At 39.2% G+C, this 144,179-nt stretch overlaps 2 protein-coding genes across 2 annotated transcripts; both read left to right on the top strand.

Annotated features, from left to right (window-relative positions):
* The first annotated feature begins 41,499 nt into the window (after positions 1-41,499).
* Positions 41,500-58,772, top strand: LOC108256210 (uncharacterized). The gene is made up of 7 exons (XM_047150293.2): positions 41,500-41,787; positions 42,482-42,571; positions 45,894-46,075; positions 47,668-47,742; positions 51,248-51,321; positions 52,487-52,604; positions 58,480-58,772. The coding sequence occupies exons 1-7, from the start codon at positions 41,751-41,753 to the stop codon at positions 58,738-58,740; spliced, it is 837 nt and encodes a 278-aa protein (XP_047006249.2). The 5' UTR covers positions 41,500-41,750; the 3' UTR covers positions 58,741-58,772.
* A 3,604-nt stretch (positions 58,773-62,376) lies between these two features.
* Positions 62,377-135,061, top strand: ofcc1 (orofacial cleft 1 candidate 1). The gene is made up of 12 exons (XM_053674691.1): positions 62,377-62,388; positions 63,170-63,433; positions 64,867-64,984; positions 70,146-70,219; positions 71,941-72,044; positions 87,569-87,802; positions 93,921-94,173; positions 98,262-98,425; positions 104,988-105,147; positions 128,199-128,378; positions 133,493-133,628; positions 133,734-135,061. Exons 1-12 carry the CDS (start codon positions 62,377-62,379, stop codon positions 133,805-133,807), a joined length of 1,773 nt encoding a protein of 590 aa, XP_053530666.1. The 3' UTR covers positions 133,808-135,061.
* The last annotated feature ends 9,118 nt before the right edge of the window (positions 135,062-144,179 follow it).

Genomic DNA, 144,179 nt, shown 5'->3' with positions numbered 1-144,179 from the left:
ATTGCACACACATTCACACACTACGCCAATTTGGAAATGCCAGTCAGCCAACAACACATGTCTTTGAACTGGGGAGGAAACTGGAGTGCCTGGAAGAAAGCCCCAGAGCACGGGGGGAACATGCAAACTCTGCCCATGCAGGGTGGAGGTGGGATTCAAACCCCGAACCCCTGTATACATATGTCATCTGACACAATGTAGAACAGGTGTTTAAACTGACCATTCTTGCAAATTTTAGGACTTGGGAGCAGATATTTTGTAACCCCTTCACATCTGATTTTTCTTCCTGTTTGCTACTGTTCTTACACCTAAATGAAAAATATAATGTTTTCCACTGTAGTGGACTTGCAATGGCCTCAATAGGGCTTAATTTTTGTGTTGTTTTGGATTTTTTTTTACAATTTTATTTTGTGTTTCAATTTCCTTGTTAGCATACTCTGAATAAAGTGAATGGACAGTAAAGTTACAAGCTTATTTTTATTTGTGTGAAGAGCAGTCCATTATATTTATATATAACTTCTAGTCAATTTTTCTGGTTAGTCATCAATTTATCGATGGCATGAATATGAATTACATTTGATGCAGAATGTTCTCTTGCTCACTGTAGAATTTTGAGAACTTTTTAAAACCATGTTTCTGCTAGGGACCCTGATTTAGGAGCTTGGTTTTATTAGTTGCTAACCATAATGTGTTACAGAGCTCTTCTGCCTTTTTTTTGTACAACTGGCTTTTGCTGCTTGTCTGCCTTCTTGTGTGAATTTGTGTAATGTTATTTGTATGAGTTTTGTATTGTGTTATTATCTGTGATATACTTATTAATGAAAAGAGCCAATCTCACCCAAAACTCAAAGATTCAGTTTTAAACAGAAATCCAACTCTAATGCTGGCAAAGTTTTGGATATCAAAAAACTAATGATGAATGAATGAATGAATGGATGAATCAATGCTAAATAAATAAATAAATAAATAAATAAATAAATAAATGCAATGGTTAAGGCTTTGCCTACTCTTTGCCTACTCTTTGCCTACTCTGTCATCTCAGCCCCCCTAAAACTACCAACTATCAAACTATCAAAACCTATTATTTTATTTTCAGAAATTAAGAATGAAAATAACACAAAAATGCAAGACATGTCGTGAAGAAGAAGAAAAAGACTAACAATTTGATCTGCTAAGTCATACTTTACAAACTGAAGCATTTGAGTTTTTAGTTGACTGACTGTCATCACTGACACATTTCTTGAATACAAAGTCTATAGTTTTTGCCTTTAGCTTGTTAACAGTAATCCTGACTAGTAGTTAATAATAAATGATGTGATGGCTAACAATTTTATAATGTTATTTACATTTGTGCCATTGTGAAATTTGGCAGCGGAATTCACTTTACCTGAGTTTAACCTACACAAATAACATTTCTCTCTCTCTCTCTCTCTCTCTCTCTCTCTCTATATATATATATATATATATATATATATATATATATATATATATATATATATAAATCCTGATAAGCTACAAAAAAATTCTTTAAAAACTTTTACAAAAACAATACATTTATTATCAGCGTTCCTGCTCTTTTATGATCGCTTACAGGAAAAAGACCTGTCTGTAACACAATGATCTCTCTCTCTCTCTCTCTCTCTCTCACACACACACACACACACACACACACACACACACACACATAAATACAAATAAGACACAACATTCAAAGACATGTTTGCTTTTTTATAGATGGATATACAACTTTTTTTTAAATAAAAAAAGTACAGGGAGTGCAAGGGTGGAGAAACAGCTAGAGAGACTGAAAGGGTCACAGTGACAGGAGCAGAGACTTAAGCCTCTTTTCCACCGAAATTACCCGGAAGAATTAGTCCCAGGAACTTTTTTCAAGGGACGATTTGCTTCCTCCAGATCTTTGTTGTCTGCGTTTTCATAAATTACTGTGAAGTACCGTCTAAAGTTCCGTGAAGATTAGGCAAATTAGTCTGGTGACGTATGACTGCGCGCGACAAGCCCTTGGCAAGGATATGAAGCCTCGAAGTATGCTACAGTCAAACTGATTATTGACACAAAGTAAGCTGATTTTAATGATGTAATGATGTATAAATGATAAAATGTATGCTCAACTCATAAAAACACATACAGTGGGGGAAATATATTTCCAATGAGGCTATTCACATGAAATTTACACCAGCCATCGGTATTAACTCAAGAAATCCTGAAATATAAAGAATTCACAACATTAAAGTACTTAAATAAAGTTATATGTAATAAAGTGGAATGACACAGGAAAAAAGTATTGAACATGCTAAGAAAAAGCAATTCTCCAAGGCAAGGTAAGGCAAAGAATCAGCTGAAACCCATAAGTAATTATACCTCCTATCTGTGCAAATTAATATCAGCTGCGTTAGTAAATTGATGGTCTATAAAAAGGCTTTTCATTACCAAGGTGTCACACAAGAAACATTTCATGATGGGTAAAAGCAAAGAACTCTCCCATGACCTTCAATACCTTATTGTTGCAAAACATATTGAGGGAATTGGATAAAGACGTATTTTAAAACTTCTGAATCTTCCAGTAAGCACCACTGGGGCCATTATCCGCAAGTGGAAGCAACATCACTCCGTCATCAACCGGCCATGCACAGGAGCTCCTCGCAAGATTTCTGATCGAGTCAGAAGAATAGTCAGAAGAGTAGCCCAAGAGCCAAGGACCACTCAAGCTCCAGAAACACTTGGAGACAGCAGGTGCCATCGTCACAGAGAAAACAATAGGCAATGCACTCCACTGCTCAGACTCACCCCGCAAGACTCCATTACTAAAGAAAGTTGAATGTCGAAGCTTGTTTAAAGTTTGCTACAACTCATTTGGACAAGATTATGAAATACTGGGAGAGTGTAATGTGGTCAGACGAGAGCAAAATTGAACTTTTTGGCTGCCATACTACACACCATGTTTGGAGAAGAAATGGCACTGCACTTCACCCTAAAAACACTATACCAACAGTGAAGTTTGGAGGTGGAAGCATCATGGTGTTTTCATCACATGGTACTGGCAGACTTCATATAATTGAAGGAGCGATAAATGGAGCCCTTTACCGGGATATTCTTGAGAAGAATCTGCTACCATCCACCAGGATGATGAAGATGAGATGTGGGTGGACCTTTCAGCATGGTAACGATCCAAAGCATACAGTAAAAGAAACTCTCAATTGATTTCAGAGAAAAAAAAATCAAGGTGTTAGAATGGCCCAGTCAATCACCTGACTTGAATCCAATTGAACAAGATTTAAAGACAATATATTTAGAAGAATGAGTCAAAATCACACCTGAATATTGCGGCCGATTAATTTCTTCATACAGGAAGTGTCTTGTAGCTGTCGTTACAAACAAAGGTTTCTCCACTAAGTATTAAATAAATTTCAGTTAGCATGTTCAATACTTTTTTCCTGTCATTCCACTTTATTACACATAACTTTGATTATGGACTTTAATGTTGTGTATGGACTTTATATTTACAGATTTCTTGAGTTAATGCTGATGTGTGGTGAAAAGTTCATGCGAATAGCCTCATTGGAAACGTTTTTCCTGAAAAAAATGTTGACGCGTTCAATACTTATTTCCCCCACTGTAGCAGGCTCTGATTGGAACACAAACCTTTGAACAGTAACAAAAGAGTTTTCTGTAATCAAACTGGTGGTCTAGTAGTTAGGATTCAGTGTTCTCACTGCTGCGGCCTGGGTTAGATTCCCGTTCATGGAATGATTTTTTTCTTTGGATAAAGATTCGTGTTTTTAAAAATGGACAGTATATTTTCTGAAATCTGATAACACTGCAACAACAACAAGCGTGGAGGAGATTCAAGCTGTGCTGCTGTTGATTGTGATATTGCTTTGCTAAAAAAGGAATTGAGAAAACGCTAGAAAAGAGACGAGCAGTGGTAAAAAAGCAAATTCAGAATGCACTTAATGCTACACCTAAAGTAAGCAAACGGAGTTTCAGCTATTGCTGAGATGACTGAGACAAACGCACGCGCACAAGCTTCTCTCTGCACTGTTTTCCTGTGTGAACAATGCCCAGCTCGCTTAACCGAGTTGATATTTTTAAGTATACTTTTTCATTGCGGGTCACTGTTTCCAGTAACCACTGTATTTCATCCTCGGCATAAATATTTAATAAGGCCTGAACCTTGTCGTCAGTCCATCGGTCATATTTTTTAAGAAACTACATTGTGTTGATTTGATTCACAATAAACAACAGTTACTGGACGCACTGCAACAGACTTTTAAAAATGGTGGTTGGGAAAAAAAAATACTGCGTGTACTCAACCAATCAGCATGTTCAGTGCCTAAATCCCACCACCAAAGTTCCTGGCTTTTGAAAAAGTACCACCTCCCGAGTAGGGACGTTGCGAGAGCTAAATATTTTACCCGGAACTTAATTTAAACCCTAGTCCCTGCAGTGGAAACACACAGAGTACCTCCAAAAGTTCCTAGTTCCTGGAGAAAGTTCCTGTGGTGGAAAAGCGGCATTAGAGCCAGAGCCAGACCCAGGTAAGAAATGTTCAAGAACAGAGTGAACATTTTCTAATTTTCTCACAACTAAGTACACTTTTATTGCTCAGTGCCCACAATTCAGTAGTAGTATTCCAGAAAATATTTTCTTGCTTTCTGTTTCCCGAAACTATTTGATGATCAAATATGGCATTTTCATAGTCATTATAATCCTTTAACAGGATAATTAACCGTAAAATAAAAGTCCTGGCATTATTTACTTAGTTTAATAATATCATCTAAAAAATAATTGTACTACAAAGGGGAATTTGCCCAGATAGAGGGGATATGGTAATTTTCTCATGGGATTGAAAAAAGTTTTGCTATTTGTGTTTTACTTTTATAATTGTTTGCAAGGCAAGGTTGTGTTTTGTGTCTATTTCTCCCACAAAAGCATGCCTTTCAAATAAAAAAATATTTAATTTAGCAAATAACAGTGGTTCTCCTTATTTAAAGGAGACATTTCATTAAAAAGATGCATAAAGACAGTCGTCTGTCAGTCAAACAGTATACATGTAACGATCTGAGCCGTACTGCAGAGTGCAAGACTGGTATCATTACATAATTTATAAAATTTTAGTATCGACTTGGTACCAATGTAAATATCGGTACATTTGACTTACTATATAGTAATATATTGGTCCCAATTTACAAAGAGGCACTAATTAGGCAATTGTCTCTTGCTTAACATCTTCACTGAGGGCTAAGCCCCCTAAGGATGAAACCCTAGAACCACCTCTGTTACATTTGTTCAATTATGGATACCTGCAATCTACAGTAGCTATTTAGCTAGTTACATACTAGTGTAGATAACGTCTAGTCAGATACCGTTAAGAGTTAACTGTGGATGGCCACATTTTTTTTTTTCAGATAGCCTTTATGAATGCCTTTGGTATTGGTGTATAAGGAAACGATACAGCACAAAAATTATTTAAAGGAATACATTCAAATTGCAATTACATGCATAACACCAGCTGTGTTAACACAAGCTCATCAAGAGTGGGAGAGTCGACTCTGTGTGTGTTTACAAAGAAATGGCAATCATATCCAGAATGTTTTGTAAATACAGGGTGTTGAAAAGTCTCATACATAAGGGAAATTAATATTTTGTTGCCAAATGTCTTCCAAAATTTTACATGCTTAGTACATGCTTGTATGCAATGGTGCTTGAAAGTTTGTGAACCTTTTTGAATTTATATATATCCATATCTGCATAAATATGACCTACAACATCATCAGATTTTCACACTAGTGAAAATCTGATGATAAAATTAAACAAAAATTACCCAATTAAACAAATGAGACAAAAATATTATACTTGGTCATTTATTTATTGAGGAAAATGATCCAATATTACATATCTGTGACTGGCAAAAATATGTAAACCTACTGGATTAGCAGTTTAATTTGAAGGTGAAATAAGAGTCAGGTGTTTTCAATCAATGGGATGACAATCAGGTGTTAGTGAGCACCTTTATTTAAAGACCAGGGATCTATCAAAGTCTGATCTTCACAACACGTTTGTAGGGCTGCAACTAACGATTATTTTAATAAATTATTAGTAGGGTGATTATTTTTTCGTTCGAGCGATTAATCGGATGGGGCGGGCCAAAGTTTCAGTACCCTTTTTTTTGTTTATTTAAAATAAAATCCACAAACTGAGTGTTACAAATATAAATTAATGCTAAAACTTTACACAACTGTTTGTCCAAAACAGAAAAGAACCTAAAACACACACACACACACACACACACACACACACACACACTCCAGAATATATATTATTAATTTAGGACAGCAGTTTAATTTGGTGCTTTTTGTGCATCCTTAAAAAATAATGCATAAATACTTATATACAATATAAACTAATATATATATATATATATATATATATATATATATATATATATATATATATATATATATATATATAAATATATATATATATATATATATATATATATATGAATGTATGTATGTCACGATCTCGCGGGCAGATGGCGCTGTGGCCACAACATGCACGAGCAGCTTCAGAGAGTGCACATGCTTGAAACGCGCATGGACCCTAAGACTGTCCAGTGTTGCCAGCTGTCGGTAATTAAGAGAAGGGTGACTGGTTATTTGAACCCCTCGTGTTGCTGCGCACCTCGCACGGTATTAAAGTAAAGTGGAGAAGGACTAACAGAGAAAGGACTAACAGAGAAGAAGACGGAATGAATAATGGTGCCAGGTTGTGATGTTGCCATGCTCTGTCTGTTTTCCTGTTCCTTAGTTTATGCCAAGTCATAGGTAAGAGTGTTCATGCCATGCCATAGTTAGAAGAGTGTTTCTCGCCGTAGTTTGTAGAGGGTTTCCTGCCATAGTTAGAAGAGGGTTTCCTGCCATGCCATAGTAAAGAATGTTCATGCTATGCCTAGTTAAGAGTGTTTATACTATGCCTTGTTAAGAGTGATTGTGTCATTTCATAGTTAAGAGTGCCTATACCTTGTCATAGTTAAGAGTGTTTATGCCTTGCCATAGTTAAGAGGGTTCATGCCTTTGTTTAGTGAGTGCTCATGCCGAAGCTAAAGGAGTGTTCCTGCCTAAGTTAAATGAATGTTTCATACATGAGTTAAGCTACTGGTTCTAGGCATAGGCCTGTCCTAAGTTTTGTGCTTCATGTCTCATCCCGAGTAGAGGGATATGTTTTCCGTTGTAAGTCTCTAGTTTATGTTTAATTAAAGACGTCACTCCTGCGCTTACTTCCTGTCTCGAGTCCTGTTTCATACCAGAATACCGCACCCGTAACATGGAAGTAGCAGGAGGGCACCTGATTGGGAAGCGCTCGGACTACTGGTCGTGGTTCCAGTCCATGCAGTTTCCACAGAGGACGGCCGCCGAACTCCCGCCGGACATGTATGGGTGAGGAGACCACCCGCTGCTGTTCCTGTTCCACAGCCAGGTGTACTTTGCCAGCCTGGCGCCCCCCAAGCCTACCAAGAAACAGTGGCTGGGCTTCCTAGTATCCCGGTTTTAGTTCTCGCAGCCGGGGAAACTATTCAATTCAATTCAATTTTATTTGTATAGCGCTTTTTGCAATAGACATTGTCTCAAAGCAGCTTTACAGAAATATCAACGTGGTATACAGATATTAAAGGTGCGAATTTATCCCAACTGAGCAAGCCACTGAGTGGTGACGGTGGCAAGGAAAAACTCCCTAAGATGTTTTAAGAGGAAGAAACCTTGAGAGGAACCAGACTCAGAAGGGAACCCATCCTCATCTGGGTAACAACAGGTAATGGAAAAAAGTTCATTATTGACTTATATGAATTCTCTATGGCCATAGAAGCAGCCGTAGTCCCAGCAGTCTGGAATTGGAGTAGATTAGAGCTCCATCCAGAGGCAGGACATCCGAAACGGATCAGGCAGGTCCGGAGATCAGAAAGGATCAGGATCTCTAGTATCTCCATAAAATTGTGTGTGGCTCGGCAGAAGGAGAGAGGGAGAGAAAAGATTATTAGGACTGGGAATTAGCATAATAGAGAGACTAGTCAGGGTAGGCGTGAGTAAACAAATTAGTTTTAAGCCTAGACTTAAACACTGAGACTGTGTCTGAGTCCCGAACACTAATTGGAAGACTGTTCCATAACAGTGGGGCTCTATAAGCGAAAGCTCTTCCCCCTGCTGTAGCCTTCACTATTCTAGGTACCGTCAAATAGCCTGCATCTTTTGATCTAAACTAAGCCGCCTGGATGTACTGGAGAGGGGAATCGAGGTGACTGACAAGGAGAACCTGCCATTCCACCCCTATTATGCATGACTGGACCGGATAGAAGCAGCAGCTTTGCTTCAGGTTCCGGTCAACGTGGTGGAGAGAACTTCTCGATGCATGTCTGAGGGCTGTGGGAGGGAGACTCAGCTACAATGCCATACCTGCAAAAAACTGGGTCTCCAGGAAGCATTCTACTGCTCAAAGGAATGCTTCAAGAGCAGCTGGCAGGAGCATAAACAACTACAACGGAGAGCCCATGCGGAGATCCAGCCCAAGGTCAACAGGGCGACCTCGGAGCTCCCCCCGGAGGTCAACCAGGTGATCTCAGAGCCCCAGCCCGAGACTTACGGAGAGGTCTCAGCTCCGGAGCTCCAACCTGAGGTTAACCTGGCGACCTCTGGGCCCCCGTCTGAGGTCAACTTGGCGGCCTCAGAGCTCCAGCCCAAGACCTACGGGGAGGTCTCAGCTCTGGATCTCCAGCCCGAGGTTAACCTGGTGACCTCGGAGCTCCAGCCAGAGACCTGTGGGGAGGTCTCTGCCACTGAGAAAGCTGTCCCGCTGTCCTGTCCTGCCAAGGAAGCTGTCCCGCTGTCCTGTCCTGCCGAGGAAGCTGTCCCGCTGTCCAGCCCCGCAGAGGACGTCTCTCCAAGCTCCATCTCCGCTGAGGATGTCTCTCCAAGCGCCAGCCCTGCCAAGGACATCTCTCCGAGCTCCAGCCCCGCTGAGGATGTCGCCCAGCGTTCCAGTCCCACTGAGGACATCGCCCAGCGTTCCAGTCCTGCTGAGGACGTCGCCCTGAGCTTCAGTCACACTGGGGGTGGTGCTCCGCCTGTTTGCTGCCCGGTGGAGGCTGCCCTGTTTTCCAGTGCATGAAAAGACAGATTACACAGGGGCCCAGGACCCCCGTTGGAGGGGGGTTTTGGTGCTCCGGGAGGAGCGCCCTTGGAGCGGGGTTCTGTCACGATCTTGCCGGCAGATGGCGTTGTGGCCACAACATTCATGAGCGGCTTCAGAGCATGCACGTGCTTGAAACACGCATGGACGCTAAGATGGTCAAGTGTTGCCAGCTGTTGGTAATTAAGAGAAGGGTGACTGGTTATTTAAAGCCCTCGCGTTGCTGCGCACATTGCGCGGTATTAAAATAAAGTGGAGAAAGGACTAACAGAGAAGAAGACAAACAGAGAAGAAGACAAACAGAGAAGAAGACAGAAGGAATAATGGTGCCAGGTTGTGATGTTGCCATGCTCTGTCTGTTTTCCTATTCCTTAGTTTATGCCAAGTCATAGCTAAGAGTGTTCATGCCATGCCATAGTTAGAAGAGGGTTTCCTGCCATAGTTAGAAGAGGGTTTCCTGCCATAGTTAGAAGAGTGTTTCCTGCCATGCCATAGTTAAGATTGTTTATGCCTTGTCATAGTAAAGAGTGCTTATGCCTTGTCATAGTTAGGAGTGTTCATGCTATGCCTTGTTAAGAGTGTTTATGCTATGTCTTGTTAAGAGTGATTGTGCCATTTCATAGGTGGGAATGTTTATGCCTTGCCATAGTTAAGAAGGTTCATTCCTTTGTTCAGTGAGTGCTCATGCCTAAGTTAAAGGAGTGTTCCTGCCTAAGTTAAATTAATGTTTCATACATGAGTTAAGCTACTGGTTCTTGGCATAGGCCTGTCGTAAGTTTTGTGCTTCGTGTCTCATCCCGAGTAGAGGGATAGGTTTTCTGTTGTAAGTCTCTAGTTTATGTTTAAATGAAGACGTCCCTCCTGCGCTTACTTCCTGTCTCGAGTCCTGTTTTATAACTATATATATATATATATATATATATATATATATATATATATATATATATATATATAATTTACGCATTACTTTTTATGGCTGCACAAAAAACACAGAATTAAACTACAGTCCTAAATTTATAATAAAAACTCACTTTCACAGCACCATGTGGTTTCTGTTACTCACTGCCTTTAGACATATTATTTTACAAGTGTTTACTTTTGATCATAGTGTTTTAATTAGATACTACAGATCTTACTCCCACTCTGTATCACCGCGTCTACAACGCGGCCTCGTTACTAACACACCACTTCCGTTATAATAGACGACAGAATTTACACTGCAAGCATGCGAATACAGCATATAATGACAATAATCTTAAACTAAACCTTTTAAGCACCTTGCACCAGTTTCCCCTGCCCCTTGAACACAGTGGAGCATTTTGGATATAAACATAACTTTGTGCTCATGCATCACTGTTTGATCTCCATGGTGTTTAATATAAAATCGCCCCTGCCTTAGAGGACTTTCTTCCACAGTCACATGATGATTTCCGTCTGTTTGTGACTGAGGTCATGTTGGGAATAAAAGGTAATGTTGACATAAACAGTAAACTGAAGAAAGTCATTCTTGGTGACTCTGGGTGTCTGCTAATGCTAGCATGCATCGTTGAGTACGAAGCGGCTTATACTTCCGGTTAGTTAAAAAAAAAAACACTAGTGATATATTTGAGATGATATTACCTTTCTAAAACCCACACACTAGATGGTAGAGTATACAGTGCATAGTGTAAGTGTACAGTACTTCATTTGGGACACAACTTTGATATTTACTCTCCAAAGCGTGTTTTCGGAATAGAAGTAACGTAATGAGTAATTCTCCCCCGTGCCGGGCGCAGACCAACTAATCGATAATGAGAATCGTTGACAATGATTTTCATAATCGATTATTATCAATTTTATCAATTAGTTGTTGCAGCTCTACATGTTTGTGGAAGTGTATCATGGCATGAACAAAGGAGATTTCTGAGGACCTCAGAAAAACAGTTGTTGAAGCTCATGAGGCTGGAAAAGGTTACAAAACCATCAATAAAGATTTTAGACTCCACCAAGCCACAATCAGACAGATGTCAGGATATCTGACCATGAACTGAATCTCAAGAGAGAGTGAGTCATGCAGCAAGACAACGACCCTAAGCACATAAGTCATTCTACCAAAGAATGGTTAAAGAAGTATAGAGATAATGTTTTGGAATGACCAAGTCAAAGTCCTGACCTTAATCCAATAGAAATGTTGTGGAAAGACCGGAAGCAAGCAGTTCATGTGAGGAAATGCACCACCATCCCAGAGTTAAAGCTGTTCTGTACTGAGGAATGATCTAAAATTCCTCCAAGCTGATTTGTAGGACTGATCAACATTTACCAGAAACATTTAGTTGCAGTCATTGCTGCACAAGGTGGTTACACCAGATACTGAAAACAAAGGTTCACATACTTTTGTCACTCACAGATATGTAATATTGGATCATTTCTCTTTGTCTACTTTTAAGACTTGTGTGAAAATCTGATGATGTTTTAGGTCGTATTTATACAGAAATATAGAAATTTCTAAAGGCTTCACAAACTTTCAAGCACCACAGTATATATGTATATACAGGTGTATCTTAAAAATTTGAATATTGTGGAAAAGTTTTTTTTTTTTTTTCCTCTGGGACATTGATTTCCAAATGAAATGCAAAATTTACTTTCATTTTCCCCATGATTGTGGTTGTGTGTACTGAACCAGACTGAGAGATTAAAGGCTCAGGAAACCTTTGCAGGTGTGTTGAGTTAATTAGCTGATTAGAGCTCTTCTCAGGTCGACATTCTGTATTATAAATTCTTTATTGGATTTTTGTTTTCCATGAGCTGTAAGCTGTAACAATCAAGATTAAAACATAAAACGGCTTCAAATTTTTCACTTTATGTGTAATGAATCTAGAATATATGAAAGTTCCACGATATTATAATTGTTCTATATGCACCAGTGTGTGTGTGTGTGTGTATGTATGTGTGTGTGTGTGTGTGTGTGTGTGTGTGTGTGTGTGTGTGTGTGTGTGTGTGTGTGTATATATATATATATATATATATATATATATATATATATATATATATATATATATATATATATATATACAGTGTGTGTGTGTGTGAGAGAGAGAGATCTTGTGTTGAAAAAGACAGGTTCTGCGTTACTGTACCCATCACAGTACTGGGATATGCTTAAAAGGTATTTACTGTAACTATACATTATAGCAATATTGAAAACACCATATACTGTAATAATGCGTCCACTAAGCAGTACTTGTCCTGCATTTTTGGAACTCAGGGCATTCCCAGTATTCTAAATCTTAAATATAATATCCTAAATTTTACTCTGTCCACTGTCGAAAGCGCCTACAATGTCAGTACATACTGAAGAAAGTATGAATAGCCTGTAACCAAGTATCTGAATATTACTGATAATTCCTACATTGCCAGATGAATGCTAGCTTTAACCACTAGCCTATGAATCTTTTCTTAAAAATTTAGTTTTTCTAATGGTTCCAAATACACGTGTAAAATGTTCATGAATGTTATTTGTCCTTCAGAACAGAATGAATTAATCTGATGAAAACTCACTTTCATGTACAACATCCTACTTATAAACTGGCAGTGTCAACTTAGCGTGTAGTAATGACAGGATACCAACTTCCCTTCTAATCCCCTCTTCTACAAAAAAAGTATTCCACATGCATCATGCATGATAATGCATCAAAATAATATTCAAAAACATTTCAATATGTTGAGGATATTCCTAAACTACTTGCAAAAACACACACAAAGATATCTTTCCAGCTATTTATCCATGCAAACATGCTGGCACATATGCATGCATTAATACATGTGAGAGCACACCCCCCCGCCCACACACACACACACACACACACACACACACTGTCAGGTCCCAAGAAACAGCAAGCAGAAATGTAATTATGGTGTCCACACTCATCTCCCAGAACACTGTCTGTCTTGCCTGTGGCTTAACTAGAGTTTTAAGAATGAAGTCAGCTATAGGAAGGAGCTATAAATACAGTGTGGAATAATTCTAAATGTAGGACCAACCTCACTAGGCCTGGCCTAATCTCAATGTACCCAGCCAGTGTGAGCTTCAAAGGGACACCTGCAGCTGCTACAGTTTCAATGTGCTACCAAGCAGAGACTGTATGATTGGTTATATGCATTACTTGTGGAAGAATAACTAGTAAACCCTGCCTTATCATGTCTCAGTGATTGCTCCATTTAATACAACAACGTCGCAGGTTTGTAGTGGAAATAGTCACTCTTCCTTAAATAAACTCCATTGTGGTTTTGCTACCTTTTTAGGTGATATACAGCAGGGTGCAAAAGTCTGAGACCACATTAAAAATCTGTTTGTTTTTCATTTAAAATAAACAGGAAATAAACAGGTTTTAGAATGTTGAAATATTTAAAATAAATAAAGCAAATTCAAGATTCTACACTATTTCACTAAGTCCCTATTTACTGTAAATGTATGTAAATGTATGATACTCACCATGTTAACTGTGTTGCAGGTTTTACAAACTAGTGGCATCCATGCCAGCTCCAGTGCGCTCCAATGAGCAAAAGTGGAAATATCAAATAATTCAGAAATACATTTACAATACAGTAAATATTTTTAACTCAGGTTACTACAGGTAATATAAATTAAATAATCAAATTATTACATTTTCTAGATTAAATTTTTTTTAAAAATGCAAAAAGAAGCATTTTCATTATCGGTCTCAGACAGTTGTATCTCACTGTACTTTGAGTTCAAAGGTTATTCTGGCCTATCAAACGGCGCTATTATGAGAGAAATAATTGAGATCACATGAGAGGTCACAAGATGTGATTTTATATTTTTATATTCTGAATGAATACAAGTTAACAGTTAGTTCTTGTTGCTGTGGGATCTTTAGGGTTATATCTGGAGCGATTCAGCTTTTAAAAATGGGGTAATTTACTGCGCTTAGAGATATTAAAGTATGTCAATACTCCTCTCTCCTCATTATGCACTTCTCCTTCACAGTCAAACATTACACCTGTAATAACTCATAGCTGCACGACAGAGAGCAAATAAGGTGCCTCAGTTTGCAAACTGAAATCCTCTATTGCACAGTTCAAACAGGGGAGCGTCAGGGTGTGAAATCAAATGTTTCATGATTCTGAGACAGAGTTGGGGGGCTGGGGGCTAGTTTTCTGCGTGCGCACACACACACACACACACACACACACACGTGTGCTCTTTGTCACTCTCATATATACACACTCATGCATGTTTCACTGACCTTGGTGCACTACAGGCTGAATCATTAACTCTAAGAGAGTGATGATTAAAAGTTCAAAAGCACAATGCAGTTAATACTGGCTGATGGACAGTGCTACTGGTTAACGCTGTTTACACGCTGTGCCTCCTCCACCTAAGCGTCAGTGTGGTCTGGCTTGCTGTCACGCTTCGCTAATCAAAGCCTCAGTTACATGTGCTGCTTCCCTATCTAATGTGCACACACACACACACACACACACACACACACACACACACACACACACACACACACACACACAAGTGCACTCTTTCTTAGGCACAAGATGTCTCCTTTTTCTTTTTTATAGCCATTCCTTCCTAAACTTTTCTACACATTTATTTTTTTTGAAAAATGTTTGGAAATGTAAAATGTTTTTTCCCCCCACTGGCATCATAATGCACAAGAATAAACATCTAAGACAAATTTTATATTAAAAAAAAAATTACATTGAAGATTGTAAATTTTACCACAGGCTGGTTGGCCAATTCTAAAGTAGTACTCACAAAACCATATACACTTTTACATCAGGCATAAGCAAGTTATCTTACTAAACAAACATTATTTACCAGCAAGTGTATATCACAGTATAATACTATGCTGCCTGTAGCAATGTGTACCACAGTGTTTGGCATATGAGAAAGTCAAAATGAGTCAGTCACTGCAGGAACAAGAAGATCCAATGCATTGCCTATGTTTATTTCACTCTCTCCCACTCTGACACACTTCAGCTTAAGGCACCGGGCCCTACAGGCATTGTGACAACACTAAGGCATCACAAGAGCCAAATCGGAGTAATGCAAAGAATTAATAGCATGTTTTTATATTTTTTATTTCTTCTTGTAGCATGACATCAGCAGAGCAGTGGAGAATGAGATTAACCTGAAATGCTCCCCATTTGCCTTGAATCAAGTTTGAATCAGGACTCTAGGCCCATTTTTGAACATTTCAGTCCCCTGGCCATTCAGCAATCATTCCACTTCAGCTGTGGAGGTCAGCTGTAGCTTCCCAAGTATCTACCTTGTAGATGTGATCTTTTTCTTGTTCTTGGAGTTATTGTAGAGAACAGCAGAAAAGAGTTTCCAATAAGGCGTAACATGACAGTTTCTCTCAGAAATCCTCTGAGAACAATAAACTCCCTTTTAACATGAGCTAACCTGACAGGATTTCTGTCAGATCTTTAAGTTGTATTCATAGCAGTGTCATCTTCACTGTTTACTCCTGCTAACCTGATCTAAGTTGGCAGAATATATGCGAAAACCTCTTTGTGTACAACCACAAAACAAATGCAATGAACATACAAGTTTTTCAAAATCTTTTAAAAAATGTATTAAATGATTATTTTTGTGAGACCCCAGCAGAGAGATACTGCCCTGTGCATAGGGTTTGGACTGTGTGAGCTTTGGCATGGTGTCTCTATAAATGAAAATGGATTTCTTTTGTGAATTTTGGGCCAGTAGAGAGCTATGATTGAAATATGGTTTTATTTTGGAGCTAAATAAGACATAGTTTAGGTCGGGAAACCAGAGCAAAGCACTTACAATAGGCAAAGACGAACAAGCTAACAAAAAAGAATCTGCACCTCCCATTGTAACTTTGTAAAAAAAAGTTTTACGTTGGCAAGCTTTCTTAAAAATACTTTCCCTTCTATTCATATATGTATTTGTATTCATTTACAACAAATTATCTACTTAATCTGAGTAATGCATTAAAATTTTATTACAGCTATAGTCTATAAATATCTTATTGTGTAGCAGAGGACATTCTAATACAATTAGCATTTAGTATTTAGTATACAGCCTTAGTATTTAATATTTTAATAATTTCATTTTAATTACAATAACCACCATATTATATCAAATGTATAAACTGTTAATTGTGTCCTCACAGTCCCCCAGTCCCGTGTACACAACCCGAGAACTGACATTTTTGCAGTTCATAAAAATATGAGGTTTAATATCAGTCAAGTCGTGTGCAACACCATAGCGCTCAAACTTGAATAATCTAGGCATGAATAATAAATTAGCCTTAGCGTTTATGTATTTTTCCCTTCACCAAGAGCTGTGTTATTTATAGCTTCATCTTTCTTACAGGCTTAAATATATGGCAAAATATTTTGACATTTTGATGGCAGAGGGAGCTGGGTGCAGGCCAAATAAACATTTGCTTAATCAATCACCAAAATTTGGCATCAGCTGTTAGCTCTTCTAGGTTTCCTCTGCTTTTTTAGAAGACCAGCAGCAGCTACTGATCTACTGAGGCCTCAATCTCAGTTTCCAGCATAAAACGATGATGTTCATTATCTGTGGATTCATTTCAAGACGATGCTTCAAGGAGGAATGTTCTTTTTAAAGTCAGTTTGTACAGCATGTATATTCTAAGGAACCTTGAATGCATAGATAGACATTATAAAATCAAATAAAAATAATTTTGTTAACAAAATAATAACAAATAAATAAATGAAAATAAATAATTACAAAAATAACTGTGTTATAACAATATTAAAATATATGAAATATCACTGCATATGCTGGATATTTATCTAATAAAAGCACAGTATAATCTGTTAATGTTGGTGTTTCTTCTGACAATTAATATCATGCTGACAATGACATGAGTTTTGACAATGACACCGCTCTAGGCTATGATTTAATTCCCCACTATATCTATAACTCACAAGGCAAGACTAAAGTGTGGTGTTGTAGTTTTGGTATGATGCTGGGCTGCTTAAGGGAACAGTCTTCCTGAGCCCCTCCCTATAGTGATGCTCATGGCAGAATTGACCTTTTAGGAGTGCAATGCTAGCGAGCAGACCAGCTAATATATAGTGCTATTGATTAAATGGAATCACAGCTACAGTAAGCCCATGCTACCTGACTTCTCTTTCTTCCTTCACTTCAAATACACTGGCTGTGTGTGTTGTTCTGAAACCTGGGAGCATGGTGGAAAGACAACATGGCCCAAACAGCACTGGTGCTTTATGCTTCCAGGACTGCGCTAGCATGCTAATAGCAACAAAGCCATAGGATTGTGGCAGCCTCGAAAACTCGCTAATGAGAGAGTTTGCACCCAGACCCCACATGGTTTTGTTTTAATTGTTCAGATGATACACTCATGTGTGCTGCGCTCAAATGAGAAACCCCAACCAAGATGCACAGCCGGGGTTTGGTTTTTCTGTAATTGAGCCACATGTGTTTTGAATGCATTAGCGGTTGGCGCCTGGCTCGGATGCTGCTCCTGCTTGGCTGAGAGTAGCGATTACAGTAGGCATTGTCACGACGAAGGAGAATGTTTAAACACTTCTAAGTGCTGTACCAGCTTGATCCACAGTGCTCAAACACAGAAAGTCAAAACTAAATGCATAGGATTTTTTTGAAGCAGTAGAAATGTCAGATTACCTTATTATGCTGTTGTGGTGCAGAAACAAATGAATAACTTTTGCATAATATATAAAATATGCAGCTAGCTTTTCTATATCCAAATTCACTACTGTTGCAGAAACGTGCTCTGCAATTCAAACATAAACTTGTGACCTTCAATTGTAGCCAATATGGATGTGTTGCTAAGTGCAGTTGTTAAAGCCAGTAACAACCCTTAGTAGCCTGTTAGATCTGTGGACAACAGGGCGAGGGCTGGAGTGAGTAGACTAAGATGAAGAACATAATTAAGGAAACATATGAAAGCTGGTGCTGGCTCTGTGATTATTTAGCCTCCTGTCGATACTCTCATCAATACCTGTTTAACAAATGACACATTGCCCAATGAATGCTATTGACCCACTGGCATTCTGAAACGTTAATGCATTGAACCTGCTTTGCAAAATTGGGAAACCTGGCAAAAGAGAGACAGGGAGAGAGACACGGAAATAAAGCAAGTGAGAGAGCTAATCTCTTGTATCAGCTTAATGAAATTGTAGCAAAAAGTCTGTCTAAATGAACTGTAAGATTTAATTCTTATGAATATGAAGGGACTTACATGACGGAGAACAAATATTTATGGTTAGTTTTCTATCAGGTTAGTAGTTTTTTTTTTTTATTATTATGCTACCTCACAGTTAATAAAGTTGCATGAACATGCACTCTTGTGTATTCAATTCTAACTGTAAATCAAGATGCATTGTTGCAACAGGAACGACATGTCTGCTACACAAACGCTGTTTCTGAAATACAGGCCTCACTCAGCCCTTTAAAAAAAAAAACTCCATAAAACGTCCATTCACAAAACACTTCCCAGGCACTAAATAAACCTTCGCTTCACGCCCGTTTAAATAAACAAGCATGCTTGGCAGCCATTTCCCCCAACCAGCAGTCAGCTGCAGATAGCTGTATAATTTCAGCTTTAACAAATGACTTCAGCGCACAGCCAAAATAGAGCTCGATCTAAATTAATGGTGCCTGAGCAGCCCGACATCAGTAGTGTGGGATTAGACCCTTTACATTAATGATAGTAATGAGCACTTAGATGAGGGATGAACAAGACTGTCCGCTGGTTGGAGCTTTATGCAGGTTAATTAGGTAAGATAACATCATTAACCACTCTCATGCCTACACATGCAATTAATTGGATAAGCTGAAGCCGGAAACACAGATTCAAGTCTATATTTAATCATATCACCAATCAAGGACAGTCGTAGAGGAGAGGGGGAGGACCACAAGGAGATGTCTTATTTAGATTGTCTTTACAACTGGCCTATTAAGTACATAGATCCTAATGGCACACTTTGTGATATGGATAATGAATAGGAATGTAAAATAGCACTGAATCAGAGCCGCCATCTTTGAAAAAGACATCATGGGCCAGTGTGTCCCATGGGCTGCTTATCATCAAATCTAAGTCATTAGTCAAACACAAAGCTGTGATGAAATACAGTCAAATAAAGGCATATCAGTCAAAATGATCATCACTTGATGATTTAGATGATGCAAAAATGCATCAGTTGATGCAAAAATGCATCCTCTAAACATTATGCATGTGTGGTAGAGGAAGAGGTGTAATTATGCATATAATTTTAGACATTCATATATTTACTGTTTGTAAACAATTTCCATAAAACACATGACCATATTTTATAAGTGTCCCCCATGAAAAGTACATGAATGGCCTAGTTGCATGGCAATCAATAACAAAGCAGAGAGATGGGGTGGAGAGAGAGATCTAAAGACAATGTGAATGTGTGTGTGTGTGCGTGCGGTTGTGTATTTAGGCAGACGTTATGTCCTGTGACTGTTTGCAACAAAATGCTTTGTTTTGCCCCTATCCTTCATACCAGCTGTTTGACTCCTTTAGTTGCCTTTGTGTTGAAGTATGTTTGTACTACACACTGTAAATTATGAATGAGGAACCTTTGTAAAATTGTCATGCTGCATAATAAATGTTTACAAACCTACATGATGGGTTACCTTGAATGGCCCTCATTACAGTAATTGATGTTGAGAAGTAACAAAGCCCTCTTTCGCACATAGAGTAGTTCTACTAATGCAGTCAAGAGCCTCTTTTAACGGCTGCCTCAATACCAGGAGATTCATATCAATAATAAAAGAACAATTAGAATAGGTCTAAACTGGGTAGGCCATCTGGTAGACACAGGGCACTGTAATATAAGTAGTAGCTCTGACATGGCATCTAACTGATAAAACAGCTTCCCTTAAATGATAATGTTGATTATAATTGTGTACATATAAAATAATTGAGTCACATGCACTTAAAAGGTTGGCTCCCCAAGTTATTAGTTTCATCAAAAAAGTTTAATCTATATAACTGCTTACAGAAATCTTTAAGCTTTCCAAAGTGTGGTTGGTTCTTATAAGTGTGTAATGTATGAATAAAACATCAGCATAGGAAATACACATTTTTTGGCCAAAAAAATAACTTTTCAAAATTCAGGATTACTGAGCTACAACCTCTTACCAGCACCCCCTGCTGAATAAGGCTAAACATTTTATTTAATTGCTGCAGTATATTCTACCGCAAAAAAAGCAAATAATTAACGGCCATTGACACTGCTGGTAATACACAATACTGCAGACAGAATTGCAGTAGTAAAAAAAAAAGTAAGAAGAGTGGTTTGCTTTAGAGAAATAAAACCAACATAATGACATTTCAAGATAAAGCAGTCCCTTCTATAAGTCCTCTGATAGAAAATTGATACTGCAAGCTACTTATTGGAGAACATTTCGTAACATGGGTTCTGCTGTACATGGGGTGGGCGATATGACAGAAAACATCACATCATGATTCTCGAAGGAATTTCTACAATCCACAATATATATCACAACATACTACATATTATATCACATTACCTGTTTGATAATACGTTACTGTCTACAGAAATAACATTTCTATATTTGAAAAGTAATATTTTTATTTTATTACATAATTAAACAATTCACTACACAATGCAAAAAAGTTTGCATTGTGTTGTGAGGTTTCTAGCTAAAACAACTTCTCAACTTCTTGTAAAACTAACCCCACAACTAGGATAAATTGGCGGACTATTATTCACTATATCAGCTTTCCACTATATCGGCTTCCCATCAAATAAGAGAATACAAATAAATGTCTTATCTGTTCAAAAAGAAAAAAAAAGTGAACCCTCAATGCATTTTCTTCTTATAGTTCATTACATTCTCTCTCTCTCTCTCTCTCTCTCTCTCTCTCTCAGAGTGGTCACTCTTTTCTTTCTCCTGATAGGCGGTAGCTCCTCCCAGTCACTGTGTAGTTCTAACTTTTGTACCTCAGATTGGGGTATGATGACATTTGCTGGATCAGTGCTGGAGTATGACACATGAGCAAAAATATTTCCCAATTCTGACCCAGCACCTCAAAACAGTGCTGATTGAGGAGGTGCAATTACAGGTCTGTCAGGGCTACTGACAGCAGCCCAGGTCAGCTCGTTATATTATACAACATTTTGGTAACTCTTTAGATTAATGTTCTTTATTTCTATTTAATGTATTTGTTATGAAGAACAAACCATGAACTTTAGCAATAATACACCCTAAGTATTAATAGTAGTAATAACACCATAAGTAACATTAAGAAATCAACCAGCACTTGTACTCATTTATTTTGTGAATAATATACCAAATGTAACAAATAACACCTGCATTAACCATTGTTTATGCCATCAATGCTAAGTGTTGGACTGCACAGGCAGGTGAAATGCTCAAAAGTAAAAACGTGATCAAACACACGGTTATAAAAGTGCAGAGTTAACAACTGCAGCCGCCATTGTGTTCAGCACGTAAACAGCCAAACCACAAAGCAGCCTATCTGAAAGTGTAACAGATGCCCAGAGCTCGAATAGCAGAGTACAGGTGAGTGAAGCCTCATGCGCGCATTACGTTTCTCTGCACGTGTGCACGAGAGATGGTTTTCCAGACTCGCGCCCTATCTGTTGTCATAGCTACTCAGTTTGTTTGTCATCTGTAGTACTATGGAAATAAAAAATTTCGGAGGATCCTCACCATCTAGGAATCGCCTGTGGAAATAACGGGCGCGAGACTTACAAACCTGGGGATATTCACTTAGGCAACGAGGTGAACTTATCTCCATTCGGGTGGCTATGAAATTCCATCCTTCAGCTCTGCTGCAGAGGTAACAAAAGATGTCAGCCAAATATTTCAGCTGCCACAATAGCGAGAAGACCTTTTTATGAAGAACAAAAACAGAACGCCCTCTCACCCAGGATTAACAGCTGAGTGAACCTGACTGAATCAGTAGCCCATTTGTAATGAGATGATGTGATGGCTAAAGAAAGTGTGTGTGTGTGTGTGTGTGTGTGTGTGTGCGTGCGTGCGTGCGTGCTAGGTTTTGCCCTTTAGCAACTTTTAACGTATTTTTATTATTTATGCTTTATTATTTATACTACATTTTGGCTTACCTTACCAAATGTCTACATAATAAAAGGAAAGAAATGCAGTTAAGTGCAAAAGTTTTCTGGGTGAAAAAAGAGAAAATATATTTCTATTTAACAATATCTACAATAATAATAAAAAAAATAAAAAAAAGCTGTTGAGAGGAGACTAACTGAATTGAAGACAGTTTTAAAGTCTAAGAGTGGGAATACAAATTTTACAAAACATTATCACATAAATAGAGAAATAGAGATGCAAACCATTGTGTTGTTTTCATTAATATTTTAACGCAAATTGTTGCATGCTATAACAAAGAAACAAAGACCTATGTAGAACCTAAAACCAGTTTCTTGTTGTATAAATGTTTGTCTTCTTATAAATGTTTATATTCTTCATTTTGTCCTAAGGGTATGCTAACATTCACATTTAACTCTATTTTACTGTTCTTAGTTAAAGCTCTTATGCCATCGTATGAAGCATTGGTATTGTGGAATAGAGCCATGCACTGAAGCTTGCTTTCTCTGCAGAAGTTGCAGGCTTGACATTCTGTTGTCTCAGGAATATTTGTGTGCTGTGTGAATGTACAGGGAATAAAAACAGTACAGTGTTTTTATGTACAGTGGACGTAAAACTTTAACCCTTAGTCCAATAAGATGTTGAGGAACAGCTGATATGTAGCACTTTATGAGTGGGGGAAAAATTATTTGTCTTTGATGTCTTTAGCACCAATCCATTTTGGGGAATGAAGTGAAATTCTGAAAAAGGGAATAGCTGTGATGTCTGTGTGACGTGCGCCAGAGTGATATTTGATTACCTCTTTGTTTGTCATTGTGAGGTGGTGGATTATTTTTATTATTGCACAGAATGTAATCAGAAACAACGACCAAAACGTGTTACAACACACACACACACACACACACACACACACACACACACACACACACACACACACACCCATGCATAATGTTGATTCAGTAGCTTAACATGTTTTACAATCACACCCAATGGAGAGCTGTTTAGTGTGAAAAAGTGTAGAGTTTCACCCTAACTTGCATGGTAAAGGATAATCTTTCACATTTAGCCTGGGGTTTGTTTTGCTGTTTCAGCAGGAACTTGAGGAAGCTGTGTGAATTACAATGGAGTAACGAGAGAGAAAAAAAAGACCAAATAGTCTTCTATTTGACAGAAATGAATAGACAGGAAATAATTTGTTACCTTAGATAATAAATGGATGCCTGTTTCATTGTCCCTCATCTAGATATGGTGTCAAGATAATGCTACTATAAACATAGTGAAGAGAAAGAGCTTACTGAACAGTGCCAGTGTGTTGGTGAAATACACCATTATGCATTTTATTACCAGTACCTCACGTCCAGGTCTCCACTATATTGTTGTTTTGGATTTACATTTGTATGCATTCCACATGTGTGCTTGTGGTGTTTTCACCCTTTTTGGTAGATTCTTCATCTTTAACAGTTTGTTATACATTAGAAATAAAATACTGATAGTTTTCTACTTTTTACTCCTTCTGAAATTTTCCGTATTCAGTGTCTAATTATCAGGGATGGAAAAATACATACAGTGGGGAAAATAAGGTTCATGAATAAGGTTATTCACATGAAATTTTCACCAGACATCAGTATTAACAAGAAATCCGCGAAGATAAAGAATTCACAACATTATAACAAGTCCATACATAGTTATCTGTAATAAAGTGACACAGGAAAAAAAAGTATTGAACATGCTAAGAAAAGCAGTTCTCCAAGGCAAGGTAAGGCAAGGAACCAGGTAAGTAATTATACCTCCTATATGTGCAAACTAATATCAGCTGGGTTAGTAAATTGATGGTCTATATCAAGGCTTTTTGTTACCAAGTTGTCACACAAAAAAAATCTCATGATGGGTAAAAGCAAAGAACTCTCCCAAGACCTTTGCAACCTTATTGTTGCAAATCATATTCATGGAATCAGATACAGACATATTTCAAAACTTCTGAATCCTCCAGTAAGTACCATTGGGACCATTATCCGCAAGTGGAAGCAACATCACTCCATCGTCAACCGGCCATGCAAAGGAGCTCCTTGCAAGATTTCTGACCAGGGAGTCAGAAGAATAGTCAGAAGAGTAGCCCAAGATCCAAGGACCACTCAGAAAGATCTCCAGAAACACTTGGAGCCAGCAGGTACCATTGTCACAGAGAAAACAATAGGCAATGCACTCTACTGCTCACGCTCACCCCGCAAGACTCCATTACTAAACAAAAGGTGTGTCAAAGCTCGTTTAAAGTTTGTTACAACTCATTTGGACAAGTCTATGAAATACTGGGAGAGTGCACTCTGGTCAGACGAGAGCAAAATTGAACTTTTTGGCTGTCATACTACACACCATGTTTGGAGAAGAAATGGCACTGCACATCACCCTAAAAACACTATACCTGCAGTGAAGTTTGGAGGTGGAAGGACCATGGTGTGGGATTGTTTTTTATCACAGACTTCATATAATTGAAGGAACGATGGATGGAGCCCTTTACTGGAAGATTCTTGAGAAGAATCTGCTGCCATCCACCAGGATGATGAAGATGAGACGTGGGTGGACCTTTGAGCAGGACAACGATCCAAAGCATACAGCAAAGGAAACTCTCAACTGGTTTCAGAGAAAAAAATCAAGATGTTAGAATGGCCCAGTCAATCACCTGACTTGAATCCAATTGAACAAGATTTAAAGACAATATATTTAGAAGAATGAGTCAAAATCACACCTGAATATTGCGGCCGATTAATTTCTTCATACAGGAAGATTAATTTCTACTATTCTTGAAGGTGTCGTTACAAACAAAGGCTTCTCCACTAAATATTAAATGAATTTCATTTATTGTGTTCAATCATTTTTTTCTGTGTCATTCACATTATTATTACACATAACTTTATTTATGGACTTTAATGTTTTGAATTCTTTATATTTCCGGATTACTTGAGTTAAATCTGATGTCTGGTGAAAATTTCATGTGAATAGCCTCATAGGAAATATATTTACTGAAAAACAAATGTTGACACATTTAATACTTATTTCCCCCATTGTAGGCTGCATAATAAGTTAAATTATGCCTATAGTGTTTAACTTTTAATACAATAATGTGTCCACACATACATACAGTGCCATAGTATTCACCCACTTGAACATTTTATCCATTTTGTAGTGTTACCTAAAACTGGAATGTACTTAACTGAGATTATATTTTATGAGTCTGCACAAAATAGCTAATTATATTGAAATGGTTTACAAATAAAAAACATAAAACTTGTGACTGCATGAGTTTCAGAACTCTGTCCCGGACTTGTTTTTGATAGCTCCTTTGTCTTCATGATGCTGTTTGTTTAGGTATGTTCTTGAACAAACTCTAGGTTCTTCCAGGAACATGTCTATTTATACTGAGATCATGTGAAATTTTAATTGCACACAGTTCGACTCTATTCAACAAATTATTTGACTTCTGATAGCAACTCTCCCAGAAATAATATTTAGGGCTTTCAGAGAGATGGGTTGAATACTTATGCAATCACAGTATTATATATTTTTTTATTTGTAAATAATTTTGGAAACTATATTGACCCCCCCCCCCCCCCCCCCCCATCAAGATTATAGGATATTTTATGTAGCTTATTTTATGTATATATGTAGATTCATGATAAATATTCTCATTTGAAACCTTACACTTATATATAGTAGTGTTATAACACTATGTTTCTACACTAACTGTGAGAAAATTTAAAGGGGTGAATACTTATGCAAGGCTCTGTATACTCAAGTATTTAAAAGTAAAATAACTAAGGACTTTTCCCCCCCAAACATAATTTAGTTTGGGTGAGTCTGTGCCCACTGTATGTATGTATGTATGTGTGTGTATATATTTATATATATTTATATATATATATATATATATATATATATATATATATATATATATATATATATATATATATAAGGTATAATCCTTATAGGTGTGAGTTACACAATGTAAAAAATGTAATATTACAAAAAAAAAAAAAAAAGAACCACCCATTGCGGAATGGAGTTGACATCATTGATGTTTGCAGTGCAAAATTTGGATAAAAAGATAAAATAATGGTTAATTTTCGTTAGTTATTTTATACATGGGTAAATAGACACAGAGATAAAGTAGTGCAATACGATTACATTAGTTGAATTATACTAAATAGTTATTAGAGAAAGAGAGAAAGTGTGTGTGTGAGAGAGAGAGAGAGAGAGAGAGAGAGAAAGAAAGATTGTGCATGTGTGAAGTACATGCGCCTGTGCCATGTCTCTACTAATATTGTGATACTGTGAGTTTAACAGTATGTTACTATGGTTACAGTTTGTTTATTGGTACACATTCATTTAGAATGGTGATTAAATTGACTGGAACTACCTGCGGTATATACGGTTTAAACGCACACCTTCCAACCAATAAAAATCAAGTATTGGGACAGACCATCAAATCAAATCAAATGACACATAAAACTGACATTTTGTAGTAATTTTCACTATTTAAATTAACAAAAAAACAGATAAAAAACATGGAAAAATAGGTACACCTCTATATTTATGACACCCTCAAACAAAAAAAGAAAACCCTCAAACATCTTGCAACTGAAAGAATATTGCATGGAAGACTGGTCAAAAACTCCAGCAAGCCGATATCAGTGACTGGTGGACAATTATGCAAATTATTCATTTGTTTGTGCTATACACAAGACATTTGGGTTGGAGATCAAAAGATGGATAGGAGGCGAACATTTAGGGATTCAGCTTAAATTTTCTGGTAATTAACATATAGATGTGTTAAACAACATAAAACATAGAATCATTAATATCACACCACACAATTTTTAGGTGAGTAAAAGTATATCAACAGATAGGTCTTGAAGTAAATTAAAATAAATAGCACTTAATATTTGGTTGCATATCTCTTGCTTGCAATAACTGCAATCAAGCCTGCGACTCATTGACAACCAAATTGTTGGTTTCTTCTTTTATGATGCTTTTCCAGGTTTTTACGGCAGCCTCTTTCACTTGTTGTTTGTTTCTGAACAATTTATTCCCTTCAGTTTCCTCTTCAGAAGGTGAAATGCATGCTCAATTGGGTTAAGGTTTGGTGATTGACTTGGCCAGTCTAAAACCTTCCACTTTTCTCCCCTGATAAAGTTCTTTGTTGAGTTGCCAGTGTGTCTTGTGTCATTGTCTTGCTGCATGTTAAAGTTCCTCCAGATCAATTTTGATGCATTTTTTTGTAAATTGTCAAGGAAAATCTTCCTATAAACTTCTGAATTCATTCTGCTGCTAGCATCATGAGTTACATCATCAATAAATATTATTGAGACACCATGTTTCACATATGAGCTAGTATGTTTTTGATCATGAGCAGATTCTTTCTTTCTCCATATTTTGGCCTTTCCATTACTGTGGTAGAGGTTAATCTTGGTTCCAGAACTTTTGTGGCTCATCTCTGTATTTCTTTGCTAATTCCAATCTGGCATTCTGATTCTTACTGCTGATGAGTGGTTTGCATCTTGTGTTATGGCCCCTATATTTCTGCTCTCAAAGTCTTCTTCGATCTGTGGATTGTGATACCTTCAGCCCTGCTGAAGTTTGTTGGAGGTTGTTGGTGATGTCACTGACTGTGTTTTGCTCAGTACACAAATGTTTTTTCTTTTTTCTTTTTCAGGACACTCCAAATTGTCCCACTGACTATGTCCAATGTTTTAATGACTGATTGATTTTTCCCTTTTTTCTTAGCTTCAAAATGGCTTGCTATTCTCCCATAGACAGCTCACTGATCTTTATGCTGGCTTATCCTTTTTAACAGGAAATGCACTCTTCACAGGTGAAACTGAAGACTAAAACCAATAGTAGATGTTCAGAGCTATTTATTGTTTAAACAATCAATCTAACAGTGCACACCTGGTTAACAAGAAACACATGTCAGTCACATGTCGCAATATTTTTGTTCGCATACAAAATGTGCTGTGTTCTCTGTACTATAACACATCTAGATATAAATACCAGGAAATATAAGCTGAAATTCTAAACCCACCTACTGTCATTACTCATGCCATGGCAGTCAAATACTGTTCTTGCAGAGCTAAGATCAGTATATGAACTGTGGTGGGAGAGGGATGGAGTTTGCAAGGGTTCTTCTGCTCATCTCTGCCAATTACAGTCTGGCCATTGGCATTCTTAGGAACCCTTAACCTCAGATAACATATGGCCCAATGGTGTGAACCTGAAACAGCTTTAATGCTGTGCGCTTGTGTAAAATAGTGTAGTTGGACTTACAGGGTACAACCTCTGAGGGATTTTGCATTCTTTGATGAATTTGAATTACAGTTCTGATGAATGAGACTCAATAAGAATGAAAATTCAGGCAAAGCACGGTAACATGCTGCATCCATCCTCCACCCACATTCCAGATCAAGCAGGTCAGTGGCTGTGGTGGAGAAGTCTCACAGTCTGAAACAATGTACAGATTTGCTGCTGTAAGTATCCCTTTTCTCTGCTGAGGCCAGACCTCTACCTCATAGTTTTCTATTATGGTGGTGAGCCAGGATCACTACTGACATTTATCGTCCAAAGTGGTGGCCTGTGAGAGGTCAGTGGGGAATGGAATAGAGCAGAAGTACTGGGACGCCCTTCAGTAGATGAACAAAAAGCCTCTTCAATATCCCAACAAATTTCTCATGATCCAGCAAAGTCCCCTGTTTGGATAGATATTTCATGTTTTGGATTTAAGTGCAAAAGAACATAATATTTATGTATTTCATTATACACCAATCCTACTGGCCATACATTTTCTACATGTGATTTTTCTAGAACTCTTTTTGTACAGTTTCACTGACCTTTCTTGTTACCTTGTTTGTGTAGCAAGGCTCATATCAAAGAAGCAGAACTTGCATATGGAGTTTATCATTTATAGTTCAGTAAATATAGTGAAAATTGTTTCATAAAACAAGTGTCTCATTTTGTTGTTGCCACCTTAGTCTGTTGGCAACAAAATGGCACACAGGCATATATAATTGACTAATTCTCTTAAAAGGGCTAGCGTAGATTAATTAAGCCTGAATACTAATTATGTTTCCCTGTCTTTAGCAACTGACACTGCTCTTTTTCAACAAAGAGCTGTTAGCTTCATAGCAATTACTTGGGCTGATTTGAAAAGACACATATCCTAAAAATATATTGAAGAAGCCTGCAATAATTGGTTGCACAAAATGTCACCTCTTTAATCACTGTGTGTTTTTATGAACAACAATAATACACTATTCTATTCTATTCTATTCTACTCTTTGCTAAATTACACTATTAATATAATTTTAGCTAATAACCATGAAATGTTAGAAATGCTTAGAAATTGCATCTAATTAAAACCCTTGTTTATTATTTGTAATTGACAATACTACTTGTATAATAAATTATTATTATTATTAATAATTAAGAATATTATTATTATTATTAATATAATTAATAAATTATTATTATATATTATGTTATTATTTATAATAAATTGTAAGTCCTAAGCAAAGCCTATAACAGCAGGACCACCAATGCCTGAGCCTATTTTGTGTGTGTGTGTGTGTGTGTGTGTGTGTGTGTGTGTGTGTGTGTGTGTGTGTGTGTGTGTGTGTGTGTGTGTGTGCTTGTTATTGAGTAGGAATGTGTGCTCTTTTTGAATACGAGAAAAACAAGCTCACAACATTCATGTTTTAGGTTGAGGTGATTCCATGGAGGACACCCACTATTCTATGCATTAGCAGATCAATTTGAGATAAACAGAGAGAGAAGGAGAGGTTCAAACACGAAGCTTGAACACAAAGTGCAGGGTTTGTTTACTGCAGCTGTGCCGAGGCAAATACTCAGACGTAAATGAAAGTCGACGGTTTCATGAAGCACAGTTGGTTGATGGCATATTCAATGTGACTCGTTTGAACTGGGCGCTGATCCGTACAGTATGCAAAATTCACTGCGGAGCTGGTCTATGCCCACCAGCCCTGTGCCCTGTCTATCTGTACCTATCCCAGCACCACCACCTCTTTGACTACAACCTGAACTGAACAAGCTGCTGTTGTGCCCAATTCCTTTTGACAACAATCACATTCTTTTAAAAACTTCATACATTTCACTTGTCACCACTTAGTTACAGAATGTTTTTCTCCTCCCTCTGTCCTCCCTATTCTAAACTAAACTAGCAGCTTCATGTTTAGGGCTCTTTGGGAAAAGGGCAGGCTTTTCACGTTTAAACCACAAACTGAATGCCTCCGGATGTCATCTTAATCTAGCCAGTTTTTTTTATTTGCCCCATTTTGTTGGAGGCCTGTACCATAGCATTGTGGTTTTGTATTGTAGTGTTAACTTGGCAGAAGACAGAAGAGCAATGCAGAAATTTTAATATATTTATCAGCATTGGAATGGTGTGTCAGGAAGGATATGGGCTGTTATGATATTTAGAATATTGTAACAGTTAAGCAGTGATTCAGAACCCAAGTTTGACAGCGTGCCCAACCACTTGAATACTAATTATTACGGTTTTTGATCATAGTCTATTGTATTTCTTCAGATATCACACAGATGTTTGCTTTGAGATTGAATGATTTCTGTTTTGACATACCAATACCTAAAGGGATAAAAAAAAAAAGACAATGCTTATTTAGGAATTCAAATTAAAAGATTATGTGCAGCTCTTGGAATTTCCCAGCTAGAATGACCAAAATGACATTTTGTTGACTATATTTCAGCCAAAGATTTTTTTTTCTATGCAGTGCAAATCTTTAAAAAGAAACATGTAAATATGAAATGTGATCAATTATGAGCAATACCAAATCTACATTTGCACTGAAAATCATGTGACATGAACCATGACAACAACATTAACAGTAATAATAATAATAATAATAATAATAATAATAATAAGAGGAAGAAGAAGAAGAATAGTTACTGAATTCAATTGATTTTTGCACTGGAATGTGTGTTTGGCATATTATCTCCTGTGTGATGCTCATGTCTGGTGATGATGAAACACTTTGTACAATAATTAAACTTGATATCTGTTATATTTTTCCACCCTCTTCAAAGTGACTGAGTCTCAAGGGCAAAAAAAATACTGATTTGAGAACTAAAGGCTATCCGCCCACATTGAGCTAATTTAAGATTAATTACATCAGTGTAACAAAGACCAGCCCCATCAATGTCTGTGTCTGTCTGTGTGTGCACAAAACAAAAAGTTACCGAAATATAGAGCAAACACACTGCATTTTCAGGACCTGCTAAAAAACTGAATGTTCATGCTCTGATCGAGAGTGCACAGCTATTATTGGGTAAAAATATCAATAAAGGATTGGATATTTAATATATATAGAATTAGGAATATAAGTATAAATTCACTGTTTCTAAAAATAAAAAGATCATAATTTCAAATTACATTTACAACTTCGTATGTTCTTTACATTTTTCTTTACGTTTAAAGTTAATCAGGACATCAGCTCGTAGATTGATTCAGGCTCCTTAGAGAAATTGCTACAGTTCTGTCTCTGCAGCAACAATTATAAATGTGGTCTCAGTATAGGTCATTACATAGTTATACAACAACAACATTTATTATTATTATTATTATTATTATTAGTAGTAGTAGTAGTAGTAGTGGTAGTAGTAGTAATATAAGTAATATTAATAATAACAATAATAATAATAATAAATGTTGTTGTTGTATAATTATGTAATTACCCATACTGAGACCACATTTATAATAAATAAAAATAAAGAAAGAAAGAAAGAAAAGTCTCTTCCCCCCTAAAACATAATTGGCACAATTGAGGTTTTTTTTTTTTTTTTTTTTTTTTGGTCAGCATTGCAGTCTTTCTGTTCGGGAAATTGATTTGAAGACAGTGGTGAGAAGATAAAAAAAAGAAAATGGTTTTTAAATAAGTTACAATTAGATGAGCATTAATCTCAGTGGTGCAAATGAATGTCTGGCTTTAGGGCTTGTTGGATGTAAAAACAGATTCGCTAAACTCTTCTCTCCAGATTGGAATGTGTCCTCTCGCTGCTTTAATTGCACTGTCATCTAGAATGAAAAACATCTTCCTCTTACACAGCCTGATTCTTCATTTTTGAAACCATGTTTTATATTGTGTACATGCAAGCAGTCTGCTCCTGCGCCGACTGTTTTATCACTCTGATCTATGCAGTCGGGTTGCTGTTACACATAAAAGGTTTTAACTACTGCACTGATACCGTACTGGTATTGTATGTTATTTAACAAATTGTTATTTATTTTATTTAATAACTCATGATTCCTATTTTCTCTCCCCTTTTGCACTGTGCATGCATGCGTGTCTGTGTCTGTGGGTCTGTGCGGTGATGGGGTGGAGTGGCTGGGGTGTATGTGTGCTCACTTTTCATGCTATGTGCAATGTGTTTGTGTTGATTTGCTTATTCATATTCACAGAACATATCAGCATTTTCACATAGTAAAAGTGTTTTTTTTAAAGGGAAAATGTTGCTTTTGGTTTGGATGGGGGCTGTGGTTGTAGAAAGACGAAGTATTTTAATGTGACCTTCATTAGACAGTCATGTCAACTTTTCTTATCTATTTATGATTAAATTTTTTTCCACCCCTGTTGTTCAATTAGTGCTTGACCCCTTTAGCAGCGATGTAAATTAAATGTCATTTCGGTGTCGTTCCATATTTAAAATACTGTGTTAGTTGCGGATCATAAATGATGATCTTCATTCTGCAACTAATTTATTCATTTAACAATTTCCCTCCAGAAGTTGGAGCAGAAGGCTCTGAAGCAAGCTAAGCAGAAGAAATCTAAGTCGGCTGAATTTCTGATGGGTGAGCTCCATATGATGAGTTATTGCTCATAATTTGTGTAAGGATTAATTAACTAATTAAAGACAAATGGCTCTGGGCTAAATTTTGCTCTTGCTTGTCAGGGCACAATTTGTAATTATTTTAATCATTTCTTCTTCTTTTTCTCCTTCATCCCCATCTTCATTTTCTTCTTCTTCCCTCCCCCCCTCCCCCCCTCCCTGCATGATTTGGGGTCAATTTTAACCTAATTGTTCTTCAGTTACAGTCTCCAGGCTGCACATGAATGTTTCAGCTGGGAAAGAAGCTTCACTATATTGAATGCACTTTGGGGTAGAAATGCACTGCCTTGACCTCCTCTCTCTCTCTCTTTTTTTTTTTTTTTGCCTCCGCAGCCAAACAGCAGGAGCAGGAGGAAGAGTAGAGTGGGATGAAAAAGGGCATTGTAAATCCTGTGTTCCTGTGTGGAGAAGAGGAGGACGAGCAGAGCTGTAGCAGACAGAGGGATGGGGGGAGAGAAATAGGAGGTGACGGGCAAGATAGCACTCTTGCCGCTCACCAACAGCAAACGAAGCTGGAAGCCCTTGCCAGCACAAGAGGTGAAGCTTCACTCTTCATTACACTCAAACGCAGTGACAGAGACTTGCCCTGCCTCCCATCCTAACCTCCACAGGCCCACATTCCTCAGCTAGCCTGCCTCAACAAGTAGTTCCATCCATTTCTAAAAGCAGATACAAGTAGGGATGTACGTGTCTGTTGTGTGTATGTGTGTGTACACTAGGTGCAACTGAATGTGAATACAACCCCAATTCCAAAAAAGTTGGGACACTGTCTAAAATGTAAATAAAAACAGAATGCAATGATTTGCAAATCTCATAAACCCATATGTCATTCACAATAGAACATAGAAAGCAAATGTTTAAACTGAGAAAATGTACCATTTTAAGGAAAAAATAAGATAATTTTAAATTTGATGGCCACAACACGTCTCAAAAAAAGTTGAGACGGGGCAACAAAAGGCTGGAAAAGTGTTTCTTTTTGCTGGAGGTTAATTGGCAACAGGTAAGTAACATGACTGGCTATAAATATTTTCTGTGTTCTATTGTGAATAACATATGGGTTTATGAGATTTGCAAATAATTTATTTATTTATTTATTTATTTATTTATTTATTTATTTATTTATTTATTTAAACAATTTTTTTTTAAAGAAAGCTTGCCAGCTTTAGGGACTGGGATCCCACTGGACAAAACAAAAGTTTGTACCTTAATGTTGAGCTTTAAAGAAGAAAAAGAAGCTTTAAAGAGGGTTACCAGGTTTCAGCAATATTCCCATCTCAACTATGTTCAGTGACTGCACAAAAAGACTTGTTCACGCATAGAAAAAAGTAGACATTTTTCCTCAGTCTTTTGGAGGGACCAAGTTAACAGTGGTGTCCGTGTCTGATTTTCAGTATATGTATGCCCATTATACAGGGAACCTGACAACCCTGCTCAAAGAACAGTTTAATTAACATGACATTAATGGGAGATGAACTATTTGGTTTTAACCCAACTACTTTACTGACCTCCAAAACAAAACCTCTGTACAGTAGAAATATGTTTTCATATATTGAACCATTGCACCATATAGCTTAAACAGACCATGCGCTGTACACAGAGCTCTCCACAAAAATAATAATTTAATTAATTTAAACAATCTTGCATATATTGTAATATATTTGTAAATTCACTGAGCATATTTTTTTGATTTCCTAAATGATCGTTCTCCAACATTGTTGAAAGAAAATGTTTGACTCAAAGCAGCTTTCCCAGCTTTATAATAAGTTTCTGATCATGTGTCCAGGGAACTTTTCTACTCTGCAGTGTAACAAACCCAAAAACTAAAGCTGATAATATATTACTAGATGACTATTGTTGTCAACTCTAGCCTACTTCTTTTTGTCAACAAAGGGAAAGACATTGTAGTTTTTAAACATACTTAGCTTCCTACTGAGTCACATTACATGATGAAGTTATGTTCTGCAAACTGCTATTTGTTGTTACAGAGCACTAAACAATTACAGATACAGTTAATGTCATTGTGTTACACCACTAGTGTAGACACATTTTGATCACTGGGTGTATGATGCATATCTGTGTGGATAGCTGTGTGTGTGGTAGGAATAGTGAAAGAATTATTGTCTCAGAACTGGGTAGATATATATGTTATCCCTGACGAAGTGTAGAATTTTGCAGATAATTTTTTTAAAAATTTAATTGTTAAAAAGGCAGTGAACATTATTGCTGATTATTGGCAGTGTATTCTCTGTCAAAGCCAGAGATGCACACACTTGTGAGATGGATCTCATTAGGGGTCAAAGTTTTCCCCTTGGGGCAGATTAACCTGATAGTATCTGGACCTCTCAGTGTAGCCTCAACAGGAAACTTGAGAAAACAGGAAAATTGTAGCTGCAAATTTTTCATTGTTGTGTTGAGAAAAATGTATAGTCACAGATGGACTTGGTATGCAAAAAATTACAATACCATAACGATGTGACTCAATACTGTCACACATCGTAGCAGAGATACGAAGCAGAGATAAGGCGGATGCAAGTGCAGGATAACAGTTGTTTATTTAAAGAGACAGGCAGGCAGACAAATCCAAAACATGATCCAAAACGTAATTCATAGGCAAGAGGTCAGGCGATTGGCAAACAGGTATACACGGGGCTAGGCAGGAATCTAGGTCGATAACCAAAACAAGAAACAAACTATGACGAACTGGAAGCGGATATCCAGCGCGAACTGACTATGACTATGACTATGACACGAACTACACTAACGCTAAACATTCACTTCTTATTACTTAGTACTTACGACTTATTAATCTTCCGCCTTGTGTGTTGGGAAGCGCGCGGTATATATGCGGACATGATTACCCTCGGTTACAACTGCTAACAGCTGAGTGTAATCCGGACACACGTGACTTCCCAGCCAATGATGGAACAGGGAGGAGACATGACAAACATAAACAAAACACACGTGTCCCAATGTCACTACGGTCGACAGCGGAAAAGCAGGTGCTCGCGCATTTGTGCTTAAAGCACACTGCTTCAAGGGGGAATCGTGACAGAACCCCCCCCCCCCCCCCCCCCCCCCAAGGGCACTCCTCCCGGAGTGCCATGAGTCATCCCACTTCATTGGCGGCCCCGGCCCCCTGGGCTGAATGTCCCGAGCAGAGACATGAAACTGCATGGTGTTCTTGGCGGCGTAGGGAAGCAGAGCGACGACCTCAGCAGGACAGGGAGGCTGAGCGACGACCTCAGCTGGACAGGGAGGCTGAGCGACGACCTCAGCTGGACAGGGAGGCTGAGCAACGACCTCAGCTGGGCATGAGGGCAGAGCGACGTCCTCGGCGGAGCAGGGAAACAGAGCACTGTACTCAGCGGAGCAGGGAAGCAGGGCGATGCCCTCATCGGAGCATGAAGGCAGAGCGACACCCTCATCGGAGCAGGGAAACAGAGCACTGTACTTGGCGGGGCAGGGAAGCAGGGCGACGTCCTCGTCGGAGCAGGAAGGCAGAGCGACGTCCTCGGCGGAGCAGGAAGGCAGATCGACGTCCTCGGCGGTGCAGGGAAACAGAGCGCTGTACTCGGCAGAGCAGGGAAGCAGGGCGATGTCCTCATCGGCGCCTGAAAGCGGAGCGACGTCCCCAGCTGAACTGGAAGGCAGAGCGAAGTCCCCTGTAAGGCCAGGGAGAGGAGCGTGGGTCTCCTCAAGGCCAGGGAGAGGAGCGTGGGTCTCCTCGAAGCAGAAGAGGGGAATGCTATCTGCCATGGAGCAGGGAGGCTGAGCGACATCCACAGCTGAACAGGGGGGCTGAGCGACGTCCACAGCTGAACAGGCGGGCTGAGCGACGACCTCAGCTGAACAGGCGGGCTGAGCGACGACCTCAGCTGAACAGGCGGGCTGAGCGACGACCTCAGCTGAACAGGCGGGCTGAGCGACGACCTCAGCTGAACAGGCGGGCTGAGCGACGACCTCAGCGGAACAGGCGGGCTGAGCGACGACCTCAGCGGAACAGGCGGGCTGAGCGACGACCTCAGCGGAACAGGCGGGCTGAGCGACGACCTCAGCGGAACAGGTGGGCTGAGCGACGACCTCAGCGGAACAGGTGGGCTGAGCGACGACCTCAGCGGAACAGGAGGGCTGAGGCTCTGAGGTCACTAGGTGAACCTTGGGCGTGAGCAGAACTTGGCTGTGCGTGTCAGCAGACTGTGGCGTGAGCAGAGCTTGGCTGTGTGTGTCAGCAGACTGTGGCGTGAGCAGAGCTTGGCTGTGCGTGTCAGCAGACTGTGGCGTGAGCAGAGCTTGGCTGTGCGTGTCAGCAGACTGGGGCGTGATCAGAGCTTGGCAGTGCGTGTCAGCAGACTGGGGCGTGAGCAGAGCTTGGCAGTGCGTGTCAGCAGACTGGGGCGTGAGCAGAGCTTGGCGGTGCGTGTCATCAGACTGGGGCGTGAGCAGCATTTGGGCATTAGGCTGAGATATTAGCAGAGCTTGGGGAACTGGATCAGCAGGCTTGAACGTGAGCTCAGGGACATGAAGCTTGGCTTGGGCGTCAGAGCCTGGAGGCTTGGTTTGGGCGTCAGAGCCTGGAGGCTAGGCTTGGGCGTCAGAGCCTGGAGGCTAGGCTTGGACCTCAGGGACGTGAGACTTGACTTGGACTTGGATCTCAGGGACTGGAGGCTTGACTTGGATCTCAGGGACTGGAGGCTTGACTTGGATCTCAGGGACTGGAGGCTTGACTTGGACCTCAGGGACTGGAGGCTTGACTTGGACCTGAGGGACTGGAGGCTTGACTTGGACCTCAGGGACTGGAGGCTTGACTTGGACCTCAGGGACTGGAGGCTTGACTTGGACCTCAGGGACTGGAGGCTTGACTTGGACCTCAGGGACTGGAGGCTTGACTTGGATCTCAGGGACTGGAGGCTTGACTTGGACCTCAGGGACTGGAGGCTTGACTTGGACCTCAGGGACTGGAGGCTTGACTTGGACCTCAGGGACTGGAGGCTTGACTTGGACCTCAGGGACTGGAGGCTTGACTTGGATCTCAGGGACTGGAGGCTTGACTTGGATCTCAGGGACTGGAGGCTTGACTTGGATCTCAGGGACTGGAGGCTTGACTTGGATTTCAGAGTTGAGCTCTGCATGAAGTTGCCTGTAGCAGTGGGTAAATGGCAGGGCAGGTTCGCCTTCCAGACTTACCCCCCTGAGAAGTTGTTCTAGCTCCTCCTTCGCCTCCAGACTCCCGAATCGCATCATGAATTCCCCCACAAACTGTTCTACACTGTCCAGGTTCCTACAGTGCTTATCCAGTTTGAGCTGCACCCATTGACGGGCCGGTCCAAAGAACCGGGACCACATGAATCGGAGCCAGTGCTTCTCCTCTGGCTTAGGGGCTGACAGGCTGGAGAAATAGAATTGACAATCTACCAGGAAATACTCTGGGGCACCGAAAAATCCGTCAAATGGATCAGGAAGCTCCATAATTGTCCATTGTGGGAAGTGGACTGAGTCCATAGCAGGGACGGTGGGCGTCGACTTCCGGGTTCTGCGTCTCCTCCGTTCTCCTGCTGCATCCATGTTTCGGCGGAAGATTCTGTCACACATCGTAGCAGAGATACGAAGCGAGATACGGCAGATGCAAGTGCAGGATAACAGTTGTTTATTTAAAGAGACAGGCAGGCAGACAAATCCAAAACGTGATCCAAAACGTAATTCATAAACAGGCAAGAGGTCAGGCGATTGGCAAACAGGTATACACGGGCTAGGCAGGAATCTAGGTCGATAACCAAAACAAGAAACAAACTATGACGATGAACTGGAAGCGGATATCCAGCGCGAACTGACTATGACTATGACTATGACATTCACTTCTTATTACTTACTACTTACGACTTATTAATCTTCCGCGTTGTGTGCTGGGAATTAGCGTAGGGACCTGATTAGCGTGTAAACTGCTATCAGCTGGGAGCAATACAGACCCACGTGAATTCCCAGCCAATGACGGAACAGGGAGGAGACATGACAAACATAAACAAAACACACGTGTCCCAATGTCACTACGGTCAACAGCGGAAAAGCAGGTGCTCGCGCATTCGCGCTTAGAGCACGCTGCTTCAAGGGGGAATCGTGACAAATACTATATTATTATATGATATCCCATAACTAATTAATTGCTGAAATGATCTCCAAAAGACTTTAGTAAGTTTTCACTTCTGAAAAAAGGACTACTATTCTGCATCTAAACACTTATTTATAGAAAAATACTTAGGCATACGGGACCACTTGCAGCAATTTAATCATATGCCAGATAGCTAGATTAGGGGATATACATTTTTACATCAAGCTGATATTTTTCTCTTTATTTCTGGATCTGAAAGCAGAAGTTAAGTTTCTACTTCACTCCTTGTGAAGCATACTAACATGAGCATATCATATTTGAGTAATTAACAGAATTGTCAGGGAGTTAACAGGGAGGTGAGAGTGTAGCACCAAGGCACATTTCAGCCAATCATTCCAAAATTAACATCTTAATTTATCTTATATGATTGTGCTCGCTCTTTAACAAGTAACTTGACTTGCTTCCATCTAGCAAGATAACATTAGCTGTGTAATTAGTAGTGAGGGCAATGATTTTGCTAGTTAAATGACATGAAGAACAGTATTACCTACAGGCAGTCTATGGTGAATGGATTTGTTCATTTGTTTGTTTGTTTGTAGGTTATTGTTGACTTTTGGTTTACTGGGCTTTAGATATTGTTGCTGAGCTAATGCTCCTATCTGCTAGTCTGCTGGAAGAAAAGTACTGTATAATGACAACAACAATTTACAGTAACATAAATTACATTTATGAATCTTTGACATGGATTTCAACATGGTACTTGTCTGTTATTGAGAACATACAGTACATTCAATGACCAAGACATGCACCTAATGGAACTGACAATTTGCTTTGTAAAAATTAGGATGCAATGTTTTAGATGTTTGTAGTACACTGATGCTATACAACTCCTTATTTCTTAACATAGTTATTTATAGCATTTATTAACAGTAAAATGCAGTAGACTTGGTTAAAAGGCTGTCAGTATACACCATATTAGCCATAATAATTGGTATACAGTACTTGCCAGCTACCGACTGACAGGCAGATTATTAACTGAAGTTAAGTGATTTAGTTTCAGCTGCCAGCCATAAATAACAAATAAGCAATACAAGTGATTACCAAATTCAAGCCAAGGTCAAGCCTGCACTTTGTCTTTTTATAGTTTTTTTTTTTTTTGTAGTTTTTTTTTCATAAAATGAATATTCACAAAAAAATATATACACATAGTACACTCTGTTAATAAAAGTTGTCTAATGTTATTATTCTTAATTGTGACTAACATTAATCTAAGTGTACCATTTGAGTAGTTGATGCATGTATAAAGAAAGCAAAGAAAATTGTATTAAAAAGAGGTGGACATTTAAAATCAAATTTACGACTCCGTGACACTTCCTTGAAGTTACCCAGCATTATGCAAACATGTTACACAGAAAGTAACCTCCATCAACTTCAACCAAGGGCAACTTGTTACACCTTTATTTACAATATTTATAGAGATCATTGTGACAGAGTTTGCTTTGAAGTTTTAATCCTTCCTGTCCATTTAAAACATAACAACAGATAGCAACAGATAACTAACCAAACAGTAAATTGTGACTCAATGAAGTTATGACTGAAATGGGTAGGTCTGAATATCACAGTCCAACCACATGAACTCAAGTAGTGGGGCAGGGTGGACCTGGTTAAAAGAATACCCCCTCTAGCTGCTGGATTCCTATAAACACAGTTTTGATGCCCATAGGTCACTGATTGCTAATAAGAAGGCAATGGGACATGGGATTTGCTCTCTCCCTCTTACTTTGCTTACACTTTGCCCACATTCTCTCTTCCCTCTCTCCCTCTCTAGCTCTGGCCATTGACCCTCAGAGGTAGGGTATTGTCTTTGAAATTGTAGCCTCTACGCTCTTACACGTTTCTCATTAGTTCGTTTGAACACAGGTAACATATGGCAGGTTGTGTTTAAGAGATTGCTTGGGCTGACCTTTTCCGAGCATGCTAATTAGGCCCCAGAGCAGCGGTGGGCCCGGGTGGCGTTCACTTCTGGGAAACAGAGGCTAAGAGAAGCCCTATCAGGTTGGCTGGTGTGGGCTTTTAAAAATTAACATCTTTGCTTCGTATGCTTCTAATAATCACTAACCTCAACCAACCTGCCACTTATGAACCCCATACACACACACACACACGCACACACACACACACACACACACACACAGACACACACACACACACACACACACACACACACACACACACACACACACACACACACTCTCTCTATCTATCTCTCTTTTTGTATCTCTCACTCACTCACTTTTGCTCTCTTTTTTCTTTTGATGTCCATCTGTCCTTTTCACAGGAAATGAAGGTGTTCAAAATTACTTTGACCCCTGGGCGACAGCAGAAGGTGACTTGAAGCAGCGCAGGATGTCCAGGGTTGGAGCGGGAGATGAGCTAGAATTAAGTATGCCATTTTTTGCTTGTAATGGGCTGCCTCAATTCATTAAATCAGGGTGAGCAAGTTCACTCTTGGCCAGCCAGTGCACTTGGTGGGATGGTCTATGTAAATACTTTTTAACCAAAGGCCAGTGAGATAGTCCAATGCCGTGGCCGTCATTTCTGAAGGTCACGTATCATTGGTTGTTTCCATTTTCAGTGCCTCACCATTTACTTTAACATACGCTAAATGACAGTGGGGAAGCTCCTCGGTACGGTGATAGATCTCCCCCCATTTGCCTATTAAAGACGTGCTCTTGGGATTGAGGTAATATGCATGTTATAATGAAATCTGCCTATTAACAGAAAAGCCATTCCAACTGTATCTTTTTGGACACCACTTTTCTGTAATATCCTTGAATCCTACCAAACAGAATCACCTTTGACAATCATGTTCCTTAGGTGCGTACTGTAATGTAAAATTCTGCATATATTTCCTCGCCTTTAAAAGCCTTACAGAACGACCTACATGTCTGTTATTATTAGCTTTGAGGTATAATGAATGAATGTAAATTAAGGTCAAGAATTAGTGTCACTTTGTTGGAAAATCATTGCATGGTTTTCATTTTGACTTTGCAGTACAGGTGACATTGATTGATATGTGTGGCATTAAAATTAAATTGTTATTCATTTATTTATGTTTTGCATGTTTTGTGTCACAGAATTCGTGCATGAGGACGAGCGGGGTCTCTATGAGAAAATATCTCAGATGCTGAATGAAGATGAAGCTTCAACTGTTATAGATTTGCCTGGTAAGAAACGTACATTCAAATGGCTGAAATGTACACACAAACACACACAGTTAGGTCTGGTAAAGAAAGAGATACTTGGCTTATACCTCTAAAATTAAACAGAACTTAACTATTTAGTTAATCAGATAGAGCCTTGCTAATGAAGACCAAGACCACACATCACACACAAATTCATCTACATTCCCTTCCAAAACAATTGGAATGGCAGGACCAATTATTTTTTCATTCATTCATTTATTCATTTATTTAAGACATTTGGGTTTGAGAACAAAAGATGAATATGAGAAGAGAGTTTAGAATTTCAGCTTTTATTTACTGTAGATGTGTTAAATGGCATAGAACAGCACATTTTATATCAGACCTCCCAATTTGTAGGCAAGAAAAAATATTGGAATATGTGACTGACAGGTGTTTCTTGTTACCCAGGTATGTCCTGTTACATTGATTGTTTGAACAATAAATAGCTCTGAAAATCTACTCTTGGTTCAGTTTCACCTAAGAAGACTGCATTTGTTATTAAAAAGAAAAAGCCAACATAAAGATCAGAGAGCTGTCCATGGGAGAATAGCAAGCCATTTTAGGCTGAGAAAATCAATCAGAGGCATTACACAAACTCTGGGAATAGCCAATACAACAATTTGGAATGTCTTGAAAAAGAAAGAAAACACTGTTGTGTTTTGAGCAAAAGACACCTTATGGATCAACCAAGGAAAACAACAATAGCTGATGACAGAAACATTGTGAAAGCTGTGAAGAAAAACCCAAAGTCAACAGTCAGTGTCATCAACAACAGCCTCCACAGGGCAGGGCTGAAGGTATCACAATCAATCATTCAAAGAAGACTTCAACAGCAAAAATATGGAGGCCATACCACAAGATACAAACTACTCATGAGCAGTAAGAATCGGAAAACCAGATTGGAATTTGCAAAGAAATGTGAGATGAGCCACAAAAGTTCTGGAACCAAGATTAACCTCGACCAAAGTGATGGAGAAACCAAAGTGTGGAGAAAGAAAGCATCTGCTCATGATCCAAAATATACAAGCTCATCTGTGGATGAGCTTGGTGGAAGTAGTATCATCGCTTGGGCTTGCATGGCTACTTCTGGAACAGGCTTACTAATCTATATTGGTGATATTGGTGATATTGGTGGTTATATATTGGTGATATAACTCGGGATGGTAGCAGCAGAATGAATTCAGAAGTTTACAGGAACATGTTGTCTGCCATATTTACAGAGAAATGCATCCAAATGAAACAGGAAGAACTGTAACATGCAACAAGACAATGATCCAAATCACACTGCCAACTCAACAAAGGACTTTATCATGGGGAAAAAGTGGAAGGTTTTAGACTGGCCAAGTCAATCACCAGAACTTAACCCAAGTGAGCATGTATTTCACCTCCTGAAGAGGAGACTGAAGGGACAAACTCCCCGAAACAAACAACAACTAAAAGCGGCTGCTGTAAAAGCCTGGTGATGTCAATGAGTCGCAGGCTTGATGAAGTTATTTCAAGCAAGGGTTATGCAACCAAATATTAAGTGTTGTTTACTTTAATTTACTTCAAGACTGATCTGTTCCTATACTTTTGCTTGCCTAAAAATTAGGTGGTCTGATACAAAAGGTTGTATGTTTTATGTTGTTTAACACATTTAGATGTAAATACCAGAAAATAAAAAGCTGAAATACAAAACTCTCATCTCATATCCATCTTTTGATCTCAAACCCAAATGACTTTGGTGTATAGCACAAACAAATGAATTGGCATTGCCGTTCCAGTCATTTCAGAGAGGACTGTACATGCACACACATGGTTGGTGAATGAAGGAAGCACTAGTCCATAGCTAATATTTATCCCAGGACAGTTATTTCTCATGTACAGAGAATGTAGCTGTGATTCATTCTTCAGAACAAATGGATTGTGCTTAATGGGCCTTCACAGTTCTTCCTGTAAACATGTCTGAATACCGCCAACGTGCAGTCCGTCACCTAAAGAAACTCCAGTCTAGCAGCACCAAGTGGCTTCTCCCGAGAGGGATTTCTCCAGGATTCTTTTCTCTTAAACACTGCACACTGGACTATGTCTATTTAGCTAATGATGTTTTGCATGTCTTGTTCATTAACACGCTTTGTAGCAGAGTATGATAGTGGGGAAAAATCTGCAATGCTCTTGGGGAGCAAAAGTAACAAAGAGAAAAGCTGGAAATGCACCAGTGGGAGGCAGGATCATAAGAACACACCGAGACGATTGTCTCAGACCTATTGTTAATGCTCCCAAGACTCAATGGCTGGCTGGATAGATGGTACTAGAGGAAAGGAAGCAGTGATCAGCCTCCTCCTCCTCCTTTGGTGGAAGTGTGTTAATCCCAGTATCCTCTTTACTAGTGCTTCATTGTAGGATTTCATGAACATTCTGGGACAATAGCTCAGTGACTAATCTCACAGCTCCAGCAAAAATCCCAAACAATTGAATGCAGTGTTAGCCGGCTAAAGTTACATGCGTGAATTCTAACGGGCCTAAACCCACTGCCGATCCTGCCAAAGGATTACAACAGCTGTGCACCACCTCAACCAAATATGCAAGCGTGGCTTCTTACTAAAACAAAGACAGAAAACAATCTGGCACATTTCCACAGGTGTGGGCATGGAGTCTTAAACCTGTCCCCTTCTTAATGGAACAGGACTATGGGCAGGAACAATGAAGACTGTGGTACAGTAGCAAAGCCTATTGCAGGGCTAAATACGGCATTTGTCCACTTGAGTTTATGATATTTGGTTAAGTGGCTACCTGGATATGTTCAAATATCTCATAAATCATAACTGACTAGTCACACTAGTGACTAACTTATCACTGGTGTATTAATGTGCAAATGTACAGTACAGTATGAAATTTCATATTGAATCTTATTAGGCAAAGAGTATTATTTGATAGCCAGTTTTGGTCAGATTTATATTATAGGCAATTAGAAAAAACACCTTTATTTGTGTAGCAGTATAATGCATAATATTTGATGATAAAAGAATATGCTATTCATTGCTATTTCTATATAATATGGCTAATATTAAATTTAACAGGAAAATGTATTGTGTTTGTCATTGAATACATCTCACTAGCAAAATTTATTACTCACTCTTTCATTTCAATTTTAAAAATATGAACTAAAAACATACATAATAATACAGTTATTTACAGACTCAACTATATGTTTTTTTGTGTGTTTCCTCTTTGGCATACATCAATTTTATGATTGTTTCATTCTCCCACTCTCTCTCTCTCTCTCTCTCTCTCTCTCTCTCTCTCTCTCTCTCTCTCTCTCTAGGCAGTTTTCGGGAAGAAAGACTAGTTGCTATGGCTTCTAGAGTCCCGCAGGCTGGATGGAGAGATCAACTGAGGGAGAAGTTGGAGGAGGAGAGAGAAGAGGTTATCCCCCACTATGTGGGACAACTTAGAGAACATGTGCAGGATGACATGATCCCTGTGGGCAGGGCTTCACTGGAGCAGGTCAAAGTCTTTCTCTCTCTCTCTCTCTCTCTCTCTCTCTCTCTCTCTCTCTCTCTCACACACACACACACACACACACACACACACAGACACACACACATACATACACACAAACACAGACACACAGACAGACACACACACACACACACACACACATAGTGAATACTTACAGAGAATACTTTCAGGTGCTTATATTAGAGGTCTGTGTAACCTTCTTGTGTGTTGGAATCAATGTGTCTTTAGCTCTTTGACTGCAAATCTTTGAGAATAGTGTACTGCTTTGTATAGATATAACTTAAGAGCTATTCTCTGACAGCCATGTTTTATGTCTAGGGCATTTCTAAGAGTTTTTATTTTTTCCTTCTTGTTTTTTTTTTATAATTGCTTCATAATTTTGAATTCTTAAAAAAAAAATTAAAAAAAAATAAATAATAATTAATACATTTTATTCTCCTTTATGTATGGTCTGCCACCAAATAATGTTTGCATGTTCAAAGATTTCACTGTAAAAAAGATAACTTGGTAAAAAAATATTTTGAATATAAAATCAACCAATATTTCTCAATTAAAAACAAAAAACAATTATACATATTTATTTACTATATATATTTACTCATTTAAAGCTTGAAATTGTCTTTTTCTATTGGCAGATAATTTTGCTTATTTCAAGTGTATATTATTAGAACAAAGCAAAATGGTGATAATACAATTTTAAGCTTGAAATTAGTACATATGTCTAGAAATAGGCTCAATTGTCTTATTATTTGTTGTAGCATAATCTAAAATATTATGACATTGTTATATAGCAAATGTAAGACAATTAAATAATATTTCATTAAAGCATAACCATAAATAAAGCATACATAAAGTAAGATATCTTCATTGCTTAGAATTTTTTTTTCACTGTTACTAGCAGAAGGATGTGTGGAAGCTAAACGATTTCTGCAGCCAAAAGATTACTTTACATTAGGTTTTTGCCTATATTCAGTCTTGGCAGCTAAGCAAAGTTCCTTTATCTTTCCTGAGCACAAGTGTGTAGTATATAATATATAGTTAATTGTAGAAATCCTCCTCAATAAAATACAATAAAGATGGTTCTTGACTCATCTTTTGTCTCTGTGATAGTGTTAATGAAGTTTTTACTTGACTAAAATCAACAGTGCCATTCTTGAAGCAGGGCACACATCCAATAATATATATATATATATATATATATATATATATATATATATATATATATATATATATATATATATATATATATATATAACCTTTTATGCATCCTAAATTGCATAGCTAGTTTATAGTTCCTTTTTAGGGATTTTAGAGCACCACTTTCTACCACCACTTTCTACCACTTTCTACCAGTTCAATAAAGGCATGTTGCTGTCACTCAGCCACTATAGTAACATTGAAAAAGGGTGCATATTTAAATGCCATCCCTTGAAATGCATCAGATGAATTCTGCTGCATGTTTTATGTCTGTAGGGCAGCGGTTCACAAAAAATCAGCTGAAGATTATCATTGTGATAGATCCAAATCTTGTATGCTGTGTGGCAGAACCTCAGTGAATACATGCTTTTCTTTGACAGGATGGATGTATGGCAGAGGAGAAGGAGTGGCTGAGAAAACAGAGAGTGATTGCTGTCTTAAGGGGGAATACAAAGGTACTGTTGTGAGTTAAAAAAATGGAGAGACAGTGGTTGTGCTAAATATATATATATATATATATATATATATATATATATATATATATATATATATATATATATACATTCAGCAAAAAAAGAACACCCAAAAAAAGAAGAAGACTGTATTTTAAAGATAATTATGTAAAATCCAAATAAGCTTAACAGACCTTTATTGAAAAGGGTTTAAACAATGTTTTTCATAAACCATGCTTAAACCATTGCACATGCACCTATGGATCAGTCCTTAAGATATAAACAGTTTACAGGCGGTAGGCAATTAAGGTCACAGTTACAATAACTTAGGACACTAAAGAGGTCTTTCTACTGACTCTGAAAAACAGTAGAAGAAAGATGCCTAGGGTGCCTGCTCTCCTGCATGAACATGCCATAGGCCTGCTGCAGGCAGGCATGAGGACTGCAGATGTGGCCAGAGCAAAAAACTGCAAAAATTTCCATAATGTAATATACCTAAGACAGTGCTACAGGGAGACAGGAAGGACATCTGATCGCCCTTGCAGTGGCAAACCACATGTAACCATGTGTCCCCCCAGATGTGATTGAGAACTTTCAAATGCCTTGGTGTAAGAGTGGGGTAACATCTCAGCGAATATCTGGTGCAGTCCATGAAGATGAGATGCACTGTAATGCTTAAAGCAGCTGGTGGCCACACCAGATACTGACTGTTACTTTTGATATTGACCCCCCCTTTATTCAGGGACTCATTATTCCATTTCTATTCATCGAATGTCTTTGAAACTTGTTCAGTTTATGTCTCAGTTGTTAATTCACACCATGTGTATAAAGTGGGGGAAATAAGTATTGAACGCGTCAACATTTATTTCAGTAAATATATTTCCAGTGACGCTATTCACATTAAAATTTCACAGTATTAACTCAAGAAATCAGTATTAACTCAAGAAATCCAAAAATATAAAGAATTCACAACATTAAAGTCCTTAAATAAAGTTATGTGTAATAAAGTGGAATGGCAGAAAACAAGTATTGTACACACTAAGAAAAAGCAGTTCTCCAAGGGAAGGTTAGGCAAGGAACCAGCTGAAATCCATAATTAATTATACCTCATATCTGTGCAAATTAATATCAGCTGTGTTAGTAAATTCATGGTCTCTAAAAAGGCTTTTTGTTACCAAGGTGTCATACAAGAAACATCTCATGATGGGTAAAAGAAAGAGCTCTCCCAAGACCTTCACAACCTTATTGTTGCAAATTATATTGATGGAATCGGATACAGACGTATTTCAAAACTTCTGAATCCTCCAGTAAGCACCACTGGGGCCATTATCCGCAAGTGGGAGCAACATCACTTCGTCATCAACCAGCCATGCACAGAAGCTCCTCACAAGATTTCTGACCAGGAAGTCAGAAAATAGTCAGAAGCGTAGCCCAAGAGCCTAGGACCACTCAGAAAGAGCTCCAGAAAAACTTGGAGCCAGCAGGTGCCATTGTCACAGAGAAAACCATAGGCAATGCACTCCACTGCTCACACTCACCTCGCAAGGCTCCATTACTAAAGAAAAGGCATGACGAAGCTCGTTTAAAGTTTGCTACAACTAAGTTGGACAAGCCTATGAAATAATGGGAGAGACGATCAGACAAAAACAAAATTGAACTTTTTGGCTGTCATACTAACACCGTGTTTGGAGAAGAAATGGCACTGCACTTCACTGTTGGTATAGTATTTTTAGGGTGAAGTTTGGAGGTGGAAGCATCGTGACAACGATCCAAAGCATACAGCACAGTAAACTCTCAATTTGTTTCAGAGAAAAAAATCAAGGTGTTAGAATGGCCCAGTCAATCACCTGACTTGAATCCAATTGAACAAGATTTTAAGACAATATGTTAAGAAGGATGGGCCAAAATCACACCTGAATACTGTGGCCGATTAATTTCTTCATACAGGAAGCATCTTGAATCGGTCATTACAAACAAAGGCATTTCCACTAAATATTAACTAAATTTCAGTTAGCATGTTAATTTTTTTTTCCTGTGTCATTCCACTTTAGTACACATAACTTTATTTATGGACTTTAATGTTGTAAATTCTTTATATTTCCGGATTTCTTGAGTTAATACTGATATCTGGTGAAAATTTCACATTATAAAATTACGCATTCAGTACTTATTTACCCCACTGTATATACACACATATATTTCGGTCCCCTCCAAAAGTATTGGAACAGCAAGGACAATTGTACTGTTTTCTCTATACATTGAACACATTTAGGTTTGAGATTAAAAGATGAATATGAGACAATAGATCAGCATTTCACTTTTCATTTCCTGATATTTACATCTAGATTTGTTAAACAGATTACAGTTTGACACAGATTACAGTTAGGGGAGCAAAAGTATAGGAACAGATAGCCTTAAAATAAATGACATTAAATAACACTTAATATTTGGTTGCATATCCCTTGCTTGCAATAATTGCATCAAGCTGGTGACCCACTGACAGCACCAAACTGTTGCATTTTTCTTTTATTATGCTTTTCCATACTTGTACTGTAGCTTCTTTCAGTTGTTGAATATTTCAGGGGTTTCTCCCTTCAGTCTGCTCTTCAGAAGGTGAAATGCTGCACAGTTGGTTAAGGTTTGGTGATTGACTTGGCCAGATTAAAACCTTCCACTTTTTCCCTCTGATAAAGTCCTTTATTCAGTTGGCAGTGTGTTTTGGATCATTGTCTTGCTGTATGTTAAAGTTCTTCCCGATTAATTTGGATGCATTTCTCTGTAAACTGGCAGACAACATGTTCCTGTTAACATTCATTCTGTTTCTACCATCATGAGTTACATCACCAATAAAGATTATTTCAATCTGGTTTTTCCGATTCTTATTGCTGATGAGTGGTTTTTATCTTGTGATATGGCCATGGTTTCTGCTCTTGAAGTCTTCTTTGAATGGTGGATTGTGATACCTCCAGCCCTGCCCTGTGGAGGTTGTTGTTGATGTCACTGACTGTTGTCAGGTTTTTCTTCACAGCTGTCACAATGTTTCTGTCATCAGCTGTTTGTGTTTTCCTTGGCCGATCCATTCCGTTGTCTTTTTCTCAGTACACCAGTGGTTTATTTATTGTTCAGGACATTCCAAATTATTGTATTGGCTATGCCAAATGTTCGAACATTTTTGATCACTTGAAAAGTTGTGTAACACATTTAGATATGAGGAATATGTAAATATGAGGAAATGAATGCTGAAATTCTGATCTGTCATCTCATATTCATCTTTTGATCTCAAACCCAAATATCTACAATGTACATTATAGCGAAAACAATTGAATTGGTATTGCTATTCCAGTACTTTTGGACTGTATACATACACACTGTATTTCTGATATATACATTTTTTTTCCATTTTTTAAAAAGAGGTTAACATATATTCATTTTTTGTTTTTGTTTTACACATATCCCTTTGTTGCGTGACTGTAAGATTTCTTTGTTTTTAATTACATTGTCCTGAAAGGTATCATATCCCATTAGAGACATGGAACAAGAGGAAGCTGCTCTGCAGGATCGGCTTTATGCAGCTTTCCAGTGGTACGTGCATTTCTTTACATGCAAGTTTTCATCTGCTGTTACAAGAAATAATCATTAATCTATGTACAGAACAACATTTACATTTTGTTGACAGTTTATGTGACGATACGTAATATACTCCATTATATACTTCACAATGCATTGTCTCTTCTGGTGCATTGTGGGTAAGTTGCCAGAGGCTAGAAAAATCTGTTTATGTCACTGGATGCAAAAAGAGCATCAATTTTGTTCTATGCACATCACTCTTTCCCTTTCCCTCTATCCCCCTCACACACTCACACCCTGTGGGCATGAATGTGTGTTTAAAGTTTTTAAGAATTGTTCAGCCCCATCTACACTGACATAATAAAATCAGGGGAATATGTGCTGCGTCGAGTCGGCTAAGCTGTGGGTGCTAGTTAGAAACTGAATTTGGTAGCTAGCTAGAAACTGGCGTTTTGGTCCTTGACCTTATCCAAGCATCCTTGGCCTTGTAAGTTTATCCTCGTGTTATTGGTGGGAAGCGAACAGACAGGAGAGACTCATCATGAATTAGCCCAAAGCTACTTTGCTCAGATTCAACCACAAATTGCCAGATATTCAGCAGAAACGGATGCCAGAAACATTTTTTTTCACATTTTACACAGTTTTGATTTTGCACTATTTTTGTGTTTTGTCCTAAAATCTCTGCATTGTGATCATTATCTAAATACTGTAGTATTGTTAGTGATGAAACACTATGAAACATTTTCAGTAGACAGCGACAAAAGAAAAATACAAACACTTTCCTGTTCTAGTGATGTTTCTAGTGTGTTTGTTCAATTACATGCTTTACGACTTTTTTTTTCCTTTCCGAGAGACAGGCACTGTGGTATTGCTGTTCTGAGGAATTAAGAGGTTAGGTGAGGAGATGGAACAAAGGAGGATTTTATTGCTTTGGCCCCAGTAAGATGGAGAGGCCGAATGGTGGAGAGAAGGAAAAAAGAGGAACAGAAAGAGAGGGAAAAGCGTTAGAAAGTGTTAGGTCTATTGCGGGTTATTAGATTACATTTGGGGCAATGTGAGGGTGGCTGGTAACAGGATTACTGGATGTGTTGTTTTGTCTATAATGTTGAGGTGTGTGTGTATGTGTGCATGTGTGTGTGTGTGTGTATGTGTGTGCGCGCGCGTGTGTGTGTGTGGTCAGTTCAGAGAGACGTTTGCTGAATTCACTGCGTCAGCGTCAGGCTGAAGTCATTGCCAAGTATGGAGAAATCACTGAAATCACTGAACCACTGGGTATCGGATCTGATCTTCCCTGGCAGGTAAACACACACACACACACACATGTGTATATGTATATATATACATATATACATATATGATCCCATGCTTGGATCTCATGGCATCAGACATGCATTAAAAATTACTGTGTGTGTGTGTGTGTGTGTGTGTGTGTGTGTGTGTGTGTGTGTGTGTGTGTGTGTGTGTATGTGTGTGTGTGTTTTATCTATGTATGAGTATGAGCTCTGATATTGTGAATGCTGAGAATAGATTCTTCAGTGGCATCTGTCCTCACTCACTGAAAAGTTACTGAAATGTTAACTGAGATGTTAGCAGTGTTTTTGTTTCCCTATGTGAGGGTGTCTCTTTGTATCTTCTGTTTCTCTCAGTGGTATGAGGTGTGTAAAGTATTGGAAGTGTTTTTTTTTGTTTTTTTTTTTAAAGGTGCAGTATAGCAAATTTCAATTTGATACTTTCATGTTGACAACTATGCAATTAACATTTCTTATTTAGCAAAAGTGCTGGTTATTTACCTGGGGTGTAATTTTTATGAAGCCTGCTTTTTAATACATGTAATAACACAGTGGTGTTCAAATTAGAAATTTACTCTTTCTGTTGGTTTTACTATCCTCAGAGAAAAGTCCACATTTCACAATAAGACAGAATGTTGCAGTCTGCTTGTAATTCATAATTCAAATTTGTGATGATTTTACATATGTGTAGTATGTGAAATTGGGTGATTTATTAATGTTTAATATAATTTGTTTGTTACTGTATTATCATGCTACTGTAGTATTCACATATTCCTCAAGGAAAATAGCAACAGTATAGCTAGAACAGTGATTCTTAAAGTGGGGTCCGGGGACTTTGAGGGATCTGTTAAGCATTTATTAGGGGTCCATGATTTTAAATGTAGTTAAAGTGGAAATCACACCGCCCTTTATCAAGATTATTAAATATATTATTGAATTGTCCTTGTTCTTATGTGACTGGTCATTTGATTTGAATGGGTTTAATCCAAGCATCAAACACAAAAACAAGTCAGCCTGTCACCTTAGATCTAATATCTGAGTGGAAGGTTCCAGGAATAAAAAGCGCTATGGTTCCATTAAATAGCCAGAATATTATTGTACAGATTTCAAAACTGAGTTAACTATTTGGATTATGTTCATATAAGTGTGCTGAGGGGATCAGTGTAATTTATTTTACAGTTAAAATGGTCCCTGATTACCAAGGTTTGAGAACCCCTGAGCTACAGTAGATAAGTGCATTAATACAGACTAACAGAAATGGGTGAATACACCACTAGCCAGAGCGATATCTCCCTGCAGTTCTCACCTGGTTTCCCACTGAAGCTAAGTAGTGTTGAGCCAGTACCTGGGTGGGAGACCCCCTGGTGAAAACTAAGTTTGCTGCTGGAAGTGGTATTAGTGAGGCCAGCAGGGGTGTTCACCCTATGGTCTGTGTGGGGCCTAATGTGACGGGGACACTGGATTATAAAAACAGCACCTTCTTTCAGATGAGACGTTAAACTGAGGTCCTGACTCTCTAGTCATTAATAATCCTGTGATATACCCCGGTGTCCTGGTGAAATTACCCCATTGGCCCTTCTCTATCATGGCCCCCTAATAATCCCCATCTCTGAATTGGCTACATCACTCTCTCCTCTCCACTAATAGCTGGTGTGTGGTGGGTGTTCTGGTGCACTATGGCTGCTGTAGCATAATCCAGGTGGATGCTACACATTGGTGGTTGTTGAGGAGATCCCCCCTCCCCCATACTATGTAAAGCGCTTTGAGTGTCTAGAAAAGTGCTATATAAAATGTAACTGTAACCAGTTCCCTGGAAGATGATGCCTCTCTGTATTCTATTCTGATAATGTCTTTGATGCATAGTGTGCTTGAGCCTTCAGCGAAACGGCAATAAACATTGGCTCAGGTCCCCTCTAGTATGGCCCCTATTTTGGTCCACATGCTATTAGCAGTTCTGTATTGTTCTTGGTTTTGTCCCTATTTCTACATCCCTCTACACTGCTGATTTGTAAAAAAATCTGTCATCACTACAAACTAATTTAATTGACTAATAAAAATTGTTTCTAACAAATTCCTTGGTGGGTGTGTGTACTTTAGCAGGTGGTGGGATTTTGGAATAAATTGTACTTTAGTAATGCATTGCACCACCAAGAAATAGTGAGGAGACATATCGTCAGCCTAATCTCCTTATCCTGGCTGTCCTGGCTAATGATTTGTCCACACCTGGGCCTGTAATAACATATGCCGGTATAGAAATGCAAAATGTTACAGTCAGTTTTATATTTGTCTTAAACACAGTGTGATGAGTGTCAGACAATGGGAAGTGTTTTAAAAAAAATTTCAATGTTTTGCCATAGTATTGTTTTGGTGTCATTCATGGTAGTTGTTTACTAGGTATTAATAATAATGTGTTGCTATCCAAGTGAGTATTTAAATAGAATTAGATGACAGATGGAAAAATGATGGAAAGATCAAAATAAAATTTCAGATCATAAGCAAAACAAATTTTTTTTCCCCCACACCTTCACAGTGAATTTCACAGGCGTGTGTGTGTGTGCGTGTGTGCGTGTGCGCGTGTGTGTGTGCGTGTGTGCGTGTGTGCGTGTGTGTGTGTGTGTGTGTGTTTATAGTTTAAGATGCTGCTGTTCTGTCATGGTGCAAGCTTAGAGTTGTAATGATTTCTGTCTCAGGCAGCTATGGTGAGAGAGAGAGAGAGCGAGAGAGAGAGACAGGGAGAATGAGAGAGAGAGAGAGAGAGAGAGAGAGAGAGAGAGAGAGAGAGAGAGAGAGAGAGAGATCCGGATTTGAGGAAGGCTGTAAATGGTGCGAGATTGTGGTATAATTCCTCACACTGGCATCTCTGCCCCCAAGTCACCATTCCATTATCTCCCAAATTGCTGTGTTTCAGAGAGATAAAGATTTTTTATGGCTTGCTGACTTGAAACAACCAGTGCAGCCTGAAAAGCAATGGCTAACCTGCCATGCATAGTAATTTCATTGGTAAACGACAAAATCTTTGTTTGTATGACATTTCCAAAATTACTGCAGCAGATGAATCTCAAATATAAAATGTCACATTTGGCATGCAAAACTATGAAAATATATTTTTGTGCAAAATTCATGGAGGCATTTAATTTAGAATTTGTTTAATAACTAAGCTCTGCCTGCATCAGTAATCCTGCCTTCGGGTTCCAAAAAGATTGTCATATTTATTCACCCCCTCCCCCCACATATGGAGCCAAAAATTCTAAGGGTACATGTTCATTGTTAATTAAGATTTACTAATTAAAATGAAAATAATTAACAAGAAAGCCTAATCTTAGAATATTAGTTTATACTTAGAGAGAAAAGAAGTTTTTGTGTATGTTTAAAGTGTGTTTTTGTTATCTGTCAGTGTGTATGCCTGAAAAGAGGCTTCACCAAAAGATGGCCTATGTGCCAAGATAGAGTGAAAGCGATGGATGGAGTAAAAAGAAAAGGAGAATGCAGAGGATCCTGATGCTTTGATCTCATCTGGAAGAGCTGTGTTATGGAACTTTAGGAAAACCCTGTCAACTTACAGATTCAACACTGTCTCGCTTCACCATTTAACGCCCGGGAAATCTCCCTTACTTCCCATGTGTATGTATGCGGATGTATATGAAGACCACAATGAAAAAACGATCAGAGTCACGAAACTGTATTTTTGGAGTTGTGCATCCACGGCTGTTGATTGAGCATTGAAAAATGATTTCATAAATGTACTTGGATGATAGAAAGATCAGGGTCACAGAATTTTCCATTTAAAATAAAGCCATGCTATGGAAAAATGATCAGAGTCCATAGCTTACTGTGAGAAAATGATCACAGTCCAGTCACATGACCGAAATCAGCCAATAGGCTTTGAGCTGTGTGAATTTCATTGTTAACTTACTGTCAAATTTCTTCAACATATCTCATTAGTAATTGCTCTCAGCAAACTTCAGTACTAGATCAAACAACATAGATGAGTATCCTCAACAGACTGATAAACCAAAATACAACGACATTCAGTGTATAAAAATTTTTTGTGGACCACTCAGTCAAGCTTTTTTGATGAACTCCCTGTAAATGACAGAATTGTGGATAATATTCAAGTTGAGATTGATGTATAATGTATATTCTGTGAGTTTTCAGTATTTAAGGGATGTTGATGATGCTCAATTGAATAAATTAGTATAAATTCATCACTGTATTACTGTGAATACCCACGAAAGAAAGATCAGAGTCCACGCAAGCATTTTTTTATGCTTCAATTAACACAATGTAAAAAATAATGGCTTATAACTTTTGGTGTCTTCATAAAGACTATGAATTGGTCTAGTGAACACATCAAGATTTTCTCAGTTCTCAACTATTATGACATGAGAAGGTTCTGAACTTTTAAATTCAAATTCTGGAATTCAAGCACAATGTGACTCTGATCGTTTTATCATTGGTGCCTTCATATGTGTGTGTACACATGTCCGTTATTTCCTCTTTTAACACAGCACACAACACAGTTCTTTATCATTAATTCACTTAATTTGTTTATTACTTTTCTTTGCTGAATTGATGCAGACTTTTAAATGTAGAAGATGTATCTCAGATTATACCGTGTAATTATTACAACAAAACTCTCTAAAGTTGTGAGTTGCTGTTCTTGCATAGTGGTTCACACACTGTCATTTTGTCTCTCATCATGAGCTTTAACTCTTATGGAATGTCACATGTAAATCTTTAAAAAGGCAGAACAGAAATGATTCCCAGCATGACTGTTTATGCTTCACCTGTCTTTGTAACAAACATTTGAAATGATAAAAGTCATACATAGTACAGCTATGTTTACAGATTAGTAAGAATGTAAATAAATAAGTGTTACATTACTAATAATTGAGATGACACAATGTATTGGGTATTTACAGATACTGTATATTGTTTGGAAGAGTATTGTTATAAAGGCCTGCGTCAAGGGGACATCCAATGGTTAGTAGGGATGGGAGGGTTAAACTAAAATGACCAATTAACTGTAGATGATGTTTTCATTATTTGGATGTCAGGAATGTTTATAAGAGCACTGCAAACCTGAGATTGTAGCACAGATTATAGCCCAGTCAGCAATTCTCAAACTCCATTGGAATCTTGGATTATTTAATTAATTGTCATTAATTTTGCAGATTTTTATCAGCTACTAAACAAAATAGTCAACGTCTCTTTTCTCTCTAACTGGTATTCAAAGCTCTAAATAATACTCACATGATAAAAATTCCACCAGACTATAAATTATGCTGTGTGTGTGTGTGTGTGTGTGTGTGTGTGTGTGTGTGTGTGTGTGTGTGTGTGTGTGTGTGTGTGTAAGTGTGTGCGCACACATGCAAAAGACAGAAGAAGGGATTCCAAGTCTGATTCTTGTCTGTGTGAAACACCAGTCATTCTCCTGAATCCAGACGAGACGGGTGCTCCAGGTCAGCGCAGTTCTGGCTTTCGGACAGCAATCGCCCACCATTTTGTGTATTTGTGCTTTCCCTCCCACATCTACTCCAGAGAGGCCTACACCCCTCCCTCAAAGACACTTATATTTAACTGCCGCCCACCAAAAGTAATCCCTCACTATCAATGTACCTCTTTTTCCCCTCTGCCTTCCAAATATTGCTTACTGACTGCATCCTCCGAATAGCAGTACTGTGATGTTGCTGGAAGTGAAGTGGATTTATCAGTACTAAATAATCCGGTTGTATTAATCATAGCACTGTATTCTCAAGGGCCATGAGAAAGTGGAGTGTATGTAAGATGAGAAGAAATCAATCTTTCATGTGGTTTCCTGCCGCTACACTAGACTCTTTCTCATTTCTTCCACATCTGTCTTTCTTTTTCTGTGTTTCCGTAGGTGGAGTGGACACGAACCCCACAGCCAATGGAGGTGTGTGTGGTGTGTTTACGGACAGTGAGGGAGAAGCTCAGTAGGGGGCTGTACAGCGTGCGTGTGTCCCTGCACAGTGGGTTGGGTGGCCCTGCGCTGCGCTGGTCCGGCCTGAAGGAGCAGCAGTGGACAGGAGTCACAGAGCCTGTGGAACATCACGGCCAAATCTGCGATATAGAGCTACTCATTAACCAGAACCTCCATGTGGTGAGAAAACACACAGACTAGAGTCAGTAACACACAATAAAAGTAAAAACTAGGGCTGCACCGAATGTTCGGCAACCGAAATTATTCGGCCGAAAATAGCAAAAAAAGCATTTTCGGTGTTCGGCTGAATAAGTGAAAATGCCAAATAAATTTGACCGAACAATGACGTGTTTGATGACGTGAATAGCCTAGCAACCAGACTGAGACGCGCGAATGTCATGACCTCGATGAGGGGGCACGCGTGCACGAGCTTCGTGCTCTTCGGATGTTTACTTTTTTGTTTCTGTTCCGGAGTATTCTGTCACATCGCGAGACGTAAGGGAGTACAGTACAGAAGCAGGTAAAGACGTATTTATTTAAGGGCAGGCAGACAAATCCAAATCCTAATCCAAAAAACATAGTCAAGACAGGCAAAGGGTTGGGCGATCGGCAAACAGGCATAAACAGGGCAAAGCAGGAATCAAAGTCACGGTCACAGAAAACAGGGTCAAAACACAAAACAAGAAACATGAACTAGTACTATGGACTGGGAGCAGAAAAACCAGCTGGGACTAAATTAACTAATCTATAGTTTAAACGAACTAAATCCATCAAGGACCATAATATTAACAATGTATCTAACTATACTATATCTACTATAATACTCCGCGAGGTGTACAGTGACGTAAGCGGTATATATCCCCAATATAATCAGCCGTATAGAAGTGAATAGAACCATTTTTTGCACTCTTGTCAATGCACTTTTTAATGCACTTTTTTTGTTGTAGGCTACAGAGTGTTCCATTCTTTCAGCAGTCAGTTATAGGCCTAACATCGGCTATTCAAGGGGGGCTCAAAGATGACCATATCGAAATGTTTTTATTTTACTCATTTAAAGTTATGTTGTGCCTTGTTGGTAGCCTATGTCTGGTGGAATGAAAAAAAAATGTTCAGTGTTAAATAAATATTTTGAAATTGTAGTTTTTGTAATTGATGTTTTTCTTTGAAAAGCAAGACAAAAGAGTAAAAAGCACATTTTGACTATGTAATTTATGCAATGGTGAAAAAAAATGGCAAAATAAATGGAAAAAACGCAAAAAAATGTGTTCGGTTTCGGCCTTCGGCTTTCGGCCAAGTTTTTCATTATATTTGGTTTCGGCTTCGGCCAAGAATTTTCATTTCGGTGCATCCCTAGTAAAAACAGTTTCAGTTAACATTTATTGTTCATGAACACATTATTTAAAACTGAGATAATTCTGTGTTTAACTGCTTCAAAAATTAAATATATTCTGTTTATACATTCAGTCCATTCATTGGTAACAAATGCTCTTAATAACAGTGTTAATTGTTGTCTAATTGAGTATTAATAAATTTCAGTAAAAACACAAAACTTTTCAGGACATACTATAATTAGAGAAATATTATTTAATCTTGTTTGAACATTATAATTCATCAAAATTAACATTAAGATAATTAAGGGAATTTTAAACAATCTGTTCTCAGTCATCTAACTTTTGGATCCTACTGTTTAATCAAAAAATGTATCAGATGCAGAGGAGGATACTTGGTCAGAGAAACTTGTATCATCTCAGTCAGTTATAATATGTTAAGAAAAATTTGGAGTTGAGATATTACTCCTCTATGACTATTAGCAATGGGCTTTTGTTTTGGGTGGCCTGAACTCTGGCCATTTGATGGCAATCAACTCTCCATATTAAGCCTGCTTGTCTGAACACTTAAAAGTCCATTGATAACCCCACAGCAGCTCTGTGTTATCTTCCAAAGCCTGTTAAATTTTTTCTGGATCGTGAAGCTATATATTTAATGTGTTCATTTCCATGCGTAGAGATGTCTGAAGAAGGGAGTAAGTTCAGGAAGAACTGTAGACAAATTTAGAGAGCAGCAGACAGAAAAAGAGAGAGATGATCTTCCAGGATATAGATGTGATGAAAAGCACAAAACACATTCCGTATGTGAAAATAACAGATGGGGTGACGATAAGGATGGAGAATTCCAGCAGAAGATCTTAAAAACAAAGCAAAGCAAAACAAAACCTAATTCTTCCTTTTGTAGGATTTTCTTCTATACTCTTGTCAGTACTAAATCTTACACCAACCAACATTTGAATATTTTAAGGGCAGAACATTTTATTATGCCTGAGAGAGACCTTATTATACCTTATTATAGACCTTATATCGCCTATTGTAAGACTATTATAAACTCAAATTATTTCAAAATGCAACAAAAGAATAATACTAGAATGATATTTTGTACAATTAAAATGGTCTATCTACACAGGAATGCTAAGACATAGCCTTGGACCAGCCCTGCTGCTCTTACAGCAGCTTTTGATCACGGCTTTACTTCAAGATACAGAAACAAATACATTCCAATCTGTAATAAACAATAAATCCTGATAAGCCACAAAAAAAGTACTTTAAAAACTTTTACAAAAACAATACATTTATGATCAGCTTTCCTGCTCTTTTATGGTCACACAGGAAACACAAAGTCTGCAACACAATGATCTCTCTCTCTCTCTCTCTCTCTCTCTCTCTCTCTCTCTCTCTCTGTTTGGTAAAGCTGATCAGATTTGCCTGTGTTTGGCTGAAATGCCCATGTTGACAGTCCCTTTTTGAGATCTCAGTAGTAGAAGGTATAATTGCCTGCTTCTCTCTCTCTTTTTTATTTTATTAATTTTTTTTTAGCATCCTTTTTAAGGTCTTTACTAAAATTGGTATTCAAAGGTACAGACAAGACTGAGCATGATGAGCAAATATTGGGCATGTTTGTTCTTTGGTTTTACAGGCCTTTGCCATTTCCACAGAATGTCCATGGTGTCCTCAAACTCTCAAATTCCTCAGCCTACAATTCCCGTGATCCTCAGCCCTTCAGATTAACATCGGTCACAAAACCAAACAAAGGACTCATCTGTCCACTACCACCCAAACTATAAATAACCCAGACAAACAGATTGTGACAATTTCAAGCATTTGTTTTCTACCCATTTGCCTCTGTGTTTTGACCTTTCCATGATTATCATTATTCCATTAGCCTTGATTAGTTTATTCCACTTTGCCGATTGCCCGGCCTTTAATATGACCCTTGTTTTGAGTATTGCTGGGCCATTTTTTTTTCATTTGCCTAAATTGCTACCTACACCTGCAGCTGTCTCTCCGCCACCATGGATCCTCACCTTACTGGGGGGAAAAAAAGAAATTTATATTAAAAAAAACAAACAACAAAAAAAAAAAACCGGCAGTTCAGTGTATCAGGTTAGAGCTTAGTTTTTTTTGGCCCTCATCCATCCTTTTACTTCATCCCACTTATTTAAAAACACAGGGATTTTGAATGAAAAGGGATTATTTTTATTGGTTTAAAAGCAGCTCTGTCTAAAGCTGAGGCAAATTTCTTGTTCCACCTTATTCTATTTTTTTTCTCTCCCTTCCTCTCCCTTTCCCTTTATTTTGCTTGATATTTATAGTATATGAAATCTGTTTGTTTCTCAATATGTAAAATGCAGGAGATTATTAAACAAATTCCAGGCTTGAGTCAGATAATCATCATTTCTCAGGTGTGATGGAGATGCAGTGTGGAGAAAGAGCATGATGGATGGGATAAAAACAAGTCTCCTCCATTTCCCATTTCAAATAATAGTAGGGTAAAATATTCCCCGGCATGATTGATCAAGTGCTCAGCTTGTGTCTGTCACTCCATTTTTAAGACTGTGATACAGGTCTGTCTCTCACATTTGCAGTAAATAGGAATCCATGTTTGTTAAGTGTATGAAGCCCAGCATGGCTGTCAACTAATGTGTGTTTTACACAGGGTACAATAAATCATGGTTAAATCCTTTTGAATTTCCTTTTAAACATGTATTCTGGCATGTGTGCATTTACTACACATGGACTGAGAACATTATGATTATGTGGAATAAATTCTTGTGATCTCCAAACATTGGCTTCTCTCCCTAGCACAGAAAACAGGAGAAAATAAAACTGTTCAATTGCGCTAACCTTCTATTTCCAATGCTAAATATGGCCACAATTACATGCAGATATGGTTTGATATGTTGTTATCACATTTTGGAAACAGTTACAGTTAACATTAACATTATTATAATAATCTTTCAGTTCAATTCAGTTTTTTATTTGAACAGTGATTTCTAGTAATTGATAAAAGTTTTTTTTTCATATTGTGCCATCTCAGTTAGTTTCCAAGCCCCTGTCACAATTTGTGGCAGTATTTTGCATTAATAATATCAAGCTGAACAGGTTGGTGCCGTGGACAAAATGTTTTGGGGCAAATATTTCATTTCGTGTCAAAAATTCACTTGAATACTATAAATATTTGTATATGACACAGAATATTTTAATTTAGAATAGCTTAGTTTAAGATTTCTGGGTTGAGGTTTGCTCTGTGTCTCTTGTAACACATGATACAAATTGCTGTTTCTGTCTGTCTGTCTCAGGTCTTGCCTGCATCATGTGACCTCTTGCCCTCCACTGTGCTGATGTTCAGGCTTCTGAGCATGCCCAGTAAGCAATGTGCTGTGAGTGCAGTGATGGCCTGGGGGGTATTCCCTGTCTGTGACTGCTCTCTAACCCTTATCCAAGGTAGATTTCGCACTCCGCTGCTTCGGGGTTGTCCCAACTCAGCTATAGACCAGTTCAGTAAAATAGAGCAGCTGCTCTCTGCTGACCTGGACAACTGGCTCTGCAACCTTTACTTCCAGGTACTAATTCTGAATTGCACTGAACAGAAGCTGAGACCTGGGCAATATATCTGACATAGTCATTATCGGAATAACTAGATACTAGGGTATTATTTTCCACCATATGTGAATATTCTTCTTGCCAGTTAAATCAGACTATTAAATCATTTTAGGATTTATTAACACTCTTTTGTCAACCAAGTTTAATTAGGTTTATATTTTACATTATTTTACATTTACATTATTGAATTAATACATTAATCTAAGTCTAAGATATATGTCTATATGCTTCTTTTACCTAGTCCCTGCTTAGGTGAGTCATATAATGTTCAATGTTCTGAATGGTTTAGCTGCAGCATATCTTGCTGATCTGTCCTAAACCTTCATTATGTGATGGTTAGCAACCACCTTTTTCAATACACGTAAAAGCGTTTAAAAAAATCATGAGTGGGGTTTTACTGGCGTATTTCATGTCCTAGAATAAAGTGTTCACCACTGATTTTATTTCAGGCTTTTAACCAAAATTCCATTCAAAAACCCATTGACTTTGGGATGGAACCAGAAGAGCTAAAATGTTAACTCATTTCTGTGTTTTGGCATATAAAATGACATCATCCCTGCACCGCTCTATGGTGACTGGTTGTAAGTTTAGGAAGCGCATGATTTGATATGCAGCGGGGTTTTCTATGAGTGGAGGACAAACTTTACATGTAAATATCGCAGTCAATCATGTTCATGTAATCGTGGGCAGTCAAAATCGTAATTGCGATCAATATTCGATTAATTGTGCAGCCCTACTTTGAGAGACTCAACTCAAAAGTGATAAATAAATGAAGATTATTATTGTATACATACTGTATGTGTGCATTGAACATTCCATCCACTTCTAATGTAAAATACAGTTGGTATTATTGAATGTCCTTAAAATATTTTATTTTACATCTGTGACAGTTTATAATAGCCAAGTATAACTAGTAAGTGCTTATAGTTTGATGAATGAAGATCATGTGAATTTGAAGGACCCTTAAGAGGAAATAGAAAATTAGATTTAGTTTAGTTTAGTTGTAAACAAAACACACCTTTACTAAAACTATCTGGACATAATTGAGGAAACATAGTGATCTGGTTACACAGCATCTTATTTTAATTATGAAACGGGGCAGTGGCTTCTCTCACAGAAGGCCTGAATCTGCTTATCCTGTAGCTACACACCACTACTAAATTATGGATTAATATCACTAATGCACTACTAAAGGATAATGGAAGTGAAGTTACAGTGACAAATTAACAGTAGAGTAGTGGAACAATAATCTAATAATATTTTAAATAAACAGATAATGTGGTATAGATTATGTTGTACAGTGTAACAATGAACTGTGTGATAGTTCTTTTTCATTCTGTTCCCAGGAGATTTTAGATTTAGAGAGATAAGAGTGTGCAGTGTGTCTCTGTAGGTGAGGAAACTCCAGCAAAGGGATCAAAGGGTTCCAGAGGGCAGTGCTAATGAAGGCACCAATGAAGAGCCTCTTCCTGCTATATGTACCTCTACTTGCTCCTCTACCTCGCTAACAGGTAAAACCCATACCCCCTGCATGGACAAAAGTGTCAGCGAATGCCTACACACACACACACACACACACACACACACACACACACACACACACTGGCAGTGACATGTGCCAGGCTGGATGTGATGTGGTGTCATGCAGAGAAAATAATGATGTTCTTCTATAATGTCTCCTTTATACCTCCTGAGAAAAGGCTACAAAAAGAAAGCCTTAATAAAAGCTTATTCATTCCAATCTGGCACTGATGCCATGTTGATATTTTGAGTGAATGTTGATGCAGGTAGTTTGTGAAACAGCACATAAGTATGAGGCGTTATGTGAAAAGATAAAAGCGCTGCAACATGTTGCACGTGTTCTGAAAAGCCTAAGCTGTACACAGATCTTAAACACACCCACATATAGTACCTTGGAACAGTTGAAGAAAATCAGGAAGTCTGGTTCATATCTCACATTCAAAATCACATTCATATCTCTGTGCTGTGTTAATATTGTTTCCCAGGATTACAGAATCAACTCTTTTGCCCTGTTTAGCAAGAGGTATATTTATTATATAAAGTACTTTGGTTAGAGCATAGTATTGATTGTATCTTAAGATGTTCGGAGTGTTTTTGTGGCTTTAGGTTCTGAAACCAAAAAAAGTGAAAGGTTTTGAACTAGCAATTACATTGACAAGTTGTGCAGATTCAGTCGGTGTCAAAGCTGTGTAAAAAAGATGACAGAGGAAAGATTGGATATGATATAGATTACGATAAAGCAGCAAAAAACAAACAAACAAACAAAAAAAAAACCTGTACAAATGAGCTCACATCATCAAATTATTCAAACAGGCTTGTCTGGTATTGATCTAGCAGGAAGGAAGGTTGCCCAGCTAATAAAAACTTTTTTTTTTACTTGGCACCACTCATCTTTATTTAACAGATTGGAGTATGAAAAAAGTTTCAGGGGTGTTTCGCTTTAAACATCACACAGACTTTTTAATTACAAATGAGTTGTGACAGGTCTGCTGGGTAGCAACCTGTCCCATTTTAAGCGTGATGCCGGCTGACAGCTCAGCGCTGATCTCCAAGTGCTGAAACATGTGGAAGAAATTGGTCTTTTATATTTCACAGCTTGTCACTTCCTCTCCGCCATGAACTTTGACCCCCCACCCTGCTCCTAACACCCCCATGGTGGGGGATAGCGTCGACCCCCCCCCCCCCCCCCCCCACACACACACACACACACACACCATCTTCCCCGCAACATGGCTTTAGTCTTCAGAGATTCATGTTCTGCATTATGCCACACAGGCTAGAGGTAGAAAGAAAGAAAAGTACAGAACAGTGGACAAAGTAGGAAATTGAGAGGAAAAGGGGGTCCAGGTGCTTTAAGAACAAGGAAGGGTGTGCAGGTAAAGTGAACTCTGGGTTCTCTTGAATGCTGGATCAAAGGATGGCTCTCATGGGGCATCAGAGTTGTGCTAAGCTAAATGGAGCTGACATTAGTGGATGATTTGCATATGGATCGGTTCAGGTTGCGTTGCCTTTGGATGGAGATGGAGAAAATCTTATCAAGCCCGGGAGCACAGAGTGAACCAGCAGCCTCAAACTACTCCCCAAAGACAATCCTATTCACTACAGAAGTCCATTAGCTTTTACTCAGGTTTTACTCTGTTTGCACTTTCAGGATTTGTAGTAAGAATATGAATTGATTACCATCAGTAGACGATAAACGTCTGTGATGCTTTAAACCAGTCTTTAACCATGTCAGCTACCATTTTAACTCCACAAAATTTTTCACACATGGGCATGTGAAAAAAACAGAAACTAAAGCAAAGTTCATATTGCTTAATTTAAAACAACAAAACATCCTGATTATAATGCCTGTCTGGAATATATGAACTGGCTACAGGCACTATGGGTTAACTGCCCTCTGACATTAGCAGAATGATTCAGTTATACTGAGTTTGTTTGAAACCTAATGAGTATTAAAATTGTTCTGCCTGCCTTCAGTATTTTTTTTCAGTCTGCATGAAGTGAGCTGGTGAAACCTTTTTTTTATTTATTTATTTTTTTTTTAAATTTCTCTTAAGTAAATTAGGAGAGACTCCTGGGAATTTAAGCAACATGCCAATTTATTTATTTTTTCAAGATTTTTGTTATTTCTGAGGATGAGCTTGCCTGGTCTTAGCATCAGACCCCACTGAGGGACCACCCTTTAGCAGTTAGAAAATAATCATCTCCTTTGGTTAAATCTAAAGCTATTTATGTAAATGAGTATACATATGTATACAAGAACACAGACAGAGAAGGACAAATTAAATGCAAAACCTGCATAGCAAAAATAAAACTAAAAAACACAAAAATATATTTATTTTATTAAAAAAAAAAAGAAAGGAAAAAAGAAGTGACTTGATTCTATGTTAACTTGGTATCTTTGTGATTTAAGGTTATGCTGATTGTAAGCCAACATTTGGAAACAAATCTCAAACAGCTCTGTCTCAGATTGAATTTCAGAATAAGGTGCATAGCTGAAGTTGATATGATATTATATGTAAACAAACTAATGCAAGAATCAAACATTAATGATATTACTAAAATGCTACAATTAATTTAAACTAATCATAGACTTGAACATTTTATGACTATTCCAATAGCACAGGTTACTTATCAGGCTGTAATTTGAATGAAGGCCACTGCTCTCGGGAAATCAGCAATTCCTTGACCTTCGATTTGCTGCAAATCCTGAAACAAGCAAAGGGGCGATTCAGAGCCTTGGCGAGTGATGAGGTCTCGGTCGTCTCTTCTTACCTCTTCCTACTTTCCTACAAGCCTGAGGCCTTGCTCACCAAACACACACACACACACACACACACACACACACACACACACACACACACACACACACACACACACACAGAGAGTAATGGGAAAGCTGTGGATAACAAGGAACCATTGTCGGACCCACGAGACCAAGGGTTGTGACTGCACTGCTCCAAGTTCATGGACGTAACCTATAGCTGTCAGCGCTGTGCTAATTCTTGTGAAACAGCATGTGAGCATCAGGCAGAAGTAAGTGTAATTAAAGGCAAAACTCCAGCATTGGGTGAAGACACTGCTGACAGGGGTTAGTCTCTGGGCAGAGAAAAGAGTTATAGGCCAGGCTTTTGATTCTGTGGACTACAACTAGGATGGACTGATGGACTAAAGCAGGAATTTAAGAAACTGCTAATTATTTTACTACGTACATCTCAATCTCTGGGCCTCTATTTTACACAAGCTTAATGACTTTTCCACTGTGTTGTAGGTATATTTGCTACTTATATTGATGAAAGGCATACACTTATTATTCCACTGCCAGTTGCCATAAGTCAGATGCTAGCTAACATGGGATTATGGGATAAGTCTGCCCACAACATGTGATCATCAGCCATGTAGTGGGTGAAAGCAAAAAACAGGCCCTTTTAAAAATCATATCTTTTGTATAGAACAGTAGCAGTGAGGTACATGCATAAGGTACATGTGTAAAAGTGTTGGTTTCTCTCCATGTCATATGTCCTAGCCATTAGTCAGACTTATAGAATGTAGTTGTAACTGTGTTATCAGAGTTAATTAACATTTTGCAATATACTGGATGTTGTTTTAAAAATGAGTGAACTGGTAGACGCAACTAAATTATTAGGAAACATTTTGCACGTTACTCTTTGCGGTTGCATGGTGAAATATAAGCTTAAAAAAGGTTCTTATTTATTTTTTTTCACAGGCAAAAACACATTGCCTTGGCATATACTGAATTTATTTATGCTTTATTTCTACCTACAACAGTGGAAGATTTTCCACACACACTGGGTGTGGCACCCGTTTGAGTGAGGATAGCTAAAGTATGACAGTGAAATCCTACGAAAGCAAAAATGATTATGAAATCACTATAATACAATAAACAAATCTCCTTGCCTTTAAGATAGGACAGATTTAACACTATTACCTTGTAACTGTAGGCAGCTTGAGTGTTTACCAGCAGTGGTAATTAAAAACTACATCTGGGCTCAAATTCAATCTGATCTGTCAGTTTCCAAAATGGGAAGGAAGATGTGTCTGCTCCCCTGCGAGGCTGAGAATGACTGCTATTAAACCCCCTTTTAGCCTTCAGAACCTTTCCTGATATGTAGCCTATGTTTAAAAGTTATTATTACTGATATATTTAATCCTGCAGCAAGAGAAAAATTACATCATCTGTGAAGTTTCCATATTTATTATATAGATGGGACAGGAAGAGAGGGAAAGAGGGGGGAAAAAAGCAATGAAAAAAAGTTTCTCATGGTGAAATTTTTTACATGTATCAAGCTAAGGTTTACTTAATTGGAACCTCCAGGCAATGCAGGAACCCTTTTTTAAATTCTGTGAATGTTAATATGCTAAATAATGCAAAGCTCCTGCACTTCCAAGCATGAGACACACATCTGGCAGCTTACCATTTAAATTACACACGCAAAAAAGAAAAAAAAAAAGGGAAGGGGGAGAGAGGGAGAGACAGAGAGGGAGAGGGAGAGAAAACATTTCAAAAGTAATTTTCCAAAGGAAAAAAGAATGGTGATATGTATTACAACTAAATTTAATTTCTTTTCAGATTTTTCATCATGTCTAATTGCGTGCATTGGAGCGATGGTGGGGGAAAAAAAGTAGAGAGAGAGAGAGAGAGAGAGAGAGAGAGAGAGAGAGAGAGAGAGAGAGAGAGAGAGAGAGAGAGTGTGTGTGTGTGTGTGTGAGAGAGAGAGAGAGAGAGAGAGAGAGAGAGAGAGAGAGAGAGAGAAAGCCAGGAAAGTTTCATCATGCTTTATCTTGCCTCACTGTCTTTATTGTCTGTGAGAAGTCTGTAGACTGTATAGTGCAGCACATTTACCTGCGTCTTGCTGGAGTTACATCAGTTGGAGCACAGCTATGGGGTGGAATACAAGCACTCTACTTAATCTTTCTTTCTTATATGCACACGTTTTGGTGGCATTATGTGATAGTGAGGTGTTGATTTACAGCATATTTAAATAACATTCTATTTTATTAAGTACAAAAAAAGAAAGACAGATGTTATACTTTTCAAACTTGAGAAATTATTGAATTCCTAACAAATATTAATTTTTTCATGGGGCAAGACTCCTCATCTCAACATTAATATATTCTTATTTATGGCAGGTAAGAGTCCTGTTGGAAGTCTCCCTGTCTTAGAGCCGGCATCACAGAAAGCTAAACCTGGAACACAAACCAAGGTGTGGCTTGTATATGACCACTCAGCACCCTCACTGCTCCACAGCTCTCCTCTCTTATTTGTCAAAATACATTTCACATGAGCAGATAATAGCGGAGTGTTCAAAGTAGGCTGCGATGTGCTCGACAAGCCAAAACAGCACAGTTTCTGTGAACTCAGCAGTGACAGACTCTCTGAACTCATGCTTCTCCTGCCCTGTGCACTTCTTAAACTAAATAAATCAAAGTGCCTACGCTGCCTGGCCTGCTTTTGAAGTGATAATTGCAGAATGACATTTTCCTGCTGACCTGCTGCTGATGTTTCATACACCACAGGCAGGCACTGTGTTTCCTCCTCATGATAAGGCTTTTGCGGTTGTGGTGTTAGGTGTTAGAATGTGTTGTTTTTTTTTCCACACAGAAATTATTGCACACATATTTAAAAAATTATATATATATATATATATATATATATATATATATATATATATATATATATATATATATATATATATATATGTGTGTGTGTGTGTGTGTGTGTGTGTGTATATATATATATATATATATATATATATATATATATATATATATATATATATATATATATATATACATATATATATATATATATATTTCAAATATCAACTGGTTTCACCTCCTACAGCTGCACACCTGATGAAGTTGAATGTCCTGGTTCTCTAGAAACTTTGCATACTACACTTATAGCATAATATTTGCTAAAGATTTTTTCTAAAGCTATTATATATTTGCTTATATTGTTTTTGAATATTCCACAATCAGCTATAGTTGTGCAGTGAGTCTCTCTCTCTCTCTCTCTCTCACTCTCTCTCTCACTCTCTCTCTCTGTCTCTCTATCTCTCTCTCTCTCTCTCTCTCTCTCTCTGTCTCACTCACTCTTTATCTTGCTCATTTTTTTTTTTTTTGTGCTCAGGACTGCAGTTGTTTTCAGATTCCCTCAAATGTCAGTTAGTTTCAGCCAGTTGTCTAATGATGAAGTGAGCTGATCTCAAACCTGCCTGAACCTAGAGGCCACGGGATCACCTTCTCGCCCCTGGACCTACACTGCAGCCTAATTAAAATGTATTTTCATCAGGCTGCTGGTTATCCCTGAGGCAGGACAGAAATCACATTTGAAAATTTATTTTAAATATTATATTTGAAATTTTACCTTTAATTGCATGAAATGAAATGCTACTCACACATCACACATTGGTAAATCTGTATGTTTGCTGTGTTCTTAATCCATAAATACCATATATATAATGTGTGTGTCTCATTAGCATTAAGAGTCATGTGGTGTCTCCACTAGGCCTAAGCCCAGCCAGAGGCACAACACTTTCCACTAGAACACTGTTCTATCTAAACTGTTAGCAAGTTGCTGAATAATAATTCTAAATAATGTCAGAATTAAGAGTAGCTCTGTGCACCATGAACTTTAAAAATGCACCCTGTGTCTGCCGTTTTTTTTTTTAATACTGCATTTTCCCCCTTCTTTTCTGCCTTCATCTGTTTCTCACATAAACTTTGATTAGACGTGTGTAATCTGAATGTCATTCGGTCCTGGTGTGAATGTTTATGGGGATAAAATCAAGGCAAACTGTCATTGCATTTCTCTGGGGTATAAAATTTCCCACTGATTGTGGCTGACGTGTGTGTGTGTGTGTGTGTGTGTGTGTGTGTGTGTGTGTGTGTGTGTGTGTGTGTGTGTGTGTGTGACAAACAGAAGCAGCCATTCAGCAAGATAACCAGCCAAAGTGGCTGTGGGAGAGAGAGAGATGTACAGACGAGTATCATCACAGAACTTCAACACTTCTCCTTCTCCCTACAGTGAGTGTGTGTTAATGTGTGTGTGTGTGTGTGTGTGTGTGTGTGTGTGTGTGTGTGTGTGTGTGTGTGTGTGTGTGTGTGTGTATGTGTGTGCAGGTGAGAGAGAGAGAGTATATATTTTTTGGAAGCAATTTTCTTGCCCTGGAGTAATAAGGGTAATAGCTAGATATAGAATATCTCTAACAGTTGTGCTAATGCTGTTAGCATATTTTTAAGCTCCAGTCTCTTACTTTGCACCTTCAAGATCTTCTGAACACTGTGAGTGTAATCTGCATGCAGTTACCTGCTCAAGTTCATTTCATTCCTTTAGATCAATGATGTGAATGTTTCTTTTCTGTCAGTGCCAGTGTTTGTTTTTATTGAAGAAACCTGGGTAATTCTGACACTGGCAACACATAAAACCTCCCAGTGTGGATAATTGCTTTTTCTCTGGTGATACAGAGTGCAGAAGAAGGCTTCCTGGATAAATGTTTTCTCCTTTTTATTGTGTCTCTCAGCATTTGATATTAATGAGAAAACAGAAGCGGAAACTCACCAAGACAAGTCACATAACCAAACAAATCTCATAAATGGCCCGGTCAAATTGCCTTTTGTGAAACTGCTTTCTAGGTTTTCAGTAAAAAAAAAAATGTGTGGAAGAGGTTTTCCCATGATTAGTCCATGGGGATAAAATGGAGAGAACACAGGTATGTTTGTATTCATTTTGAATTATCCTATCGTCAAGCATTATGCATTTTTCTGGAAGGACAAATGTCCCCCCCGCATAGGATTTGAAATTTTTCCTAATTTCAGAGGATCAGTAATTTGTTGCTGCTGGACTGGAATTAAAACATGATGAGAGACGTTGCAGTTGCAGCTCTTGAAAGTAAATAAAATGATTAGAGGTGCAGGCCAAACATACAGTGCAGAAGGCAAATGCAGTACGGAAACACGCTCACGGCTCTGCCTGTCTTCTAAAAAAAAACTACAAAAAGAAAGTAAGAATGAGAAAGTGTCAGTGAAGGAAGGTTTTGCTGATTTTTACTTCTATATTCTGATGACTGAGGCATATTACTGCCATCTAGAGAATCACAGGAGACCCCACAGTAAATGTGCAGAACCTCTACATGTCGCTTATTAAAGCTGCACAAATGTGCACAACTGACAAATACATGCAAAGATGATGTGTATAGTTTTATTTTCTTTTTTTATTTCAGTATGTGTGATTATGCAAATTTGGATATGCAAGTTAAATATAAACGTATAACTGATAAATGCATATTTTTCAATACATTCTTTAGAGGAGCAGTGTGGACCACGTACAGTACAGTTATGTGACATTTGAAAAATGAAGTAGTCATTTAATAATGTAATAAAAAACCACATATATTTATATGGCTTAAATAAATAAATAAATAAATAACCTATTAATATAATCACAAAGCGCACAAAGTCCATTTTATTTTAAAACTCTTTCTCCTCCCACATGAAGAACCCATCCCAAACCTGCGCTTAACACCATGTAGTAGTTAGTGAAAGCTCCTGGCATTCTCTTAAAAGACATTGAACACTGCCTATTGCTCCAAGAGAGGATCACATGAATACCGCTTTATATTTGAAGTTTATCTATACGGGGCAGAGGCGGTTCTTTCTCGTTCTCACTCTCTCTAGCTTTGAGCTTCATTATCCTCCTCCTCATTTTTATCCTCACTCGGATTTACATATCAAAAGTAAGCTGTTGTTTGCTAACCTCATATGCGACTTTCCTGAAACATCCATGCTGGGCTAATATCCGTAAACCATAAATTACAATTTCAAAGAACAAACACAATGCACTGAAGTGCAAGTGTTGACATCGTAGTCAATGTAGAGAGAAATAAAAAAAATAAAAAAAGACTACAGTAAAAGAGGGGGGGGACATGGCAGGAATGATGTTACGGGCCGCCCTGGTACAGTTGATATCTGTTTGAAGAGAACATGAAAGCCTCATTATGACCTTACACCTTACTGGGTGTGTTGTGTATTGTGTGTGTCTGTGTGTATGAGAGAGCGAGAGAGCAAGAGGACTTAGCTACCTTTATCACAGAAGCAGCTGAAGGAATGAAAGTAAATGGTTGTTTCTTGAGCCAAGTGGAGGTCTAGAACTTTACTAGATCCCCATTTGATCATTTTTATTTCAACTGGTGTTTCATTTCTCCAAAATTTCTGTCAGAGAAACTGTGTTAATTTCCGATCCTATGTTAATCATGCTTAATTTTTTTTTTTTTGTTGTTGTTGTTTTTTTTGTTGTTTTTTTTTCTGGGAATGGAGAGAGGCAGGTTGTATTATGTATTTTATATTTGTGGCTGCAAAGTCCAAGAATTTCAAACTTTGTTTTTATTATTTTTATTTTTTAATTTTTTTTTTTTACTATAATGATAATAGCCAGGTATTTTTAGAGATATAAATGCTTCATCATAATTATACAGAATGTGAGTTGACTATGTGGACCACAACCCCAAATACAGTGTGTTTATGGGTGTATTTCAGTCTATGGGTTGCTTGGGCAAGTATGTGTGGGTGTGTGATTCAAAGCTGATGCCTGTCCCCTCTTCACATGTGTTTGTTCTTTAATTAATCTGCATGCATGTGCATCCGCTGCATTGTTAGCCTGCCAACTAAATATTTCCCCTTTTTTTGCTCGTTTTGGGGAAACCTGCTTTAATCAAACTCAGACTCACATAACAATTATATCTAATTAGCCCAATTATCAAGACTCTAATTACACTGAAATATACCCCCTAAATCTCATATCAATTATATCTGTGACTTTTCCTGTTATAAAAAGAGAAAGGAGATAAGATGTGATGGAAGGGCCTTGTTGCCTCCAGAGAACGGGTGATGTTGCCACTATTCTCCTTTATTCACTCTGATAAAGGAAAACCTCTGATATATTAAGACACATGCTCCACTTATTGCTCTTTTAAAGAGGCTACACTAATTCTTCCCCCATATGAAAATGGCACATTGTTTTCCCAGATCTATTTTTACATAAAATTGCCTTTTACCTTTTAGAATAATTTACTTCCTGAAATATGGTTTCTTTTTAATACATGTTTGAAATTCAAATGGGCTAGGTTTTTATTGCATTGTTCTTTTATTGCAGCCATTTTGATTAGACTTAACAATCTACCACATGGATACTGCAATAGACTCTTAGAGTGCGTTCTTGTGTTGAACATTTTTGCATTTGAAGTTCAGCAATAAATCAGCAGGGATTTAATGTCTGGATTTCAGAGCACTTTTTCATCCGAAAATCATTTTTGAATTGATTAATTATTTTAAATATTGGCTATAAATATTGGCACGGTGGCTTAGTGGTTAGCACGTTCGCCTTACACCACCAGGGTCGGGGCTCGATACCCGCGGCTCTGTGTGTGCGGAGTTTGCATGTTCTCCCCGTCTTGCGGGGGGGTTTCCTCTGGGTACTCCGGTTTCCTCCCCCAGTCCAAAGACATGCATGGTAGGCTGATTGGCGTGTCTAAAGTGTCCGTAGTGTATGAATGGGTGTGTGAGTATGTATGTGATTGTGCCCTGTGATGGATTGGCACCCTGTCCAGGGTGTACCCTGCCTTGTGCCTGATGCTCCCTGGGATAGGCTCCAGGTTTCCCGTGACCCTGAAAAGGAGTAAGCGGTTGAAGATGGATGGATGGATGGATGGATGGCAAAAATTTTCTTCACTACCAGAATGAAAGTGATTTGGTGCACAGTGGTGCACAAACAGTTTTACCTGTCAAAACTCTAGCCAGTCAGGCTCATTTATGAGAGCATGGATGTGGAAGAGGGCATATAGTGTTTTATTGTGCAAGCGTGTTACGCTGCAATGTGATGTAGCATGAGCAGTAGGTTGAAAAGATGTGGTTGGTTGGCTTCACAGGACTCTGAGGAAGCACATGTTGGCCTTCACCCTCTCTAGTTGGTAGCTGTTGTATGATAAGTGAGAGCTGGCTAGTGGGTGGGAATTGGAAGGTAACCAAATTGGGAGAAAAATGGGAATAATTTTCCTGCTTGGTGCTTTTACTATATGGTAGGTTTCTTTGAATTTGCCTTTTTTCTGGACCCAAATTAAGCCTATATTAACTCCTCTACACTCTATGAAAGATACACAATTAATTGTTCTTTAAGGTGGAATAGATGCCCCATTATAAATGGTCATTGAGTAATCAGTATTGATGGCATGCATGGTGTTGTTGTGGTGAAAGAGTCATGGAATCACCTCAGGGCCCTTTCCTGTGCTGAGAGTGGGACAGAGAAGCGCAGTCAGACATGAGGCCCCTGAGAACCAAGGCGGTGACACATGTGCATGCATATATACACACATCTGTTGGTTTCCCCTTTGCCATTGTATATGGCCTCTGACTTTACTAAAATCAGATTTGTCAGATCTGACGAGTTTGTGGTCACAGAGCAACATGCAGGCCCTTATAGTTTGTGGTGTGTGTGTGTGTGTGTGTGTGTGTGTGTGTGTGTGTGTGTGTGTGTGTGCGTGCACTTGTGTCTATGGACATGTACAGTACTGTGCAAATGTCTTAGGCATATGCAAAGAAATGCTGTAGAGCAAAGATGCCTTCAAAAATAATGAAATTAAATGTTTACTACATTTTAAAAAAATACTTTATTAGTAGTAAATGGTAATAAATTAAACTAAGTCAATAATTGTTGTGATGACCCTGTCTCAGGTACAATTTGTGCAGTTTTATAAGGAAATCAGCTGTATGTTTTACTGAGCATCTTGCAGAACCAGCCATGGTTCTTTTGGAGACTTTCACTGTCGTACTTGCTCCTTATTTTTGCAGCAAAACCCAACAGCCTTCATTGTGTTTTTTGTCTGAAAAGTGGTCTCTTACATAATATGCTGCTTTCTTTACTGACATACAAACATTTACTTTTGTGCTGCAAAACTAATGTGTGTAAATCTAAAATGTTTTTTTTTTATTGACTTGATATTGTAGAAGTCGTAAAATAAAAATCTATAACAAAGTCTATACTAAAAAAAAAAAAAAAAAAGGGTGCCTAAGACTTTTACACAGTACTGTATGTGAGAATGTTCTCACAGCCGCGCTGTTAAAGTGCTTTGAGACACTCAGGTGCTCAGTGCAGTGCAGTATAAGGTCATGGTCATGCACCAAAAAGGAAAAAAAATACCTTTTTTCTCCACTTGAGGAGACTTGAGCTGCTTTAATATGACACATTAATCTCAGCAGACCTCACTACTGATAAACTGTTAACAGTGAAAGGGTTTAAACACAATTTCCCCATTTATAAACAGACAGTATTTCAGATGTTTTCATTACTTTCTTGAGGGAATTAAATGAAAAAGGTGTATTTGTGCAAAGTGATTCCAGCATGAGCATGTAGTGCACCTGTGAGTTATGGTTATTCACTATGTAAATAAATAACTGGGATTAAAATATGATTACTGATCATATAATGATATGATTATGATTACTGGTCATAACATGTGATTGAATCTAATGCTAGAAATATTCATAAATTCATAAATTCAATTAAGACATAATTGTGGTAAGTCTGAGCTGATATTAGTCATTAGTTTAGTTTTTCAGAACTAATATATATATATATATATATATATATATATATATATAGATAGATAGATAGATAGATAGATAGGCTAATGTAGAGGACCGGGTGCTCCTCCCCGTCGAAGGTCTGTGAGAGGACCGCGCCCAGCCCGGTTTCTGATGCATCTGTGTGCACGGCGAACGGGAGGGCGAAGTCCGGGTTACGTAGTACGGGGGCGCTGGTGAGGGCTTCCTTCAGGTCCTGGAATGCTCGCTCTGCGTCTGCAGACCATTTCACCTGGTCCGGCTGGCCCTTCTTTGTGAGATCTGAGAGTGGGGAGGCTAGAGAGGAGAAGTTAGGTACAAACCTACGGTAGTACCCCGCCAACCCCAGAAAGGCACGTTACTTTTTTATTGTCGAAGGTTGAGGATAACCCTTTACGGCCTCAATTTTCTTCGTTTGTGGCTTGAGTAAGCCCCGGCCAGTACGGTACCCGAGGTACTGTGCCTCGGTCAGCCCCAGGTGGCAATTTTTGGGGTTGGCTGTCAGCCCAGCCTTCCGGAGCTCTTTCAGGACTTCCCCCAGGTGGAACAGGTGGTCCGACCAGGTGGAGGAGTGAATGACCACATCGTCCAGGTAGGCGACTGCGAAGGTATGATGGGGTCGCAGGACAATGTCCATCAGCCTCTGGAACGTCGCAGGAGCTCCATGTAGCCCAAAGGGGAGGACCTGGTATTGGCAGTGGCTGTTCGCCGTGCTGAAGGCCGTTTCGGTCTCGCCTCTGGGGCCAGCGCCACTTGCCAGTACCCCTTTGTTAGGTCCAGGGTGGAGATGAAATGAGCCCTCCCCAATCGCTCCACTAGGTCGTCCACCCAGGGGAGAGGATAACTGTCAAACTCCGAGACCTGGTTTAGCTTCCGAAAGTCATTGCAGAGGCGCATACTTCCATCAGGCTTTGGTACGACTACGATAGGGCTGGACCAGGGGCTGTTGGACTCCTCTATGATGTTGTCCCGCAGCATCCAGCTGACCGCCTCCTCGATAGCCCTACGGCGGGCCTCCGGGACCCGATAGGGCTGCTGCCGCACCACCACTCCCGGCTGAGTCTCGATTTCATGCTGCACCAGCTGCATCATGCCTGGAGAGGTAGAAAAAACATCGGTAAATTGCCCCACTAACTCGGTCAGCTCCTGCTTCTGGGCGGGGGTGAGTTCTTCGCCCAGTTGGACTAAGGTGCCCTGGTCATGATCTGTGTGTAGGGCCGCAAACGCAGACAGTACCGGTTCTGGCTCTATCCACCTTTTCAGCAGGTTTATGTGGTACGTTTGTGTGTCTGCTCGCTTACCGGGCTGCTGCAGGTGATAATTCACGGGACCTCTCTCCTCTCGAGGACCGTATATGGGCCCTGCCACCGAGCTAGGAATTTGCAGGAGCTGCTGGGCACTAGCAGGAGTACCCGATCACCAGGTTGGAACTCGCGGGGTTGCGTTGGGAGGTTGTACACTCATTTCTGCTCCTCCTGGGCGGCTCTCATGTTCCTGGACGATCGGGGCCCACTTGGTCGATCTTCTCCTGGATCCCCTGTACATACTTGATAACCGAGCGGAACGGGGAAGGCTGTTCTTCCCAGGCTTCCCGTGCCACGTCCAGCAGTCCACGGGGCCGCCGTCCGAAGAGGAGCTCGAAGGGTGTGAAGCCCGTGGATGCCTGGGGGCACTCTCGGACGGCGAAGAGGATGTACGGCAGGAGAAGGTCCCAGTTCCTCCCTTCCTTGTCTACCACCCGGCGCAACATCTGCTTTAAGGTGGTAGACCAATGCCTTTAGGTGTTTCACCTGCAACAGCCGACACAGATCAGACATAAGCTTTGACACAAACGGGGTACCTTGGTCAATACTTCAGGCGGCTGTCCTCTTTCTGCTCTCAGCCAAAGTTCCCCTGCCGGTTTACCTGCTGGAACACAGACGAGAGAGGGTTAGAAGGTGTGTGCAGCTTACCTTCTGTCCCGGCGTCCACCTCACCTCGGGCCAGGTAGGCCTGTTGCACTCGTGCTTCCTTCGCTCGCTGCGGCGGTTTTGGCCGATCCAGCGTGGGGAGGACGCGTCCTGCCGGCCAGGTTTTCTGGGTCTTCTTCGGTGGCCCATGGTCTGACTCGGTCGGGCTGGGCTCGTCCTGGGGCGCCCCATAGTCAGGGTGGCCTTGCTGGTGCTGTCCCTCTTTGCCGAGTGCCAGGGTGGTCAGGGTGTGTTCCAGGGCAGTCAACAGTTCCCTGGATGTCCCGGGGGCTCGCATCCCCACGGCCTGGCGTTCTGTGGGTGGCAAGGTCCTCAGGAACCGGTCCACGGCCACCCTCTCTACAACCTCGGTGGCAGAGTGCATGTCAGGCTGGAGCCACCTCTTGGTGAGGCGCAGGAGGATGTCCATCTGTCCACGTGGCTTGGCTTCCGGCCTGTAGCGCCACCAGTGGAACTCCGCCGCTGCCTGGAGCAGGTTTCGCCCACACCATGCCAGGATCTCTCTCTTTACCTCTCCATAGTCGGCTACTTCCTCTGGAGAGAGGGAGTAATAGGCCATGCACGCCTCCCCGGAAAGCAGTGGGCCGAGGATGCGTGGCCACTCATCGTAGTCCCACTCTTCGCGGCGGGCGACGTCGTCTTCGGGGTTTAGAGGGGGAACCAGGTGTCGGACCTCACGGCCAGGATCAGGGAGGTGCGTAGCAGCTGCAGGAGTCGCTGTCCTCGGGGCCACTAGCTCTTGTCACAGCTTGTAGGCTGTGGGCGAGCTGTTATGCCACTGTTTGCTGCTGAATACTGGCCTCCACAAGGTGCTACAGTGTGGGATCCATGTTTATGAACAATCCCCAAGGAGGAGAGGGAAAAAAAAAATGTTTTTTTTTAGATGGGTGGGTCTGTGCTCATGCCCGCATCCTCCACCAGTGTAGGGATTTTAGCCAGCGGTGGGCAGAGCACAGACACACAGGAGGCTGTTTCAAGGTTATGGGAGATTTATTGAAGACAATTGGTGAGCGGGGGTGCGCGTGTGGGTGCGGGTTGAAGGGCGATTGGGCGGTGAAGGTCTCTGCCGTCGGCGGTTACAGCCAAGGGGGCGGGGCGGTGCCGTCACTCGCGTCGGAGTCGCCTGAAACCCGAAAAAACACACAACAGCGATTAGCAAACAGGCACGCGTCGGCAAAACTGCATCAAACACGCCAGAGATTTGCGCACATGCTCGGAGATACTTCTCTGTTTCTGCGAGCAGAATATTGCCCTTTTATACTCTCCCCTAGCTTGCTGGATGGTGGAATTCTTCCGTACGGTGCACCATTCACGAGCCTTGGGTGTGTCGGCGGCCCCGCCCTGCCACCATGTGCTCTCTGGATGTCTAAAACATTTGGTGGCGATGAAGAGGAACTGTCTCTTCTCCGCCACTGCGGCAGTCGCCACTATATATACATATATATATATATATATATATATAAATAGTGGCGCCAGGCCGGTAGCCGGCGCACAGGAAACGAAGATCGCTCCTCGCGCGACTGCCGCAGTGGCGGAGAAGAGGCAGTAATATATATATATATATATATATATATATATATATATATATATATATATATATATATATATATATATATATATATATATGACAGAGTAGCCAGTCGATGTGTTTAAATGGCGCAAGTGAGTTTTACATCAGGTGTTGAGACAGAGACTCATGTAGATGGCTCTGATAATCAGTTATAAGTCATTCCCCATTGTGAACTTACAATTCTTTCAGTTTGAGAGTAGTGTTGTTTTTCCATAAACAGATTAGATTACTCATGCAGAGTTATCTTTCAGTGGAATTGGAGTTCCAGTTTACAGAATGATAGTTATTTATATTCTTATTAAATTATTTATTTGGTTCTGCATGCTTGGTTGATATTTGTTATATCAATTACCAAGGGTTTATTTACCATGCTCCATTTCTGTGTGACCAATGAATAAAAATGCTCTACAAGTATGTTTCAGCTCTGCTCCTTCCCAGTCTTCCTCAGCCAGTGTTTTTCCTTTTTTTTTGGTTTGTTTTCCCTTTTTGGTTTGTTTATTATGTGTAGTGTGAAAGCAAGAGCATTAATTCCACTCTGATTTGGACTGCTGACGTGTCTCCACACTGTTGACCATCAGCGTGTGTTTGTGTTAGTGTTTAATTACACTGCTACACCATCTGACCCAACCATGCAAAGATGACTTAATGTATATAGACTAGACCAATTGCTTATTTTAGATGTCAATTTAACCAGTCATGCTGTTTATTGAATGTTTGAAGAAAAAAAAAAGAAGAAGAAGAAGAAAAAGAAAAAGAGAACCTTTGCTAAATTTTTCTTTCTTTTTATTATTTTTTTTCCAGCATGATATCTGTGTGTATATGCTGGTGTGTTTTGCTCCATAGAGCATACAAGCCCATATTAGATGATGACTTGTTTCCTTTAGCTAATAAAGACACTGATAAAACCCAGTGCTCCCATGCTGGGAGCCATCCACCATCAGCCTGTTAAAGGTCACAGTGAGGATTTATTTAGTGGTTCTGGAGAGCAACCTGCTCGTAACCCAGTCCTTTACGTCTCAGCATGGACCCCAGGTATATGAAGATGCCGATGTTTCCACTGGGTTTACGAAGCTTGGCGGATCCGGCCATTTCGATATTATAGTCCCTGCAGAGACACACAGACAGCACATAAACGACCACATGTTGTACTACGCATTAATCAACTACCATCACACTCATTCAATCACTGCTGACCCGTAAAGAGTGTGTGTGTGAGCTAAGAAGCCAAAAACACTATAAGGAGAAAAACTGTGTGCATGTGTTCACAGTAGGGTGCAACACACACTTCACTGCCCATCCAAACCCATGTTGGCATTTTCATACTTTTATAGAGACCCCGGCACTTGTCTTATAGGTTAGAACCTCAGAAGCACTTAGCTAATAATCAAATGAGAATTAAGTTTCATACTCAAGATTAGGCCAGAGTGCCGTGTTTGCCATCTTCTCTTGTATCTCAGCTGCAAATAATTCTGATAATTGGGCAGTGGCTGAAGTCCTGTTCTAATTATCAGATATAGCCCAATCCTACAGCTGCGTCAGAGAGCAATAACTCGCTTTTACTGCTCCCCAAATCCCACCTCTCTCTTTCTCTCAATGAAATAAATTTACATGCACCTTTACTATGCCAGTGCTATGGAAAACGCCTGTAAAGGCTTGAAAAACACAAAACAAAAATTTAAATCAGTGAACGCATGTGAAAAAAGTCCCCATTCTTCTAAAACAAATCCTGTCCAAATCAGTTGATTCACCTCCTTCCTTAATGTAATTATCTGTGATATTGCAAATTTGTTACATACTCGAATATTCTGTGATTAGTTTATAATACATGGGTGAGTGTGATAGATAGAATAATTTAAAATGTAGATATTAAAATATTAAAAGTTGTCATCACATACTGTTTTGTATGATCTCCCAGAGAGTCTGAAGAATTTTTCCAGCTCTCACTGATTGCATGCCTGGTATAATTAATGTACAATTGGTGTATCATACTTTTTTTTATAGTGCTTGAAAGAGAACGGTAACATTGATAAGTTTCACATTTACTCCCTGTGTCCATGTGGGTTTTGTCTAGGTTCTTTGGTTTCCTCCCACCTCCCAAAAATGGTAGTTGGATTGATTACACTGAAGGTCTAAATTATTACTCTAGGTCTGAATGAGTGTATGATGATGATGATGATGAGTCTTTATTGATCACATATACATTACAGCACAGTGAAATTCTTTTCTTCGCATACCCCAGCATGTCTGGAAGTTGAGGTCAGAGCGCAGGGTCAGCCATGATACAGCGCCCCTGGAGAAGAGAGGCTTAAGGGCCTTGCTCAAGGGCCCAACAGTGGCAGCTTGTCAGCACCAGGGCTGAACCCCTGACCTTCCGATCAGTAACCCACAGCCTTAGTCACAAAGTCACCACTGCCCCTCTGTATGAATATGTGTGTATATGGTGTATATGTATGTATTCCTGCCTCACATCCTGGTTTCCCGGGTGTAGGCTTCGGCACCACCTCAACCCTGACCAGGATAAAGAGCTTACTGGAGATGAATGAATGATGTACTATTGACTGCACAGACCCATTAGATTACTATTGCTCCATTTTTTTTATTCACTGTGGTAAATACATTACATTGGGTCACTACATCCTATAGTTTGATGCAAAAGACAGTGTGTATGTATATATGTCTGTTTTCCATTTTGGCATGTGTGTGTGGTAAGAAAACTATGTGACCCTCTTCTTTAAAATAGGAAAAATGTTTCTGATGACATAATATTAGGTTTCAGTGTAATCATAGAGGTATTAGTACATAGTGGGAATCATCTGTGATGATGATGATGATGATGATGATGGTGATGGTGTGTGTGTGTGTGTGTATGTGTGTGTGTGTGTGTGTTTTGCCATGAATGCAATCACATTTAATAATCACACAGTAACTGTAAAATTGCATAACAGTTTCTTTTGAACTGCATGAAGGATTTATTTTAAATCACACAGCAAATCACACAAATACACTAACACAAGGTTTGCCTTAACCAAGCTGTTTGTGTTTGTGTGTGTGTGTGTGTGTGTGGGTGTGTGTGTGTGTGTGTGTGTGTGTGTGTGTGAGAGAGAGAGAGAGAGAGAGAGAGAGAGAGAGAGAGAGAGTGTCTGGGGGTGTGTAGAATGTGTAAAAGTGGAATGAACAGTTACATTGTTTTCAGTGATCACTGTCAATATGTTGCTTGTTCTTCACCTCAAAGAGGCTACATGCAGAAGTGGCATGTTACAGCCACTCTAAAGTAGTTCACACATTTGTATTAGTTCTCTTCCCTGAAGATATTTGCTCATGCTGCTATTATTACAGTTTCTATCAATCATAAGAAATGCACATCTCCACATCCATAAACATTAACAAATAAATAGGTCGGTTTAGCACATCTCATGTCAAGAAGCAGTTATATGCTGAGTGTTAAGGCATTGTCCTTTCATAGACATCATCTGAGATTAACTTGTTGCCTTGAAGATTCACCCTTAAATCTTTCTGAGAGCAGTCTGCTGGCATTAAACATGAAAGCCACAGTGTTAATTTATGCACAGCTACAGCTGGACTGCTGAGCTTGATGTGCTACGACCCTCACAATTTAGGATGAAAGTGTACTTTTCTTCTCCATAGACTAAACCTTTATGCATTTCTTTCAATATGAGAGTTCATCATGGAGACTAGTGTCACGTTTTTGGTATATGGATTGGATTCTAGTTTATGTAATCTGATTTCATTCATTCATCTTCATTGACTGTTTAATTCTGGCCAGAGTCATGGTGGATTCACAGCCAGTCTAGGGAACACTGGAGGTGATGTGGGAGCACACGCTGGTTGGGATTCCAGTCCATCACAGCGCACCATGCACACATACATCCACATACTCATTCAAAATTAGGGGCAATTTAGAGCAGTCAGTCCCCCTACCTGGAGAACCTGGAGAAAACCCACACAGAGACAGGAGAACACAGCAAATAATCTGATGCATACAGAGAAGTAAAACAAACATGCACGTTTCTTTCATGGATTGACAAGTACAGATTCCAAAACTATGATATATTACCTTCTTTTGTGTATACCTTTATCTGCATTGACCTCTAAATAAGCTTCCCTTTCTGTACTGATTCACTGATGGCACACAAACAGAATCAGAATTTCCTCTCCTCCTTTTCCCTATCTGCTTTTCTGTTTCTTTATGCTCCTTTCACCTCATCTCTAATTCTATAAAATCCATCCTCTAATAGAGAGACTAAAAAGTGGGTTTGGCTCATTCACAAAAAAAAGGCCTATGGCCTGAAACAAGAAGGAGGGAAAAAGCGATAGCAAATAACTTAATCCACCAAATAAAGGATAAGTCCAGTGTTTAAGTGGGGCCAGATATAGAACCTTAACCAAAGGCATAAATAGTTCCCAGAATTCCAGCCCATGGGCTTGAACATGTAAATCAGTTTTCAGAGCTGGCCGAAATAGTTCCTGCTCACTTTTCTTTATTCTAGATTTAAAGAGCTCTTATGCTTATGTTATAGACAAATACACCATCTTGCTTCTGTGAGACAAGAGCAGAAGAGGTTGCCAAATGCAGTTTACGATGATGAGATTTATCATACACAGTGCCCATGAATTTAACTTGTTAAGCAAAGTAAAATGAATTGCTTGAAGTCCAGTGTGAACAGTGTTTCCAAAGTCAGTGATGATTTGGAGTGCCATGTCATCTGCTGGTGTTGGTCTACTGCTGCTGGTGTTGGTCTAGGAGATTTTACAGCACGTCACGCTGTACATCTGCTGACAAGCTTTACGGAGATGCTGATTTCCTTTTCCAGCAGGACTTGGCACCACAGTGCCAACACTACTAGTAACTGGTTTTCTGATCATGGTATTATTGTGTTTGATTGGCCAGCCAACTTGCCTGTCCTGAACCCAACAGGGAATCTATGGGGTATTGTCAAGAGGACAATGAGAGACACCAGACCCAACAATACAGACGAGCTGAAGGCCGCTATCAAAGCAGCCTGTGCTTCCATATATATATATATATATATATATATATATATATATATATATATATATATATATATATATATATTAAAGTTCCACTTTTTGAATTAAATTACAGATATATATATATATATATATATATATATATATATATATATATATATATATATATAATTTAATATATATATATACACACATATAAACATAGTATTTGATAATTACACGTACAATATTAAATGTTATTTTTTTAGGAATGATGCTTATTGAACTTTATGCCCTTTTGCTACTGAAAGTCCTGCCTCATTAAATGTATATGTAGTGATGACAACAGGTTTAGAGGAGATGAAAGATTTCACATTCTGTAACAAAGTCTCTGTTGAAATGACCTTTTTTCACAGACAGCTGAAAATATTTCAGTTCATGCATCATCAATATCTTCATTATGGCAGTGATGGAAGTCATCTTTTATTTGCTGCTATGGCAAAATGCCCGTTGACAGCCAGCCATCTTATGCTTGTCTCTGACACACTGGCTTTTTGTCTAGTGCCTGATTTTATCTTTTTTAGAAGCACAGAAAACTGTATAAACAACACTGGTCATGATGTTGCTTTCAAAGATAAAATCATTCTCACACACGTGTTACATGTCACATGTTATTCTTACATTTAACAGGAGGTGTCCTTATACGTGAATGATGGGTAGAGTTGGCTATGCTATGCTAGGAGAAGCACTGAGATGAGCACTCAGTGAGGTGGTCTATAGTGAAATAAGGGCTAGTCATAGATCCTTGAGGTACGCTGGTCACCCTTTTGTGACACATTGTAGAACAATTCTGAGAGGTAAGTAGGGCCAAAGTTGTAGTGAGTGTCCAGACAAATTTAATGCTTCTGATATCTAATGCAGATAGATCAGAACTGCAGAGCATTCTTAACACTGTTTAACACTTTTGCAGAATGTTAAAATGAAAAATAATTTTTGTTGATGAGAATGTAAATAGATTCTTCACTTAATTTAGTGGAAATTTGAATCTATATGCTGTTTTAAGCAGTCATTTTAGCCCATTCTCTTGAAGGGTGTCAATACGTATGGAGCTCTCTGTAAGTGTACTTAATAATCTGGCAATTCTGTGTATGTAGGTGATTAAACGTTGCCATGTGTTGAAATGTGAGTCTAGATTTAAGTATACACTGTGTGTGTTTGTGTTTCTTTCAACATGATCCTTAGTCACACCTAAGCCATTTATCAACACTAGTTGATAGACAGCCCATGATTCCGAAGCTGGTACATGAATTTCAGCTTGTGTGCACTGTGTTTGTGTATATAGTGGGTATATGCATACAGCATCAGGCATATGTGGTGTGTGTGTGTGTGTGTGCGTGTGTTGCCCCCAGATCTCAGCGAGCTGCTCCGTGCTACAGCATTGTGTGCTGTGGTCCAGCAGAGCGGTTGTGCATGGTATGGCGTATGCTTCCTGTAGAGCTTGGTCTATCTGGGAGTCCTCGGCCCAGTTTCGGCCAAGTCACACTCCTCGTCACCCTCATCATCCTCACTTGGTTTCCCCGCCTTTATCTGCACTACTGCAGCCAGTGGCTCTACCTCCATGCTAGAAATATACCTGTCAACAGGTGAGACAGATGTATGATGAGTGAGTGAGAGAGACAGCATACACAACAATAAGGCAACCTCTGTACTGAGTATCTGTAGAAAATAGAGAAATAAAGAGAATAAAAGTGAAACTTTTCTAGCATTTTGTTTATTTTATTATTATTTTTTTTTAAGATTTGAAACCACAGAGCTTGGAATGCCTAATGTTATGTGCTATGCATGTACAATGTGCTGGATCAATACATATTAATTTTTATATAATTCTTTGCAAACTTCCAGAATTTTCTGGAATTTTAATGACCCCACATGGGGGAAGTTCAACGATTTTAGATTATTTCATGACCTCCCTTCAGTATGCACTATGTGGAAAGAATTTATAATGCATCGTGTCAACAGGCATTTGTCATAAAAAATAAAAAAACCCAAAAAAACATAAAAAAAAACTGAAGTCAGATGCTCTGGTTGTGCTGTGCATGTGGTGTTGATTCAATTTATTGTCTTGGAAAGGTGCAGTGAATATGCTTACCACAAATTCTTATTACAACCAAATCAGCAGGCTAATAGAACATGGAAAATTCGACAGAATAGAGAATTGTGAAGGACTAGTGGACAGAGAGATGGAGGAAAGGAAAAAAAAAGTGTTGGAGGATAAATAACAATTAACAGTGAGGGGTCAGTGGCAGATGACAAATTCCTCATGTCCATCTGTTTTTATGCTCTCAATGTTTCTCCACAGGACTGGAGTGATCACAGTGGCGGTCAGTGATCAAACTGATGACACACACACACACACACACACACACACACACACACACACACACACACACACCCCGGAGTTATTGGTTTCCACTTCCTCCCTTTGCATATATCAGGCACGCTCCTTCCCCTCTTCTACTACTGTCACATACTGTGTATATGGAGCAGTCCAAACAATAGAAGTCCTTCCTTTTCCTTTCAGTTGTTTGTTCTTCAGCTCTTTGGTATTGTCTGTGAGTCTATGTTTGTCATACCCATAATCCTATCGCTTGGATATTGTTTTATACCTGCTTACACGTTCACTTATGTTATAGCAGCTATAAACAGTTGTTCCCACACCAGTCTTCTTTTTTCACCAGAAACTCCTCACAAAATGTCTCCTCACAGAAAACATCACCTAACAATGATTTTTTAAAAATAAATCTATTTATGTAGCATCTGCCATAGAAGTCCCTGTGTTAATACAAAAGCGAAAAATGTTGATAATGTAGAAAAAATAATACAGTAGAATCAGTGATTTAAATGAAACCTCTGATTTGAATTACAGCCAGTACTGCTGTCAGAGATGTGCTGTTTTAAAAGATTAATTAACATCTTCTTACCAATCAGAATTAAGCATTCAACAGCATTGCAGGGTGAATAAGAACAATAGACACATATATGTAGAAATGGTATTACTCCTTTGTATATAGTATAATGTTTGTGTAGTAATTTGGCCATCTTAATGGGGCTGTATGGACAGGTGACAGATTAAAGAAGAAAATTTAAAAAATGTCTCTGTTATGGTGTAGCAGATATTTTCCTGTAAAGGGTTGGAGCTACGTGTCCCCTTGGAATGACGGGTCACTGCAAATCAATACACACTTTTTCTGACTGATCACCGTTACCCTATGATGAAACATTTCTATCATGATGGGAGTGGTCTCTTCATCAATGACACACCCCCATCCACAGGAGTCACTGAATGGTTTGATGAGAATGAAAAAGATTTAAATCATATGCTATGACCTTCACAGATTTGGACAAGCGTATTAGACACGACTACAGTCATTACTGAAATACTTGTATGGTATTACAATTAAGAAGAACAGTGCTTCCATCTTCCATCCAGTACAGTTCCAGAGATTTATTGTATCTGTGCCAAAGCCGGTTCCGGTGTCAGGGTACGCTGGCGTGTTTTTGTGCCGCTCCTGTTACTGTTTGTTTTGGTTTGTTTTGGTTTATTATTTTAAGCCATATTTATTTATTTTTTAAATAGCTGCGAGTTTTTTTTAACATACATTGTGTTTAGTGCCGTAACGATTGCGATGTGACGGTGCCATTTTATATATTTTGGACTGTAGTTTTTTTATTTCTGTGCTTCACCTGGAATAACCTGCAGCGTGTACCTCTGAATCAACGCCTTGGTCCGGCTGCATTTGTGCATTGTTTGTGAGGATTGTACGACTTTGTGCTCGCAGTGCGCTCCGGAGTTTCACTCGCTCTGGCCTTGTGAGTGTGCTCTCAACGACCATGGCTCTAAGGTACACTACACGCCAGCTATTGAATCTAAAACATAACTGTTATTGCCTAGCCAAAGACTCTTACAATCTCTGTCGAGATGCTGGTCTGCTACGTCCTAAGCGATATATTCATCGGGGTTTGAGGCCCAGTCTTGCTGTCTCATCTTCTCCTAACATCTATGTCCCTATCTGTCGACGTAAGACCAACAAACTGCTCCATACTGGTGTTGATCACAGCAATTTAATATCAGTTCCCTGCGTGGAGATTAAACCACTGTCGTCTCAGAGCCAGGCTTATGCGCGGTCTGTGAATAACAAAGCGCTGCTTTTATCGTATTTTCTTACAGATAAAAAGCTGGACTTGTTGTTTTTAACTGAAACCTGGCATAAAGAAAATGACGGGCTCCTGTTTAACCAGATCACTCCAGCGGGCTTTGGAGTTTTAGATCTCCCGAGGCTATCTGGCAGAGGCGGAGGCATTATTGTGGTTTACAACTTGAAGTTCAACACAAGCTTTGTGTCTGTTCCCCAGTTTTCATCATTTGAATGCCTGATCTTGAGTATTTCCGCTCCTGTATCCACTATCATCGCTACTGTCTATAAACCACCTAAGGCAAAGGCACATGTAGCTTTTATGTCAGAGTTTGCGGACTTCCTATCGATGTTGAGTATGAAGTTTGACAGAATTCTAATTGAGGGAGATTTTAACATTCATGTGGACCGGAGTAACTCTGCAGCGGCTAAGGAATTTCTGTCTCTAATTGATTGTTTTAACTTCACACAGTTTGTAACTGACCCGACTCATAACAAGGGTCATACGCTGGATCTTGTGATTGCAAACGGCTCATTTGTATCGTAGTTTTAATCTATTGACATTGGACTGTCTGATCATTCAGCTGTCTTTTTTAACCTCGAACTGTATCATTCAAGTGAGCCTACCATCCGAACAGTAACCTTCCGGAAGTGGAAGTCTATTGATCAGACAGATTTCTCCAGTTCTGTGGTTTCCATCCTAAGCGATCTTCATCCCTCATCACTGGAGGAGAAAGTTCTGCAGCTAAATTCCATTCTTGCTGTTAATCTTGACACTTTTGCTCCTCTAAGGTCACGTATGGTCACATTCGCCCGCTCTGCTCCCTGGTATAATGACGATCTGCGCTCTAGAAAGGCTGTATGTCGGAAAATGGAGCGAAAATGGTGCCTTACTGGACTGAATGTCTACTATCAAGCGTGGAAGGATCTTCTGGGGGATTATCATGCACTAATGGAGACTGCAAGATCCTCTTACTTCTCTCACACTATTGTAAACAATCAAAATAATCCCAGACACTTGTTCCAAACCATAAACAGATTGCTTCAAGTTAATGCTGTTACCACTTTGCCTGTTTTTCAGCAGCTCTGTGATTCTTTTCTACAGTTTTTTAATTCTAAGATTGTCAATGTTCGCAAAGAAATTTCTGTTAACCCTGACTGTGCCACTTCACTCCTTCGTCCATCTGGGTTCACTGGTGCTTCCTTCACTCATTTCTCACTGCTTAATTCTGAGGCTCTCACAAGGGAGGTATCCAGTATGAAATTTACCACTTGCTTACTGGATCCAATTCAAATCGTGCTTCGCTGTGTTGTGCCCTACTATCCTCAGCATTATAAATGAATCACTGGAGACTGGGCTCGTTCCAGCAGTACTAAAGACTGCTGCTGTTACACCTGTACCAAAGATAGAAAATATTTCTGTGGATGATTTTAACAATTTTCGTCCAATCTCAAATCTTCCGTTTTTGGCAAAAATACTTGAGCATGTTGTTGCCTCTCAACTCTGCAATCATCTTACAACCAATAACCTCTTTGAACCTCTTCAGTCAGGTTTTCGTAAATTTCACAGCACTGAAACAGCGTTGGTCAAAGTTACCAATGACTTGTTGATGGCCTCTGATTCTGGAGCTACCTCTCTTCTTATTCTTCTTGACCTTAGAGCCGCCTTCGATACTGTGGATCATGGTCTTTTACTTACCCGTCTTGAAAGTGTTTTGGTGTGTCCGGGACAGTTTTAAACTGGTTTAAATCCTATTTTACTGACCGTTCCCAGTTTATTTCTATGTGTGGCTTTAGGTCTGACACTTGCTCGGCGCTCACTGGTGTTCCTCAGGGTTCAGTTCTAGGCCCTCTGCTCTTCAATATTTATCTATCTCCACTTGGGCATCTGCTACGATCACTTGGCCTCCATTATCACTTTTATGCTGATGATACCCAAATCTACATTCACTCTAAATCTGGTGAAAACATTGATGCTTGTTATCTTTCTGACTGTATTTCTGAGATAAAAATATGGATGAACAATAACTTTCTGTGCCTGAACAGCGGGAAGACTGCGGTTATGCTTATAGGTTCCCGTCATCAAATTCGCAAAGCGACTCCATTGTCTCTGTTTGTTGATGGCTCTGTTTTAGAGACCCAAAGTAAGATGAGGAACCTTGGTGTAATTTTTGACACCAGCCTCACTTTTGATTTTTTTGTTCAGGGCACTGTGAAGGCATCCTTTTTTCACCTCAGATATATAGCCAGACTACGCCCAATGCTAAACTTATCTGTCGCTGAAAAACTGATTAATTCATTTGTTGTCACACGGCTGGATTACTGTAATGCCGTCTTAGCCGGAGTTTCTAAAACTGCAATTAACAAACTGCAATATGTTCAGAACTCTACCGCCCGGATCCTGACGGGAACCAGGAAATGTGACCATATTACTCCTGTTTCGAAGTCCTTACACTGACTCCCGGTCAGGTTCTGTGTCGATTTCAAGATAATGATGTTGACAAACAAGGCATTACATGGATTGGCTCCGCAATACTTATCTGGTTTATTAATCCCTTACACCCCAAATCGCAGACTGCGCTCCTCACAGTGTAATCTGTTAACTGTTCCACAAACACACCTAAAATCTTTGAGTGACAGGGCTTTTTCTGTCTATGCTCTTTCACTTTGGAACTCTATTCCTCCTGAACTCAGGGAAGCCCAGACTTTTGGCATTTTTAAAGCTCTTCTCAAGACACACTTTTTTAAACTTGCATTCAACTGCTGATGTCTTTTTAGATTGTTTTATAATAATTTTTTATTATTAATGTTGTTGTTTTTTTTTCTTATTAACTTTTATTTGTTTTATTTTTCTGTGGAATGTGATTTTATGTACAGCGCTTTGAGAAGCTGCTTTAAAGGCGCTTTATAAAATAAAGTTTATTATTATTATTATTATTATTATTATTATTATTATTAAAGCACACCGAAGCTGTTCTAATGGCTTGTGGTGGCCCAGCACCTTAGTAAGGCACTTTATGTTTTTTTCCCTTTAATTTTTCACCTGTCTTTATTTCTGATAAAACTCCCAGTGAGACTCGATTATGCTTCAATGCCCCTATTTGGTCAGCAAGAGGAACTCCAATGGGCCGATGCAGGTGTAATGGGGGGTGGTGCTGTCTCACTCACACATGCTAAAGGAAATTAATAAATAGACACAGAGACCACTGTCCTCCAAATGCTAAATTAGGAGAGTTATGAGGCCTCCTACTAAGTGAAACAGTGCAGTCCACTAGTCATCATAAGTGGACATTGAACTGATCCTGCATCCCCCACCATCATGTTTTCACAGTGTTCACCATTCTGATTTACAGCTTATTTCAGTATTTGCACTATATATAAATTACAAATTTAAAGAACTGTGATGGCAAAGCATCATGTAAAAGCATATGTCTAACAAAAAATCAGTTTAAGCAGCAGTCACTATCTTCATTTTCTCTCTATCTAGTGTATCAGAGCCCACAGGAATATAAGAATCACCCTCTTTTCCCCTTTCTCTCCCTCTCTGTTTCTCACTCCCCCTGTCTAGGTTTCGCTTCCATGCCCACACAGTGGATTTGGTATATCAGAGCTCTCTCCTGTGCACCCTGGAGGAGCTGCTGCTGGTGTTGTTGGGGCCCTTGACCTTGAATGCAGCTATGTTTCTGCTGCTTCTGATCAGATGGCTCTGTCAGCTAGTGTTTGGCTCAACTCCTTCCTTCCTGTCAAAGCTGATCATGGCTCTGGGAGTGTGGACAGTGCTTGACCCTCTGGCAGTGTTCACTGTGGATGCTGTCCTTGGGGTAAGTCACATAAACTCACATGAGCACTTTGGTGCTGTAAATAGAAGTTTCCAAATTATTGTAGCAAAGTGACTTTAGAAATACAAAGTGAAACTAGTTTGTGGGTTATAGTGTGAGTCTGTCAAACAGAGAGAGAGAGAGAAATGTAGTTGATTAGAAGTTTATGATTATTCACTAAGTTCTACGCTTCTGTGAAGCTGTTTGATTATACAGGAGTTATAGCACAGTGTTATTTGCAATTATATACTTCATTTGCTCTACAGCAAAATTGTTGCAGGCATGTTTTCATAATCTCTCATATTTTCAGTGTGGCTTACATAATTAACCCCCACGACTGTGTCTATGTGTGCAAACACACAGAAACTGCTGTGATAAACTGAAATACATTTGTTATTGTCTGCATGAAGAGAACTAGAGAACTGCACTTTTATTAATTACTTTATACCATTTCCAATTGTTTATAAAAATGTGTATTAAACATCATCATTTATAACCCTGAATGAAACATCATAAGGTTTCCAAGATGCAGTACTGAAATATACCCACAAAGCTAGCTTCTGGTATACACCTAAAAAACCTATGTCCAGTTAATAAATTCTTGACCAAAGTCTCCTTCATCAGAAGAGTTAAATAAGCACTTTATCACTCTACAAAATGATGCACAGCTAACAATATTTTAAATATATATCTCTGCATCAGTACAAACTCTACAAAGCAGGTAATTTTTATTTAATCACTGAGCGATTTTGGCAGAAAGGGGGTTGCTTTTTGGGATTGGTGGGAGAGTTACCACATTTTTTACCCTGATCACAGTAAAAATGGAAGCAACCATATTTACCATATGTTCAGCAATCTCTTTATCCTATAGCAGATTCTGAGTTCCCATTAGAAATGCAGTCCATTTACCATAGTGGGAAGCAAAATACATACAATTCTGACAGTTGCTGCTGCAGAAGACCTGTTTCAGTTGCACTTATACCGGCGTATCAGATACTATACAGCTGGACTCTTTGTCTCACTTTGCATTTTGGGGCAGTTTGATCCTTCACAGATGAAGACTTTTACTTTTATCAGTGTTAAGGCTAGCATGTAAAATAAAAATTAGTGTTTATAATGATCCTTTTGAGACAGTGACTGAAGAAATAGAAAATTGAGAAGAAAATCTAAAGCAACTGAAGATGGTCAGGAGGATTTTATTATAGGTAGACATTATTAATTGGGTAACACTTCATTTGAAGGGTACCTACATATAAACTTCATAACACATTCATAACCATTACATTAAGCTTTTATATATAAATCTTAGAGGCTTTATGAAAGACTTGTGTCAAAACTTGTCAGGTGACATTACAGGTTTTATGCAATATGTCACATAGGAGTGGAGAGAAAAGAGCTCCAGTTCATAAAACATTCACAAAAATGACACAAATCTTTTGTTAAGCAGCATTAGACAATTTATTAAAAGAAATATCTTTGTCAAACCTTGTCAGGTGACATTATATTTGTATGCAATATCTCAGATTAGGAATGGAGAAAGACCTCTCATGATTGATAGATAGTTAGATAACATACAGTATGAGCACATATGACCTTTGGGATGTGTTGAAATAAGTATATGTCAACTTACCTTTTTTTGAGCTGTTTACTTAATTTCTGTAGGAATATGATGCCTCTGAAGGTCTGTCCCATTTATAAAATTTTTATGAATTTAAGAAGCATATATGCCGATGTTATGAATGATTTTGATGCCCTTAAACTAAAGCGATAGGGCATTTTCCAATCATTACAATGTCATGAAGCACTATTCCTATACAATGTATAGCTTTTACAACTGCATTCACTTACAAAACATATATACCAATGTTATGAATGGTATTACACTGTCATGAAGCACTATTCTAATGTAATATGATTTTTAAGTGATGCATGCCAACATTATGAGTGAGTCACATGAACTAAAAGGATTTTGATAATTTTGATAATGCATTCTTTATTTGTAATAGTTTTTTACATCAGTTTTTAGTTTTGTATGCTTGAAAAATAATTTAGAAAAGGTCTTTGAAGATAGAAAAAAAAGCATTAAATTTAGTCTATTCATTTGAACTGAGACTGTATCTCCCCACATACTACAATATGGCATAGCTGTACAAACAAACAAACAAACAAATAAATAAATAAATCACACATGGCCACAATTATACCAGTCAAGAGTCAGTCTCCCTCTAGACATTTGGTTGCAACATGGCATTTTCTAACAAGATTAGAAATTTCTCCCTCCTCCACTTTATTCATCGTATTGTAAGGCTAAACATGTAGACCTAGACAGGCTAGTCTGCTTTCAAGAGATCTTTGTCCTGAAGCCACTTTACCAATCTTCTATTTGTCCTTAAAAATGTATTTTTAAATCAGTCATTTTGTTTATCAAAGCTTGAACATCTGACCTGGAAAACTTTCACTGGTGACCTAATGCAATTAATAAATTGAAAATTGTTTTATGCGAAACTGGCAATAGTTGTAGTTATTTATAACCTTTAACCATTTCCAATATTTTGTTGCAAGGTAATCGTTGCTTTTTGTTTTATGAAAGAACATTTTGTCGTTTTTTTTCCCCTTTTTATTTCTTGGTATGCAGCGAAAGGAAAGATAGTTCAGATAACTCTCTTGCTTTTGCAAGTTACTGCAATGGGCAAAGTAAGCTTAGCTACAGTAGTTTGCCAGCTAAATGAATACTAGCTTATCAAAATCATTCATAACATTGATATATATGCTTATTACGTGAATGCAGTTGCAGAAGCTATACATTGTATAGATATAGTGCTTCATGACATTGTAATGATTGGAAAATATCCTATCACTTTAGTTTAAGGGCATCAAAGTCGTTCATAACATCGGCATATATGCTTCTTAAATTCATAAAAGTTTTATAAATGGGACGGACATCCAGAGGCATCGTATTCTTACAGAAATTAAATAAACAGTTCAAAAAAAGGTAAGTTGACATAGCCTTATTTTAATACATCCCAAAGCTCATATGTGCTCATATGTTATCTAACTGTCTATCAATCATGAGAGGCCTTTTGTCTCCACTCCTAATCTGACACATTGCATACAACTATAATGTCACCTGACAAGATTTGACAAAGACATTTTAATAAATTGTCTAATGCTGCTTAACAATATATTTATGAAATGTTTATGAATATTTTATGAACTGGAGCCATTTTCTCTCCACTCCTATGCGACATATTGCATAAAACGTAAAGTCACCTGACGAGTTTTGACATAAGCCTTTTATAAAGCATCTAACACTGTTTTATAAAAGTTTAATGTAATGGTTATGAATGTGTTATGAAGTTCATATGTAGGTAACCTTCAAATAAAGAGTTACCATTAATTGTCATTAATCCATTAAAATCATTATTCAATTGTTAGCTTTTCCCTTTTTCTATAGGTTCTGTGGTGAATTTACAACTGAAAGTAAGCGCAAAAAAAGAAAGATAATTTTATATACACCATTAATAACAGTAGTAATTTATGTGGTGATGGTGCATAGTTGTAACTTGCAGGAGTTTTGGACTAGATAGTCACAATTCCTCAGCAGTTACCATAGACATACACAGCTATAAAAGGCAGGCTTCCAGTTAATTTTGTCTCCACCACAGTGCCATCAGTGTGAAAGTAGTTAAATGTGAAGACAGTAAACCTTATTTTAAACCAACGTGCTAAATGCACTACTTTTTCACTGTTGTAACACAATGTTTATCTAATTAATATCACTTTTTAAATTAGCTCCAAGTGGTGCAGCAGCAATCGAACATGCACGCATACCAACTGCTGTCTTACTTTACGTATTTTTATTTTTTCTTGCCATGAAGCCCCTGCCCTTAAAAATAAGTATACAGTTTCCAACACCGCACAAAGTTTTGGGGTGGTCAATTAGTGTTAAAACAGATGTGTTGTGGAAGCATTCCACTACATATATATATATATATATATATATATATATATATATGTGTGTGTGTGTGTGTGTGTGTGTGTCTGTGGGTGTGTGTCTGTGGGTGTGTTTTTGTGTGCAACACTATTTCCAGCGTCTGTCTTACAGTGCAGAAAAGCCTGTGGCCGACGCTGCTAAGCTTTACTGGCACTTCCATCGTTTGGAGCAGTCAGGCACAGCAGGCATTCTCATCACCCTTTTCCTGTATACCGTCTTCTTCATTGTGTCCTTCACCATGCTCTACATATACTTCCTCAGGTGAGCCTGAACCATATAGTCCCAGTACTACATGGTTAAGTAAAACAGTAAGTAAAAAAACAGCTAAGTAAAACAGTATAATTTTTTATAATCTTTTTCCATACAGAGGAGTCTATATGTTGTATATTTTATGTCTATCTATCAATCTATCTATCTATCTATCTACTATAGTATAGAATAGTATTTCTATAACTGCTGATCTCCTGCGATTTTCACGGGCAACAATCTCTAGAGTTTACTCAGAATGGTGCAATAAAGAAAAAAACATCCAATGAACAGATAGCATCTTGTTGAGTGATGTTTCGAGCTGACAGAAAGGCTACAGTAATTCAGATAACCACTCTGTATAATTGTACAGAGTCGAACCTTGAGGCGAACCTTGAACACGTCGAACCTTGAACACGTCGAACCTTGAGGAGGATAAGCTACAACAGCAGAAGATCACGTTTGGTTTCACTTCTGTCAGCCAAGAACAGAAAGCTGAGGCTGCAGTGGGCACAAGATCACCAAAACTGTACAGTTGAAGGCTGGAAAAATTTAACCTGGTCTGATGCCAGGACTATCCTGGACTGTTCGCGGGAGTGAGCATGGGTGTTTAGACTTATTTTTCGTTCAACTTGAGGTCACAACTTGTAATTCCCAAGCTCTAACTAAGAAAAGCCAAAGAAAATGCCCCCTCGACTTGAAATTTCTACATGTCAACTTGGGGTAGTCTTCTTAACTATGCGTTCCTCTTCTGCGGAAGCAGATGGGATCCATCAAACTTTCTGCAAGCAAGCTCGGTCAGACTTTCTATAAGATTGGATGGAATTGGTCCGGCTTTCTGCTGGCGGCATTGGTCAAGATTTCTGCAAGAGTGAATGGAAGTGGTCAGACTCTGTGAGAGCGGGATCCCAGTCCAGATGCCCCTCTAGGCTAACATGTGATTCCTTGGACAAACACTCTTTTTTTGTCTGACCTTTCTGGTGGATGGTACCAGGCACATGTCGAGACTTCCACAATCCAAGATTTAGGTTATTTTTGGCCATGGGACTCTTAAGGGTTATTCTGCCCATAATATGGAACACAAAATGATAAGCATCATACATCAGCATTACTGAGAGTTTTTCTCCTGGTGCCGTCATCTGACAGCCTGCTGTTGATATAATGCACTTTGATTTAATAGTCTCAAGTGATTACTGATGAGCAAAGGACCAACATAAAAAAAAAATAATAATAATTAAATGGAAAGGATGAAATGAAATCCTGCTCTCTGGGGTTAGTTGGTGTGAATGTGCCTGAGGGATATTGTTGTTGTTGGGTTGCCTGACCACAGTTTGTAATGCGGTTGCTAGTCACACAGTATTTTTTTTTCTTTTGTGTTTACTGTTTCTAGTAAATATTTGACTATGTGCAGTAGTCTAAATACAATATAATTGGAGAATGCTTTCATTTTCCAGTCCAAGGCATAAAACTGCACTAATCCTAACTTGGTGTTAACGAAACACTAGAGATTCTGTGCTCTGTCAATACAGTTCATTGTATGATTTAGTGCCATGTCTATCTGTCATGGTTGTCCTAAAGCTGGGACAAAAGCATCTAAATGTAGGCCTGCTCAGGACCCATCATGCTTTGTAGTTTAAGATGTTCCTATGGGCTGCCTGAAGAGAGACACTAACACACCACTTGACCTATTTCTGTAATACCCCCCGAGGCTGCATGTATAGATAGAATAGCTGTTTTTTAATTACATATATGCAGGCCCTGCATCACTCCCTGTAAAAAGGAAAAACAGAATATGTTCCATTAAGTACATGATTAAATTCAGTGTAATGTGGGATCCTGATGGCAACTAAATTCTGTGCATTGAAATGGCTTCAATGTAAGGATATATAAAAACAACTTATTCTGTGTTGGAGTGGCATAGATTGGCCTCCCCCACACTGAATGCAGTTGAATTTATTTTACTGTATAATTTGTGGCCACACTATATTGTCTGGGGTCTTTCTGCTAGATGTTAGATATGCATAAAAAGATCATACTTGACTCCTAAAAATAGAGCACTATCGAATATGGGTGGAAAATAAGTAAAAACAGGATGTTACATGGTGAATCAGGAGGGTTGGCAAGGGTAGGGAAAAATGACCTTTACAAAAACATAATTTATCCCTGAACACTGTATGTGAATAAACCAGGATATCCCAGGCACTGAAATTATGACATAATATTGAAATAATGAGTATGTGAAATAGGTCTTGTGTCCAATCCAGTTTGAGCCAATATAATAGTTTGGTTCATTTACTTACATTTCTTTTGGTATGATAATGACATTGATTGTTGCCTTTTCTGTGAATCATAGCTAAAGATATTAGTCTGAAACATCTAAAACAGGCTGATATTCACTCCATGCCATGAAAGCTTGGTCATGTCAGTGAACTGAATCTAGCTTTGTTTCAGTGCATATGAGTTATTCAGATGTGTTGAGGTCATGTTTTACATATGATAGCCAACAGACATCACTCTCTGTTTTCTCCCATTGAGACAGTGAGCTCTTCTTTTGCATGAGTTAGTCTTTTCTGTCGTGAGGTTTATTTGAGTCCCGATTACCCTTTAACTGAACCAAATCCCTTTGTTGGGGTCAAAGATCAGAAAGTTTTGAACAGAAGCCAAGTTGTTAGAAGAGAAGACGTCTGATGCACTGCCACCTCAAAACTCCAATCAATAGCTGTTCCATCCTCCCGGTTTTACTCAAGCTCTCCTCATCAGATAAAGCATCCATCATATCCCTGCAAACAGATCTTTGAGGCTGAGCTACTGTATGAAAGAGTGAAGATATTAGACGCACCTTAACAGACAAGTTATTTTTTCTGTTTATCCAGTGAGACAACACAGTTCAATTAGGTTCAGAAAGTGTCAGAACTTGTGCCAAGAATCATTTCTTAAGACTGGGTGTGTCCAGTGCAAGTTGAGTTCATTTGTAAACCATATTTCCATCCATCCATCCATTTTCTGTAGACCCCTACACAGGGTCATGGGTAAGCCATATTTTGTCTAGCCTATTTCTTTTAGAATTGAATTTCATTGCCAGTCATTTTGAGTGGTATAGTCATTTCCAATTTACTGCTAATTGATGCAACATTTCAACTGAGCTTTTGAGCCACCTGATACATTTCTGGCATCAAAAATTCTGCATGGCTGCATGCATGGATGTTCCACAATTTTTCGCAGTGCTATTCTTGTCCAGCTTGCATCAGTGTTTAGATATAGGCACTTTGATGGATGTAACAAAAGTGCTACTATATGCAAAAAAGCCATATAGTATGGTCCATATGTGGACAGTGACACAATATTTGGAATTCTGCCTCTGTACACCACCACACTGGATTTGAAATTAAGTATTCAAGATGTGATTGAAGTGTAGACTTTCAGCTTTAACTGAAGTGGTTTAAGAAAAATATTGCATTAGCGATTTAGTCATTTGTCATATCACAGCAAACCAGTGTCTACATTTCCCATCCTGCACTGTGGCCTACAAACATAGCCGCCATGGACCGCAATTCCCAGAACACTCACCTTCATTCTAATCACACACACCTTCATCCAATTCACAGCACAATCACAACCACAGTTTGAAAGGTCTTTCAATGCATTCACTCTTTGCGAAGTATTACGTGGGTTTTCTGTATACCAATCGTATGCTTCCCGGTTCATGTGTTATAGTTTTGATCTTGTTCTCGTCCTCATTCTCGTTTCCTGTTTTGCGTCGTTTATGCCCGTTTGCCGATCGCCTGAACTATTGCCTGTTTTTTGACTACACTATTGTCTCACGTTTTGGATTTGTCTACCTGCCTCTCTTTAACAAAACTCTTATCTGCATTTGCTTCTGTCCTAACCTCCATTATGTTCAGATAAGTGACAGAATTACAGCCACTGTTAACAGAGTCGTTCCATTTTCACAAGCTTAAACATAATTGGACAAACAAACAATCATACCCAGCTTTGGATCATGAGCCCTTCCTTTCCTTTTGTATACTCTTCTTTTCCCATCATTCTGGTACAAGTTAATCTTGCATCAGAACTGGTCAGGCTTTTTTAACAGATTGTTTTTAGCAAAGTCTAATCTTGCCTTTCTGTTTTTGAGTGTTACGTGATTCATCAGACCAGGCCACCTTCTTCCACTGCTCCATGGTCCAGTTCTGTTGCTCACGTGCCAGTTGTAGGTGCTTTGGTGGTAGACAGGGGTCAGCATGGGCACTCTGACCGGTTTTTGTCTATGCAGCCCCATTCGTGTCAAGCTGCAATGCACTGTGTGTTCTGGCATCTTTCTATCATAGCCAGCATTAATTTTTTTTTTTTTAGCAATTTGTGCTACAGCAGCTGTTCTGTGGCCTCGGATCAGACGGGCTAACCATTGCTCCCCACACACATCAGTGATGGTGCCCATGACCCTGTCGCTGGTTCACTTGTCCTTCCTTTTGGTAGGTACAAACCACTGCATCCCGGGAACACCCCACAAGACCTGCAAATTTGGAGATGCTCTGAGTTAGTCATCTAGCTGTCACAATTTGGCCCTTGTGAAAGTTGCTCAGATCCTTACACTTGCTATTTTTTTCTGCTTCCAGCACATCATCTTTGAGAACTGACTGTTCACTTGCTTTCTAATATATCCCACCCCTTGAGAGGTGCCGTGGTAACAAGATAATGAATGTTATTCTCTTCACCTGTTAGGAGTTTTAATGTTATATGCTGTCTAGATAGCCTGATAACTAGCAAATGAAATTGTGAATCTTGTGTGTTTTGTTTTGTTTTCTTTTATTTTATTTTATATATTTTTTCTTTTCTATATAAAATAGGAATTAGGCTAAACCCTTTTACTTGTATGCAATAAAATGCCTATAGGCCAGAACTTGAGTCTTCACATGGCACACCCTAAGCACTCACTATGACAAACCCACCAGTCCTAAGAGTAAAAAAAGACTTCCCAAACTTTTAACCACTGGAAATATTCAATAGAAATAACCTTTGTGTTAATAAAGGTTTGAATTTCAAATAAAGTGTGAACAGGTGTCTAGTACCATGTTAGTCAAACAAAATATTTTTGTATGATGTGAATATATAAATTATAGATTTGGCCTACACAGTGGTAAACAATGGGAGATTTGAACATCATCTATGATCATCAGATTTTCACAAAAGTCCCAATAGTAGACAAAGAGAACCCAATTAATTAATATTAATATCCAGTATTACATATCTTTGAGTATGTGAACCTCTAGGATTAGCAGTTAATTTGAAGGGTAAATTAGAGGTAGGTGTTTCCAATCAATGAAATGACATTCAGGTGTGACTGAGCACCCTGTTTTATTTAAAGAACAGGGAGATCAAAGTCTGATCTTCACAACACATTTTTGTGAAAGTGTATCATGACATGTAGAAAGGAGATTTCTGAGGACCACAGAAAAAGAGTTGTTGATGATCATCAGGCTGAAAAAGGTTACAAAACCATCTCTAAACAATTTGGACTCCACCAATCCACAGTCAGACAGATTGTGTACAAATGGAGGAAATTCATGTCCATTGTTACACTCCCCAGGAGTGGTCGACCAACAAAGATCACTCCAAGAGAAAGATGTGTAATAATCATGAAAGAACCCAGGATAACATCTAAGCATGTAAAGGGCTCTCTCACACTGGCTAATGTTAATGCTCATGAGTCCACCATCAGGAGAACACTAAACAACAGTTTTGTGCATGGCAGGGCTGCAAGGAGAATGCTACTGCTCTCCAAAAAGAACATTGCTGCCCGTCTGCATTTTGCTAAAGGTCTGTGAAACATGTTGGTGGTAGTATCATGGTCTGGGCCTGTTTTGCTGCATCTAGGCATGGATGGCTTTCCATCATTGATGGAATGTTCTGGAAGGACCTGAAGCATGCAGTTCATGTGAGGAAACCCACCAGCATCCCAGAATTGAAGCTGTTCTGTACTGAGAAATGGGTTAAAATTCCTCCAAACCGATGAGATCAACAATTACCAGAAATGTTTAATTGCAGTAATTGCTGCACAAAGGAGTCGCACCAGATACTGAAAACAAAGTTTCACATACTTTTGCCAGTCACAGATATGTAATATTGGATCATTTTCTTCAATAAATAAATTATCAAGTATAATATTTGTGTCTCATTTGTTTAATTGGGTTCTCTTTATCTACTTTTAGGTCTTGTTTGAAAATCTGATTAGGTCATAATGATGCACATATATAGAAAATTCACACACTTTGAAGCACCATTGTAACGCTGATGTGATATACAGTAGGTGTGTCATATCCAATAGATCCAATGATTGTTTCTACAGCTAGTGTAGGTTATTTAAAAAAAAAAAAAAAAATATATATATATATATATATATATATATATATATATATATATATATATATATATATATATATATATATATATATATATATATATATATTTTGAATGTTTACTCTTTGAACTTGATGAGAGCAAATTACATTTAAATGGTTGTATTTGATTAACACACTTGGGTGGTCACTTGTGGTCTTTCTTCTTTTTCTTTTTCCAGGTTCCTTAATGATGGCAGAATGCTGGATGTGTATCTTCGTCTCCACAGTCAAGAGAGAGCATTTTTTATCCCAGATGATTTTGAAGTGTCCAACCAGGAGCTTAGTTACATTGTAAAGAAGGCGGAGCAATGGAGAGGTTTCAGTGGGGAGAGACGAAAGGTTTGTGCAGATATGTAGCTTTAATGCATTGGTCTAGTTGTATTATAAGGTTTAAGAACTATTTTAACCGTCAAAAAGACTGCCAAATGTCTCAGAGCTTTTCCCAAGCCCAAAAGCTTAGCTGGATTAATGTGTGATTTAAAAAAGGCTTAATATTAATCCATTAGATTGCCTCTGCTAAATTGCCCAACTGCTGGCTGATAGCTCATGTCATGCCTGCTAGACTACATGAAGAAGAAAAGCCATTTTTAAAAATGTACTTTTTCTTGTAAATGATTTTAAACACAGTTCTGATTCTGGGTATTTAAAGTGAGTCTTTCCAAGCTTAATGGCATTTTAACATGCCCTAATGGTTTTGCAGCTAGGTTCCTGCAACATCGCAAAGGACTGCTCATGAACAGGAATGACAATTGAAAAAAAAAAGATGAATTCAGGAATTAGAGATGATCGATAAATCAAGCATGGAGTTTTAAGATACAGTATTCTAAATGATTAGAGTTCTTTAGTTACATTTCAGAAAGCTACAAATTCATCTCAGAGGTCTTTAGTTTCATGTTAATTACGTGGAGATAATTACCCAAACTGGATCTCAGTTAGCAATTGTTTGATTAGACCATGGAAACCAGTTTTCCACATTTAACTATATATTTTACTGAAGAAAGACTCTGTTAACAAAGACCTGCATTTAGACCCTTTATCACACACACGCACACACACACACACGTACACGTACACACACACACACACACACACACACACACACACACACACACACACACACACACACACACAGTGTTTTGTGATAATTGACAGTAAACAACAGTAAAACATGTTTACAGTAAAGTAGCGTACATAGTATAAAATATCATAATAATCTAGTACATTTACTCATTTGCCTGATGCTTACAAAAAAAGAAACATACAATTGATGCAGGATACAACTGAGCATAAAGTTGAGGTTGGGTCCTTGAGTAAAGTATTGTACAATTCACAATTTTTTTTTTTGTTTGTTTGTTTTTTGTTTTTTTACAGTGCACATTACAATAGACACTCTTTGCTGTCGGTTCAACCTCTTTGTTTTGCTTTTACTTTCATGATTTCTTCCATCTTTTTACTCTCTGACATTCAGGGCCTTGGAGGTGGCATGCACTATAAGACCTCACTAGTTTTGTGTGTCTGGAGAACATAGCAATGCATTTGCAAAGATTCTAATTTAGGCAATGACTTCTCACCATCTCTTCCGCTCAACCCAACCTTCAGTCACTGTACAGTTCTGTTCCAGAGTTACAGCAATCACTGCTTTCCTAATATTGCCCCTAATTCCCCCTTATTGAACTGATAAAATGATAACACATTAAACCCCTTTGCCAGCATGATGAAAATTTAGGGTTATTGCATTTCACCATTTTTAACATTATCCAGCCAGGTGATTTTTCATTTAAATAAGACGGCCTGGGCCATTATTTCATAATTATTATAGCAAGTTCTCCCTGCAAAAAAAGGGTGACTTTCCCAACTCCAAACACATATCCCTATTAAACTAATTTGCCTACATGCAAATTTTTGTCATTTATATCTCATTAACTATTTATCATCACCATTTCAAAGAAACATATGCAGATAGGGAAGGGAGCATTGAGACAAATCTGAAACTAATATTTTGGAACTCTAATGATTTTTGCATCTTTAATTAGATAGGAGAAGGTTGATATGATTAGGTCAGGATGCAGTGGTTTTCATTAAAAATACATTTCCAAAACTGTATTCCAAATGTGCCATAGCAATTAAATAGTGAATCCAGCATGTTTCTTATTATGAACCCAATTAATATAGGGGAGGCACAATTTTAATAACAAGAGGCCATAAGGCTTTCATTAGCAAAGACAAGAAGAAAGAGAAACTGAACAAATGGTACAGTTAGAAGTATAGAAACAGAGCTATGGGATGATTCAAAAGTTCACTGCATTTTAAAGGTGAATATTTCAGCAAGCTTAAGCCCTATGCATACACTTTTCTAAAGCTTAGAAGCACTTTGTGTTTATTGTTGATTGCTGTTTTAGATAAGGTTGAACATTTACATTTTACTCTCTAAAATGTAAGTTGTAAAGGATACTTATCACTTTTTTTAATTCACCATGTGTAAAACCTTTAACACAAAACTCACAAACAAGCAAACAAAGAAACAAACAAAATATATACATTGGAGATTCAAACGAGACTTCAGTAAAGTAGCACAGCCCCTGACATCCCTCCTGCGGGGGTAACCGCAGCGACTCCTTTGGGACCCCAACGCCCAGGAGTCTCTGGATAAGCTTAAGCGGGCATTCACTACGGACCCCATTCTCCGACACCCGGATCCCTCCAGACCTTTCGTCGTGGAAGTTGACGCGTCTGAAGAGGGGGTGGGGGCCATTCTGTCTCAGAGGTTCGGGGACAGACCAAGCTACACCCTGTGGCCTTCTTCTCGTGAAAGCTGTCGCCCTCTGAACGAAATTATGATGTGGGGAACCGTGAACTCCTGGCCGTTAAATTGGCCCTAGAGGAGTGGAGACATTGGCTGGAGGGCGCCGACCACCTGTTCCTAATTTATACAGACCATAAGAATCTAGAGTACCTGAGGCCCACCAACGGCTCACGCCCCGCCAAGCACGCTGGTCTCTGTTCTTCTCCAGGTTCCAGTTCACTCTGTTACGTTACCGGGAGTGGAGACAAACGCAGGCAGAGCAGCAACCGGAAGACGAGGATCACAGCAAGGTGCGGAGTCCGAAATAACACAAAGGGGTAATCCAGAGAGTCGTAATCCGAAAAACAAGAAGAAAGTCCGTGAACCAGGGAATTCCAATACGTAGATAAAGACTTGGTATAACGACAGTGTTAAGGGTACTGAGCGTTTACTTCGCGACGTGCTGTCGCTAACAAGGACTTGGGTGTAACACAGGTGTTCGCACTCAGTACTCCGGCGAACTCGAGCGCAGGCGTGGCTGGGAAATGTAGTTCTCGTCGGCTCTGTGACCGCGAGTTCACCGTGGCATAACAACATATATATATATATACGTATATATATATATATATATATATATATATATATATATATATATATATATAAGTATATATATATATATATATATATATATATATATATATATATATATATATATATATATAAATATATACATATATATATATATAGAGAGATAGATATAGATATAGATAGATAGATAGATAGATAGATAGATAGATATATTAGACATCACCTTTCTTAACAACAAGCTGTTGGAAGGGTTTTATTTTCTTAGTGAAATCATCTCACAAATTGCAACACCTGAATTTCACCAAGTGTCATTAGAATTACACCTTGACCTGTAACCAGATGACACCAAAATCTAACTTTTTGACCAATAAACCCAAACCTGGGCATCAGCCTGTGTCAGGAGCTTAAGACTTGCCACAAGCTACTAAGCAAAACTTATATATAAATCAACACAGAATGGTTGAACACAAAATCACTGGTTTGCAATGGCCATTATACCTGTAGTCTAAATTGGTGAGGGCATCCACATACACAAACCTAAACATAATAACTAAGTTTAAAATATTCTGTATGATGAAGTAGTCCAAGATCCATCTACAGGTGCCTTCGACATTGTTAGACATTAAAGGTAGGAGGCCCAATGCTCTTGTTCTATCCATGAGAGGCTCTACAAAATTAAATGCAGTATTTAATAGAACGTTTGCTTTATTTGACAAAGAAAAGTGTTAAAATAAAAATATAATTGATCCCTTTAATTGGCACCCTGTCCAGGGTGTACCCTGCCTTGTGCCCCATGCTCCCTGGGATTGGCTCCAGGTTCCCCGCGACCCTGAAGAAGGAGTAAGCAGTAGAAGATGGATGGATGGATGGATTGATCCCTTTAAGCTCAAAATATTAATTGCATGTGTTATTCAATTTATATAAACAATTTTAGAAAAGGTACCAATTAGTTTTGGATCCATATTTGATTGACTAAACCAAATATTGCAAAGAAATGATCATACACAATACACACATGGGGTAAATTATGTTACATTTCTAATGAATGATTATGAATTAAAGTAATCTGATGAATTGTAAGCTACATTCTTTAACAGAAGAACTGTTGAAGAATGCTGATGCACTGACCCATTAAATGATGACTTGTTAAAGAATGAAGTAAGGGAGTCAAATTGCATTCCTGCAAGACTCTTGAACTACATAATTTAGATTTGTTAATTTCTTAACACACCTGACACTTAACACACGTGATTTAACACAGTTGGTGATGAATAGAATACATTATTTTATTTTATTTTATTAGCATTTCATTATACTATACAAAAATGTAAAATATTATGAAATTCTAAATAGCACTTTGAAATAGCACATTGAAAAGAAAGGCATTCCTAACATTTTTACACTCAATTCAGGGAAGGTTTCAGGTTTTTCACATTAATAAATTAATATGGTAGCAGTATAGTTTAAAGGTAATTGTTTATTTTTGCAAACAATGTTTTTTTTTTTTAAACATTTTTAATTCAATCCATCCTTTTCATCTTATATATTACTTTAACTGAGGCCTGGCTGTTCTATTTAGAGCTCTCATGGCTGAAGATTCACTACATGACAAATGCATACAGATGAGTACTTTTGCAGTAGAAATAATTAAACCATATGTCAGTACGATTATATTGCTACATTTACATATATGGATAAAACTGATGCAGCCATTCGTTAGTAAAATGGTATTTCTGCTTGTCATTTAGGCACAGTAGATAAAAATAGATGCTAATCAAACCCTGTCTCTAGCATTTCATGTTGGTTTGAGTGTGGTTCAGTGGTTTTACTGCTATGCAGTATTATATCCCCAAATATTAATACACTAACAAAAACATGTAGTGTGTCTGGTGGCTTTTCTCTTCTGCAGTGCAACATAGAGTAAATTAAAAGATTTACACTCTTTAACCACCTGGCAACATACACTGGAATTTTATTTCAGTAGTTATATTGTACAGATATACAACAAACAAGATTCTTAAAGACCTAATAGTAGTAAAGTGTTAATGCTAATTGTTTCCCATGAGCATTAAAACAATAAAACAAGATCCACATTCAATAACATATCCACAAATGGCCTGGTGTTATTATCATCAAACCTGTAATTTTGAGCAGCAGATCATAAAACATAATCAGATTTTTTTGCTCTTTAATTAACATTATATTATTGTGTATATTCTTTCAGGCCATATGATTATCATTATCGCTCCAGTTTAAGATATTACACTCTGCTATTAACATTTGAGTACTGAATATTATAACATATATGGCACTATGTTTAGTAGTTTTGCATATTATTTTTGTGCTTATTTAATATTCAGTATAAATTCCAACAATTTCCAATATCAAAACTGTGTAGAAGAGCTTTCACATGATCTTTCCATGTGAAGTAGGCAACTCACCCTTTATGTAATGCAGCTGCAGCACACAAAAACTGAGAAGAAGATCTTGTAAAGCCACTGCATGGAGCTGAGAGAGATAGAAAATGAAGTGGTGCCTAAAATCATAGCATGTGCGTAATGAGGGCATTAATTATGTATAGCCATTGGTGCAGATGGACCTCATTAATTGTCTGCTGTCGCCTTCTTGATTACTGTACCTGGGAGGGAGGTACTAATGCCTGCCGCGTTTTAGCAGGTAATGCAAACTGTTTTGTCACCGAGTGTCTGACAGTGACGGAGCAGCCGTGCGCCAGAACTTTAATCTTCACCATAATTCTCCAGAAACTTCATGGTGACATTGATTTTGCTAATGGCCGCTGATAGCCCCCGAGATGTTTTCGCAACTAAAATTGCATCAAGATTCCAACAAAGCCACAGCGTTTGTCTCCCCGTCTCTCCTTAATGTGTTTCCACAGGCAGAATTTAGGGAACACCGAAGGTGCTTTGCAAAACAACGGATTGGTGGGTGTGTTGGGAGGCTGTCATGAGAAGCAGACTGCAGAATTGAGGCCTAATGATGAGCAGACTGTGTTGGTTTCTCTCTCTCCCTCTCTCTCTCTCTCTCTCATATATTATTAAGTGAGTGATAGGCAAGACCTCTACTGTGATCTGTAGCCTCAATCATGCACTTGCTGCACAGTTAATAACAACATAAACCGTTGCTTTTACAACTTGTTAAGTTGCATCTTTATGTATTAGCCTACAGACATTGTTATGAAATTATGAGTCTGACCGATGTCAGATATTGTGCGCAGTCACAATATTCTACATCACTCTCTTTTACTGACGCCAACATGCAAGTCCATTAAGCTCATGAGTCAATTAGCCATAGAATTTGTTCGCTAATTCTCACCTGCTGACTATCAGCCCATGACCGGTGGCTCCGGCTCCACTGTGGGCCAACAGAGGAAGCGGTGCTCCCTGAAAGCAAACCCAAAACACAAACATGACAAAATGACATAAGGGAGGGGTTGACCTGATACTGCTGGGGTCACGGTGAGGCACCTGCACCCCTCTGCAAGCACACCAACGTCCTTTTACAGAACTGTTTGCTTGCATTATGTCTGAGAGCTGCTTCTTCAATTACAGGATGCTATTAGTGGACAGTGCTGTGCATGGGCTGGCAGGCCTGAGGCTACAGAGCCCTCACATACACATCACAATATGAGATGTGACTAGGGAAGGGGTGGGCCTGCCGTGGAGAAAAGGTCAACAGCTTTTGCTGGGTAGCAATGTGTGAAAGTTGTGCAGGCACACAATAGTAAAGGAAGTAGGGAGGAGTGAGGTAGAAAAAGAATCCCTAATATATATATATATATATATATATATATATATATATATATATATATATATATATATATGGTCAAACAGGCTGGTTTGAATATTTTAGACACGGTTGGGTTTTTTAAGCACAGCAATCTTTCTAATTTACACAGAATGGTGTGAAAAAAAGAGAAAAAAAAACATCCAATGAGTGACAGTTGTGTGGACAGAAACATCTTGTTGATGAGAGAGGTCAGAGGAGAATACCCAGACTGGTTTGAGCTGACAGGAAGGCTACAGTAACTCAAATAACCACTCCACCACCACCATGGTGAGCAGAACATTATCGCAGAAGACAACACATTGAACCTTGAGGCAGATGTGCTACAATAGCAGAAGACCACATTGGGTTCCTCTTCTGTCAGCCAAGAACATGAATCTGAGGCTACAGTGGACACAGACTCACCCAAACTGGACAGATGAAGACCAAGCAATGTTTAGACTTATATATGGTATATGTATATGCACATGTATATAACTGGATTTTATACAGTATATGCAGTGTATATGCAGTATATGCAGTAATATGCAGTAATAATTATGGCTGTGGTAAAAGAGACATTTTATACAAAGTCTTTTATTAGCTTTGCAAACAAAATCTTTTTATACTGAACAATATACCTTTGAAAATCTTATTTCCTGAAACATAGTCCGTGTGTGCTTAGACGATGCAATGATTCATTTACTGTGTTTATCTTATATTATCCCAGAAAGGTCCATGTGCCAAGTCATTTTTCTTAAACCTTCCGTGGAATACACACATCACTTCACATGCTGGTTTATATATTATATGAAGCCAGATTTTGATTTAGGATTTTTCTTAATATCTCAAGTAGTTCTGATTTTAAGTAAGAGCTTATCCATAAAATTTGACTATCGATAAAATGTACTTAATATGTGAGAAAAAAACACCTTTTTGAAAATACTTCATTAAATTACAATTTGATCATTGGGTGTGCTATTAGTGAAATGCATATGATGAAAAAAAATATTTTGTAATATGAATATTAATGCATTTTCATTGATGTGCTTTCAACAGGTTAGGCTTCATTCTGATCAGGAAATGATGGTGTGGGACCAAATTAAAAAGTAATACTGAGTCTGATTTTGGTTTAGGTTATATTTTTTTCAAAAATTATATCAGATATTTTGCTACTTTTATTTACCTCATTGTGATAAATATTTTCATTGCTGCTGATGTTGATTTTACTGTGGATCAGACTTAGGTTAACAGTCTGCAAAAAGAGGAATCTTTCAGTTAACCAAACAGCAATACTGACTGTTTCCACAAAATATGGGAGAGTCATTAAGCAGACACATCAGAGATGGGCTTTTCATTTCATTTCATCCTAATATGTTGCTCACCAAGTCAGCTGTCAAAACAAATGCAGCTGGAAGCTGCGAAATTAGGTCCACATGTTCAAACTCTCATAGATCCTGCACCCCTCCTCCTCTCATAATGTAGAACAGAAGGAACAAATTGAACTGTCAACGGATGAGGGAACATTCTCTAGAGATGTTCTGGATGAATGGAATTTTTAAGAAATATATTTTAAGTTTAAGTTTTAAGTTCTAAGTTTAGTTCTCATTCAGAATACCTTTAATTATATTAGTCCAGTCGACTAGTGATATTGTTTACCATTATAGCTGTTTATTCATTTCATTTTTAGTGTTTTCATCCTCCTCACCTTTGTGTCACTCTGTATTAGAGGGTTTTATTTTTTAATATATTTACCTAAGTTTAGGAGCAGTATACTGTATACATCTGCAATATTTTATTCAATCTGTAGATGCTGTTTTCCCTGTTACTTACTGGAATAAAATATAACATGTTTAAAGTATACATCAGTACAGCAATATATTACTCTTTCATTTAAAAATGCATGAAATAGGCATTTGATGCAATAGATCAATAAATAAAAAATGTGCAAGTCTATGTCAGAGGCTGACTTTAAGGCCTTTGAATCAGTGATTAAAACTGTGCGTTTGTACCTTCTGAGGCTAGAAAAATCACTTGGTGTTGGGAAAACAAACGATAAACACAACGCCAGAAACCAAAAGAAACTCACATATCCACTCATCCATCCATCTTCAACCTCCCAGGGAGCATTGGGCACAAGGCGGGGTACACCCTGGACAGGGTGCCAGTCCCTCACAGGACACACAATCACACACACGAGCCCATTCATACAGTACGGATACTTCAGATCAGCTAATTAATCAACTAATTAATCAGCCTACCATGCATGTCTTTGGACTGGGGGAGGAAACCGGAGTACCCAGAGGAAATTCCCGCAGCACAGGGAGAACATGCAAACTCCGCACACACAGAGCCGCAGGAATCAAACCCCGACCTTGGCGGCGTGAGGCGAACGTGCTAACCACTATGACACCGTGCGCCCCAGATCCACTCATCTTTCAGCACAAATCATTACAATATCTAAGGAACTGATATACAATGTGTTTTAGGAAATACAAGTTCCAATCATATATAACTCAATGCCTATATATAAGAAAGTATGAAAGTTAAAGGAACATATCTGAATATCTATTAATTTAAGCAAAATCACCATTCATGCATCATTTCTTTTTGCATATATTATTATAGCACATACACACAATCAAACAAATTATAACAAAATATACAAATGACATTCAGTATGAATTGCATGTTAAAGAACCTATATTGTAAAACACTAAACCACTCTGAACAAGCAAAACATAGAAAGTATCTTTCACAGGCAATCTTGGTCTGTGCTAGTAAGTGGAAGATTATACAGTATGGATTAAACAGGCTTTTAAAGCATTTAGAAAAGAAGATTAGTAACAGGAAATTACGCAGATGTATCAATAAGATAATCCTCAGATGAGATGTTATCACTTTCAGTGTCTCACCTAGCCTTTCTTTCCTTCTCTCTTTCAACTTTCGACAATTCTGAATCTAGCATTATTCTCCTCAAAGTATTTTAAACAGTATAGTTTAAATATGCATAACATTTTTTATTATTATAAGATGTCTTTCTAATACTAACATTGAAACAGCTTGGATATTAGTGCAAAGAGTGAATTTTCACTCAGGTAAATGAGAGATGCATGGCCTCACTGTACTGAAACATGCTGTTCTTCCATCAGATGACTGTCATGTCTGAGCATTTACCAGGTTACATTCAGACTCTCCAGATCAAATAGCAGACGAGCAGCATTAATTGCATAAATTGGCTTCTCCTTCTACCACAAGTCTACAATAATAGTCTATTTCTATTCTATTCTAATGGCTGGCAATGTGTGGGTTATTCATGCATGGGGCAGAGCTCTGATTAGCTAAGTCTTCTGCATCTGCTGGTGTAGAATATGAATTAGAATTACAATGCATCTGCTCTGCTGCTTTACAGTATGAATGCTCAGGCACAGAAAGTAGAATCAGGCATTTACAGAAATTACATAAAATTGCATTGCTATTATGTAAACATTATGGTTAAAATGCACGCATTAGTCATATGAGATGGTTGCTGTTGGAAACAACAACTGTAGAGCACATACACACACACTTTACTGGTCTGTTATTTATGGAGTATTGATAAGTGAATGTATTATGGTCCATTAATAAGAGACATATCAAATGTGTTTCACTACCCACAGACAATACATAACAGTTTACCGAATACATTTGCAGCTCCACAGCTGGTTTGAGCCTGAATTTAGGTCCATGCGTTTTTTCCCCCCAGGTATAAACACCTCACTAAAACATGCTGTTAGCTGTATTTGCTACTCTAAAAATAAACCCCGTGGTGTGATGTGTGTGTGCATGGTGCCCTGTGATGGACTGGTGTCCCATCCAAGTTGTGACTTTTGCCCAGTGTTCCAGATCCTGCTCGACTCTGATCAGGATAAAGAGGTTACTGAAGATGAGTAAATGAATGTTAATAGTGAAAAACATTTGTGATGTCTCTTATTTATGGGTTAAGATATTTGCATGTGACTCAGCTGTGTTCAGCAGAGTGAAAAACTGTCTACACAGTACTCAACCACTGGAGGGTTGATCAGGTCAAGCCTGCATGCCTGGGGCCTGTGTGCATGTGTGAATCAGAAAAAAAAATAGAAAAATGATTTTTTTGTATTTGAGAGTCTGTAAGACTATGTGTTCCTGTACATGAGTATGTTTAGGTCTGTGTTTACATATTATGCGTAAGTGCAGTATATTTTTTTTAAAATTCCAGTCTTTATGCATATTTCCATTTGTATCCATGGATGTGTGTGTGTTGTAGGGCTCTCACTGGCCCACATTGGCTCCTGTTAGTTCTGTCTGTCTGTCCATCATTCCGTTTAGATCAACCAAGCCTCTCTGTGCTCTGTCATATCAAACTGTACCAGACTTGCCATGTGCCACTGCCACATAAATAACCCAGGCTGTCCGCCACACACACTCACACACAGACTCATTCAAATGCACCTGTCACTGTGATAAAGCACTCGCCCGCAGGGAAGCATTGTTTACATTTTCACTCCACTCTTCGCAAAAGTGAGATTCTAATTATTTTTCCCCACTGTAAATTAAAGCCAAGCGGGACAGAACCAGGAGCCCAGAGGATCCAGCAGGTGCAATACTACACTCTCTTTATCGCTCCCTCACTCTTGACTCTATCATTATCTGTTTATCTATTTTTCTATCTATCTATATATCTATCTATATATCTATATATATCTATATATATATATATATATATATATATATATATCTATATATCTATATATATATATATATATATATATATATATATATATATATATATATATATATATATATATATATATATAGATATAGAGATATATATATATATATATCTATATATATATATATATCTATATCTATATATATATATATATATATCTGTATGTGTGTGTATATCAGTGTTTATATATATACACACAGGTGCATCTCAAACAATATGAATATCGTGAAAAATTTGGGGTTTTTTTTTCTAGATTCTAGATGTTCTAGATTCTATGTTCTAGATTCATTACACATAAAGTGAAATATTTCAAGCCTTTTTTTTTTGTTTTATTCTTGGTGATTATGGCTTACAGCTCATGGAAATCAAAAATCCAGTATCTCAAAATATTTGAATAAAGAATTTATAATACAGAAATGTCCACCTTCTGAAAAGTATGTTAATTGATGCGCTCAATACTTGGTCAGGGCTGCTTTTGCACGAATTACTGCATCAATGCAGTGTGGCATGGAGACTATCAGCCTGTGGCACTGCTGAGGTATTCTGAAAGCCCAGGTTGCTTTGATAGCATCCTTCAGCTCATCTGTATTGTTGGGTCTGGTGTCTCTCATAGTTCCTGTATGGGGTTCAGGTCAGGCAAGTTGGCTGGCCAATCAAGCACAGTAATACCATGATCAGCAAATCAGTTACTAGTAGTTTTGGCACTGTAGGCAGGTGCCAAGTCCTGCTGGAAAAGGAAATCAACATCTCCTTAAAGCTTGCCAGCAGATGGAAGCATGAAGTGCTCTAAAATCTCCTGGTAGGTGCTGCATTGACTCTCGACTTGAGAAAACACAATGGACCAACACCAGCAGATGACATGGCACCCCAAATCATCACTGACTGTGAAAACTTCACACTGGACTTCAAGCAACTTGGATTCTGTGCCTCTCCACTCCTCCTCCAGACTCTGAGACCTTGATTTCCAAATGAAATGCAAAATTTACTTTCATCTTCCCGTGATTGTGGTTGTGTGTACTGAACCAGACTGAGAGATTAAAGGCTCAGGAAACCTTTGCAGGTGTTTTGAGTTAATTAGCTGATTAGAGCTCTTCTCAGGTTGACATTTCTGTATTATAAATTCTTTATTTGAATATTTTTGTGATACTGGATTTTTTATTTCCATGAGCTGTAAGCCGTCATCATCAAGATTAAAACAAAAACGGCTTGAAATATTTCACTTTATGTGTAATGAATCTAGAATATATGAATGTTACGAGGCGCTGATGGAGACGAGCGCGGGCGAGCGGAGAGATGGCGTGTGACTGAACACAGGATGAGAAGTGACTCGGGACCGAGCAGGTAAGCTGTATATCAGGGACGTAGGCAAAAGCATAGTGAGGGACGAGCGTGAAATCGAGCACCAGGGAAAACACTTATAATGAAACCGGCTTGGTAATCAAACAGAGACTAGGCTGCTGAGCGTTTACTTCGCAAGCGGCTCATGCTAGGGAGGCCCTTATATAACCTTAGGTGTGTACAGGTGTTCGTAATCAGAAGTCCGGCGAACTCGAGGGCGGGTATGACTGGGAAGTGTAGTCCTCCTCCGCCACGTCCCTGGGCAGCACTACACTTTGTGAGCTGCCGCGCCGATTTCGCCGTGTCGTAACAGAGCCCCCCCCAAAGGGCTCACTCCGGGAGCCGAAGTTCTCCGAGGCCTCCCCCCCTTCCGGGGGGCCGGTTTGTCTGGATGAGCCGCGTGGAAGTCCTTACGCAGGCCTGTGTCCAGAATGTCTCGGGCTGGGACCCAGCACTGTTCCTCTGGTCCACACCCCTCCCAGTCTACCAGATACTGAAGCCCTCTCTCCTCCGTCTGGAGTCTAGAATGTTGCGGACACGGTAGGCTGGGCGGCCTTCTATCTCCAACGGTTCCGGTGGGGAATCCTCCAGCACCGCTGTGGCCAAGGGGCCTGAGATCACCGGTTTGAGAAGTGAGACGTGGAAAGATGGGGCGATGCGACTGTGTCTCGGAAGGTCCAGACGATACGTGACTTCATTAATTTGCCTCAGTATTTGGAAGGGCCCGATATACTTCGGTTGAAGTTTTGTGCCCGTGAGGGGTCTCAGATCTCTTGTGGAGAGCCACACCCGGTCCCCGGGTCGAAAATTAGGGTGAGCCCTCCGGCGCCGGTCGGCCTTTCGTTTAGCGATGTGGGATGCCTGCACCAGCTGTTGATGGGCACGTTCCCAGACCTGTTCACTTCGGCGGAACCACTCTTCCACTGCTGGCGAGTCCGTGTGGGACGCGTTCCAGGGGAATAATGGCGGTTGGTAACCCAAGACACACTGGAACGGGGTGAGCTGGGTGGCGGAATGCCGTAGCGAGTTCTGGGCGTATTCCGCCCATGGGAGGTACTGACTCCAGATCCCTGGGTTGGTAGAGCAGTAAGTCCGAAGGAACCGTATGACTTCCTGGTTGGCCCGTTCTGCCTGTCCGTTGGCCTGGGGGTGGTAACCGGACGTGAGATTAATGGCGACCCCCATCTTCCTCATAAAGCTGGCCCAAACCTGCGATGTGAACTGTGGCCCCCTATCAGTCACAATCTCCTCGGGGATGCCAAAGTAGCGAAAGACGTGTTGAAACAGGAGTTCCGCTGTGGTGAAGGCAGATGGGATGGCTGGTAATGGAATTAAGCGAAGGGACTTCGAGAACCGATCTACGACCACCAGTATCGCGGAGTTCCCGTGACTTTGGCAGGTCGGTTATGAAATCGAGGGCCAGATGGGACCACGGACGTTCAGGTATGGGTAAGGGCACCAACTTCCCAGCCGGGAGCGCACGTGGGCCTTTGGACTGAGCGCAAGAGGAACACGAGGATACAATGCGCTGAACCTCTCTGGGCATGTTGGGCCACCAGTACTTCTCGGCCAGCAGTTGGTAAGTGCGCAGGTGATGAGTTCAAGACGGTACCACTTGGGCACGAACTGCTTGTCAGGAGGACAGGCTGCTGGGATTCTTGCGCTGGGAATACGGGCTAAGTTCTGTGCTAGGGGCCACTCCAAGGCACCCACTATGCAGGAGGGAGGCACAATGTAGCTCTCTTGCTCCGTTGGCCGCTCTGGGGCATATATGCGAGACAGGGTGTCGGCCTTTGTATTCTTTGACCCAGGTCGGTAAGACAGGGTGAACTGGAACCTGGAGAAGAATAAGGACCAGCGGGCTTGGCGAGGAGTGAGCCGTTTGGCGGTTCGTAGATATTCCAAATTTTTATGGTCCGTGAAGATAACAAATGGGTGTACTGCCCCCTCCAACCAGTGTCTCCAATCTTCAAGGGCCAGCTTGATGGCCAGAAGTTCACGGTTCCCCACATCATAGTTGCGCTCTGCTGGCGACAACTTCCGGGGAAAAAAAGGCCACGGGGTGTAACTTGGGACTCTCGCCAAACCTTTGCGATAGAATTGCTCCCACTCCCACCTCCGACGCGTCGACCTCCACGACAAACGGCCCGGAGGGATCCAGGTGTCTGAGAATGGGAGCTGTGGTGAAGGCCCGCTTAAGTCTCTCCAGGGCCTCCTGGGCTGCTGGGGTCCACAGCAGTCGCCTGGGCTTACCTCTCAGGAGCGACGTCAAGGGTTGCGCTACTTTACTGAAGTCTCTAATGAATCTTCGGTAAAAATTTGCAAAGCCAAGGAAACGCTGCAACTCCCTGATGGTTCACGGAGTGGGCCACTCCACGACCGCCCGAACCTTACGCTGGTCCATGGCAACTCCCCTTGGGCTAAAGATATACCCTAGGAAAGCGATTGTGTGCTGGTGGAATTCGCACTTCTCGGCCTTTACGTACAGCTGGTACTGCAGGAGGCGTTGCAGCACGTGCCGGACATGCTGGACATGTTCCTCCAGGGAGGTCGAATAGATCAGGATGTCGTCAAAGTAGACGATGACGTACTTTCCTAGCATGTCCCTCAGAGCGTCGTTGATCAAGTTCTGGAACACGGAGGGGGCGTTAGCGAGCCCATACGGCATGACCAGGTACTCATAATGTCCGGACGTGGTGCTGAAGGCCGTTTTCCACTCGTCCCCCTCCCTAATACGAATTAAGTTATAAGCGCTGTGGAGGTCCAGCTTAGTGAAGAGGGTGGCGGACCGTAACTGCTCCAAGGCTGAGGGGATGAGAGGCAGCGGATATCGGTACTTAACAGTCACTTGGTTGAGGGCCCGATAATCAATGCATGGTCGGAGGCCCCCTCCTTTCTTCTCCACAAAGAAGAACCCGGCAGACGCAGGGGATGTGGAAGGTCGGATGTACCCCTGCCGGAGAGCCTCCAGAATGTACTCCTCCATGGCCAGCTGCTCCGCTTGGGAGAGCGGGTAAACACGGCCCCGAGGTAGGCTGGCCCCGGGGAGGAGGTCAATGGCACAGTCGTAGGACCTGTGAGGGGGGAGACAACTGGCCTTCTCCTTGCTGAACACCTCAAGGAGGTCGTGGTACTCGGGGGGAATTTTAACTGAGGCAGGCGACAGGGGACTCTCCACAGTCGTGGTGGCCAGAGGGACCGTGGGGCCCCTCAAACAATTCTGCAAGCAATACGGGGACCATTGGGTGAGTTGCTTGTCAGTCCAGGAGATTTGGGGGTTGTGCAGTTCCAGCCAGGGGAGTCCGAGTATAACGGGGTGTCTGGTGGAGACCGTGAGGTAAAGGACCAGAGTTTCGTGGTGAAGGGCGCTAACTTGAAGGCAGACAGGGTGTGTGCTGTGAGATATTACGCCTCCCCCTATAGGCGACCCATCAATGGCCTAGAGCTCACGAGGACGGAGGAGGGGACGTGTGGGAAAGCCGAGCTCCTGCACCGTCCTATCATCTATGAAGTTCTCCGCCGCTCCGGAGTCGATGAGTGCTGAAAGAACAAAAGAACGGCCTGAATGTTCTATCACGACAGGTACAGAAAATACGTGAGACCTACAAGACTGGTTAGGACTCACCTGGGCATGACAAGGTGGGTTGTCAGTGCGCCCCCCGTTCCCTCGGCGCCTCCGGTGCGGGCATTGGCGGATGGCGTGGGTGTCCTCACCGCAGTAGAAGCACCGGAACTCATTGAGTCTTCTCTCCCTCTCCTCCTCGCGGGACCATGCCCTTCCGAGCTGCATAGGTTCGCTTGCTGCGCCCGGCTCAGCTGGCAGTAAACCGTGTGACATGGAATGGTTGGTACGGCGCAGACGGTCCAGCCTTATGGTCAGATCCACGAGGTCATCAAAAGTTAGCTGTTCACCCCGACAGGCCAACTCGTGCAGTAACTCCGGATCGAGGCCACGGCGGAACGCGGTCTTAAGGGCTGGTTCGTTCCAGCCACTTCGGGCAGCGATAATGCGAAACTCTAGTGCATACTCTCTTGCAGTACGAGAGCCCTGTTTGAGTTGCATGAGCTCATCACCAGTCTCCCAGCCATCAGGAGAATGATCAAAGGCGCGCTGGAACCGGGCAAGGAAGTCATCTAATGAGAGTCTGACACCCCCTCCTCGCTCCCACTCAGCCGTGGCCCACGCCAAGGCTGTTCCAGAGAGTAATTCCATAAAATGGGTCAACTTACGGACCTCAGGCATCTCAGGGTGACTCTCGAAGAACAGCGCACATTGTAACATGAAGCCCTTGCATCGCTCCGGCTCTCCACCGTATCTCTCTGGTGTGGGCAGAGGCGGGTTGTGCGCCGCTGGTGTCGGCTGAATATGAGCTGGGGCGGTCGGCGGTGGTGACGCGAGGGAAGGGGGCGTGGCGGTGGTGGATGCGGAAACGCTCAGTCGCGAGACTTCGGCACGCAACGCGGATATCTCATCCCGGTACACCGCTAGCGCGCGGTTTTGTTCCAGGATGAGACATTTCCAATCCGAGGCGCCCGCTGCCTCCATAGTACGGCGAAGTAATCTGTTACGAGGCACTGATGGAGACAAGCGCGGGCGAGCGGAGAGATGGCGTGTGACTGAACACAGGACGAGAAGCGACACGGGACCGAGCAGGTAAGCTGTATATCAGGGACGTAGGCAAAAGCGTAGTGAGGGACGAGCGTGAAATCGAGCACCAGGGAAAACACTTATAATGAAACCGGCTTGGTAATCAAACAGAGACGAGGCTGCTGAGCGTTTACTTCGCAAGCGGCTCATGCTAGGGAGGCCCTTATATAACCTTAGGTGTGTACAGGTGTTCGTAATCAGAAGTCCGGCAAACTCGAGCGCGGGTATGACTGGGAAGTGTAGTCCTCCTCCGCCACGTCCCTGGGCGGCACTACACTTTGTGAGCTGCCGCGCCGATTTCGCCGTGTCGTAACAATGAAAAAATATATCCACTTTTTGAATTTATATTACGGAAAAAAATTAACTATGTATGTATGTATGTATGTGTGTGTATATATATATATATATATATATATATATATATATATATATATATATATATATATATATATACACAGTATATTATATTCACAGACAGGAGAAATGAATGACATTGATTATCTTGTTACATTGGCACCTGTCAATGAGTGAACAGGAAGCAGGAAAAATGGGCAAGTGTAATGATCTGAGTGACTTTGATGAGGGCCAAATCGTGATGGCTAGACGACTGGGTCAGAGCATCTCCAAAATCTTGTGGGTCTTGTGGGGTGTTCCTGGTATGCAGTGGTTAATGTCTACCAAAGCTCATTGATGCATGTAGACTAGCCCGTCTGATCAGATCCCGCAGAAGAGCTACTGAAGCACAAATTCCTAAAAAAAAAGTTAATGCTGGCTATGATAGAAAGGTGTTAGAACATACAGTGCATTGCAGCATGCTGTGTATGGGACTGCATAGCCAAAGACCAGTCAGAGTTCTCATTGCTGACCTCTGTCCACGGCCAAAAGCACCTACAATGTGTTTATGAGTATCAGAACTGGACCATGGAGCAATGGAACAAGTTGGCCTACTCTGATAAATCACATTTTCTTTTACATCATGTGGATGCCCAGGTGTGTGTGCACCACTTACCTGGGGAAGAGATGGCACCAGGATGCATTATGGGAAGAAGGCAATCTGGCAGAGGCAGTGTGATGCTCTGGACTATGTTCTACTGGGAAACCTTGGGTCTTGGCATTTATGTGGATGTTACTTTGACACGTACCACCTAAATATTCTCACAGACCAAGAACACCCCTTTATGGCAATGGTATTCCCTAATGGCAGTGGCCTCTTTCAGCAAGATAATGCAGCCTACTACACTGCAAACATTGTTTAGGAATGGATTGAGGAACATGACAAAGGGTTCAAGTCGGATCCATGGAGGCCCCACCTGCAACTTATAGGGTTTAAGGGATCTGCTGCCAATGTCTTGGTGCCAGATACCACAGCACACCTTCAGAGGTGTTGACGGATCAGAGCCCACAAGACCTGCCATTTTGGAGATGCCCTGACCCAGTCGTCTAGCCAATTTGGCCCTTGTCAAAGTCAGTCAGATCTTTGTGCTTGCCCACTTTTCCTGCTATCAACATATGAATTTCAAGAACTGACTGTTCACTTGCTGCCTTGACAGGTGCCAATGTAATGAGATAATGATGTGTGTGCATATCTATCTATCTATCTATCTATCTATCTATCTATCTATCTATCTATCTATCTCTATCTCTCTCTCTCTATATATATATATATATATATATATGCGTGTGTGTGTGTGTGTGTGTGTGTGTGTGAATATATATATATATATATATATATATATATATATATATATATATATATATATTCACACACACACACACACACACACGCATATATATATATATATATATATATATATATATATATATATTTATATATATATATATATATATATATATATATATATATATATATATATATATATATATAGAGAGAGAGAGAGAGAGAGAGAGAGAGAGAGAGAGAGAGAGAGAGGTGAGTGAGACTGCAAGGATGGCAGACATGAGAAACTTCAGATGTGAGAAACACACATATACATAGATGTACATGTATGCACACAGTTCACTTTGCCGTTGTGCTCATTACATGCAAGTCTGGAGATATTCAGCCAAGTGGAATACATTATTCCTCACAATTCATACATAATAATGTGCCAAAATTGCATTGCATTATTTGTCATCCCGATGACTAGAGAGACAGAGATGGCGAGAGAGAGAAGGGAAAGATTTAATTAGCTCAACGAGTATGCAGATGGAAGGTAAAATTAGGCTAAAAAGGAAGCGCTGCAGATGAGTAGACTCTGTAATGATGCCACTATCTTATTTGTATCAATGAGAGCGAGATGATACAAAGCTTTGTTTAGGCCCCTTTCTTTTCCTGAAGGATAGCCTCTGTTTTTTCTTCTCTCTTTTTTTCTACTCAGCTGGTTGATGGGAAGATCAAGTTTTTTTTACCATTATTTTATATGTGATGTTAATAAAAGTTGAATTTAAAAGATAACAAACCAGTTTCCTGAAGCAAACCACTAGTCCTGTGCCAGTGATATGTAGCATTTCCTGGTTTGTGATCACCTGTATAGTTTTATTATTTCATATGTGTCTTTAAAAATCATGTTTCTTTCAAACTGCATTTCTGGTGTCTTGTTATTGTCACTTTCTCTTTTGGTGTTGCACAGCATATTGTATGAGCCACACCAATCTTATATGACCCTCCATCAGCACAACTACAACTCTATTATGAAGCAGCTTTTCCTTCTATGACACTCTTTTAGCTTGTGCATTAAGAATGTATTGAATACAGGAGACACTTACACTTGAGTGCGACGCTTATCAAATTTCGTATATCCATTTTTACAAATCTGGAAACATGTAATCTAATTTGGCTGGGAGCAGGCACAGGCTCATTTTGAGGAGAGTTGAGCGTCGGCTGCCGTATTTATTTCCACTTCCTGGATCCCGGCCTGTCTGTGCATTTGCCGTAACATCTGTAAAATGCAGAATTTATGTCATGGTTTGGAGACATGGTTTGATGTTTATAGTCCTCAAAGAAGCAGTTGCTGTCTCTGTTGATGCAAATAAAGGGACTGATACGGGGCTCTATCAGATCCCCATGTACAGACGTCCACAATAAATCCAAGCTAGATTGGTTAGAATTAGGTTAGCTCACTTGAATGCTATCTGCTTAATCCACAGATGGGCTCTCTGAGAACACCCAGGCTTTGAGTCTAAATCAGTCACTTAGTGCCAGCACTAGGACAATGGCACAGAAACCACTCTACCCCATACAAACACTCATGCACATACACACACTAGGACAGCACCTACTTACTCTCCCCATTATATTTTTTTAATAAAAGATTCAGTGGATGAATTATGATGTGGAAATTCCTGATCAAAACGAGCTATTTGACATATCATGATGTATGTATATATGTATGTATATCAGGATTTTAACCCAAAAATTATACATGCAGATTAGCACTGATCCAGACTAAATAGACTACCAGATTTCCTCATGATTACAGATTACAGATGATTACTCAGTGTTGCATAATTTACAACCTTGGAAATGGGATGATTACATATTAAACTATGTACAGTAAAATACAATACAGGAAACAAATGCAATACAGGCCACACTGGCTCCTAACACAGACACTTCCATTTGTAAATGATAGGGAAAGGGGAGTGTTTCTAATTTACCAAGTCATTTCTTTTTGATGCCTTTCAAAATCTCCTCTGAAGGTACATAATGTGAGCACTCTCTGGGCTTTCTGTATTTATGAAGTGTCTAATTGTATTCGGTAATGACTCTTGTGCTCGTAACCACAGGAGCCAGTGTAAGCAACACCTTTAAGTAGCCGAAACGCTGACTTGAAATTAAGGTTCTGTCTCAGCCTGACCCTGCCCTCATTTCCCCAACAGCACTTTCCTCTTACTGTTTATTTGTTGTTGTTGATCAGAGTAATAATTGCCGGGTCAATTGAGGGGTCACCTTGAGTCTTATAGTTGATAACTTGAAAAAGATTCAGACTTTGATTGAGGCTGTAGAAAAGAGCCATGCGGAGTAATAGAGAGAGGGCGGGAAATCGAATGAGGGAGAGGATGGAACATGGAACAAGGAAGGAGAAGTGTAGTTTGAGAAAGAAAGAAAAAACATACAGAAATATTCATGCAATAATTCAGGCCTGTCCTAGCCTGTTGGTTTCTTTCACTATCAATGCGACAGATGCCCTTAAATCTGTTCCCCTCTCAGAGGAGCTCCTATTTTCCTCCCAACCTCTAAATATCTGTGCATTTCTGCTGGTTTTTCAGACCAGCTAACCTTACTCTCTGAACATTGGGCTTGGACTCTATCTCTGACTAAATAACTTGCATATGCATAAATACTCTATGTAGGAAAAAAATGGTCACCCATGAATATGCCAGCCAGGTGTACTGTTTTATGTAAATGTCTGTGTGCTTATGGCTTGTATGTGTGTATGTGGAAACTGACACTATGTTGCATGTAAGCCTGTTCAGCTGGGCGAGAGACAGCTTGATCTTGTCACACTGATGCCAATACCTATATTCCTTGCTACACACTTGGCCTGCTGATATTTTCCATGCAGTATGGCACCTAAACAACACACCAGGAATCTTCAAAGCCAGTTTAGAGCTGTGCAAGCTGATACCTGCCCAAACGATAAAGGCATAGTTCAGTCAAAAATGGAAATGAATCTAAGCCCAGCAAGCATGCAAGGTAAGCAAGCATGGCCATGATAAATGGAAAAACACCAGTAGGTACCTTGTCCATACAATATGTAAACATGTTGGAATCGCTGGCTGGACTTTCCTTTTAACTGACTTCATCACATCTGACATTGAGCAATTCTGTAATGTTTTGTTCTCGTTTTACTTGGACCGCGGTAATCTTGTGTGCACAGATGACATGCATAGGTTTGAGATCATTATTAATACAAGCAAATAGCATATCACATATTTCCTTTTTTTTGGATTAGAATCACTTTTCTCGAGGCTGTGGGTGTGCTTTGTTCTGTGCAAGGGTCAGAATTGGCTGAGTAAAACTTGATCCCTTACATTCCTTCCCCAGCGAGCTCAGATCATCAGTAAAGCTGAAGAAGAGTGGTTAAATTAAAGAGGATTACTGTCAACTGGTTTGGGATTTGATTAATCTCAAAAGTGCTGAAGTGTTGTCAAAGGTACGGACAGGTAATTGCATTAAAGTGAGCATTTGTGCAGGTATGTGCCACTAAAACCCTTTTTACCTCCACCCTTTGTTTGATTGTGTGCATACCTACCATGGAGTATAGAGACTTTTGCTCACTACTTAAGTTTTAATTTTCACCTAGGCCAGATTTCTCCTAAGCACCTACATGTAGACATAACACTATTGGGTGGAGTAGATGATGGTGACCTCTTTCTCCAGCTGCCACCTTCTTTCTTTACTGTCTGCCTTTTCAACTAGTCAGTCTTGTTCTGTTTGATCATCGCATATTTTTTGAGTAGTTTCTAATGAGTTGGGGGATGGGGGATTGTCTCACTAGGTGGCAGTGTATGATTACATCTGGACCCGGGAAGAGTCTGGAGGATGCGAATCCCCTGGGGTTATACCCACTGTAGTGGGAGAGACGAGCACCCATGTATCCATCTACACGCTGTACCTGTGCGGCCTGCGTCAGCGCTACAGACACTTCCTCAGGCAGCCCAGTGGAGCTATCGTAGAGGTGGGGCATGTTTCTCTCTCAGACTCTCTCTTGCTTTTTCCCTTTCAGAAGCTAATATACTGTATAACTTTCTAATCCCAAAGACTGATTAACCTACCAGTCAGGTCTTCCCTAATCTATTAAACTATTTATGTTGGTAGTTTTGGGACACAAAAAAGGGAAGTTCTTGTTTTGGAAATCCCTATTTTGGTAGCTTTGTCTTCACACTCATTTGAATGTGTGAATTAAATTAAGAAGTAATGTATGGTCATTGGTGAGAATGCACATAATAAGATTTCTTTACCTTTTTTTATCTTCACTAGAAGAAGAGAGAGAGATAGAAGACAGATACATACATATACTCTAGGACTATCTGGCCTGGGGCAGTTGCATCACTCAGATCAAAGAGAGCCAAAAGAAGTGCTAAGCATTATTGTATTCTTCACCTGCTGACCTGGCTCTAACTCCTGCTCTCTGGGTTTTAGCTAGGAACTAAGGGGAAAGCAGTGAGGCGTTCCCTAGTGCTTGTATTCTTGGTACGTTTTTGCATGACGCTACACATTACTGCACCCAGTCGAGCAGCACTGAGCAGACTGCTGGCCAGATTGTTGTCTAATTAAATGTTCCGCAGATTCCACTTGGTAACAACTGCAAGCATATGAATTAACTTGCATCCCCCCAAGAACAACCTGGATCAGCCCAACAAAATTAATATTTGAAAACTTTCATGTCAAAAGCAGCAGATTTATGCCGTGTGTGTGTCAACAGCTTGCTCCCAGGGACTGCGCTCAGCTAATGGTCGGATCACAAGTCGGCTTTTGACGGATGAGAACAACGCCAACACACGGCATAACTATCAGTCTCGGTGATGCTCACAAATGCATAGAATACAAAGGAGTGTTAAGTGATCCTAAAAGAAAAAAAACAGGTTTGGTGTTACAAGAAAATCCTACAGGGCTTCACTTAACAAACATACATCTGAATTGGATGCTCAGGGATTCACCCAGACAGTGGAGTATTGGATGAAGGGTGTGACATTATCCCTACCAGTACCTAAAGCATAAAAAAAAAAGAAAAAAAAAAAAGACCAAGTTAGTGCTTCCTAATTTCAGTCCAGGAGATATTCTACCTTGAGGACATTCATGTCAATCAGATGTAATGTAGCTGAGAAAACTGTAGCTCATTCAAAGCAGTAGGTGTGAGAATTTCACCTGCACCTGTGTGAAGAATGGAAGGCATGCCACTAGGCAGTCTTCACCTCTTTCAACCACCTTCTTGCTCCAAAGAGATATTCCGAAGATATTCAAAGGGGCATGAAGATATACTACAGAAAGTCAAACCCTCAGAAAAACACGAAGTTAGATTTGGTAGTTTTATGTCTTGGTGGTAGTTTATGTATCTCTGGTAATAGTGTTATTTACTACGGAAGTTATGATGATGCAGTTGCAAGTGTTCAACCTCTTATCCTGAGACATTAGTGTCTGATGGATAAATCTCATTTCACTTATCATAATATTTGGAAGGCTGATTTTAAACACAGTGCAGTGGAAAACAAATTTCCTCACCATATGGACCGAACATTTATTTGATGTAAACAGTCATTTAGTAATCACAGCCTACCTTTATTACACCACGGTGATGCTAAACTCAAAGTTAGAAATTGCTTATGAAACCAAACCATTATTTAAACAGATGTTTACCAACTTCTGAATGGCTCCAAACTGCACATTATAACAGCTCAAACCTGAGTGCAACCATAACTACTCCTGATTGAGCTCAGTGCAGCTTCATCTGTAGAAACAAGTTGCCGCTGGACATAAACGTGTGTGAATTCATTATGCTTTGCAGTAGCACGACAGAGGCTTTATGTGCGTCTACGCATGTCTTTCCTCTCAGGCTACTGTTTAAGTGTCTGTGGCCTAAGAAAATGTTGCTGTGGCCCACTGTGTTGTGTCGTCTCTCCTGCCCATATGTCTAGTGGAGCATATGTGAAGCCTGGCATCACTTCTGTAAAATTTCCATTAAAAATGCACAACTAAAGCTCCAACAGCTTGAATATTATCTCCAAACAGATTATTAATGCCTTTGTGAGAAGAGAAAATGGAAAACAAAACCACACTGAACATTCAGCATGCGCTAAGAACCGACACTTTTGCTTTCATGTTTTGTTGGAACATTTAACATTGGAACTGTTTATCTGGTTGTTGTGTGAATGCCTACCACCAGTAAACATATCTGCAGCGAATTACTGGCATACAGTAATAAACATAAGTGCTGTAGGTCAGGTTTAAAGATTTAGGCTAGGTTTGAAAATTCTATACTAAGGAGCAAGATTTCTGTTCACTAGCTAACTGTATATATGCCAGGCTCATAGCTATACTGCTTGATTTGACTAAATTCTGCTTGGATATGCAAATATGTAAAAGCTGTATTGAACAAAGTCTAAAGAGACTACACGGCATATTGTGTGGTCCACACTGACATATTACTCTATCAAATCTCACATTAATCGTTCTTTATCTGTGCCTCATGTTCATGACTCACCTTGTATGCAGCCATATGAAACACATCTTACCTACTCTGACTCAGATCAGTTCTCAGAATATGAAAAAGTTAACCTTTAAGAAAGAACCTTGCAGCTACTTTAATTGACAAGCTGCATCAATCCTCTTTCCTCCCTGGCCTGCTCTGATAATTACTCCTGCACGTGTTTGATTGCTGCTGTCGAGGGGGAGACTATGCTTCATTTGCTATGGGGTTGACGCATCACTTAAAAAATACAGAGGTGATTTATTTAGCACACACCTTTTGTTAACTTATTTTCATTTATTCTTTTTTTATTATTATTTCTTCGCCGCAAAATGATGTCCTTGGCTAAGAATGTGTGTGTGTGTGTGTGTGTGTGTGTGTGTGTGTGTGTGTGTGTGTGTTACATTGCAAGCTGGAAGGCATATCTCTTGTGTAAGGAGACCTTGGGTTTGTGAATGGTGCAATTATCTTGCAGGTTTGTGCTGGTGAAAAAATGCTTTTAGTATATCACAGAAATATTTACAGACAGAAGATGAATTCCTCAATATTTGCAGTGCAGAGCACATTTGATATTCATTACTGATATATAGTCACCTCCACAATTATTCTCACCCTTAATAAAGAGGGGTAAACAAAAAAAAAAGTTGGAAAATGTTTTTGTGGGTAGGTGGTTGTACTTTGTGCAAACTCCCTTTGACAACATAACAGCACTGTGTTATGTTGTAATACTTGATGAGATCACACTACAATAACAATCTCTCCAAATTCCAAATAATGGACTCTTCTCTTCAACTTTATTCCACAGACTTTTCAGAGGTTTTTGTCAGAGGACTGGGATGGTTATGACAAGAACTTTATTCTGTGGTCATTTAACCATTTTTGTAGGGCCATTGGAGGAAAAAAAGCTCCACAATGTTACAGATCCTCCACCATAGGTAACATAAATAAGGTTACTTTTTCTCATCTGACTTAAGAACCAACTCCAGTCAAAGTTCCAGTAGTGTCTAGCATCTAAATTCAGGTGCTACATTTAGCTGAAAGAAAATGCTTTATATTCTGGCACACCTTCTTAATAGTGTATTTGCGAGGAGATGGTGTGTAACTGTAGATTTGGAGACTTGGTTACTCCAAAATACTTCCCTCCTCTGCTTTTTTTTTGCATCTCTTAATATTCTAACAGTGATTATGGGCATTTCCAGGCATGTACCTATTTTTATAACCATTGCCTCACTTGTGAAGTTCAACACACATTTATCTCATTTTATTAATGTACATTACCTTCCACTAATGTTGGCACCCTTGGTAAATATGAGCAAAGAAGGCTGTTAAAAACTGTCTTTATTGTTTAACCTTTTGATATTTTGTTTAAAAAAAATCACAAAAATATTCTGCTCTCATGGATCTCAAACAATTGCAAACACAACACAAGTTTATGGAAAAAAAATAAGTTAAATATGTGTGTGCAACAATTATTAGCACCCCTATGAATTCATATGAGAAAAATATATTTGAATTATATTCCCATTGATATTTAATTTTTTTTTTTAGTACACCTGGGGGACAAGAAACAAGAAATTGTTCAACCATGACTTCCTGTTTCACAGGGGTATAAATATGAGGTAACACATAGGCCAAATTCCCTTAGTCATTCATAAGGGTAAGACCAAGGAATATAGCTGTGAAGCAAAAGGTTTTTGAGCTTCACAAAATGGGAAGTGGCTAAAAGAAAATAGCACAAGCATTAAAAATGCCCATTTCCACCATCAGGCCAATAATTAAGAAGTTCCAGTCAATTGGAAATGTTATGAATCAACCTGGAATTGGACGTGTGTCTCTATTGTCTCAATGCACTGTGAAGAGGATGGCTTGAGTGGCCAAAACATCTCTAAGGAATACAACTGAAGAATTGCAGTTTATTTGTTTTGTTGCAAGTTACTTGCGTCTTGGGGTCAGAAAGTCTCCAAAACTACAATCCAAAGTCACGTACATCACCACAATTTGTTTGGAAGGGTTTTAAGAAAAAAGCCTCTACTCTCATCCAAAAACAAACTCAAGATTTGTGTCACCTTCTATGTATACCAACTAACTCTCATAAAAAGTTTAACGTCCTTCTTACAATCAATATCTACATTTTGTCAACGTTCAGACAATTTATATTAACGTATCAAATTTTAACTAGGTCACTCTGTAGGTCATGTTCTGTAGCACTTTAACTGTGCCCACATCTCCACTCTGCTATTTCAGTAAGATTGATATGTAATAAATACTTTGATTTTGGGGGGTTGATTTATATCCAAGTGATACCTGAAGGCAGTGATTATCATCACAGTGTCCATAATAATTTTTATGGGTGGCAATAATTGTGACACAATAATTTGATTTTGATAAGGGTTTTTTATTTATATATTTATTTTCAACCTCATCTGTGTTTGAACCTTAACATCATGACCTAATACACACTCACAGTTATCTAGGGTGCCTCTGATTGACAGGTGAGGAAAGCTATTTTTTCATTCAGTGCTAACTTGATAAGGATGTCTGCAAATATTAAACAGATGCATTTCTAATTTATCTTTTGGCTTTGTGATCCTGTCCACGGTGTTCAGCTCATCGGAGAATTGGACAGTGTGGCTGTTCATCAGAATGTCCAGTGTCAGAAGACAGAGCAGAAGGAAGTCAACAGAAGGATGAAGAGGATGAAGAGCTCAACACATTCACTCAGAGAAAGGAATCCTGTATGGCGTAAGTATTTGATCTTGTTCAAATTTAACTGAGATTTAGAATTTTAAAACCATGTGTTTATCATTGCTTTGTGTTTGTATGTGTTTCATGCATGTGTGTGTTCAGGCTGTAACAGGGTGGGACCTCTCATTGGAAGTTCCTGTGAGCCTAACACAACAGTGAAGGATCACAGAGGCTGAAGTTGCTTTACAGGAAACCACATGAGAATCTAAGTGAACAGTCATACATGTGAAAGGTGTGAAAATCTCAAATACAAACTCAACTGACACAACAACATTTTTAGCAGTGTGCTACTCCTACAACTGATTATCAGCTTAATTTCAAGGGTTACAATGATGTATTTATGTATTAGTGTATGATGTATAATGCATTAGTGCTGACTAATATATGCTATGCCCCAACATATCCTTATATATTATAGATAATGTTTTCATCTTTTCTGCACCAAAAAAGATATGCTAAATATTCTTTGTAGTAGACACCCAGATCTGTACTATATTTAAACATTTAGCTTCCTTTTAACTGAAAACATAGAAATCCTACAGACACCAAACATCTAAACCTGCATTTACAGTCTGTTGTGGACATTATAATCATTATAAAGAAAAAAAAAAAGCATTCCATTATGAAATAAATGCTGGTTATTGCATCCTCATTGCTGCCTCCACATTGTGAGAAATTTGGATCCTAAAAGTCACTTATCAGCAGCCAGTGATAAAATATCAATATTGGGAACCCATTAGGCAGGATAATATTCCAGCTGCCTTGATTTGTATTGAGTATGTGTCTGCTGGCCAGGGCTTTGATGAAATGAACTGGCCCACAAATCAGGCCTTAATGGGAGCCTACTTATACATACAGCTTAATTAAAGGTTGTGGGCTTATTAACATGTGTCTGAGAGATGGAGACCTGCTCTTGCACTGAGCCAGGTTGTAAAGGTTTTATAGATAACATATCATTATTAAAGCCTATCGCTTAATATTGGATCTTAATAACCTGTCATTTTGATGATGATTCTGATGATGATTCTCTTTATGGCAAGTCATTATGGCTTGAAGTTGCAGCTGGATTGGAGTGTGTGTGTGTGTGTGTGTGTGTGTGTGTGTGTATGTGTATGTATGTGTGTGTGTGTGTGTTTGTGTCCGTGTGTGTGTGTGTCGGGCACAGGTATGAAGTGATCAGGAACTGTGGTCCCCTCTGCAGTCATTACATTCTTATGGCCATTGCTGCTTTTAGAGGATTAGAGGAGATTCTTAAGGAGTTGTTTATTAGGCTGATGCTCTAGATACAGACTCACTTCCAAGTGAAAGGACTTCTGTATTGTAAATACAACATCATTTTTGCATTTTGTTCTTCATTAATTTATCATTAATTTAATTTTCATGATTTTATTTCTCGACATCCGTGTTTGACAGTTTTTACATGACCAAAACATTACTCCTATCAGATAACCCTATCGAGTTATGATTGATTTTCTGTCCTTTGAAATTGACTTTTCGATGCAATGGCCAGACACACAAACATACTCAGTGGGAACTATTAGGGACATGATAGCTTTTCGCATTTGTTTACATGTGTATGTTATTAATGGCTAAAGTCCATCTGTTGCTATGCACATTTTGTCAACTGCCCACTAGAGAACCACCACTGACCACATATTATTTGTGTGGTGGATATTCCTTCCTAGACATGATAATGTGTATGTTGCTCATATGGGTGTATGAGGCACAATAACATTGCTCATCTTGAAACACCTCAGAGTCACTGCCGTAATGAGAAGTCAACCACCCAAAAAATATCCAGTCAGAACTTGGCCATGGATGAAGGATTAGAAATCGGTTAACACTCTCTGCATGGAGACAATTAACACTATAGTCTTTAACTTAACTGGTGGACTAACAAGGTAACTATGTCTAATAAAGTGGCCAGTTTAAATCTGCTTAAAGATCTCAGCATAGATTGCAGCACCTAATATTCACATATACCAATCTCACACACACTAAGATGCCATAACAGTGTCTCTGCTGTGTTGACAAAGTTACACCACTCAAATATATACAGAAAAACATGTTACTTCCTTTTTCTTCTCTAGGTCCGTCTGTTTCTTTGCTATTGGCAATGAAAACTATGCCTCTTTTCCTCACCTTTGTGTAAGCTTTTGCTTTGAGAGCAGTTGCTCTCTCTACCAAAGGACTGGAGTGTTCCACTGGTTCAAATATTTGATTGCTAATGACAAACACCATTTCACAGTGATTTAAATTTCAAATTGATTCCTGCAAGCAGGACCCCTGGGTAGTCATGTTCCACAGCTGCTGATTTCAGTTAAAAGAAAAGTCTTTCTTCTAAGCCATAATGAACAAACTATGATTTTTTTTTTTTTAAAAGTACACACTCACATGTAGTGCAAACCCAGGAATGCTGCTAGTTAGAGGGCAAAAGAATGAAAGAAAAATAGAAAAATGTATCTCTAATTTCCTTATGCATGTAGTGTGTGCATGCATACTAAATAAAGTAGCTTATATGAAAAGGTAAACTAAAGGTCCTGTGAATGATTGGGAACACTTGGGTTTCACCTCTTACAAATTCATAAGCACTTTGCTCTGCCTGTCTCTGGAAACTTTGTGTACTATCTTCAATGATGAAACATTTCCATCCTGTCAGGAGTGGTCTCTGCTACAGTAGGATAACTCCACCCTCATCCATAGCACGCAAGTATTCAATAGTTCGCTGAGTATGAAAATTATGTAAATCATATGCTATGGCCTTCACAGTCACCAGAGCTCAAGCCAACTCAACAACTGTGAGTGATTTTGTCCTTCGGTGCTCTCCAACACCATCATTATCAAAACATCAATTGAGGGAATTTTTTTTTTTTTGAAGAATAGTGTTCATCCCTCTAGTACAATTCCAGAGACATATTTATTTATAAAGCTATATAATTTAGAAGGTGTTGTTTAGTCTAAATAAAACTATACAATGTCCCAGTGTGTTTGAATTTAAAAAAATAATTAATTGCTCTTTTTTTTGGTATTAAAAAGAGCAGTTATTTTTTATATATTGTTCTTGATAGCTGTGGTGAGTCAATATCTCTAAAGGACTTCTGGAAGAGTCAAACTGAAAGTTAACCTGGTAACACATGTGTAATTACACATCCTCAATAGCAGAGATTAAAGGCTATGAGACACATCCAAATACTGGACAAAATACAACATGAATACAAAATAAGATTGTATGTTTTGTTCATAGGGTAAGCTAAGTGTGATTAAAAACAAACAAATCAGAGGTGTGAATCTAATATGAAATCTACATTGTAGCAGGAATAACATTTTAAGAATCATTATGAGACACTCAGACATAATCATTTCATTATTAAAAACGTCATTTTTTAAAAACCTAGTAAATAGTATAATACTGTCTTTATTCTAGTGGATAAATTTAACACATGGTCTCTAGACATTTAATTTGTGCAGGTTTAGTAATTTACATTTCAGGTTACACATGCCCCAAATTTCATACTTATCAAGTCAAATACTCAAAATCGGACAACACACGCTATTTTGCTTTTTTGAAAGATGCTATTCTCCATAGAACTTTCAGTAAATCAACTTGTGCAGTTTTTGTGGGTGTTAATTGTTTTTACATAAGCGAACTTTTAGTAAGTCGGGTTATTTTGTTTGTGCTTTTTTGGGGGGAAAAATCACTGGTTTTAAAATTACAGTTATAACAGAATTTAGATCCTTTATTATTAGTTCAGCACTGAGATGAGATGAGACTGAGATGGTCATTGCTAAACACTGATTTCATGTTTCTTTAACCACTTGATTTGTCTTATATAAATATGTTTGTCTTATAACCTCATCACTTCTCTCTATGGTCTAAGTCTGAACCTCATGGCAGAGACAACCAAGTTTTGGACTGAAATGTCCTGGTACTTAGTAGAATTCATGATGCCATCTGTCTTCACAAAAGCCACAAAACAGCCCCAAATTTATCACTGATACACCTCCATATTTTACACTGGGAGTCAGGTTGATTTTCATATGTGCAGTCCCCCTTTGTTTGGTCTCATCTGACCACCACACATGATTATATGAACACATGATTGGATTGTAATTGTAATGACACTCTGTGATGTTCAGGCACTGCAATTCATGAGATGTTCTCACAATTAACAAATGAAAAATAATAGGTTTTGTACATTTGTTTAAAATATTACTTATGGATGACTAAGATAAGATAAGATGCACCTTTATTGAAATTTTTACAAAAGTATGATGAGTAACATCAAAGAAAGAAAGAAAGAAAGAAAATAATTTTCATAAATACCTATGCAATAGAAATAATAGAAACAATCTAACAGATCTGTGTGTATGTACATACGCTAGGGTTCTATTTGTATGTATATATATTTGTATATATGTACATGTGCAATATCCTCAGTATTTATATACATGTGCAAGATCTGTGGAATGACAGTTAACTGTTGAGTGTTACTGTGAGACTCCATCAGTGGAGTAGGAGGTACCGGCTATTGTTTCATTGTGGAGTCTGGTGGCTGATGGTACGAAAGAGCTCCCCAGATGTTTTGAAGCATGTGGGTGGCTGAATATGCTCCTGAGCCTCCTCAGCTCTGTGTAGAGGGATTTTCTATGATAGCTTTGAGCTTCTCTCTCATCCTCTTCTCAGTCACTTCCTCCACCCTGTCCAGTTCCAACCTACCACAGACCTGGCCATCCTCACCAACTTATTCAGTTTGTTGGCACCACAAGTCCCAATGCCATCTCCCCAGCACACCACAGCAAAGAAGATAACTCCGGCCACCACAGACTGGTAAAACATCTGTAGCAGCCTAGTGCACACATTTAAGGACCTGAGCCTCCTCAGAAAGAACATCCTGCTCTGTCCTTTCTTATAGAGGGCCTCAGTGTTGTCTGACCAGGCCAGGTTGTTATTGAGTTGCACCCCTAGGAACATGTAGGTGTCCACTATCTCCACTCCCTTCCCCCTTATGACGAGAGGGGTGGAGGGCCGCTTGCATCGGTGAAAGTCCATCACCAGCTTCTTGGTTTCCCTGTGTTGAGCTGGTGATGGTTGTTGTCGCACCATCTTATAAAGCTTCTGATAAAGTCTCTGTACTCCTCCTCCTTATTATCGTATATTATATATACAGTGAGGGAAAAAAGTATTTGATCCCCTGCTGATTTTGTATGTTTGCCCACTGACAAAGAAATGATCAATCTATAATTTTAATGGTAGTTGTATTTGAACAGTGAGAGAAAGAATAACAACAAAAAAATCCAGAAAAACGCATGTCAAAAATGTTATAAATTGATTTGCATTTTAATGAGGGAAATAAGTATTTGACCCCCTCTGCAAAACATGACTTAGTACTTGGTTTAAAAACCCTTGTTGGCAATCACAGAGGTCAGACGTTTCTTGTAGTTGGCCACCAGGTTTGCACACATCTCAGGAGGGATTTTGTCCCACTCCTCTTTGCAGATCTTCTCCAAATCATTAAGGTTTCGAGGCTGACGTTTGGCAACTCGAATCTTCAGCTCTCTCCACAGATTTTCTATGGGATTTAGGTCTGGAGACTGCCTAGGTCACTCCAGGACCTTAATGTGCTTCTTCTTGAGCCACTCCTTTGTTGCCTTGGCCGTGTGTTTTGGGTCATTGTCATGCTGGAATACCCCTCCACGACCCATTTTCAATGCCCTGTCTGAGGGAAGGAGGTTTTCACCCAAGATTTGACAGTACATGGCCCCGTCCATCGTCCCTTTGATGCGGTGAAGTTGTCCTGTCCCCTTAGCAGACAAACACCCCCAAAGCATAATGTTTCCGCCTCCATGTTTGACGGTGAGGATGGTGTTCCAGGGGTCATAGGCAGCATTCCTCCTCCTCCAAACACGGCGAGTTGAGTTGATGCCAAAGAGCTCCATTTTGGTCTCATCTGACCTCAACACTTTCACCCAGTTGTCCTCTGAATCATTCAGATGTTCATTGGCAAACTTCAGACGGGCATGTATATGTGCTTTCTTGAGCAGCGGACCTTGCGCGCGCTGCAGGATTTCAGTCCTTCACGGCGTAGTGTGTTACCAATTGTTTTCTTGGTGACTATGGTCCCAGCTGCCTTGAGATCATTGACAAGATCCTCCCGTGTAGTTCTGGGCTGATTCCTCACTGTTCTCATGATCACTGCAACTCCACGAGGTGAGATCTTGCATGGAGCCCCAGGCCGAGGGAGATTGACAGTTCTTTTGTGCTTCTTCCATTTGCGAATAATCGCACCAACTCTTGTCCCCTTCTCACCAAGCTGCTTGGCAATGGTCTTGTAGCCCATTCCAGACTTGTGTAGGTCTACAATCTTGTCCCTGACATCCTTGGAGAGCTCTTTGGTCTTGGCCATGGTGGATAGATACCTGATTGATTGATTGCTTCTGTGGACAGGTGTCTTTTATACAGGTAACAAACTGATATTAGGAGCACTCCCTTTAACAGTGTGCTCCTAATCTCAGCTCGTTACCTGTATAAAAGGCACCTGGGAGCCAAAAATCTTTCTGATTGAGAGGGGGTCAAATACTTTTTTCCCTCATTAAAATGCAAATTAATTTATAAAATTTTTGACATGCGTTTTTCTGGATTTTTTTGTTGTTATTCTGTCTCTCACTGTTCAAATACAACTACCATTAAAATTATAGAATGATCATTTCTTTGTCAGTGGGCAAACGTACAAAATCAGCAGGGGATCAAATATTTTTTCCCTCACTGTATATATATATATATATATATATATATATATATATATATATATATATATATATATATATATATATGTATATATATGTATATGTATATGTATATGTATATGTATATATGTATATGTATATGTATATGTATATGTATATATATATATATATATATATATATATATATATATATATATATATATATATATATATATATAATATTAGTAAATGTACAATTTATTCTAATTCCTTTTGAGGTCTTCACAGACATTTTCCATTAAAAAAAAAATAAATCATCTGTAAGTTCTTTGTGTGTGGAGCTTGTATAGCTTTATGTGTGCCATTAAAATACTCAGCTCTTGATTCTTCTAACTTAATTTCCTGGCAACCATTCGACTAACTCTAATCATTAGGTAAAGCTATCTTCTCTTCAAATAATCCGGTGTTTGAATGCTAAAAATGTAATGAACTTCATGCTTCATTGCTTCTGACATTGCTTAATTAATGGGTGCAGTTAAAGTACATAGGGCCTGGTAATTGATTTATATGCAGAATTTGCACATACAGCTGTTAGTTCCTGTAGGAAAGTAATCACTCAAAGTGGGCTCGTTTTTACTGATGAGCGAGGTGCCCGGAGGTCAAATCACCATTAGCTGAACACTGTCTCTTCCCTGGATTTTCAGATGCTTCTGTGTCATTCAAACTACGGTATAAGGAAACTGAAATATATGATAACATCCTCATGGTATACAATATGCGTCTATATTTAGTTTTACTAGGAGAACAGTGGAGCCATATTAAGAGAAATAATGCATTCATCATTTTTATTTAGTTAACATTTACAAAAATTAACTTAATGTGGAAATTAAACAAATGGTATAAAAATATCTCTTAATATGCAGTCAGCTGCTTGTTACATTAACAGTGGCATTAGAAAGTTACTGATGCTTGATGATATTCACACTACTTAGAAAACATCATGAGATTTATACAGTATATCACAATATCAATATTATATCATCGCATGACCCAGCCCTACTACTACACCATGATATTTTATTCATTATATTCACTTAAAGGCTTTAATATAAGAACTATTTATAGCTAGTCTGTTTGGTGGAACAGTAATATGCTTTCAACACATTTAGTAATGTTTTCTTTCCTCTTCTACAACTGTACAGTAATTATTTAAATCCCACTATCCGGTGTCACTATTCAGCATCCTCTTGGGTTTAGTTCCTCTCAGGATTTCTTCTTCATGTCATCTCATGAAGTATATTCTAAAAATCTAAATACTTACCAGATTTTTGTAAAGCTGCTTTGTGACACTGACTATTATAGAAAGCACTCTACGGATAGAATTTTGAGTTTAGTAGGTGGATAAAATGTTGTAAGACGATGTTTATATATTCTAAAAGGCAATCAAAAATGAAGGATATTAAGAAGGATAACAAAACACAATGGGTATGAAAAGTCGACACACCCCTGTTAAAGTTGTAGGGTTTTGTGAAGTAAAAGAAGGACACTAAGATAAATAATGTCAGATCTTTTCTCACCTTTAATGTGCAATTGCAAAGTATACAATCAGCATAGCACATCTTGACTTGGCAATATTTTCTAACTCTTTCTTGCAAAAACATTCTAGATCTATCAAATTGTGAGGGCATCTCCTGTGCCCAGCATGCTTCACCTCACTCCCCAGATTTTTAGTTGGATTCAGGTCTGGGCTCTATCTAGGCCATTCAAAAACCTTGATGTTCTTTTGGTTAAGCTTGTTGATTTGGATGTATGCTTTGAGCCATTGTCATGCTGAAATGATAAATTCCTTTTCATCTTCAGCTTACTAGCAGACACCTGAAGGTTTTGCACTAAAATTGACTGGTATTTGCAGTCATTCATTATTCCTTCCATCTTGATAAAAACCAGCAGTTCTGGCTGAAGAAAAGCAGTCCTAAAGCATGATGCTGCCACCACCATGCTGCACTGTGGGTATGGTGTCCTTTTGTCAATGTACTTTTTTGCGCTAAACATACCTTTATGGAATTATATTATATAATTACATACCTTATTATGAAATTATTATACCTTTTGGACTTGGTCTCAACAAATATACACATTATACACACCATGACACATTTTGCCACATGGTTTGGGGTGATTTAGTTGGACTTGGATGTATTTTGTGAGAAAGAGCTTCCATCTAGCCACCCTACCCCATAGCCCAGACATTTGAAGAATACGAGAGATTGTTTTCACATGCACAGAGTAATCAGTACTTCAGATATTCTTGCAGCTCCTTTAATGTAGCCCTTGGTCTCTTGGCAGCCTCCCTGGTAAATCAAGTCAGGGAACTCAACAATTGCACACACATTCACTGACCCATTCACACACTACAGACGATTTGGAAACACCAGTCAGCCCATAATGCATGTCTTTGGATTGGGGGCGGAAACAAGAGTACCTGGAGCAAACCCCCGAAGCAAATGGAGAACATGCAAATTCTGTACACACAGGGCAGAGGCGAACCTGGTTCAAACCCCTAGACGTGCAAGGCAAACTGTGCTAACCCGTGCTCCCTATTATTATTATTATTATTATTATTATTATTATTAAGAAGAAGAAGAAGAAGAAGAAGAATGGCTTGTGTCAACATATACATGCTTTTTCACATAAATATAGCAGGAAAAAATAGGCATGTCTACTATAATCATTTTACACATGTAAATAAAAACATCTGTAAACTGTATTTCTGTTTCAGTAATGTAGTTTATTCACTGTGAACCAGGGCCTGGTCTGCTTTAATCCTGCCATGTCTAAAAACACTTCACCATGTTCACTGCACAGCCTATTTCAAGCATTGTTCACTCATGTAGTTCTATAATTATTGGAGGAATGGTGTGTGTGTTGTCTGCTGAGACTTGGAGGTCGCTGGCCTCTAACCATTATTTGGGGTTTGGAGAGAGGCCTCACTGGAGTGCAGATCAATCTTTCACCTGGGGAACCACTGCAGCATAGTTCTATCACTGGCCTATTGATTTTTCCATGTGTAAAGCCCTTATGTGCGAGAGGTGTTTTCATGTGGACACCACAGAGGGAAAGCAGCCCTGCAGCACACACGCACACACACACACACACACACACACACACACACACACACACACACACACACACACACACACACGCACCCTCGTTTATTTACGCCTGCAGATACCAGTCAGCTCAGACTCCGAGAAAATGCACACATAGGCATATTTAGTGCTTTTTAGATTTCAAACACACAGACGTGCACACACACCCACATGCATACGCATTTTTAGGTGACACCACACTCCTTACATTTTTTATTCCTTCACCAGGTTTTCTTACATAAATTATTTCTTTTATTCTTGTGCTTACACATACACACTCCCAGCACAACAACAGAGCCGCCAGCCTTTTTTGTATGCGCTCAGCTAGTGAAGCATGTCCATATTAGTTCAGGGTGTATCTATCTTTCCTGCTGTGTATAATCAATAGGAGTGAGGTGATCCAAGTATGAGCAAGGCTGCTGTTATTGTCATTCACCAGAGCCAGGCCTCAGTCACATTTACATGTTATTAATGGAGAGTTTTAATGGAGAGCAATGCGGTGTGATCTGCTGAGAATGTAATGTGGAATTAGGGTTTATTTATGCCTTGATCCTTGATCAGAGCTGAATTCTCTAAACTGCCCCCTAGTTTCATACTACAGTACATGAGTTCAATGTTGTTTATCGCAAGACTATTAGTCAGTCCAATGTGGCTGTGAAATGAGCTATTTGGTGTT

Source organism: Ictalurus punctatus, chromosome 23, assembly GCF_001660625.3.
Source record: "Ictalurus punctatus breed USDA103 chromosome 23, Coco_2.0, whole genome shotgun sequence".
Classification (NCBI taxonomy): Eukaryota; Metazoa; Chordata; class Actinopteri; order Siluriformes; family Ictaluridae; genus Ictalurus; species Ictalurus punctatus.
This window is presented reverse-complemented; position numbering and strand designations above follow the sequence as displayed.

Coding starts and splice junctions, on each gene's coding strand:
- LOC108256210 (XM_047150293.2), top strand. CDS start 41,751: ATGTCCAGGGTTGGAGCGGGAGATGAGCTAGAATTAA. Junction 46,076..47,667: donor GCAGGGCTTCACTGGAGCAG/GTCAAAGTCTTT, acceptor TTTCTTTGACAG/GATGGATGTATGGCAGAGGA. Junction 52,605..58,479: donor GATCTGATCTTCCCTGGCAG/GTAAACACACAC, acceptor GTGTTTCCGTAG/GTGGAGTGGACACGAACCCC.
- ofcc1 (XM_053674691.1), top strand. Junction 105,148..128,198: donor TCAGTGGGGAGAGACGAAAG/GTTTGTGCAGAT, acceptor TTGTCTCACTAG/GTGGCAGTGTATGATTACAT. Junction 128,379..133,492: donor CCAGTGGAGCTATCGTAGAG/GTGGGGCATGTT, acceptor CACGGTGTTCAG/CTCATCGGAGAATTGGACAG.